Source organism: Phyllostomus discolor, chromosome X, assembly GCF_004126475.2.
Source record: "Phyllostomus discolor isolate MPI-MPIP mPhyDis1 chromosome X, mPhyDis1.pri.v3, whole genome shotgun sequence".
NCBI lineage: Eukaryota > Metazoa > Chordata > Mammalia > Chiroptera > Phyllostomidae > Phyllostomus > Phyllostomus discolor.
Window position 1 is genome coordinate 24,602,014 of NC_050198.1, and position 144,179 is coordinate 24,746,192.

General features: G+C 38.1%; 3 protein-coding genes across 5 annotated transcripts; 1 reads left to right on the forward strand and 2 right to left on the reverse strand.

The window, feature by feature from the left end:
* The first annotated feature begins 13,934 nt into the window (after window positions 1–13,934).
* On the forward strand, window positions 13,935–14,575 carry MPC1L (mitochondrial pyruvate carrier 1 like). Its single transcript, XM_028523452.2, has one exon. The coding sequence runs from the start codon at window positions 13,952–13,954 to the stop codon at window positions 14,381–14,383; it is 432 nt and encodes a 143-aa protein (XP_028379253.1). The 5' UTR covers window positions 13,935–13,951; the 3' UTR covers window positions 14,384–14,575.
* Window positions 14,576–17,212: 2,637 nt separating this feature from the next.
* Window positions 17,213–31,733, reverse strand: CXHXorf38 (chromosome X CXorf38 homolog). The gene is made up of 7 exons (XM_028523248.2): window positions 31,428–31,733; window positions 31,106–31,240; window positions 28,863–28,982; window positions 27,476–27,625; window positions 27,004–27,183; window positions 20,256–20,418; window positions 17,213–19,809 (listed from the first exon to the last, which is right to left on the reverse strand). Exons 1-6 carry the CDS (start codon window positions 31,641–31,643, stop codon window positions 20,257–20,259), a joined length of 963 nt encoding a protein of 320 aa, XP_028379049.1. The 5' UTR covers window positions 31,644–31,733; the 3' UTR covers window positions 17,213–19,809; window position 20,256.
* Window positions 31,734–35,313: 3,580 nt separating this feature from the next.
* On the reverse strand, window positions 35,314–107,959 carry MED14 (mediator complex subunit 14). 3 transcript variants are annotated; one of them, XM_028522167.2, is made up of 31 exons: window positions 107,461–107,959; window positions 100,835–100,861; window positions 98,112–98,217; window positions 91,052–91,225; window positions 90,289–90,418; window positions 89,198–89,326; window positions 88,789–88,896; window positions 88,176–88,308; window positions 87,275–87,425; window positions 86,677–86,788; window positions 79,491–79,616; window positions 77,580–77,658; window positions 71,806–71,965; window positions 67,842–68,036; window positions 67,324–67,458; window positions 64,704–64,780; window positions 57,446–57,606; window positions 57,212–57,358; window positions 56,449–56,540; window positions 55,376–55,528; window positions 54,868–55,137; window positions 50,802–50,942; window positions 49,221–49,332; window positions 46,393–46,524; window positions 44,340–44,522; window positions 43,208–43,443; window positions 41,092–41,271; window positions 40,891–40,998; window positions 39,176–39,301; window positions 38,624–38,816; window positions 35,314–36,130 (listed from the first exon to the last, which is right to left on the reverse strand). In XM_028522167.2, the coding sequence occupies exons 1-31, from the start codon at window positions 107,673–107,675 to the stop codon at window positions 36,057–36,059; spliced, it is 4,365 nt and encodes a 1,454-aa protein (XP_028377968.1). In that variant the 5' UTR covers window positions 107,676–107,959; the 3' UTR covers window positions 35,314–36,056. The 3 variants fall into 3 exon arrangements, with proteins under 3 accessions (XP_028377968.1, XP_035872305.1, XP_035872306.1); XM_036016412.1 differs by having other exon boundaries at window positions 87,266–87,425; XM_036016413.1 differs by lacking the exon at window positions 46,393–46,524 and having other exon boundaries at window positions 87,266–87,425.
* Window positions 107,960–144,179: the final 36,220 nt, after the last annotated feature.

The window sequence follows — 144,179 nt, forward strand, 5'->3', positions numbered from 1 at the left end:
TTCAGGGTACTCTTCATGTAGTTGGGCCTTCAGTCCTGGTCCTGGTTCCATCTCACCTGGGTTCCCTTCGTCCTCCAAGTGAAGCCGGTATTCTTCCTCCCTCGGGGGGACTACAGCCAGGATGCTTGGGGCTTGTACCTGCAGGTGGGCTTCCCCAGAAGGCTGGAAGATGACCTGCACTCCAAGCTTTGTGAGTAGATCACGTCCCAGTAATGGAACGGGGCACTCGGGTAGATAGAGGAACTCATGCCTGATGGTACATCCCCCTAGTTCCACAGTGTGGGCTTGACAAAATCTTTTAGGGCTACTGGGGCATCCAGCGGCCCCTATTATGGTGATCTCTAGCCCCAGTGGGGGGCCACTGGAGTTGTTACAGCTGAGTGTTCCACACCGGTGTCTACCATGAACGGCAGGCTGTGGCCCCCTACTTTCATTCGGACCATGGGCTCGCGGGGGCCTAGATTCAGAGGGGCCGGTCCTTCTCAGACAGGTTGAGGATAGAGGGAGCTGCTCCCTCAACGTCCTGCTTGGGGGGGGGCCTTTTCTTCCAGTTCAGGCACTCCTTTTTCCAGTGTCCTCTTTCCTTACAGTAAGCACACTGGTCCTGCTCTACACTCCAGTGCCCTCCTGCTCCCTCCCTTCTTCTACCACCTTTCTTGTTCGGTGGTGGACGCCCGAGGGCCGTAGCCAGAAGGGCTGCTTTCTCTTCCATCCTCTTCGATGCCTCCCTCTCAGTTGTTGTAGACCTTGTTAGCAATCTCAACTAACTGACTTATGTTCATTCTGACAAAACCCTCAAGTTTCTGGAGTTTCTTTCAGATGTCTGAGGCTGACTGTGACACGTAGGCCGTGTTGACCATCCACTGGTTGTCGTGGCTCTCCAGGTCAAAAGGAGTGTAGATGTAGTAGGCTTCATACACCCGCTCAAGAAAATTGCCTGGACACTTGTCTGGCCTTTGAGTGACGTTAGCCACCTGGGACATGTTGGTGGGTCTCCGTGCCCTGGCACGGATTCCACGGAGTAACGCATCACGGTAACGGGCCAGGGCCACTCGTCCTTCCTCTGTGTTGTGGTCCCAGTTTGGCTGGGTCTCAGGGGCTGCCAGCCGGGCCCACTGGATAGGGTCTAGGGTCCCCACAGGGGCAGTCGCCTCCAGGTGATGGTGTGCCTCTTGTATGACGCGTCGGCACTCCTCCGTGTTGAATAGAGTAAATAGGAGCTGCCGGCAATCATAGCAAGTTGGGCGGTGAGTCTGCATGATAGACTCCATAAGGTCAAACAGAGCCTGTGGTTTTTCGGAATAGGAGGGAGTATGATGTTTCCAATTAAGGAGGTCAGTCGTGGTAAATGGCTGATAATAAACCATGGTTCGACCAAGTTGCTCCATACCATCTGGGCCCATGTGTGATGGAGCCTGAGTCTCCCTGAGTGGTAGTTGCAGCCCCTAACAGCTGTGCAATCAAGTGGCGACCAGAGAGGCTGGGGGAACACCTGGTTCTGCCGGAGGCACTGAAGGAGGAGGGGTGTCTAAGGCTGGAGAGGATTCCTGTGCTCTGAGAGCATACAGGGGTGAAGAGCCACCGGGACCTCCTCCTCCAGGTCTCCCTTAGAAATAGGAGGTCAGCATGCCTGGGTTACGAGCACTCGGGCCTGGGGCATGCTTTGAGGGCCTTGGGTACAGCATGGCTGGCCTGTCTTTCATGGGCCTCCTGCATTGCCAGATGCCTTGACTGAATGCTTCATATAGCACTGCAGCTACCCTGACATGTCCTGCACTAACTTCTGCCAGCGGTCAATATAAACAAACTGGTCGGGGTGACCTGGCCTGCCTGTGACTATGAGATAGACCGCCTGTATAATGCCTAGATTCAGGGTGCCTTCAGGGGGCCAGCCTACCCCCAAAGTTGGCCATTCGGATGAACAAAAGGTCTCTAATTGACCCACATCCATGCTCGCGTCCTGGCCCCTGAACCGATTGAAATTCTGTAACATACAGTCCAGTACTGTGGAAGAACCCCTCCCCCCCACCGCCCCATGACGAATCCTCCTGATCAGCACTGACAGACAAGGAAAGGGATTCTTGGGTCGCCCGCCTGGACTCTCCTCTCGTGAGGGACTTAGGTCCGTCTTGGCTAAGGCTGCCGGGGTAGAATTTGGGTTAAACTCCCAGCCGTTATGCTGTATGATGGACCGAGGAACCGCAGGTTAGGGCTCACTCATGCTCCATAGGCTTCTGCCGGTGGAGCAACAGACACAATCATCCACACAAACACACAGAGATTATCACATTCCCACCTGCCCGAACAGTGGGAACCCTACCTGGGCCTTCCGGCCTGAGAGGTGATCAGTCCCTCCTTCCACCACAAGGGTGAGCCTGGTCTTGGGCACTGGTCCCTGGGGCACTTACCAGATAGGCATGCCTTCTCAGATTTCACCAGTTCGCACCCCACCAGCCCGGGTCAAGGAGCGGTCCAGGGGCCAAGCCCCAGGAGCCCAGGATGTTCAGGACCCAAAATCACCAGGGCGTGCACCTCCTTTTCACCGCTGAGCCCCACCAGCCGCCCCACGGCAGCCTTCACTGGAGGCAACAGCCTGCTCACGTGAGTCGCTTCCCAGTCAGGGAACCAAAATGTTACAGAAAAGCCACTCAGACAGCTTCGAGGTTTATAAAGTGGAGTTTTATTCACGCATGCAGATCCAGAAGAGGCAGTCTCCAAATTCTGGGACCCAAGCTCAGGCTGGGGCTTGCTTATATTCTTGCTACAAAGGCGGAAGCAGGAGAAGGGAAGAGCACAGTTGCTGGCACGAAGCCGTTTTACAGAAGCAGAATGCGGGGGTTAGCGTGCAGCCTTGAGATAACTGCTATCTGAGAATGGCTACTGCTCATTATGTCCTGTCACAAATCCACTGAGCCACACCAGCCAGGGCAGTTCATTCATTTTTATAGTTGAATAGTATTCCTTGTATTGATATACCTCTTTTTGTCTATCCATTCACAATGTGGAAGTATTGTCAGGAGTGATGCCAAAACCACCATAAAAATATCAAAAGACAAATGACAACTAGGAGAAAATATCTGCAACATGCATCATACATAAAATACTAATATCTCTAATATATAAAGAACTTTCAAAATTTGAAAGAAGTCCAAAATTCCCATTTAGAAATGAGCTGGTATGGTATAAACCAGCCCTGACTGGTATGGTTCAGTGGACTGAGTGCCGACCTGTGAACCAAGGGATCGCCAGTTCAATTCCCAGTCAGGGCACACGCCTGGGTTGCAGGTCAGATCCCCGGTTGGGAGCACGTGAGGGTCAACCACACATTGATGTTTCTGCCTTCCTCTCTCTCTAAAAATAAATAAATAAATAAAATCTTTAAAACAAAAGAAATGAGCCAAAGACATGAACAGGCAATTCCCCTAAAAGGATATTAAAATGGCTCTTAAACGTATGAAAAGATGTTCAAATTCATTTATAATAGGAATGCAAAAGAGGGAGGGGGTATAAAGGGACTAAATGGTAATGGAGAAAAATACAATACAGATATTTTTTAAAGAATGCAAAAGACCAAAGGAAGAAAAAAATTTAAAGAAAACAAAAATAAATTAAACAAAAACAAAACAAAACAAACAAAAAAAGAATGCAAATTAAAACCATGCTGTGAGCCCTGGCTGCTGTGGCTCAGTTGGTTAGGTATTATCCTGCAAACTCAAAGGTTGCCAGTTTGATTCCAGTCAGGGCACATGCCTGGGGTACAGGTTGGGTCCCTGGTCGGGACTCTTACAGAAGGCAACTGACTGATGTTTCGCTCTCACATCAATGTTTCTCTCCCCCACTTTCTCCCTCCCTTCCCCTCTCTCTCTAAAACAACAATGACAACAACAAACTATACTGAGAACACCAACTAGGATGGTTACAATAAAAAAGAAAGAAAATGCCCTGGCCAGGTAGCTCAGTTGGTTGAGTGTCATCCTGATACACCAAGGTTGTGGATTTGATCCTGATCAGGGCACATGCAAGAGTCCACCAATGAATGCATAAATAAGTAAAGCAACAAATCAATGTTTCTCTCTCTCTCTCAAACCAATACATTTTTTAAAAAGAAAAAATAACAAATATTAGTGAGGATGTACAAAAATTGGAAGCCTCATACTAAGTTGAGGGAATGTAAAATGTTGCAGCCATTTTGGAAGACAGTCTTGCAGTTCCTCAAATGATTAAACTTAGAGTTACATATGGCCCATCCATTCTGCTGCTAGGTATGTACCCAAGAGAAATGAAAACATACATCTACACAAGAACATGTTCATGGCAGCATTATTCACAACAGCCAAACATGGAAACAACCTAAATGTCTATCAGCTGATGAATGGATAAATAAAATGTGGGTTATCTACATAGTGGAATAGTATTCTACCATAAAAGGAAATACTACTACATGCTACGACATGAACGAACCTTGAAACATGCTAAGTGAAAGAAGGTGGACACAAAATGTCACATTGTATGATTTCATTTATATGAAATGTCCAGAAAAGGCAACTCCTTAGAGTCAGGAAGTAGTTTGGAGATTGCCAGGGGCTTTGGAGAGGGGAGAATGGGGAATGACTACTAATGGGTACAGGGTTTCTTTGAGGGGTGATAAAAAGTCCTAGAATTGATTGTAGTGATGGTTGCACAGCTCTGTGAAAATACTGAGAACCACTGAGTTGTACACTTGAAATGGGTCAGTTATATGGCATGTGAATTATACCTCGCTACAGCTGTTATTTAAAAAAAAAACTACAGTGAGATACCATTTTTTATCTATCAGATTAGCAAGCTACCTATAAAAAAAAGAGAATGTGGAAGATCTCTATGTGGTGAAATGGGGTGGTTTCCAGGATATACTGTAAAGTGAAAAAAGAGTATAAATAGCCTGTTCCCATTTGTGTAAGAAAGAGGAAATAAGTAAAAATGTATATATCTCCTTATTATTGCAAAAGGAAACACAGGAAGGATGACCTAGAAAACAACAAAGTTAATTGCCCATAAGGTGTGCATGTGTTAAGGGAGAAAAGTGGACAGCATGGAATAAATCGAGGAGGAACCAGCCCCTGCAGGGTATATCTTTTTGGGTAGTTTAATACTGAAAGGTCAGATGAAACAGCTTCAAGGGGCTCTTACTGTCCCAATACAGGCCAACTGGAGCATCAAAACTAAGAGGACAGTAAAGGATTATAACCCACTGAATATAATAGGAATCTATGAGACCACATTAATAATAAATAGGTAAGTATGTCAATAGGGGGACAAGGGAGTTTCTTCCTTAAAGCAATGCTGACTGACATATATATGGAAGGACTGTTAGAATTGGAAAATTGTCAGTTTGCATCCATCACAGTAAATATTGATGTGGACATGAATCATTAATGATGCTAAATCTACAGGAGAGTGTGATAAGGAGTAGGATATTTACATAGTCTTAAAGTATCTATCTACTAATCATTTGTTAGCTGCAATGGGCAGAGTTGTAACTCTCCATTAGAGACACTGGACAATGTCTCAACAAGGTGATCCAAACGTACATTACCTAAGAGGGACAGAGAGATGTGTGCCTCTGGGTGTTATCCTCAGAGAAGGATACCAATCACTTTGATAGTCTAATGGCTGAGAAAGTATAACCTGAATCTAATTGTGAGGAAACATCAGGCAAACTCCCATTGAGGAACACTATATAAAATAACTGGCCTGGACTCCTAAAAAATGTCAGTATTGTGAAAAACAAAGGAAAGCTGAGAAACTGTTCCAGATGAAAGGGGACTATGAAGTCATACTGGACTGGAACCTGTACTGAAGAAAAAAATGCTATAAAGGACATTATTGGGACAATGGGCAAAACTAAACTATGGACTATAATTACATAAACTATGATATATAATGTCATATCACTGATAACTGTACTGTGATAACATTACAGAATATCTTAGTTCTTAGGAAATACACACTGAAGTATTAAGTAAAGCAGAAGAATGTCTGTGACCTACTTTCAAATTTTTCAGATAAAATAAGTAGTAGCGTGTGTTTGTTTGGAAATATTGTGAGTTTGGTTCCAGACCACTGCAATAAAACAAGTATTGTAAAAGTGAGTCACGTGAATATTTTGGTTTCCCAGTACATAGTTTACACTACACTATATTAAGTGTGCAATGCCATTATGTCTAAACAAAAGTATGTACCTTAATTAAAAAATACTTTATTGTTAAAAAATGCTAACCATCACCTGAGCCTTCAGCGAGTTGGAATCTTTTTGCTGGAAGAGGATCTTACCTTTAACTTGTAAAAAATGCAATGTCTTGCCCTGACCGGTGTGGCTCAGTTGGTTGAGCATTGTCCTGCAAAGCGAAAGGTCGCTGGTTTGATTCCCAGTTAGGGCACATGCCTGAGTTGCAGGTTCCATTCCCAATTGGGGTGTGTGTGAGAGACAATTGATTGATGTTTTTCTCCCTCTTTTTCTCCCTCCTTTTCTCCCTCCATTCCCCTCTCTCCAAAAATAAATAAATAAAATCTTTTTAAAAATAAAAATATTTAAAAAGTTCAGTGTCTGTGAAGTACAATAAAGCCAAGCATCATAGACATATACATACATACATATATACTTACAAATTTATAAAGAGAATAAAACAAACAGCAAAGTTTAAAACGGGCTGCAGTGGTTCGTATTGTGTCAGCCTGGCTGAGCTGGAATCATGTTTCCCAGAGTCCCCTTCCCCTCATGGCTCCAGGTAAGAGCTGGCTCAGAGACTACTATAAGAGATTTTGCATGTGGAAATAAAACATGACTCTCAGGAGGCAGTTGGCAGGAAATGCAGTGGAAGACAAACAGGTGCAGAAGTGTTCTCAGATTCCAGCTCTTCCTGACTGACTGCTGGTCTAGTGCCCCCTCCCCTAGCCCATCATCACCAGACCCTTGGCTGAAGGCATCTCAAAAGCAACAGCCACCCCGCCCCACCTCCCTGCCATCCTCCCTTGGACCCCAAGCCCCACTCTGGAGGTTGAATGGGCCTGGCTCCTCAAACTGACGTGTTGGTGACCCTTCTCATCTTCCAGCTCCCCTTTCACATGTCACCACCTCCCCATCACCCTCCACAGCTCTGTTCCCTCTATTCCCTGTAACAAATTCTCACTCACAGCAGTCCTTCTTTCCTGACAAAGCACTGACATAGAGGAATCTGGATAAAGGGTATGTGAGAGTTGTCTGTATCTTGTAACATTTTTTTGCAAGTGTGAAATAGTTTTGAAATCAAGTTTTAAATATTTTTTATGATTTAAAATATTGAATGATCCTCCCACTAAAAGGTTTTAAAAAAAGGTTTTTGCTTCTGGTACAAAAATGAAGTATGTGGAGTAAGCACTAACCTATTTTCCATGACAGGACCCCCTCCAAATGAGGCCCTGGCAAGACAGCGGGTGGAGGAAGGCTTTGCAACCTTTTGCTTGTTTCACCATTGGCCTGTTCTGAGGACACTCAAATAGGCAGAGATAAACAAAAGACTGGGACGAAGCAGTGGGTTACTGGGGCTGGACCCAACTGATCCCTTCCTGCCACCTGATTGCACTAAGAGACCCAGACCAGATTACAACACAAGGGACATTTTGTTGCTAGAGAAAATGAGATAGAACACAAATTTCACTGCCATTCTGGTAGCTACTAAAAGATGCTGGATAACTACCCAGCCTTCCGCCATTGTATTCACGGGGGGACAAAACAGCATAAGAAGGCAGAAGATTAGAATCAGAGCCACAGATGGCTCTAAAATTACTTTCAGCAGTAACTGAAAATAGCAGAGCCAATATATCCACCTATTGTTTTATTCATCCAGCTTCTCTTGAGGCACTATGCTATTTATTCCCTTTGGTAGAATTTAAGAACAAATATTCCAAGGAAATCAGCATAGGATGTGGCAAAAAAAATTCATTAAATACCTAAATACTAAATCAGTTCAGTTTTCACAGCCATAATTCAGGAATAGTCTCATGCTTTGTAAAATGTTGGCCAGCATTCCTGAGCAATTTTGATGAAATACATTTCTGATTTTTAAACCACAAGACAGAAAATAATTTTAAAAATAAAATCTTGGCTAGGGAATATAGCCAATAGTATTGTAATAACTATGCATGGTACCAAGGAGGTTATGAAAATATCAGGGAAGAACACTTTGAAAAGTATATGATGTCTAACCACTATGCTGTATACCCAAAACTAACATGAAATAATATTAAATGTAAACTGTAATTGAAAAATTAAAAATTAAATTAAAAAACCCAAATAAATAAATAAATACATACATACATACATTGTTGCCATCATTAGAGGAAGACTTGATTCAGGCCAGAATTATCAATTGATGCTAAATCTAATTGGTTAAATGTTAGATAAGGAAGTGAATATTTATGCAGTCTCAAAGTATCTTCCCGCAAATTACTTATTAAATACAAAGGGGGAAATACTTACTGACTTTACAGTGGAGAAATCTGGTGAACACTATCTTAATATAGCTAGTAGGCAGACACACGGTATCCCTCCTAGTGTGATACAGTGTGGATAGAATACTACTTCCATGGGTTTCCTGCCCAAAATGAACATCTGAATGTAGTCACAAAGAAACATCAAATGAACCCAAATTGAGGGACATTCTATCAAAGAGCCGGCCTATACTCTTCTAAAATGTCAATGTCATAAATGCCAAAGAAAGGCAGAGGACTGTTGTAGGTTAAAAGAGACTAAAGAGACATCACAGTTAAATGCAATGTGCAATCCTGGTCTGGATCCTGGACTAGAAAAACAAGATTATTATACAAGACATTATTGGGGCAATTGGCAAAATCTGAATACAACTTGTAGATTATGGTATTACACCGATGTTAAGTGCCTTGATTTTGATGGGTGTGTTGTGGTAATGTAAAAGAAAGTCCATGAATGTCCATATGCTTAGGAAATACTGAAGTTCTTAAGAAACACCCTTAGGGTAGAGAAAACAATAAAGTATGGTAAAATGTTGATAAGTCTGGGTGAAGGATATATGGAAGTCATTTGACACTTCCTGTTTTGTTATTCTTGTTTTAAACTATTTTCACTTTTCTGTGAGTTTGAAATTATTTCAACATAAACAGTTGAAAAGAACAATTAAAATAAAAAGATGCACTCTCTATGGTCCATTGTGTTGAAACTCAATGAGAAGTCACGTAGGTTCAGCGTTGTTAATATCAAGCAAGATATCATAGGACCTGTGACTTAGAATCTTGGTTAGGAGAAAGTGTGTGTGGCACATTTTCAATAGACTGGGATCTGTCTTTGTATTTGCTTGTCTTCTCCCATCCTTTTCCTTTGAAAGATGATGGTGAACTTGTTGACCATGTTCATGGTAGTGTCTCTGGGTTGAGTCACACAGTTGGCCCTGACAGCCTTATGTTAAAGAGGCAGCACAGAGAGTAGAAATGCCACTTCCAATAATATTAAAAGAAATATTTGTTAAAGTATTGATAAACCTTTAGCTCTCATCTTTTAAAGATGTTTAGTCTCATCTTTTAAAACACAGTAAAATATATAGCAGTACTAATTTACCTGCAAAAGCCCTGGCTGGTATGGCTCACTCTATTGTGCACCAGCCTGTGAACCAAAGGGTTATCAGTTTGATTCCCAGTCAGAGCATATGCCTGGGGTGCAGGCCAAGTCCCCTGTGGGGGGCACATGAGAGGCAGCCACACATTGATGCTTCTTCTCCTCTTTCTCCCTCCCTTCCCCTCTCTCTAAAAATAAATAAATAAAATGTTTTAAAAACAAGACAAACCAACCCCCCCCAATTTACCTTCAATGAAGGGTAGTCACAGGTTAGCACTATTGATGTTCTCTAATCCTAAAACTGTTCTGTCACTCTTTGCTTCAGTCATTCAATTCTCTACAGCTCTGCTCATTTCTCCCCCTATATCTTTCTCAAGTCTCTCTTCAAGTGCTGGTTAAGTTCCATTACAATGTCTTACCCTCTGTTTGGGCCATTTATTGCTACTCTAACAACCAACGGATATCTACCAGGCACAAAACTTATAGAAAGCTATATTTAGCCGGCATCTACCAGTCTGGAATTTACCACGAAAGTCACTTATACATTGTCTATACCTCCATTTCTCTAGCTGTAAAATGCCCCTCTGAGAAGGCAGATCTTGTCTTGTTCAATTTGGGCCACGTCTAGTCAACATATCAAAAAAGCTTGTGGGGAGAAGGAATATTTCATTTGGTGCTACTTTCCCTGGCCTAAGGAAACTTACAACATAATCAGAAGGACAGAAACACATCAGACATTAAAGTGATCAGTGCATAGGACTTATGTGAGAGATAGGAAACCTTAATCCTGGTCTACCATGAATTCACTGCATAACCATGGCAAATAACATGGTCTCTTAAGGCTTCATGCCTTATTTGTAAAATGAGGTAGTTGGATTGGATGATAATAGCTGAAATTCACTCAGCATTTATATTAATAGGCCCAATGCTCAGCACTGATCAAAGATTAACATATTGAAACCTCACAATACTGCTGGGAGGTATGTATCACTATTATCCTCATTTGACAGATAGTCTATGAGATTCTTTCAACTCCAATGTTCTATAATTATGTGATTCAAGTTAAGTAATATGGTAAACTGTATTTTCCAAAAGTGGCCACAATATTTCCCACCCCACATGCACTTCTTAAAGTATGACTTTGACAATCCTGCCTTTGAGAGTGGGTCTATGTCCCCTCTCGCTGAATTTGGGTAGGCTTGTGGCTAGATAAAATGTGTGATGTTATATGACTTAAGGCTAGATCATAAAAGCCAATAGAGCTTATATTAATTTCCTATTGCTACACAGCAGATTACCATAAATTTAGTGGCTTCAAACAAAACCAATTTAATTAGCTCATAGTCTGTAGGTCAGAATTCTGGGTACAGCATGGCTGGGTCCTATGCTCGGGGTTTCATGAGATCAAAATGAAGGTGTTGGCTAAACTGAGTTCTCAGAGGGTGTTTGGGGACCATCTTAGAATTCTGTCCACATAGCTTCTGTTTGATTCTCTTGTCTTATTGTTCTTAGAGTTTAGCTACTACACTGTGAGGAAGCACAAGTAGCTTCTGGAGAGGAACTGAGACCTGCCCACCAATAGTCCCAGCTGAGCTCCCAGCCAACAACCAGTATCAACTTGCCAGCCATGTAGTGAGTCACTTTGAAAGTGAATCTTCCAGCCTCAAGCTGAGCTGCCCAGCTGGCAGTCTATGGAACAAATGAGTTGTCCTTATTGAGTCCAGCCCAAATTGCAAATTTGTGAGTAAAAGAAGGGATTATTGTTGTTCTAAGCCACTAAGATTTGGGATGACTTGTTATGCAGCAACAGATCATTGAAACCAAATAACAACCCAAGTGAGAGATGATCTACACAAGGGTGTCAAACTCATTTTCACCAGGGTCTGCATCAGTCTCACAGTTGCCTTCAAAGGGCTGAATGTAATTTTAGGGCTGCATAAATGTAACTACTCCTTAACAGTTAAGCGAGAGCTCGGCACTGCCACTGGGTAGAAACAAGATGCAGGCCAGATAAAACAAGGTGGAGGGCCGGATTAGGCCAGTGGGCCTTGTGTTTGCCACCTACGATCTACAAGTACTAAAACCTTCTGTGGACAAGGAGTGGCAATGTACATTTCTTTTAGGACATCTAAGCACCTGGCAGTGTAGGCCTACAATGTCATTCAATTCATGTTTACTGATTTATTAATTCAAACTTATACTGAACTAATTTATATCAGTATACTAGTCATCCATATTTGGAAGCTTAGCACTTTAGAAGGGTTATCTAAAAAGTATGCTGCTTACCTTTTGAGCAATATATATATATATATATTTTTTTTTTAAAGATTTTATTTATTTATTTTTAGAGAGGGAAGGGAGGGAGATAGAGAGAGAGAGAGAGAAACATCAATGTGCGGTTGCTGGGGGTTATGGCCTGCAACCCATGCATGTACCCTGGCTGGGAATCGAACCTGGGACACTTTGGTTCCCAGCCCGCGCTCAATCCACTGAGCTACACCAGCCAGGGCTATATATGTTTTATTTGTGAAATATTTGGGATATAAATGAATATAATGAATATATGGACTTTTTTGGTAACCCTCACTAGAGGATATGTTCTTTACAAAATTGATTTGAGAGAGAGAGGAAGGGAGAGAGAGAGAGAGACATCAATGTGAAAGAGAAACATCAATTTGTTGCCTCTCATACATGCCTGAACTGGGATTGAATCTGCAACCTATGTATGTGCCCTGACTGGGGATTGAACTTGCAACTTTTTGGTGTATGGACAACACTCCAACCAACTGAGCCACCTGACTAGGGCTGAATGTAATAACTTTATAGACTTGTTTATAAATCAGTACTTAAAATATTAATATTTCAATGTACACTTACTTTTCAACAACTATTATTTTTATTGGGAAAAGGTAGAGAACACTTGGAAAATAATAATCAGTTTGTTATTAAGAATTCTTTTTTAAAGGTTTTATTTATTTATTTTTAGAGAGAGAGGAAGGGAGGGAGAAATGGAGAGAAACATCAATGTGTGGTTGCCTCTCAAATGCCCCCCACTGGGGAACTGGCCTGCAACCCAGGCAAGTGCCCTGACTGGGAATCGAAACAGTGACTCTTTGGTTCGCAATCCAGTGCTCAATCCACTGAGCCATGCCTGCCAGGGCTGTCATTAAGAATTTCATCAATGGATATTAAGTGTTAGATGAAAGACTGTTGGAGAATAGAACATCCATACACTCTCAAAGAGGCTCCCCCTGGTTTATTTGTTGATTACAGAGAGGGAAAGCTGCCTTAGCAATGCAGGAACCTGGCAGACAACTCCTTAACCAAATGATCAAACTTAATATTACCAATGATGGAACAACTGACACAGTGCCTGCCACTGTGATGCATTAAGGACACAATCTCACCTGTGTAGTATTCGTGCCAAAAAATGTTTAACCTAAACCTAATTATGAGAAAACAGACAAGTCCAAATTAAGAATATACTGAACAACCACTGACTTGTACTCTTCAAAAACACCAAAGTCACTAAAGAAAAAGAACACTGCAAAACTATTCCAGATTAAGGGAGATTAACCTAAAAGAGATGATAAGTAAATATGAACCTTGATTGGATCCTGGATGTCTCCTACTCCAACAAGAAAGGAAAAAACCCCATAAAACTCTAAAACTTAAATATATACTGCATATTAGATATCAGTATTGTACTGTGTTAAGTATGTGACTGGATTATGGTATTGTGGTTAAGTTAGGAGAATGTCCTTGTTAGGAGCCAGATGCTGGAATATTTAGGGGTGAGCTGCCACTATGTCTGCAAATAACACTCTGGCAAATTGTGTAAGGCCTAAAATTCTTTACGTGGTTGAAGAATTTTGTATCAGCATCTAGTCAATAGTGTCCACAGACTGAACAGAGAGAACAATCAAAGTTCTCTATATAGCTGAGGAGAAGCAGGCAGCTAAACCCGCACCTTCTTTGGTGGTAGGCAGAGCCCTGAGAGCTTTATGGTGGCCGCAGCATGATCGATGCAAATGATGAAGCTGTGGTTCCACCTTTGCCAGAGGGGCACACACAGACATTCATGCATACTTGTGCATTCCACACATTGCAGGTACTCACCAGAATGAAGGTACAGACAACTGCAACTGGTGCTGTTGGACGCACTTTACGGCATTGCAGTGCATGCAAGATAGCGGCACATGAAGTCTGGTGCACTTTACAGCAGTCAAGCTAAGGCATGAGGCAGGCATTGACGTCACGTCCGGGTTGCTATGGCATCCCGTCTTCACGTTCCACATCATTGTGAGCTGTCTGTTCATCCTCTGGCAGTCCTGCAGCTCCGTGATCATGGCGGCGATAGCGGCACTGTGGCGGAAGGCAACGGACTATGTGAAGACCAAGGAGTTCCGGGATTATGTGACTAGTACACACTTTTGGGGTCCGGTGGCCAACTGGGGCCTACCAATAGCTGCCTTTCGGGATATGAAGGTGTCTCCAGACATCATCAGTGGCCGCATGACAACAGCGCTCATCCTCTACTCGATGGCTTTCATGCGCTTTGCTTACCGCGTAAAGCCTCGAAACTTGCTGCTGATGGCCTGCCATGGCACCAACGTGGTGGCGCAGAGCATGCAGGCGAGTCGCTACATGGTCTACCATTACGGCGGCGGCGCTGAGAAGACCACTGCTGTTGCCACCGTTGTGGCTTCCACCGCCACCACCACTCCAACCGCTACTGAAGACACCCCTTTCACCACCAACGACACAGCCTGTGACTAGGTGGCCACAAGCCCCAATCTGCAGTCCCCGAAATGAGATTAATGACTGAGATGACCCTATCGAACTTTTGCAGCTTGCAAGCACTGAACTGTTTTTCTTCCTAAAGAAAAGACCAATGAAAAGTTTCAATTAGACTCTAAAACAGTGCAAATCTCATTTAAACCTGCAGTTTGGTTAATAAAAAAAATGCAAAGTAGCATAGAACTGAAACTGAGTGCTGCCTCTTTCTTGACCTAGAAATAAATTTTGTAGAAGCTGAGGAAGGTAGATTGCTTGATTTTTCCTTCATGGTACCCACAAATTGAAGGTTTAGTTTATATAGGGAAGAAAGATTATTTGAATGAAAGATATTTCAAATTATCTAACTCACTGGGGTTTGTTTGTTTTTTTTTTTTTCAAATTTTCTTAAAGCTCTCTTGGGAACATGTTTTGTTGTTTTGTATATCCAGGCCAAATAAGGATGCTTAGCACACATGACTTTTAAACCTTGGAAGAGTCACAAATCTCCTTACACCAAAACCAAAGTCTGGGGGCTATTTCTATTGATGGAAATACTTGGAAGTGAGTTTAAATCAACTCTGTGAAATCCAGTTGAGACTTTTAAGGAGTACTTATTAAGAGAATCTAGAATCTCTTTGTGACTAAGCAATTATAGAACCTTCCATGGAAACAGAATAAATAACTGTGAGGTCAATTGCTCTGAATTCTAGGTAATTAAGAAATAAAAATGACAAAATCAGAATCCTTTCCTGTTTTCCTCATGCCTAAAAATGGGGAAATGGCAGTTTGTAAAATTGGTTGAACACTAGCTACAGTTGGGGATGAGGGTCTGTGGTCAACAGTATTAGCCCAGAGTATCCACCTTCCCCACCAGGAATCTCATGAATGCTAAGTTTTCTTAAACCAGGGAGGACAGAAAAGAGAAGGGTGGAGCTGTGGTTGTGAGGCCATTCTGCGGCAGAGGCTACCCTCTAGGATTTGATGCAAAATTTCCACCTAACTCTGGAGGATGCAGGGAGTTCCAGAGTGGTCTACTGGGGAATCTCAATAAATGTGTTTAAGACTGCTTTGTTAGATATTTCAAAAGCAAAGAAATTTAAAACAGCCATCTGAAAGGTTCTGAAATTATCAGGTTTGGGATAAGACAGGCACATTAGTGGAATTCTCAAAGATTCCCCTTTATTGTCTGTGGCATCTAAGCACAAGTTCTCTTTATGGACAGTTTCTGCACCACACATTTTACATACAGGGGAGAAGAAACAAACTGTGGAAAACAATAATGTATTAGTTATCTACTGCTGTGTAACAAATCACTCCCAAACTTAGCTTTAAACAAGATATTTAAAATTAACAACAACAACAAATATTATCTCACACAATTTCTGAGGGTCAGGGATGGGAATGGCTTAGCTCAGTGTTTGCTGCTGGCTCAGGGTCTCTTAGCTGTCCACTGTGGCTGCAGTCTCTGAAGGCTTGCCAGGGACTAGAGAATCAATCCCATTTCTAAACTGAGTTTGCAGGAGGCTTCAGTTCCTTGTCATGTGGGCTACAGGGGCTGTTTATAACACATGTCACTGACAGCAGGTGTTCCAAGAGAGAGAGAACCCAAGATGGAAGTTATCCTGGGAAGTGATATACCATCACTTCAGCTGTGTTCTACTGGTCACATGGACCAACCCTGTTACACTGTGGGAGGACAATACAAGGGTGGAAATACCAGGAGGCAGGCATCACTGGGGGCGATCTTCTAGACTGGCAACCACACACACAGTTCTAAAAATTCTCATGCAGTAGTAAAAAGCTGTTCTTAAAGTTCTCAACTGAATCATAACTTTTCATCTAGATTTTTATGAAAACTTTGAAGGATTTCCCCCTTCACTATTACATGAGTAGAAATTAATATATTTTTAGATTTGTCTTACAAAATGTATTTTATAATTTGAGTATGTTTCAGTAAAAAGCCACTGTCTATTGAACACATGTCAGAGCGGGTAGGTTTCTAATTAATCTGGGGGAAACAGGTACTCCTTGCTGATAATTTCCTATTATTCTACATTTATAATTTAGTGGGCAAAAAGGTTAGAGAAAACATTCAGAAGGTTATAACACCTCTACTCTCATGCAGTACTATGCTTAGAGGATCCAATTCATAGTATGCCCCACTCAATTAAGAGATCTAACCCTTTGTTGCCTAGGATATTCATGCTTAAAGCCATATGAGTGATTAATACTTTAATAAAAATGCAACTTTAAAATCATTAGAGTAACAATCATTTTATAATACCCCCAAACTCTCAAACATAAATAATCCTTTTTGGCCTTTGCAATTTAACTTTAAACTGTCTACAGATCTCTACCAGTATTTTATGAAGCCAATAACAGTTTCTCAATTGGCAGTTTTTTTCCCATAAGTTTTTGTTACTGACACACATTTGTAATTTCCCAAAATTTGTTTTCTATATTGAGTTTAATAAGTCATTACTTCCTCCTTAGGTGCTCTGAGCTTCCTGGCAAAGCACAGGCTAAAACCCAAAGAACTGCCTTATCTTGGCAACTATGATGCTAAAAGCCATTTTCTTCCTCTAAGTCTTTCAAAGCGTGAACCATATATTGTGTTTCAGGGAGAGGCTGAAAGCAAATCGTATTGCTGGATGAAAACAAGGCACTCCGAGGTGAAACAAAGCCTTGTGCAGAAAGGAAACCACTTCCTGGGGGCCTCTGACCTTGACAACTCACAAATCTCCCCAGAGGTGGAGCTGATATCCACAAAAATGGATGCTACAATGTACTACTGGAAATGTGACACATAACTCTTACAGTCTGAATTTATATTGTTCATATCCCTTTATTTTGAAATTTAAAATTTTCAGTAAAAATTTCAAAATACACAACTGCATGTTTGTTGTATAATTTTCACAAAATAGAAAAGCCAAATTCCTTCAAACCCCTCCACTCAACCCCAATTCCTTTTACAGATCAGCAAAAAATCTTGGGAAAAACACACGACTTTCCAGAAATGTTATCTTAAAATACAAATAGTTTTACAGCATGCTATGCATTGTTAAACATTTTGCTTTTCTATTTAATAGGTCTTAGAGATTATCCCATATTACTGCTTTGCAGCATTTCCTCATTCTTTTTACCAGTTGCTTAATATTCTATAGCATGGCTGTGCTGACTTATTCAACCAGTCTTCTCCTGATGGCTGGCTGCCAATTCTGCTGTGAATACTTGGGGCCCACATGTGTGGGTCTATAGAAGAAAGGCCCACTGGCTGATGTCCCTGTACACACCACATTTGCTTTTAAGCCCTCTCTGGGGAATGTCTTCCTTTCTCTATCTTAATTTCAATGTAATTAAACACTGCCAGTATAGTTTTCTGAACACTATCTTTAATTTTTCAAAGCAGACATTAAGCCCAATAAGATGAAAGCTCATAAACCACCATCCATACCTTTAAAATCCTCACATTTGCATTTACCTTAGTGCCTGGCACATGGTTGACACTTGATAAATGTTAGATAAATAAGGTAACCTAACTAGATACAAGAGGTATGAAAATCAGGAGTTCATAATCCCATTGGAAATGAGGTCTTAAATTGGTTAGTGAATCAAGATTTAATTTGATGCCAAGTTTTGACTCATATCTAGAAGATAGGAAATATTTCAAAGTTTCTTAGTTTAGAAGAGTTGCAAGCTGAATGAAAATTCTTACTTCGCTATTGAGGTCATCTGAAGGAACTCCATGTAACAAAGGGAGAAAGAACATGTAAGATTAAACACCACATAGTGCCCCAGCTGGTGTGGCTCAGTGGATTGAGCACTGGCCTGCCAACCAAAGAGTCGCTGGTTGGATTCCCAGTCAGGGCACAAGCCTGGGTTGCTGGCCAGGTCCCTAGTGTGGGGCATGCGGGAGGCAACTACACATTGATGTTTCTTTCCCTGTCTTCCTCCCTCCCTTCCCCTCTCTAAAAATAAATAAAATCTTAAAAAAAAAAGACCAAATAGAAACAGGAAAGATTAAAGCAGGAAGTTATAGGCACATCTGCATTCATCCAGGTTTTACAGAAGTACATTAAATGCCTTTTAATGTAAAAATACACTTCCACCCTCGGCCCATTCTCTACAGATCACATTCTTGATGGGCAGCTGAGGAAGCAAAAGAGCTCAGTTTCAGTGGGGCTATTCCTGCAGGTAGTGGGGAACGTGGCAGTTGGCAATTCTGTCCCTGAAGGTTCAGAGGCAACATGGCCCAGTTGAACACCATTGCATACAATGGGACAGAGGTTTCCCAGTTCCAGAAACAAACAGAACAAAGACAGAATTAGATAGCTTTTGGGGTAAAAGGAGTAAGGGAGTATGGATGAATTTGTGAATCTGTTAAAAAAAAAATGATGTCTTTGAATTCCCATAAGAATGGTGAAATTTCATTTTTTTTTTAATTTAATTCTTAAATCTTACAAGGAAAGGCCAGGCTTACATAACAGTACAACTAACGTTTACATCTATATACGAATACTCCTAAGCTATCAGCCAACAAATATGCTATTCAGTCAACAAATATTCATTGAGCATAGGAGGGCCAGTCCCTGTGCTCTGCACCTGGGATCCAGCTGGACAGAAAGAGCTGTGACTGCCAATGGGTTTACTTTTCCTAAGTGCCACATACAAGTCAGCAACTGCAGAGCATTCCCCAACATCCCTGTTTGTGATGCTGGCCTAGAGCCCCCTACCCCGCTATGGTTAGTCAAGTCACTGTGTTCTCCACTCCCCACTCCCTGACCAGCCTGGACCCACTTCCTTGTCCTACTGCCTCAGGCTACTAGAGCTGGTTGAAATAGCTCTGTAACTAATTGGAAATGGCTACAAAATGGCCTTTCAGGCAATTTTTTTTCTTACTTCTAAAAAGGAAGGATTTATATCTTGACTTTTACATCATAGCTCACCCCTTGGGCATCCTCATGAATGAAACTTTCAGGAAGGAGGGGGTGGGGTGGAGCAGGACTTATGTTTCAGGGAGCAGAGAACTCTGCATGACCATTCACACAGGCTGCCAAACACAGCCTTTACTGTGTTAAGCAGCTAGAGTTTAGTACCAGAAAAGAATCTCACCTTTTAAATAGTAACATAACAAAACAAAATGATACAAACAAAAAGAAAAAAACACCAAAAAACCAAGAATACTACGCTTGGCATAAGAGTATGTAATATTTTTTGGCCAGTATAAATCACACAACACTAAGCTTATGAATATTAAAAAAAAATCCCAAAGAATCAAAGGAAAATTCCAGGAAAAGACAACAAAAATGTCTTTTTGGTTGGGTAGAGGACTCTGGTAAGTTTTCCCTTTTGCACAGAAAAGGATGGCTGAGATGGAAGCCATGCTGACTTTCATAGGACACGTCTGATTTTTGTCAAAGGGTAACCTAAAATAAAAGAAAATATTAAATTTTATTTTGTGGGGGGGGGAGTAAAATACCAAAGACAGTTATTTATTTTAACAAGTTTTACTTAGGAAATTAACAAGTTGCTATCAATACCACAGCTAAGAGCTAGACATCATTGTTATCACTGTAGGGTTGACATGCTCCCTGATTATGTGATAAAGTTGAATCCCTTAAGACTAGACCAATGACTTCAGGTATATCTGACTACATGAAGTTGGCAGGGAGTTTTTGTTTAATTACTTCATATATGAAAACTATCAACTAGAATGAGCACAAAGCCCAGTGTCCTTTCTCTCAAACAATAAGGACATAGGGAAATTTCAGAGGAGACTATGTGTGTGTTCATTATGACCTTACACAAAAGAACCGACATCAAAGAGATGAGGCTATTGTATCCTTATTTAACATCAAATGCCTAAATTTACCTCAGGCCTCCCCTTCAGGTGCCTGTGCCCCAGGTTCCTTTGAATCCAGTTTCTGATGCTGCAGATAGAGGCTGTCTAGCTTCTGCATATCTTCTGTAAGACCATTTCTAAGATCTTCATTGTTTCTTAGAAATTCTTTTACCACCTCCAGCTGATTTAAGATCTGCAAAAGAAACCATACAGTTTACAGCTGAGATAATTTTATAGCAGGCTTGTAATTCAGATGAAAACTAACTGGCTCCTGCTCAAGTGTCCACCAAGAGACAGAAACCTTGGCTACAGGCAACTGTCCATAAACAGGTTAAGGTTTGAAAAACAAAACCAAACAAACCCTTTAAAACAAAGCATCCTCTACTCAACAAAATAAGACCCAGGCTAGCTGGTTCTGGGCCACACAAGGGGATGTTTGCAACACACTGATAATCCTCAAGTTATGATGGGGTCACATCCTGATAAGCCCATAATAAGTTGAAAATATAATTCAAAAATGCATTTAATACAACCTAACCTACCAAACACCACAGCTTAGCCTAGCCTACCTTAAATGTGCTCAGAACACCTACATTAGCCTACCATTGGGCAAAATTATCTCACTGCCACTGCCCAGCAAAAGATCAAAATGCAAAGTATAGTTTCTACTGAAATACGTTATCTGTGTTGCACCATAGTAAAGCCAAAAAACCGTAAGTAAAATCTTTGTAACATACACACATATATATGTATACACATATGTACATGTATATAAAATGAAGCTTTTTCATTTTGATTTTTCTACCTGTACATGCATTACTAGTAAATATATATCCATATATATCCATATAGATGTGTATGGTTATCCATATGCATGCATATGGGTGTATCTGTTTATTTAATAGTAATATACGTAACAGGTAAAAACTTCAAGATGAGCACAAGAGTGCAAGTTAAATAATCAGTCTTCTTCCAAACCCCTGTCCCCAGTTACTTAGCTCCTTCCCCCAAAGGTGATCACCATGAAATTTATGTTTCTTCTGGAGATATTCTATGCATTTCCATGTGAGCATGTATATACACTATATACACATTAAAAAAATATACAAATGCCAGGACACTAGACATTGTTCTTCAACTGATCTTTCCTATTTCCTATAACAGATTATAGAGTGGCCTTGTTATCTTTTTTAATGGCTGAATATTTCAGTTGTTGATATTTCATATTTTAACATTATTTCAAACCTTCTGTTAGGACCAATAATGCTGCATATGTATCATTTTGAATAAAAGACAAGTCCATTGGTAGCATGTTTTTAGAAGTGAAATGCAGTTTTAATTCTGATGGAGTTTTCTGTTTTATTAATAGATTTTGCCAAAGCTTTCATTTACTGAGGATGTACCAATTTAAACTCCCACCAGTAATGTACTACCTGATATTTAATAAAAGTACTCATAATAGTACCATGGAAATGTACCAAGGACTTATCCCAGGACATCCTTACTGGTCACTGTGCTTGTTACAAAGATGAGAGTTACTCATATTTTTGGGTGTGATAAGTTTTTTTAATGGGGGACTCTCAAGTTCAAGCTAGGTCAAGGTGATCAAAATCTAATGAAGAAAAGTGGTGGAGTACCCTACCCCTAGCAGAATGGTGGTTCTTAAACTTTAGAGTGTACATGATTGATTCTGATGCAGCAGGTCTAGGGTGGAAACTAAGCAAGCACTCAGGCGATTGTGATGTCAGCAAATGAAACAGCCAGAGATGCTGGACAATGACTGCTAGGGACCGAAGGGAGGAGAGGAAGACTGGCTGTGGCTTATTGCTTGGATGAATAGGGAGCAGGGAGGAGGTCTTCAGAAAAGTTAGTAAGTATGCAGCGATGTGCCCTTCAGCTGGAGTTGCTTGTTACACAGCTGGAAATAAGCCCACAACCCCCAAAAGTCACCTTGGCTTTAAAATCATAAATCTGGAAACCATAAACTTGTAAAATGAAGATCATACCAATAACATTATTCACAGCAAACACAGCACATGGTGGGCACTGCACCGTTAGCACTTATTGCTGGTGCCTGGTGCTCTAGAAGCATCCCCGGGGTCCTTCCCTCGGTACTTGTGACCGCACTGGCTGTGACTGTGTACCACACACACGCTACAAGATGGAGTAAGGTCCTTTCTCCCCATCTGGATGGACTTGGGAGCTGTGACCATGTCCTGTCAATTCCTGATCCTCTCTGCCCTTGAAATGTGCTTAAGGGGGGCAATTATTTTAGTTTGGTTAGGTGGGGAGGGGGAGGAAAAAGTCAAGTTTTTAAAAAATTATTAATTATATGTAAAGGGGAAGAGAAAGTATAGAAATGGAAAAGCTGAAGTACTAGAAGAAAATTATGAATACAGTCAGACGTACCCGGATATTGAAGCCCTACTTTGCCACTTAATCACTGTGTGACTTTAGGCAAGACACTTGATCTCTCTGAACTTATTTCCATGTATGCAAATAAAGGATGATGATACCGACCCCACAAGAAGTCTTGTGAGAATTAAAAAAGCCCACGAAAAACACTTAGCATTGTGCCTGGTACATTCCTTCCTTCCCACATTCATGTAACAAATGTTTAATGAGAGTCAGTCTACCATATGCCAGAGACTATAGGCAAAAGATGCTTAGTACCTCCTTCTACTCCCTTAAGCCCAAACCCTTGGACTTGTGTCTGACGCCTCTTTCTCCCTCATGCCACATCTGCCCACCTCACCATCTCTACACTTCCACCCTGGTCCGACCACCATCTCTCTTATATGGTATCTGCAGCAGTCGCTTAACGGGTCTCCCTGCTTTTATCTTTAACCACCCCCACCCCTCCCCAGTATCCTCAACATAGCAGCCAGTTGTGCTCCTTTTACAATTCTGCTACTGGGAATTCTGCCACAGTTCCCATCTCAGAAGAAAGAGCCTAGATCCTTCTCATTGGCTCTACAAGGCCCAAAGTGTCCTGCCTCCTCCATCTTCACTCTCTCACCTCCTCACCCACCACTATTCTCATCCTCACCCCACTCCAGCCACCCTGGCTCAGCTTTCTGCTGCTCCCTCTGCCTGAATACTCTTATTCCAAATACACACATGGCCAGTCCTCACCTCCTCCAAGGTGTTGCTAAGTCTCTTCTCAGTAAGGCCATCCTGACCACCCTAGTGTAACTCGATACGAGTTCCCACTCCGTTTCCTGATCCCCCATACTCTGCTCAACACAGTACTTCTTCGAAGGCACATAATTTATTCATTATGCTGTTTACTGTCTGTCTCCCCCTACAGGAAACTTCAGTTTGTTCACTGATGCACACACCAAGCCTCTAGGATTGTGCCTGCAACACAGTAGGTGCTTACTCAGTAAATTTCCTGGAATGTAACAAAGTGACATTTTGATCCTCTGTCTGACTGCCTTGAGTACACTGTCACTGCCCCTTCTCCCCAGGTCTCCCCATAGATCTCTGTGAAGGTGGTTCCCTCAGCAGAGTTTACAAAATCAGTGATGATTTTCAAGAATGTGCAAGCTCTTTAAGTGTTTTTTTTTTAGCCACTTACTGCAGTCAATGTGCTTTAGCTGAATTTTTTAAACTCCCAGATCTGAATTGAGCATGGAGGGCTGGCAGGGCTATGCGAAGAGCTCCTGGGTAGCAGCTAAATTCTGCTGCAGTGGGGCCCTTGCTGGACACGCTCCACACATGTCCCAAGGGACCTTCTGCTCCCATGTGGCTCTGAAGCGGAATACATTTTACAATCGCTTCCAAATGCATAGTGTATTTTCACAGGAGTCCCTTTTACAATGTTATTTATCATTAGGGCTCAACACCCGAGCAGAAAAGACCGGAGATGATGAGCTCTCTGTGCTATGTGCTCCTTGGCACTCACTCTCATGCTCCATGATGCATTTTTGGGAACTGTCACACTAAATTACCAGCATTAACCATTTTTTTTCAACGTGGCTTTCCAACCCTTCTCCTTTTGTTTTAAGGAACACCAGAAACAGATCTTGTTAAACATTTACAAAAAAATTCCTGTGGTCATAATAGAATGAATAGAATAGAAATAGTCACTGTTTTTCTTAATTCCTAGATGCACCTTTTTTTCATATTTCAACATCTTAAATGTGAATGCATCTTAGCACTGAAAGTGTCTTACAATAAACTGGCAGCATTTTTTTTCTGTCTTAGAAGTAAATGAATTAATGATGTGTCTTACAATTGATGTCATGTTAGAGTCACTGAAATTTGGTTTATCAAATCATCTGACTTTGGAGACTAATGCTAAAGAACATGGATGACCACATCTGGTATTGAACTTACAAATGAGGTCAAGTTCCACACATCATGGAAAGCCACCCTTCAACTTCTTAGAGATAACATGCCAATCAATCTGAATTTACATTTTGATCAATTGAAATATCAAGAGAAATGCCATGCTCTACTAAACAAAAGCATGCAAAATGAGAACTTATCAACTCTATCTAGAGATTTGGGAACCCAGAGAACAAGCCAATTAACTCCAATTTCCTCTCTGTAAAACAGATAATGAGGGTTTGAAATTTACAATTGCTAACTCTTCAGTGATACAAGGTGCAGTGAGGCATGTGGAAAGGCACAGGATCAGAGTGAGGAGACCCACAGTCAGCCCTCCGACCCAGCCGGTGGCCTTATGTCTGACAGCACCTGGTCCTTGATGTTGCTGCTTCATGTGTAAAGCAGGGGCTATGATGAGATGACTGCCAGGTCCCCTTCCAGCTCACATAGACTCCTGGCTTGTGTTGCTGCTGATGTGTTTTGTTCTTTGTTCCACAAACAGGAAAGAACTGTAGCTCCCTCAACAGAGAAGAGGAAACTATGAACGACTCAGGGGCCATGAGCCCAATCCTCTGGCTGCCTTCTCTTGTTCAACTCTGCTTCTGAAAGCAGTAGCAGAAAGAGAACTGGGGCTGGCTCTACTGGCATTTTATTTAAAAAAAAAAAGATTTTATTTATTTATTTTTAGAGAGAGTGGAAGGAAAAGAGAAAGAGAGGGAAAAAAACATCAATGTGTGGTCGCCCCCTATGGGGGGACCTGGCCTACAACCCAGGCATGTGCCCTGACTGGGAATTGAACCAGCAACCATTTGGTTCGCATGCCAGCCAGCACTCGATCCACTGAGCCACACCAGCCAGGCTATAATGGCACTTTAAAATAAAGCAAGATGAAACACATGGATTTAGAAAACAGAAGATTTAACAGCCTTATTCCTCATTTTAAATACCTATGGTGTGCCAGGAAGGGCACACCCCAAAACCAGCCATACACAGTCCCTGCACTAAAGGAGCTCACCAAGCTGAATAAAGCATCTGGGTCAAGGTCAAAACAGTTCACATACGCATGTGGACCAGTAAGGAGCATAACTTAATGAACACTTGGTGGTACATAAACATCTTTTCTGTGTTTAATGAGGTAACCAGCAAAACTACCTTCCTCGGACAAGGTGAAATGGAGGGATAAAATGATTTGTCTAAGATTTACCAATCTAGAATTCTAATCTAGCAAGTGCTGGAATATTTTGGAACTTTACTAGAATACAATTCTGGGTTTTTTTTTTTTAATTAATTTTATAGCTTACACGGAACAAATGGGATTCATTCTCCTGTACTCCCCATTAGGACTTAAATTCATCCTTACCTTGCAGTATCCTAAGCTAGAAACCTCACTGATCTTTTTCACTCCCTCCTTCCAGTCCCATGCCATGCTCCAAGTAATCTACTCAGCCACTATGAGCCATCAGTTCCGCCCAAGCAATGTCTCCCAAATCTGGCTCTTCCTCCACGTCTCTAGTTTCTGCCCTCTTTCTCTCACCATTCCAACACTGCAGGAGCCTACTAGCTAGTCTCCAACTCCAAATGTCACAAGAGTTAACTTTCTAAAAGCCCTATCTGCTCTATTTCATTTACTCTTTCTTGCTTAAAAAAACATCTGTTGGGCCCTGGCTGGTGTAGCTCAGTGGATTGAGCATGGGCCTGTGAACCAAAGGGTTGCCAGTTCAATTCCCAGTCAGGGCACATGCCTAGGTTGCAGGCCAGGTCCCCATAGGGGGCGCATGAGAGGCAACCACCCACTGATGTTTCTCTCTCTTTCTCCTTCCCTTCCCTTCCCTTTGAAAATAAATAAAACCTTAAAAACTAAACCATCTGTTGACTCCCTACCACTGTTTGGGAATAAGGTCCAACCTCCGTGGTGTAGCACAGAAAACCTTTCAAAATATGGCTTCAACCTACCTGACCACCTCACATCTGACCATGCCTCATGCCTCCTATGCTCACTGCCCAGGCCCAAGCTGCTCTTCCATGCCTTGGCTGGGGCTGTTCCTTCTGCCAAGAATGCCATTCTTCTCTTGCCAATTTGTCAAACTCCGATTTGATTCCGTTAGTCCCAGCTCAACAGACTTTCTCAGCAAAGCCCCCACTCTTTTTTTGCAACCCCTCTTTGACCTCCAGAGAATCTCTAGAATTTTTATTCAGAATTCTATGGTATCCCTTACTGTGTGGTACATATTAGGCACTCAAATGTTTGCTGATGAAGTGAAAATAATTATTTAAAGATAATGTTAATCTGTGCCAAAAGAATACTCATTTCTGGAAACAATTTGTCCTATAAGTCTGAAACATAACTGGCAATGTGACTCTTAAAATGAGCGACTCTTCTTCCCTCGCATCTTTTTTTGTTTTGTTTACTCACACAGAGGATATGATCGTTTTTTCCTTTTACCTCTTCTGGCAGCACCTCATGTTCTTTTGCTTGAAGATATATCTCTTGAAGTTTTTCCTTTAGAAATTCCACTTCTATTTCATTTACTTGGCTCTCACTCAGGTAAATGCCTGTTTCATATTCACCCCCATCTCGATGATCTTCCTCGGGGATGTGAACAGCCCAGTCGGATGTCAACAGCTGTTGGATTATTGAACAAATATATGAACTGATTGAATGGAAAAGATACTCTACTGTATTACTCAAAGAACTTATAATTAAATATCACTGACTGGATCCATTTTAAAAACATCCTGTGACCACAGAACAGCCTCTCAGACCAGCACAATTCTAGATATCAGAGTAACATGTATTTCCCTATTTATGTGCTAAAGTTTCAATTAAACCTAATAAACCTCAAATTCTAAATGCGTGGCTGTGGTTTCTTTTTCCCTTAGTTCTTTATGTCAGAACTGTTCAATCTAATGTTTACCTGTTCTATTGTGGAGTAGACCTCCACAATCTCTGGGATATTCTGGAATTCCTCCAGAAAATTTTGGATCTTCATCTGGAAATCTCGAAGCCATGCAGAAGATACCTTCATCTCTGAAGAGTGCATGATTTCATTACGACACTTAATTACCTAGAGAGAGACAAAGAAAGACAAAAGGATTCAAAGTCAAACAGTGGGGTAAACTAAGATTTTGTAGTTCCAAAGAAAAGTTGCAGAAAGGTTTTTTGTTAGTTACAAAAATGTTCAACCCCCTGCCACTTGAATAATAAACTTATCAGGGTAAGAAATAAAAGCAAACTTACAACTATCCTTAGCTCTTGAAATCTTGTGACTGGCTACATATCTCTTACAATGATCCATATCTCTTAACTGAAAACAACCTGCCAAGAGCAAGAGTATTGGCTACCAGCTCCACATAAACCCAAAGACTGAAGCAGACAATGCAAAAATTCTTTAACTATCGTTGGAGCCCCAGGAAGCTGGGCCAAGGGAGTTTCTTACCACAGAAACCATGATGCAGAGAAGACCAACTTTCGCCTGTATTTTGAGACAAACAGTGCTGTCTAATCATATATTAAATTCATGTAAAGTCTTCCACATCTTTGTTAAGAGATATTGTAGAGGTCACCTCTGTACTGTGGTAGTTTTGTCTCTGCAATATCACAGAGGATTCTTAGTCCTTTCAGCCACTGGCAACCTAACAAAATATACATGCGCTTTCTCTACATATTACACATAATCCATTCAAATACCTTCTCTTCAAAGACCCTCAGAGTAATAAATGTGCCAGAGCTGTTCTCTGGTGAAACAGAGAAGTCTAAATCTCCAGAGGAAATCTGCCATAGCAACCTATTCTGACCTCATTTATTCACTAGTTTTTCTCTTTTCTCCAGTTCTACATAACTTTTATGTTTGGGCTCAAATGCTGGCATACAATGAACAGAATGATGTATTGTTCTGTGTGTGTGTGTGTGTGTGTGTGTGTGTATTTAACACTGAAACTAACTGCTTCTGTTTATGGCAGAACAGAGAAGAGAAATTTGAGATTCATCTAGTTTGGCAGTGAAAGGTATTAATGACAGGTTGTCAGAAAGCGTTAATTAGGGAGAACTGAAGGGCTGACTATATTCGCACTGGGGTTCTTAGACATCACAGAAGGTACATGGGATGTGAGCCCCACTAGCCTGCTAAGCGATGCCAACTTTGAAGCAAAGTCTAAGTTTCTTTGCACATCACTGTTTTGGGGACAGACCGTGTGCTACATCTATATGTTGTTTTAGCATCACAAGGTGTGTTCCTTGGCTGGTCTTCACAGTACCTACAGGACAAACTCCCATTGTGCAGTTTGAGATCTGACAGCTCTTACCTCTGTGACTTTCTTTCGATCAACCACGAAGTGATCACAGGAGTTGATCAGACTTAAAAGAGCAGCTGCATCACATTCCTTGGGTCCTGTTTTGTCTGCCAGTCCTCGGGGCATGAAGGCCTGTAGGAGAGGGACAGAAGGAGTGGTGACACAGAGATGGAACTCAGAAGAGAAAGCAGAGCTAGGGGTACACATCTGGGAGCCATCGGCATAAAGGAAGTATTTAATATTTAACTCTATGGACCCGGGCAGTATCACCAGAGCAGAAGAGTGGGACAGAAGAGGCCTGAGAAAAGCCAACACTCAGAAAGAGGCCAAGGAGTAACCAGGAAAGTAGAAGGAAACCCAGAGGATAATGATGTCATACGGCCAGTAGTGATAAGAGACACTCTTCTTCCTTTGTAGCAGAAAGAAGATGGTGGACATGGAGGTAGGTTGGTGGGTCTTGTAAAAATGAAGAACCATGTATCTGGGGGTCTTCAACTCCAAGAAGGTTAGCAGCAAGGTTAGCAGCTGGGATTGAGGGTGGAGGAACACAAGTGGGAGCTTGGCAAGGGAAAGGCAGCAACAGTCATCTCCAGGAACAGAAGTCTATAGAGAGACATGGTTGGACGGCTTGGGCTCGTGAGCGAGAACTGAAAGTGACAAGATTTCATTTTTTTATTGTTGAATAATATTCCATTATGTCTATGTATACACATATACATATACACACATTCGTATATATTCTTTATCGATGCATCTATTTATGGATACCTGGGCTGCTTCTGTATCTTAGCTATTACTAGTAGTAATGCTAGAATGAGCATAGGAGGGCATGTATCTCTTTGAATTAGTGTTTCTGTTTTTTTCTTGTCATTTGTGACAACATGGATGGATATAGAGTATTGTGCTAAGTGAAATAAGTCAGATAGAGAGAGACAAATACCATACACTTTTATTTATATGTGGCATCTAGGAAAACGAATAAACAAAACAAAATAGAAACATCCTCACACAAATCGATAACAAGCTGATGGTTGCTAAAGGGGAGGAGGTGGGGGAATGGGCTAAAAAAAATAAATTGCTCATTAAAAGAAAAAAAAAGAAGAAAAACCAATAGTAAAACCAGCCAGCTCCCTTGTGAGCTTCTTCCCCTGAGTAGAAGCAGGTGATGATGTCATCAGGGCTGGAGCTGGTCCAGGCAAGTTCAGAGAAAGGAGAAAAAAGGAGAACAGGGACAGAAAAGAATATTCACACAAGGGTAGAGTAGAAGGTCTGTAGGTGACAGCAACAAAACTGATGGCCTGTGCTTCAAGAGGATTCTGAGAGTGAGAAAGCAGCAACAGAGACCAAACTGGTGAGAGACAATCACAGTAAAAGGTAGAGGTTTAAGTTTTATTGTTTTCTAGGTAAAAGAAGTTGGTAATTCTATAGCAGCTTTAAAAAATGGAGAAGAGAGTACAGGTGTGGTGGGTTTACTGGTCCACGAGCGCCAAGTCTAGGGCCCCCTGACACAGTCCCACTTCATTTTTGAGGTTAGGGAACACAGGCTGGCCCAATGTCACACCACAGCAGCTGGGCTGAGACTCTGACTTCTGCTTCCCAGGCACCAAGCCTGTGCCTGCTGCTAACTGGCATGAAGGCTGATTCCAAAAGCTATTTTATGTTAGGAGGCCACTTTGACTGCCCCTCCACACCCCCCAGCTGGTTTCTGACAAACATTAAAAAGACAAAAATATTTTTTCCCTCCAATTGGCCCAACTAGTCATGTTGTCAAAATCTAAAACCAGGCCTTATGGTATCCTTGTATCTCGCTACCTACCCCATCTCCGAAGTTTTATTCCTTACATGGGTACTTAAAGTCCTTAACAGTTTAGCCTTTTCTTTCCTAACCTCATTTTGCCATCCTCATCGTATCCTAGAACCAAACATAGCCACTAAGGGAGCTTATCCTCAAAAACGCATTTCATATTTCACCCTCTGTGCCTATGCTCATGATGCTCACTCTACATCTTGCCCTAGCATCTCTTGTTGATATCCTTCCTATAGCTTCGCAAGCAGGGGTAGCAAAACTCAAAATGCCTTCAGGAAGCAGACAGAAGCCAGCTTCTACTTCACTAAGGTGGGTTGGGTCCAATAGAATAGCCTAGACACCAGACCTTAAACACCCAATTTCTCTGAATCTGTTTATGAGGTCCCAGGCTCCAGATAACTCCTACCTGGTGTCACCGCCCTCCAACCCTACAGACTGAGGTGCTTACCTTGGCCACCTCCCAAGCGTCCACAGGCCAGCGGCCCGGCCGGCAGTTTCCCCAGTGGACGTCTCCATTTCTGTTGGTGTGATGTTTCAAAATCTCCCGTTTCCACTCTGCGCATACCTGACACTGAGGATGAAACTACAGAGGGCGGAGTTGAGGAGGGGCCAAGTAGTGAAGGGCATTTGGGCATCTGAGCCCCGCGCCTTACGGTCAGCCCCCCACCAGGGAGGGCACAGGACGTTGTGCTCAGGACCCGACCGGGACTGGGACTGGGACTGGGACGGGGTCAGGAGGTGGTGATCAAGGCTTTGGGCCAGGCGCTCACCTGGCGGGCGCGCGGGCTGCACCGAGAGCCGCTGTGGCAGGCGGCTCTGGGGCCCAGGCCAGGGGCGGAGGCAAGCAGACCGCGGTGAAAGGCTAGCATCTCCTGGCCGATGAAGCCCTGCAGGCAGCCACGCAGCAGCAGCAGGCACTGGCCCGCCTTTACCCAGTTCTTGTACTCCGCGCAGTTGAGGCGAGCTGCCAGCTCAGACAGGACCATGTTTCCGTTCTTGCCCTGGAGGCCCTGTGCGAGGGGCGGGACAGGCAGCAGTGCGCAGGCGCAGAATCCTGGACGTGCCAGATTCGGCGTGGCGCCGTGGGCGTGGCCCCATGTACCCCACCCCCAAATGCAGAACTTCCCCAAGCAGAACAGTTCTGGCTCTTGTGGCACGTCAGCTCCACCCTAACCTTACGTGCCCCAGACGTAAAACATACTTTGGTGCTTGCCCAGAAAGCCACTGCCTTAAACTCTTAATCCCTTTTCTGTTGTTCCAAAATGAGACCACCCCCGCCTCCAGGCGCAGAATATCCTCTTGCGTGAGGTCCACGGTCCTGTTTTCTGTAGGGATGTAAGTACTCAAAGCACACTTCCTGAATTACACGCTCCTTGCATTATTCGATTCTAGGAAGTTTATTGGTTCCTAAACCCACAGATTGGCTGCAGCGAATCAGGGCATTAATGATAAGTGACCATGGTATCCTGTTATGTGTTTGCAGTGTGCCAAGGTGACACAAAGCTCTAAAGCATCTGCCATTGGGCCACCTAGGAAAGGTAAAGTGGACATCACCTGGATTCTGGAAGGCAGCACTACCCAGAGCCAGATAAGGACTACTTTGGACTCCTGATTGTATGATAATTAGTGCTCCTCCCATAAGGGAGTGTTGAGTTAGGTTCCAAATACTTGTGCCATGAGGGTCAGAATGCAATAAATCAACTTCAAATAACAAGAGGTCACCTCAGTTTTAGTTACATTTAGTCATCTTATTGAGTTTTGAAAACATGTTAAAATTGTGTGTAGTCAAAAGGTCCTGAGGTTAAGAGTCTAAATGCTGAAGCCTGCCCCCGACTTCCTATTTCACATCAAAGTGTCAGTGTTCAGAACTAGATCTGGACTCAAAAGGCCTCTTCTTAGATGTTTGATCTTAAGCAGTCTTAAATTTGATCTCAGCAAGTTATTTCATTTTTCTGGGCCTCAGTTTACTCATCTGTAAAAGGAAGCTATTAATACCTACCATTTGGGTTGTTGTGAGGATTAAATATACACTGAAATACTTAGAACAGTGCCTGGCAACTGTAAATATTAGCTCTCAGTAAATATTAGCTGTTACTTTATATTGACCTAAATGTGCCCTTTCATCAATCAGATTTCTGGGCAAGGTATTTTAACAAGTCACAGCCACTTGGAAGCAGAGGCAATTTATAGAAAATTGTGAGATCATGGTCTACAGGAGTTGTGTAGTAAAATGCTGGTTGGCCTCTGCTAATTTTTTCTTAACAACCTCGGAACTAAATCTATACTAAATAAATTTTAAATCATTCCCTTAAGACACACTGTCCATTCCCATCAAACCAAATGAAACAAAATTCCACAAGAAACAATAAAATACACATTAACATTTGCCCTTTCTATCCCTTAAGTCCCCTAACTATAAGTTCTCTTAAAACTTTCAGAATATTGATTTTATATCAAGAACACTTGGGTAAAAAATAAATATTACAGCAAAATGCAGTAGGTATTTCTTTGGGGGGAGGGAGGAAATGATGAAACTTTTTATGTTGAAATTGGATCTGAATTTAGAGTAGTAAAATTGTGCTTCTTAAAGTTATCAAATCAACCAGTTCAAAGAATGACCAACAATTAGTATCCTGTGGCTGAGCAGGTTACTGCACTAATTTTTAATGGTATTCAAATTCAAAATCATAGCCCTGGCTGGTGTAGCTCAGTGGCTTGGGCGTGGGCTGCAAACCAAATGGTCGCCAATTCGATTCCCAGTCAGGGCACATGTCTGGGCACCCGATTCAGGCCGGGTCCCCAGTGGGGGCCATGTGAGAGGCAACCACACATTGATGTTTCTCTTCCTCTCTTTCTCATTCCCTTCCCCTCTCTCTAAAAATAAAATAAAATTAAAAAAAATAAAATATTTTAAAAATTTCAAAATCATGTATATTTTAGTTTATATCCGCACTTAGCACACCCAGAGTTAATTTTCAAATATAAGGTTCAGCCTATTATTAACTTGACATGTTTTGTTGAAGTTTTCATTTTTTCCCTAATTCTGAAAGTACATTTATACATTTATACATTCTGAAACAGCATTTCAACAGATAGAAAAAAGGTGGCAAATCAGGTCCAATTTCTTCTTTCAAGGTTAAATTAATACTAAACCATACTACTCAAACATCTTCATGAAAATTAACTAGAGAGTGGGTAGTTCTCTGAAACTTGTGTAAATTTTATTTATTACTAAAATCACATTGAAAACATCTTAAAGTTAAGACCCAAACCCCCTATAAGAAAAAATCTCTATGGGCATCCAGTCCCTTTGACTGAAATTGGGTAACAAAAGAGGCAAAAGACATGGTTTGTGATGAAGCCTAAAATTCGAATGCTAGAGTGTTTAAGCTTTAATAAAGTATATACCAATTCCAAGTACCAAGCATAATTATCAAAATTCAAAGTTGTACTCTTAAATAAGCATCAAAAGCAATTTTGTTCACTGAATCCTATCTTACTTTTGATTTGTACAATGCATTCAGAAATGAGTTACAATTAGGAAAAGTGTCCACTGAATGCATCATGCTTAAAAATGCAATTAACATTCCAAAACCAACCATACTTAAAAGGGAAAATACCTGAAAAGTTAACTGTTTTAATAAAATTATTTGAGGCAATATTATCCTGTGGATAAAAATACATTTGTTGTATTTTTACATGTAGATTTCTACATGAAAGACAGGATTCAGCTCTAAATAGAATAGGACTGACCCTTGATAAAGACATCTTAGACGGACAAACCGATGTGATTACCACTGTAAGGAGAACTAGAAACAGAAGGATAAAAGGTAAGTTAAAGGAAGGATAGATGTTTAGTCACTTGCTCCTGAATAGTGGCAGAGTTGGGCGAGAAGCAGGAAATGAAGGCAGAAATAAGACATAGAAGAAAGGCAAAGAAGACCTCAACTCTGACCAGAAATGAACAGAGGATCAAGCAAAGTTGAGAACAGATATGATATAGCTGCAGTGAGATGCTGGAAACTAGAATTTGAGTAGTTACAGAAGCTCAATTAAATCATCTAAAAGGGAATTAGACAAAACATCTGAAATTTAATGAAGAACTACTATTATATTGACCAGATAACTTGGCATGGTAGTTGTCATTTAAAAAACCTTCCCAAATAACATCAAGTCACCAGAAGACCTTTGCTTCCAGTCATATTCTTTCAAGCTTATCAAAGTCCCTGAATGATTGGGAGAGATAGCACAGTACTCCAAAAGGAAACTATGCTGAGATGTTTCGGTATCAGAAACTCCATTAGACTCTGGACCGACCTTGGATATTAGATTCTTCAAAGTGAGGGGACTGGACCAGGTTTCTTCCAACAAAAACATTTTATCGTTTTATTGATAATGAATTAAATTGGGATTGTTCAGACTAACCCCAACTTTGATGGGGAAGTTAAGCAAGATAAGGAAACATCACAGAAATTTCATGTAGGGACAGAGCACTCAAATCCATTTCCTAACTAATGCTGCATGCAGAAGTATCCTGTAAACTAAATTTGCCTAACAGAAAAGTTACCACATCCTCAACAGACCAGAATGTTGAAGTATTTGGGATCATTGACTAATAGGAAGTACTGTCTCTTTTCAAAGACTGGGTTCTTTCTCTTTTACCAAAATCCTAAACTGAAAGATAACCAAGGTGCTAAATGTTCACCACCAGTTGATTTACGAATGTTTGAAGAAAATAAACTTGAAACAAAGAAGCAGATATTTTTGGTCAAATTCCAGACATATGTTATTAGAAATTAATTACTGGCCCCACCAGGTTAAAGAAGAAGGGAGGCCCTGAGAATCTATAGAGCTGATATACACACAAGTGAGTGTCACTGTTTTTTTAAACCTAGTTTATTAAATATTGCTTCTTTGGGATGTTTTTATAACAACTCCCAGAACATTTTCATGTGAGGATTCAAAGCGGTCATAGTAAAATACAGCTTCAATATAAAGTTTATCACAGTTTTACAGTATTCAAAATGACAGACCTGCTTTAAAAAAACAAAACAGAAACCAAAAAGGACTATTACACCCAAAACATAAGAAAACAATTAAATAAACAAGTTTGGCATTTCCGTAACTTTATAGTATAAAACAGAATATTGACTCTATGATTGGCAAGCGGACACTGATGTAATAATTACCTAGTTTGAAATGTGTCCCATTTAAACACACTATACAAGTTCACTATACAAAAGACTGATGGTCTGTTTGATGAAAGAAATGCACCCTGAAAATTTTTGCGAATTTAGAATATTTAGCTCTTTAAGTCAAAAAGTTCTTTTCCTTTTTAAAACTGAAGGCTGAATTCAGACTTTCATTTGTCAGCCTTCCTGGTTTAAAAACAATAGTGTCTATGGACGCCCACCAGGGGGCAGTGTAAGATTAGCCATTAAATCACGAACAGCTGCAAATATTGTGCATTCACCTGCAACAGAGAAAAATGGTCATTAGCTATTCGCAATACAGGAAAGATGATGTCAACACACCGGTGGGGTAAGGGTAATTAAGTCTAAAATTAGCAAGAACTGTAAAGATCAAAATAAAAGAATTAAATTTTAACTGCACAGGTTATAGGGGATTAAGCTTTGGTGTTAAGTATCAGATGATTTGGTTTGGGTTTTGTTTTTTTCCTCATGAGGAAATTTGGGGCAAGCCTCAGTTAAATTTGAATTTAAGAAGATATGCCTAGAATTTCTCTATAGAAACAATGGATTAGGAGAACTGGATAAACCTTTCAGCTGGGCTTCAAGGGTACTTACTGACAACTGGCTTACAAATTTTGAATCTAATGAAAAGATCTACATAGTTTGTATTTATACATTAGGTACACCAATGGTGTCCTTCTAATGTTGCATTAAAGGTCAGATAAAATCTCCATGACAGCACTGTCCAACAGAACTTTCTGTTATGATGGAAATATTCTATATGTGCACGTGGCTACCAAGCACTTGTAATGTAGCTAGGGTGACTGAGGAACTGAATTTTTAAATTTTATTTAATTTTAATTAAATTTAAATAGTCACATGAGACCACTGGCAATTATATTGGACACCACAGTTCTATGACATCTATTGGAGGTTTCTCCCAAATTTGAAGGAAATGATCAGCTTCTGGAGTTCAACATTAAAAATCAATTAATACTTCTTAAAAGTGTATTTTTCTTAAAAGCACTTCAGGGGAGGAAGTGATGGTTTTGGGAGGAAGGGAGGAAGACTGAATTATGGTACAACAATCCCAAAACAAGATTTGTTTGGGGGAGTGAGGAAGTTAATGATTCATCCTCTCAATTTCCCCTTCGCTGAAAAAAAAAATACCCTGCCTCTTCCTTCCTATAAATATTAATATATTTTAATATAATAAACCAAAACCAGCTGTAAATATTATAAACCAAAAGCTGGGTCCCTTCCCTAGAGCACAGCCTAATACTACAGTGACTGAAAGTGAGAGAACTTAATTGAAAAGGGAAAATGTGCAGGGGCCCTGTATAAGTTACTGCACTCTTCTAGCACTGGAAAATTAAGGTAGAGAAAGAAAATGAAATCCAAAGGTTTAACCTGTCTAAGGTAGAAATATAACCAAACAACAACAACAACAACAACAAATTTCCAAGATATCCCAACAATTTCTTAAAAGAAGTTATATCTTTCTTTTTCCATTTGAAAAACACATTTTCATTATTGACAGGTAGAAAAAGGCTTGATTGCCATATAGGATCAAAACATTATTTCCTTTTAACTTTAAATTCCACAAGACATAATAATGATAATCATCTGTTTGTGAAAGAATAGTGTTTTATTAAAGTTCTACTAAACTACTATGTTGAAAATTCTGACAGCTTTAAACTTTCATTCTTAAGGACCTATTTTTAGCTGAAAGAAGAAATAAGTCAAAGGATGAAAGCAGAAAATTTTAAGACGTGGAAGTATTACAACAAAAGAACCATACCCTTCTCTACTGCCCAGTGCATTCCTTATAAACTATACTTGAGTGAGAACTTGCCTATGTATACAATATGGGGAAACAAACAGCTAAAAATACAATTTCTCCCATGATTCCTGTTTCTAGTAAAATTTTGACACTGGTACATAAAAATGTTTCAGAGAACAACTTTCCCTCATTTAAAACTATAACTCTGTTATACTATTCTAAACAGAAAGATAGCAGACTTCTGTAATATTAGAAATAAGGAAATTGGAAGAAAAGTTCTCTTTGCTGAGCTTTATGTTTTGTAATCAAGAATTTAGCACTGCCATGAGTTATGTGTTAAGCATAGGCTACGACAGTAGTGAACAGACCTTGTTTGTCTTGCCAGAAACATTCTGGTTCCCTTCAAATGCTCAGTTTGAGAGCTTCATTGTGCACTTGGTGAAAAGGTTCACTTGCACCCGCCTGAACTTATATAAGAAGCCCAAAAAGCAGTGATGCCATTTGTATCAGCTTTTATTCTTCACAAAACATTTTGAAGATACAGAACTTTTGAATGATATTGTTCTACTCATGATTGAACCATGAAATATGAGAAACCAACATGCATTTCAACTTGGTGATGTACAGAGAGGCAGGTATCAATGGTAGGGCAGGAATTCACAGCCATGGAAAATCCTATCATCCTAACCTAGGGCTTTGTGGCAATGTGTGCTATAAATACAAGCTTCTGACATTAGCATCTGGGTCAATCCCAATAGTAAGTCACTAACAAAAATAAAGTCCAGGCAGCAGAGACATGGACAAAAACAAAGAACCAGTGAGAAAGGAAGAAAGCGACAGGCAGACATTAAAAGGGCTATAGCAACCAGAACTCTATTACTAGGATTGGGGGTGAGGTGAGTAAAGAGAGAGCAGCGGGGAGGAAGGGGGAATCCCTCAAAAGAACTGTTATAACACACAGGCAATTAAATATCATCTACTGGTCATGTACCTTGTCGTGGTGGGTTCATCTCTGCAAACCTCTTCAGAATGTTGCTGACCATCATAGGAGCAGCAACAGAAGAGTTCTGCTGTCTGGGAATGTCTGCCTGCTGGGTTGTACCTGAAGCCATGTCATAAATGATTGGAACTATAATACTAACAGGTTCTTGGGGAGGGACCGATGTTTTCTGAGTTAGTTGAAGCTGTAGATACACAACACACACAAAGAGAATAAAAACAGTTAAAACACTTGAGCAAATTTATCAAAGGTACTATCATTTACTATCAGATTAAGATACATCAAGCAGAAGAAAACTAAATATGACAAGTGACACACAACTGAATATTATGATTAATATGCAACTGTCACAGATTATGTAGTTCAGCAACTTTCTACTAATACAAAAACTGGGATTACATGAAGTCTAAACTGACAAGGAATCTGGACTGGTATTTGGCAGCAACAGATAATTTCTGCAATTATCCAAGAGGTGCTGTATTATCCTCACACGGCTTTCTCTTCAGAAGCTCTGCACATACACACATGCTGGGTGGTACTTACAAAAAACAGTATTTTAGATTTCAGCACCACAGCAGGAGTCCCAGGAGGTGCGATTGGTGGTGCACTGGGAGGGATCGTCAGACAAAACTGAACATTCCATTTTAGCTGTGTTGCCTGGTCAGGAAACTTTTGAAAAAAAAATCAAGATAAAATGATATGAGCATTAGGAGTCTACAAAGTTAGACAGAATTTTATTTTATACCAAATTATCAACAAGCAACACAAAGTTGGTAACTGGCATATTTTCAAAGGAAATATATATGTAAAGTTAGTAATTGAAAAGTCAACTATGCATTTATGTGATGTTTCCGCTCCTCTCCTCTCACTTTTTTAATTCCTGTGAATTCCGAATCCTCAGTATCTCTGACATCTTTTTTATTTTCACTGATGCCATGGAGCTCAGGTTTTATTACTTCTCCCATGACCTCTTAATGGTCCCTTCCAGTGGCCGCCTCTCCCAGTCCACCCTCACACCACTGCTAATGTTCTAGACCTGGGGTACCCAATCCCCCGGCTGTGGACAGGTACAGGTCTGTGGCCTGTTAGGAACTGGGCTGCACAGCAGGAGGAGAGTAGCAGGCTAGTGAGTGAAGCTTTGCTTGAATTACCATCTGAGCTCAGCCTCCTGTATCCCCCTACTCCCCACTCACTCTGATCCGTGGAAAAACTGTCTTCCATGAAACCAGTCCCTGGTGCCAAAAAGGCTGGGGACTGCTGTTCTAGAGAATGGCTCTAATCTAGCTCACAGATGTTCAGTGACATGCAATGCTACATGTTGTCCCCCACCTCCTCCAAGGATCAACACCTGGCATTCAAGGCCCTTCGTAACTGGTGCCAATCTATACTCCCCAGTTTTGGTTCCAATTCCTTCCCTAAAACAAACTAGTCAGAGTGTTAATAATTTAAACTATATCCATTGATGCTTTTATAGCCACATAAATATTTACTCCTTTAAAAACCCGAATATCTTTTTGACATAAATAATTTCCTATGGCCTATCAGAGCAGAAGCCATACTGTCCCAATATTAAAACACCAACTGAAAAAAGAAGTGAGGTATTTGGAATCACCCAAAGCAATAGTAGAAACATTAAAATGAAAGGGCTACTGTAAGACTGGAAAAATATAACCAGTTATCACCTGGATTCCATCGATACAATTATATAATCTCATAGGAAAGAAGAGAAATTTAAAATCTCCTGGGGAAGATAGATTTTTTTTTTTATAAATGGCATTAAGACAGTTAGGGGCATCTGAAAAAGCTGGATCCATACCTCACACACATGACACCAAGACATATTTAAAATGGATTCAAAATTTAAATATGTAATTTAATTAAAAAATGAATCCATACAGTATTAGAAGAAACCCTAGGAGAGTTCTTTCATTATCTGGGAGTAGGAAGAGTGTATTAAATACATTTGTTTCTGTAAGAGGTAAGCCACTGGAACTCAGGTTGCTTGTGGAGAAGGAGACTAAATGGCTGGACAGGGATGAATGAGAAATTTCCCACTGTATCTTCTTATTCTAAAATCGAAAGATACAACAGGATTATGTTGTCTACCCGAAACATGATATTTAAGTGAGAAATCAAGAAGAATTTAAGAGAAAAATAAAAGTACCTAAACAGGTAAAAACCAGTGAACATTGTTCCCACCAACTCCAACATCCTCAAACATACCTGGCTATAAGAATTTGTGTTTCTCTGTAACTTACCAGCTCTAGTTTCATAATATGCACACAGTCCCTGAGGATGTGTGTAGGAGCTCCTAATAGTTTGGTGAAGGCTATTAATGTATTGGCTTTAAATGGTGGTCCAGCAACCTACAGGGACAAATAAAGCAGGTTATTCTTCATTCCACTTTGACTCTTCTGTTTCACTGATTACATTAACATCATACATTAATAAACACATACTCTTGTTTCAAAGAATTTCTCCAAAACTTGAAGTTCATCAGGTTTCCACTGTCCTGCATTCTCAGGTGTTACTTTTAGCTGAAGTGTCTGATTGGTTTTAGGACTAAGGGCGACTCTGCATTTCAGCGCATCTGTCTTAAACATGATCACCCCAGGTTCATTGGAATTTATCAGTTGCAGCTGCAAAACAAGGATGCATCAAATTAGCATGTAAAAGAATGTGTAAGACAAAGAAAAAAATGAAATGTTACCCAGAAAACTGTTTCAAAAGGAAAACAGTTGCTACCTGTTCTGAAACAAATATGTAGGCGCTGAGCAACAAAACTGCTAACACCACTGCAAAGAGAGGCAATCAGACATTACATGTCTTTTGATGGAGGAATGTGTAACACCACCTATGAAATATCCCTATAAAACAATAACCAACTTGAGCCTGAATTACAGTAGTTAGACCCAGAGGATTGATTCATATTATAGATCTAGAGGGGTCAAAAGAACATGTTAAATGATTCTAAAGGGATGCAATCAGCAAAATCCAGACTCTGACAAACTCTATAGGACAAATGATATTTCTTTAACAAATAAATGTAAGGAGGAATGGGGGAATCTATAGTTTGAAAGAGACTTAAAAACTTGCTTGGGTTCTGGCTCAAACTGTAAAAACGGTGATATATTGGGAAATCTGGACACCAACCATATTTGATAATAAATTGTATTTATGGATGAAATGATGCCTGGAATTTTGCTGTTAAACAATCTGGGAGGAACTACAAATGAAACAATACTGGTATGAGTTACTGTTGAAGGTAGGTGATGGGAACAGAGAAGTTCATTATCCAATTCTACTTGTGTATATACTAAAAATTTTCCACATTAACAAATTTTAGAAAACTAGCACACTAGGAAAAATTAAAAAAATATCTGGATTGGGACCTTCTTTCTGCTAGTCCAGGGGTTGGTAAGTATTTTAGACTAGATGGTCTGTGTCACAACCACTCAATGATGCCATTGTGGCTAGAAGCAGGCATAAATGACATGTATTGAGTGGGTCTAGCTGTGTTCCAATAAAACTTTATTTACAGAAACAGGTGGTGGGCAGGACTTGTCTCCAGGTCCATAGTTTACTGACCTCCACTCTAGCCTGTATGTTGATTATGCTGATGAGAAAAATGAGTTTTAACAAGCTGAATATGTATATATATGGTTTTTAAGCGGCAGAGGCGAGCCTAGATCAGATTACCATTTTAAATGCTAATTTATTTAACCTATGTTAAAACCTTTATTTTTTTCAAATCTGAATATAAAGGTTGCCACATAGCTTGGTGCCACCCACGGAGTGGGTATTTTCAATATTCATCATCCTGTCTACCACCTCATAAACAAATATATACTTCAACAATAATTATAAGTAACTAATATGTACTGAATACCAAGACATTATGCTACAAGCTTTATATGTAATATCTCAAATTTCCACAACTGTTATGAGCTAGGCAGATACTATTATCTACTATTATCAGAGATGTGGAAAAATGGCCAAGCTCATCCTAGCAGGTGGCATGGTCTGGTACAAATCCAGGCAGCTCGACTTTAGAATGGGTGCTCTCAACTCTGAACTATCTCCTAAGGGTATCACCACAGGATAGGTTAAAATTCCTTTTCTACCAGGGTTTTTAGTCAATTCAAACTGTTTGTGTATTTAAAAAGCAGCTTTCAGCCTTGTGATCTTCATAATTTTATTTCAATGGAGACAGATTTGAAGTCAGCCCGCCTGCAAAAGCATTCTAGAGGACAAGTAGCTACTCATATGTTATTCTCTACAAAGCCAGATGTCCTGGATACACGTGTCCTATGGTATTAAGTGGATCTATCTCCAGGTCCATGTTAGCCACAGCATGAAAAAATTATAAAATGAAGGAGTATGTTAATGTAAGAATGGAAAAGAAAATAGTGGAGTCCATTTGTAATAATAGGGCTGGGTGCAAAGTGTAATTCTAACAAGCTGGTTAAAGGAGATGAGGAAATATCACTTTAGTTCAGACCCTACTCTGATGGGCAACTTAGCATCTGCCTTTGACAATCACTACTTATCAGTTAGCTCACTAGGTACCCATACCGTTTCTTGTTGAATAATTCTTTGAAGATGTCTTCTCATGATGACCGATCCAAGGAATCTTTCAAGCGGAGAACAAAGGTAACTACCTGCCAGGCCAGGCACAAGGCCTGGCGTTGGAGAGGGCAGCAGTAAAATGTTCAAGGCACTGTGAGTGAGGATGGTGGGTATGGAGGCTGCCCAGGAACGCTGAGGTAGTTTACGAGGTGGGGGCATGTTTGTTGGCATCGTTTGGGAACCTTATGGGAAGGAAAACATGTCATTTCATTTATAAATACATATTATCTCATTGTTTCCTGGTTTGTTTTTAGTACAAATCTTTGACATTCTATAGTAATCTCTACTGTTTTAGTTGCTTCTTGTGGTGTAACAATCATATATTAGCTTCCTTTGCAGTGAGAGTTTGAAACAATGCCTTCAAGAAGGAATGCAGTCTATCTATTTCCCTACCTGGATTCTGAGTTGGCTTTCTGACTTGCCATGGCCGACAGAATGCAGTGGCAGTTGCAGGCCTAGGCTTTCACTTACACTCTTGGAGCTCCCTGTCCAGACACCAGGTGAACAAGCTCATGATCAACTAGGAGACTACATGGAACACAGAGAAGCCGTGTGGCTAGAGTCACCTTAGATCAGCCAGGCCCCAACCAACCCAGGAGCTGACCACAGATGCATGAGTAGGCCCATTAGAGCCTGGAAGAATCACCCAGCTGGCCTCAGCCCAACTGCCAACCTGCAGAATGGTGAGTGAACATACGACTGTTGCTGTTAAGTCACTACAAGTCACATAGCGAAAGCTAACTAACATAATTATATTATTCTTCTCTTTTGTGTTAATTTACGTAACACTGTCAGAAACTTTACGTATCTTTTCAGATCTAGTATTGCAGCTAAGGTAGTAGTCAGTCATAACACAGGTCTCAGAAAAGTTGTGGAAGAGACATTTCTCTTTCTTAAATTTTGCCTGACTTTGATAATTAACTCCTATTGTCACCGATTTGCTAAATGGTTAAAAGTTGAAATTATTAAGCATCCCCATTCAACAAGTAGATCATGATCTTCAAATGTGAGGATGGAATAAAATAGGTCATTTGTTGGTTATACTAAAAGCAAACATAAAAATGTTGATTACGCTCACTTGTTCCAGCTCGAGGGGAATGAGAAGCATCTGGAACTGGAGAATGTAGTGACGGGTTGGCTGGTGACATTCCAGGCAACCGTGTTGCCGGTGAGGGGCCAGACACTTGAGGAGACCCTGGCCAGTTCCCTGCTCGTCCACTTGGAGACACCATAGTGTATGGAGAACTGGGGTCCAGGGTTCCTATAAACAAGTAAATAACGGGTTTTCAAAAGCAGTATTTTAATCACGGAAAAGTATTTGACAGCATTTAAATGTTTATACCCTACAGGGTGATACATTTTTTTCTTTCAGTATGGTATTTCACTGAAGCATGATGCTTAACATGGCACATCTGAATATTCTGTGTAGTTTACGTACTTTCTAACATGATATAAAAATTACATAAAACAAGACTGAGAAAGGATAAAATTTACCTTCACACAAGCTTCAGGATGTGTAATAAGTACCAACTTACACCATATAATAAATCAATTATATGTTTGAAAATAGTAAGCAAAAAAAATCTCAAAGCTCCATTAAGGAAAGAAATCTTACATTTTAAAACCAACTCCGACAAATTATGTTTTCATTCTACTCAGAGGAGGCTGAGAAGAGAAATATTTTCCATTTTCTTTACTTACTGAAGGCTGCATTGAGTAAGAAATGAACCAAAGAATTGGGTTTTGAAAGGAGCAATTTTCTGAACAATTTGGTATTTAAATTTCACCCAGCAGATATTTTTACATTTACACCCTTTTGTAACTAAATGACAAACTGAAAAAAAAAAAACAAAAAACTTCTATCATATTATCAGAGGGTAAATGGTCCTTACTTAGAAATCTTACAAATTAATAAGAAAAAAACCACAAGAACACAGGAAGAGGATATAAACTGACACACATAAGAAATACCAGAGGCTAATGAACTTCACTAATAATCAAAGCAACATACATTAAACAGTAAGATACCATTTTTTTACCTATCAAAATGACCAAGATATTCAAAATAATCATAATACCCCACGTTGGCAATGATGCAGAAAAAGACCTTCTTCTATAATACTAGAGGAAATTGGGATAAGCTTTCAGGTGAGCCAACTGTAATATGTTTCAAGAGCTTTAGAATTGCTCAAACCTTTTGGGACAGCAATTCCACTTCTAGGAACTTACCTAAGGAAATAATCATGTGAGCAGAAATGACACCATTTTTAGTTCTGAAAAAATGGAAACATTCTACCATATCATAATAGGAGAGCAGTTAACTTATGGTATGCCTAGAAAACAGAATACTATGAAGCCATTTAGTATGATGATGTAGAGTTTTTACTGTCAGGTGTTTCCACAAATATTAACAGTAAAGAGTAAAATAATCACAGATACTACCCAGCTGTAAAATCTGAGGAAACTCATTATGTTCTGATTTGGCGTGGTATTCATGATATATTTAAGTGAAAAAAGTAAGGAACTAATCACCATGTGCAGTATGCTGTCTGCCATGTGTATGTAAAAGACAGGGGAAAGAACACTTACATGTACTTGCTTATTTATGCATAAAACATCTATGCAAGAGCAATAAAAAATTAATGACACTAACTAAATGTCTCTGGGAGGAAGAACTAGGTTGCTGGTGGAACAGAAAGGAAACACTTCACTGGCTACTTCTATTCTTTATCTATTTGAACCAACCTGAAATAAAATTTTTGAGTTAAAGAGTGGAAAAATTCAAGGCTCAAAATAACACATAGGATAGGGTCCCAATTTTTGTTGTTGTTGGGCGGGGGTGTTTGAGGCGGAAGACAAGAAGATGGGCAGAGAGCAAGTGAAAGCAAGAGATTTGAGCAGATCGGCAAGCAGGGGATGTGTGACAGGAAGAGTGAGGGAGAGAGGGAAAGGGAGAAAGTCCAAAGCATACAAAAGTGGTAGGTCTCTGCATGGTGTGATTAGGAAATAGTTTATTTTGCTATTTCCCCAATAAACAAGTGCTAAATTTGCAATAAGAAAATAATTTACTTAACAAAAACGACTTTCACGTCAAACTCTTATGCTACAGCAACTTCCATGTACGGACTCACCATGTGGACTAGCAAAACTGGCCCCTGGTCCTATTGAGAGTCCATGCGAGGATGGGGGAGGAGTTGGAACAAATGACGCTGGTGATGGGGCTCTCAAAGCCCCACTGGGGGAGCTTGCGGCATGCAGATTTCCTAATAAATGAAAATAATTATAGATGATCTTGCAGGACACATATCATGTCCTGTTCAAGGACCCCAAGTTAAGACCCTACAAACTAAAGAAACAAATAGTAAAGCTCCCATAAGCAGCACAAAAGAAAACTAGAATAATTTTATTATTGAAAAAGAGAGATTAATTCCACGGGGCCCAAATTCTAGGTCTTATATTGGCTAATTTTAAAAAATATTCACTGTACTTTTTATTCACTTGTTCAGTAACTAGGCATGAAAGTACACTTCATGCCAAGTATTGTGTGTGGTAGGCACTGGGAATGTAGCACATAACGAGACGAAAATTCCTGTCCTTGTGGAACTTATATTCTAGCAGAATGAGAAAGACTTACAAATATATGTCAGGTAATAATGAGTGCTATGGAGAAAAACAGGGCAAGGTAAGGGGGCAATATTGTGCAGTGGTTGAGGTGGGTGCTGTTCTCTATATAAGATAATCAGAGAAGATTTTGTGAGCTGAGAAATAAAGAAAGTGAAGGAAAAGGTATGAGGATATCCAGGGGATAAGATATTCCAGGCAAACAGAGGAGCTAGGGGAAAGGCCCCAAAGGTAGCAGCAGTTATAAATAACATGGAAGAGGCCAGTGCCGCTGGAACAGTGTGAGCAAGGGGGAACTGGGAAGATAGGAGGTCAAAGAGGCAGGGGGTGGTCTTATCACATAGGGACTTGTAGGCCACTCAAAGGACTTAGGGTTTACCCTGAATGAAATGGGAAGCCATGAAGAGTATGCAGCAGAGGAGTCATGAACAAATTTCTGTTCCAGAAGGATCACTCTAGCTGATGTGTGAAGAACAGACTATAGGGCAGGGACAGGGACAAGGAAACCAGTTAGAGGATAAGTACAATCATCCAAGTGAGAGATGGTTAGTGACTTGGGCAAGGGCACAGGCTGAGATGGTGAAAGTAGTTAGACTGTAGATAAATTCTAAAGGTAGAGGTGGCGGTATTTGGTAACTGACTGAAGGTGGGCATGAGAGAGAGTCCAACATGACTAACCGTTTTGGCTCAAGTAGCAGGAAGGAAGGGAATGCCATTTACTGAGATGGGGTGCTTGTGAGAGGAGCAATTTGGGGCGGGGAGGATACTGCTAGGTTGGTTAGGAATTTAGTTTCAGCCATGGTGAGTTTCAGATGTCAACTAGACAGCTAAATGGAAATGTTGAGTAGATAGCTGGAAAATACAGGACTTGAGTTCAGGGGAGAGGCCTAGATAGGAGATTTAAAAAAAACGAAACAAAACAACTGGGAGACATAAGCTTAAATATGAGAGTATTTTATGAGAGAGTATTTAGCCATAAGAGTAGTTTTAACTTAGAATTATCAGAGGAGAACTATGACTACCAAAACTATGAATAAATTCAACATTAAAATACTTGCTACATTATCATAACTATCCTCCATATCATCAAGTTTGAAATTATCTCTATGTAAAACAATTTCACATTTTCATGTTCTATAATATCTAATGCAATGCCTTACATTCAATATAATATGCTGATCGATTTGATTAACTTTTAAGTGTAATTTTGCTTATTTAGCTGTGTGACCTGGATAAGTAACAACTTCTCCAGACCTCAGTTTTCCTCTATAAAATAGGAATAACAGGTTTCCACCACAGGTTTGCTGTGGGAACTAAACGGCTAAAATACTTTAAGTAGTATATACCTATTACTATCATTATTTCAAAATAATTATTTTTCTTACCTTCTATGTAAAACCAATCTCAACTCTATCCTAGAAAACTTCTATCCTCCTTGCATTCTATGCCTCTGTGTCTCCTGTTTTTCTCCTTGCTCCCTGGCTGTTCCTTCTCAGGCTCCTACACTGTTGACTGCCAGTGCTCCTCAGGAACTGAGCTCACCCACCCACTTGGGCTTCAACGACCTTTGATGACATGAAAACAATTTCCAAGTTTTCATCTGTGGTCCAACCCATCTCTGACGAGCAGGTAGGAGATCTTCTACTCAAGAAACCTGACACTTGCCTTCCTTGCTAGATGATTAAGCTTAAGAGCAGGGCTGGTATCTGGCTCACAGATGAATCCTCAGCACCACACAGTATTTGGCACAGAGCAAGTGCTTAGGCAACACCAATGAATCATTCAGTTAAAAGTAAAATTTTGGCATCCTCAAGTAATTTTACAGTGCACTTCATGGGATTGTCAACAGAGTCATTTTGTTTGGACAAACAGGCTGTGCACTGCCCAATAAGGGGCAGGCACTGTTCACGTATAATGGGGCTTGGCGAACTTTCTGTAAGGGGTCGGTCATCATGGTGGGAAAGCAGCCATACACACTACAGAAATGGGTGTGGCGTACTCCAATAAAACTATTTACAAAACCAGGTGGTGGGCAGGACTAGTCCCACAGGCTCTTGCTGTTGACTTCTGACACAGATCATGTAATTAGCACCTCTTGGAGTTGGACCATGAGTCTAGCTCTGGGTGACAATGCCTCCATTTAATTTAAACCTTTTAAATTGCTCTGGAATCATGAACACAGATTCCATAATGCTGACATAATGAATGAATGGCAAATATCTAGCCACAGACTAGAAAGGGAGTTCTCTCTGAAGTCAAGGCTACATGTGCAGTACTTCTATGTGTGTATATTTTAGATTTAAAGGTGAACAGGACAAGAGAATAAGTAATATCTTACCTGGGGACTGTGTGTGCATCATAGATGGAGACTGACTAACTGTGCTATGATAGGATGTAGGAGGTGAAGTAAGAGGATAAGCGCCTGATGATCCTGGCTGCTTTGGAAATGGCTGAAAAGAAGAAATTTAAATGTAAAATGGTCAACTGCATATAGTATGAGTGTAATGGCTTTCCCCAATGGATACCTTCAGTGTTAACATTTACACATTTCATGGAAATGTGCAAAATCCACACTGATGGCACAGGTTTTTAAAAACTCCCTGATTTTCAAATGTTTTAACAATAGCAATATCCTCATTCCTGATCTTGCAATACCATTGCTTATATTTCTCAAGATGTTTCTTGCTCCTTTTATCTGTCCTAGTTTAACTGGCAGTGTTATTTCTGGCTGGGTATAAAAAATAGTGCATCTTTCACTCAGTGGAATTTTGGAGTCAATGAAATATGGTAGTTCAACCTGGCCTCTACTTATCTTTACCTTCATCTGTAGTAATGAAAACCCTAGGACAATGTAAGTAATCCTTTCTACACTTTTTTTTTAAAAATTGAGGTACAAATCACATATAGTGAAGTGTACAAATCTTAAATGTACAGTCAGATGAATTTTTACAAATGCAATTGCCACACAGATCAAGATATTGAAGAACATTACCAGAACCCCAGAGGTCACCCTTATACACCTTGCCTTTACCACCTCCCTAAAGGTAAGACTCCTCTGACTTCCATCACTCAGGTTTGGTTTCTGCCTGGTTTTGCACTTCATAAAAATACTGAAAGAACTCATTACATACATGGCATCTGACTTCTTTTGTTCAACTTTATGTCAGCAAAATTCATCATGCTGTTGCATGTAGTAATAGTTTGCCTTCTCATTTCTGTAAAGTATTCCATTGTGTAAACATACCACAATTTATTCACTCATTCTACTGTTGCTGGGTATTTGGGGTATTTACTACTATTTGAATATATACTGTTGCTATGAACGTTGTTGTGTTGATGCGTTTCTGTCACATGTACATGTAAGAGCAGAATCATTAAATCACAGGTATACATAACGTTCAGCTCTAGCCCTCTGGAATACTTCTAAACCTCACTGCAAGGTAGGTGTACCACTTCACAAACCCTTGAGCAATAAATGAGAGTTTCAGTTGCTACTAATGGCAAATGTTGGCAAGGATTATCAATTGTTTTCTTAAAGCCACATTTGTGGCTATGGGCGTTTATCTCATTGTGCTTTTAATTTGTATTTCTGTGATCCTGAATGATATTGAACACCTTTTCTGTGCTTATTAGTTATCTGTATATCCTCTTTTGTGATTACATTGGAGATTACCTGGCATCATTTTAAGCACATGAGTCTGAGGTTAATGATATTTCTGGTATGGTTAATACCATTTCTGGTACTATTTACTTCCCACCACTGGAAGCCTTGTCCTCATCACCCTCTATTACTATTTTTTCATGAGCATCTTGGGCCCACCAAGGACCTCTTTGCTTTTTAACAAAGAAGCCCAGACATCTGTAGAACCTGTTAAGTTAAACAAACATGACGCTGCTTGGAATTTCAGCCATATGTTACCTGTTGCTGGGGTGGTGGCTGGAGTTGTGAGATTAGAGAATCCATCATATCTCCTCCTATGGGAGAAGGGGGATTATCATCCTCATTTACAGACCTTCTTCGAGCATCCTGATTGCTGTCAACAAACATATTCAGGAATGTCTATGGATATAAACAGGCAAAATTTAGATTATTTTACCTAACTTTAAAGTGTTTTTTTAATTATTTGTAATATTTTAACAGAAATAAACATATGTCTATCTCTGAAATGTAAGTTTAAGACATGATCGCCATTACTAGGACAACCTAAAAGAAATACTGGTAATTTTGAAGGGGGGATACTGAGGAAAACTGTTACACATAAAAACAAAATCAACACATCTAGGTTTAAAAAACTGTATCAACTAAGAAGTACTGTGCAAGCAAAAAGTTGAATAAGGAATTACACCCTGGTACTTCTTAACAATAGGTCAAAACATTTTCTTATTAATTTCTGAACCAAAAATGGGGGGGATCAAAAGTTGTATCTTAGAAAATTTCCTTTTTAGTGAGAATTCTCACATTTTCAGCTAGAACTAAACCCTCTATCTATTCCCTTTTTTAATCTAATATGACTAAATATTGAACCATCAAGAATGGGGTAGTCTGTTTTAGAAGGTATGTCACCAAAAACTAAGCAAGGCTCCCAGAATTTCTGTCAAGTACAGATTTTCATTAAATTTTTTTTTCTTTAAAGATTTTATTTATTCACTTGCAGACAGGGAAAGGGAGGGAGAAAGAGGAGAGAAACATCAATGTGAGAGCGATATATCGGTATATTGATCAATTGCCTCTTGCATACCTCCAACTGGGGACCTGGCCTACAACCCAGGCATGTGCCCTAACTGAGAATCAAACTGCTGACCTTTCAGTTTGTAGGCTCACGCTCAATCCACTGAGCCACACCAGCCAGGGGCTGATTCTCTTTCTTTTAATACTGTGTATTTCCTTAGTCTTCACAAATATAGACCATAAGTTTATCAGAATCATGTGAAAGCTTTTAAAAGCACATGGTCTGATTTCTAATTAAATATGAATTCACAACACACATTTCATCTCCCAATACTCTACCTGAAGCACTTATAAAAACATTTTTAAAGCAACAAATGACAAAGATAAAAAAAGAATGGGAAAAGAAAAAAATAGCAATAAATTCTGGAGGCAGCAGAGCAGATGGTTGAGTAGTAAATGAACTACCCAATGTGAGGAAGTTGTATACTAAGCAAGCAGTGGGGAAAGCCAAAAAGCAAAGCTATTTCCATCTAGATCCCAAAAACGCTTAGGAACTGGTAGCACCAGATACCTCCGGAAATAGGGATGAAGATAAAACAAAAAACCAAAGGACTGGATGAAAGTCTCTTTAAGAGACACCAAAACCAAGAGATATACAAATGGCCAATAAGGCACATGAAAAGATAATCAACATCATCAATCATCAGGGAAATGCAAATCAAAACCACAATGAGACCTTACACCCATCAGAGTGGTTATTATAAAAAAGACAAGAAATAACAAGAGTTGGTGAGGATGTGGAGAAAAGGGAACCCGCATGCACTTTTTCTGGAAATGTAAACTGGTATAGCCACTTGGGAAAATAGTACAGATGTTCCTCAAAAAAATAAATAAATAAATAAAAAATACACTACCATATGACCCAGCAATTACCATTTCTGGGTATTTATACAATGAAAACAAAAATACTAATTTGAAAAGCTGTTTGTGCTCCTATGTTCACTCCTGCATTATTTACAACAGCCAAGTTAAGAAAACAACCTAAGTGTCCACTGATACATGATTGGATAAAGATGTATTGTACATAGCCCTGGCTGGTGTGGCTCAGTGGACTGAGTGCTGGCCTGCGAACCAAAGGGTTACCGGATCAATTCCCAGTCAGGGCACATGCCTGGGTTGCAAGCGAGGTCCCCAGTAGGGGGTGCAAGAGAGGCAACCACAAATTGATGTCTTCTCTCCATCTATTTCTCCCTCCTTTTCTCTCTCTCTAAAAATAAATAAATAAAAATCTTTAAAAAAAGAGACTGAAACCCTCCTGGAGCCCCTGTCACTTCCACTGAGTTAGGTTGACCTCTGTCACCCTGGCAGAGGGTCTCTGATTGGGGGACTCTAGAATAACTGAGAGAAGGGGTACCATATTAAAAAGGAAAATTAAAGTTTACATACTGACTGCTTAAACACTAGTTTCATTCTTTTATTTGACTTGCCAAAAATTGGATGCCAGATGCACACCATCTATGCAGACTTGGAAACTCTTCTCTTGGTACTCAAACCAGCCCAACCAAAAGATCTGACACTGGGAGTCACTCAGAGAAACGGCACAAGGAGAATACCCTGTAGTGAAGACCATGGTCAGCAAGTCTCACTTTAAATAAGAGCAGGGTTAAGAATCACTTAATATTTGAAGAAAGATGCTAATATGAAAGAGATCAAAACAAAAAAAGCAAGATGGATGAAATGGAGATTTTGTAGGAAGAAAAGAGGTTAAAGAAGGCAAGTTAACCATATGCAACAGGATGTCATGAAATGAATATTTAGAAACAAGAAAAAACTCTTGGAAATTTTTTAAAAGACAGCAAAAAAATATCTTGGCAGAAGTGAAAAACAGGATAGAAGGAAAAAGTATGGAAATTTCCCAGAAACAAAGAAATTAGAAAAAAAGAGAAAAGATAAGAAAATTAAAGGATGAGTTAAGGATGTCCAACACCAGAATAGTAGGGATACCAGACAGAGCTAACTGAGAGAACGAAGAAGAATAAAGAAACAATATAAGGAATTCCCCCAGAACAAAAGGTTGTAAATTTCCAGACTGTAAGAGCCCACTTAGTCACATAAAGTTCAAGAATCTGGACAGGATTAAACTTCTTATTGGTCATATGGAAGCTAAAAGACAATGGAACAATACCTTCAAAATGACTGCAATCTAGAATTGTGTATCTAGCCACTCTCTCAATTAGATAAGGGTAAACTAAAGACACTTTCACACAAAGTCTCAAATTAATCTCTCATGTACTTTCTCCCAGAAACTACTTGGAAGCATTTGACCAAAACAATGGAGTAAACTAAGGAAAAGACATGGGATCCAAGCTACAGGACACAGAACACAAGAGAGAAGTGAAGATACCTCTCCCTTTGTTATCCTTCTGTAGATTCCTAAGTCAAAATTTTGCAAAAGGTCTGGGGCACTACCATTCCAGTTTAGAGGTCAGAGGACCGTGGAAGACATTTTTTCAAGATGTAACTGGTAAGATATCTGACAGGGTGAAGTACAGAAGGAAGTTTGGAAGAATAGTGTTTACATATCCACAATAATGTGAACAATGAAAAATTACCCAACCAAAATTGCTATGTAACCATATTGTAAGGATAGGAGGAAAAGAAGGTATTTGTGTACTGGGATCAGCAACCCAGAACATGGAAGAGGCATATAAAAAAGCATTAATTTCTCATCTTTCATTGTAAGAACCAGATAATGCCTCAACAAATTGCTATGTAAGCATCTATTTAGAAATAAGATGTAAAGCCCAAGAGAATCCACTACATAAGAGTTGAAAACACGGCAGGAAAATGGGCAAGAGGAGGCTGCAGGGGACTAATTTTCAAAACAAGCCATCTGGAACTATTTTACTCCAGAATCTCCAGGGATTGGGGCCCAGGATCCCACATTTAAAAAAGCATCATAGTTCCACTGATGAATCAAGCCTACTTAATAATCAACAATAAAGACTACTTTTAAAGTTCTTCAGTGTTGCAAATAGTAAACAGGACTCTTCAGTGTCTTCTACCTTGCTTATCACAGAGAAAGGAAATAAAGGAAAAGACATTTTATCATAAACATAACATACATAAACATACCCACAACACTTTATTAGAACTTCTAGCACCTTCAGAACAAATTGGCAGAGATAATGTGTTAACATGGCTACTTACTAAATTGAAACACAAATTTGTTGCTTTTCCCCATTATCTCCCCTTCGCAGGAATTATTTGAGATCATATTTATGCTTATTCATGCTGTAACACTGAAGTCTGTTACCTTTAGTCCTGGTGCAGGATAAAATCCTTCAACTAACTTGCTATTATCAAAAAGACTATAGGCACCATCCCGTATTGCCACAACACCTCGACTCCGGCAGTATATATCAATGCAATACATGTTTCTGAACGCCAGTCTGATATGAGTGGACGACTGTGGCAAAATGGAGAAGCACTGGTAGGCAGTGTTGGTTCTCTGGGTCAAGCCCAACATTGGCACAGTGGGGAGTTTGTTGATGGCATTTAATGGAGCCTGAGTATCAAACAGTACCTACAGTAAAAAACAAACACAGTGAGAGCAGCTGGTTTCTGTACAATGCTAAAAGCTCAGAATTTTCGATGTGTAACTTTCACAAATGAGACAATGTCCTTCCAACACAAGATCACTGTATTCATTTTGAATAAAAATTCCCCAAGAAAAGTGGGAGACATAAAAATGACAAAGGCACCCACCCTCATCACTAACACTGACTTAATCTTATTTTTAAAGAGAAAATAAACTTAATTACCTGTAATAACTGAACCACATTTGGTGTTTTGTTGAACATTTCTTGAAGCTGATGGAGAATAGTATTGTGACAGTTACTGCAACCTGAGTTTGGACCAACAGTTCCCAAAGAAATGTGAAATTTCTGATGTATGGAATTCCATTGGATACTAATCTAAATCAAAGAGAATACATGTTTCAGAAACTGAGAAAGTAACAGATTCAAGTATCAGAATAAATCTAAATTAGATCTTTTATGAAAGCAATGCTTAAAGACTGGACACTTTAAATTCCAGATGTGCTGTTACTATAGACCAGCACCCTCACTGAGCATGTGAGTTAGATAGCCCTAAATAAAACAGATAGCTCTAAATAAAACAGAATGTCCTAAAGAAAATATTTTGACTAAACTTTATTTTAAAATTATCATTGGTGTTCCTAATTTTCACTTTTCTTTTGAACTGACAAAGAGTCACCCTTTAGGTGCACACTATCGTAAAAAGAAAAGAAGCCACACCCAACACAGATGTTTTCATTAACAGATTTTTAAACACTCAGGTAATTTCTGATATTACCTGATGTGGAGAGGCTAGAAAGAAGCCAGCTGGCTAAATTTTCATACTAAATTTCTAGGGCTTTACATATGAGGTAGAAAAAAGGAAAAGGGAAGCTATGGATTATGGGAAACCAAAAGTAAGACAGGTTCAAACAATGTTAATGATCACATGATCAAAGCACTGACATACCATATTGTTCAAAACCACTGAGGCATACACTTCATTATAGTGATCACATTGCTAAGCAGATTTGAAATTAGTTTAGAACAAAATACAAATACCAAAAGTACACTACCTTGTCTAAAACTCAAGATTATATAACTATCAAAGACACTATTAATTTTTGTTTTCAATTTTAAAGAGTAAAACATTATAGTATACTATGTTTATGCCAACAAAGTATTTAAAATTTACCATTTTATCTCTAATTTGCACTTGAGCCCTCAATTATCTCAAGGCAGTTTTTATAATTTTTGAATTCTTGATTTTTACAAGATGTATGAGAGGAACTTCAGTTTTAATAAATCCATATACTTACTGAGCTTCCCTTGGTAGTCCCGTAACACAAGATAAGTTTTCGGTAATTATAAACACGAACTTCTGAGAAAATATTTAGATGAGCAGGTATGTCTAAATAGAAAGGAAACAAAAGGTAAGAGTATACATGCAAAATTAAAGTCTATATTTTTGAAAAAGAGGGTATTTTGGCAATATATTCATAGATCAAAAGGTCTCCAAATATGTAATTTATTAACAACAAAAAAAGAAAGCAACAGCATAAACACACTGTAGGCTTCCATTTCCATTTCTATAAAGGGGTACTAGGCAAGGGTGGAGATACATTGAATCAATGTAGCATAGTGGTTAGAGGTTTCAATTCCAGCTCTGCCATTTACTAGCTTATTATGTGACCTTCAACAAGTTTCTTAACTCTCTCTGACTTGTTTTCTTCATTTTTAAAATGAAGAATAATTTACCCACCTTACAGGGTGATCATGAGGAGTAAATGAGTCAACACATGCAAGCTGTTTATTACATCGTATGGCACATAGTAATCTCTCTGTGAGGTACTACCTATTATATATATGATATGCCTGTGTGTAAAAATTTCTGGATGCATAAGAAACTTAACAGTAGTCATCTCTGAGGGAAGGAAACTGAAGGCTACGTTGAAAGGGAAACTTTTTTTTTCATTAGACATACTTCTGAAATTTTTTTTACAATGTGCATGTTTTACTTCTTCAGTTAAGAAAGGGGGGGGGACGCTTTCTTTCCCCCAAAAGGAAGATTATCTCATGTACCTGGTAGAGAACGTGCAAATTCCAACACACACTCATATAATCTTGCAATGCTATTCCAGTCATTAAGGAACATTTCAACCACTTTTCTACCACCAACAGGTTCAGACAACAGGTTTTCATATGTTAGATAAACATGCCGGGATGGTCCTACCGGATTAAAAAAAGAGATTAATTGCAATCAATATGAAAATAAATTCAGAAACATGCAAAGGCAAAGTGTGTGAAGCATATTACCTTGTTCCCTGGTAGAAGTGCCATTAAGTGGACAATTTGCAAACACTAGCTCTGCTACCCATGTGCGGTTATTTCTACCTTGTAATCGGAAAGTGCAATCGAGGAGAGACCGATCCAGAGCCTTCTGGGTTTCCTCATTTACACCCTTGCAGGGAGGAATTCTGGTGATAAATGAGAGCATATGAAGTGTACCTCACATCACAGAAAGACAAAAGCACAATCTCCACAATGACAGGAAGGTTATCTACATTAGAGCTCCAGTTCAAACACACATACCAGGCACGTTCTATAAAAGAAGGAAGCAATTTACAGCAATTCATGGCAATTAATAGTTGTTTAACCCGTTTCCATTCATTTCAACATAGGTGAGGACTCTTCACTTTTAACAAAGTGATGTTTGTTTTCATCCTTAATCTTGTTATTAGAAAAAGACTACAATTCTTCAGAATGACAATCAAGGATATTGGCTTTCTACAAAATCTATTTAGAAAAACTAAGGGGGACAAAATACTTGTAAAATCACTCTGTGAAGGCAGGATGATGATACAGTGGAAAGAACAAGAATGTTGGAGACAGGGACCTGCCTTTTTTCTTTTTAAGTTTTTAGTTATTTTTAGAGAGAGGGAAGAGAGAAAGAGGGAGAGAAACATCGATGTGTAAGAGAAACCTATCAGTTGCCTCTCACATGCCTCCAACCCAGGGACCTGGCCTGCAACCCAAGCATGTGCCCTGACCAGGAATCAAACCAAGAGTGACCTCTTGGTTTGCGGGATGGCATCCAACCATCTGAGCCACACCAGCAGGGCAGAGACCTGCATTTTATTTTGGACTCAGCCACATTTAAACCCTCTGAATTTCAGTTTCCCAACTACAAAATGGAGATAAAAATTATCTCATGGGTCAATGATTTGAAAATATAGCAAAAAATATATAAAGTGCTTATGGTGGCTGCAATAGCAGGTATCCATATATTTAATTCCCCCTTGCAGTAAACCAAGCCTTGATCACCCACTGCAAATGATAATTTCCAGGTTCATTATCCACCCCCCCCTTCTCCTCTTCTGCTGGAGAGGTAACACATTGTGATAAGCTTCACATGTATTAATTCATTTAACATACATATTATCACTTACATATATCATATGTATTAGTTTTGATGTCTTAAAACACCTACCTATCCATTTTCCTCTTGCAGATTTATGACTATCTTATTTGTCATAAAAGATTAAGAAGTAATACAGTTTAGCTGTTGTTTTTTTTTTCAGTAATGGAGGAAATAATGAGATAACATATTATTTAACTATACATTACCCTTTAACTCATAGGGAAGGTGGATTAATTCTCAGACTTGGTATGATTATCAATATCTAAGGCAAAAACAACTAATATAATTAGAAACATGGAATACTGATTCACACCTCTTATTCAGGATGTAACACCTAGAACAATTTTAACATTTTGGGGTCCATAACTCTGTTGTAAAGGGCTGTCCAGTGCAGCCCTGGTCTCTGCCTACTAGATGCCAGGAGCTCCTCCACCCGCTCTTCTCAGTTAATGATTACCAAAACCATCTCCAAACATTGCCAAATGTCCCCTAGAGGGCAAAACTACCCTGTGGATGAGAACCACTGACCTAGAATAAACAACTTTAGAGAGCAAACAAGAGACAGAGTTCACACATGGTAAAAGAAAAAAAAACTTGTTTGGGAGAAACAAATCTATACAGTTTGCATAAAAAGAGAATTAACATAGTACTGAAATTTTCTCAATTAAAAGTTCATTACAGCTCCTCTTAAATAAATGTACAGGTTTTAAGTTTTTCAAAAGTTAATCTTTAATACTACATACCTTTTATCACTACCAGAAAGATTTTATCAAATGTTTTATTTGGAGTATTACTATAGGAATCACATACATTGCATATATGCTTTTCAGTGCTGTGGATGTACTGAGGACTTGCCTGCCCTTACCCTTCAAAGCATAACCATAACCCATAAGAGTTACAAAGCAACCAATTCAGATAGATTTTTAAATCTTGATCTTGAAAATACGAATGTACTATATTATTCTCCTTTCACATAAAATAGGTGTTTCATGAAATCCAAGTGGTTAGAAAATGAACACACAGAAACCAAGACATGTTCGAGCAAGACTCCTTCCAATTTATGCTCTCGGGCACCACACTACCTTGAAAAAACATTCTATGTCACTTTCTTAATCTATGACACAAATATAATTGGCTCTACTTCAAGAAACTTGTAAAATATTTACTTGCTTTCATGGTTATAAATGTAACAGAGAAAATAAAAGTAAACTACAGTTTTTAATCTTCCACACATGATCACGTGAGGGAAAGAAAAAAATAGAACTGAACAGGTTCCCCAAAAGAAAACCAGACAACTGTTACAAACTCAAAATACTATTGGGTTGGTCCAAAAGTCCATTTAGTTTTTTCCATAAAATAAAAGACACGTATTTCATTTTCCCCAATAACTGTACTGATTTGGATATTTTGAGTACAAGGTCTAACTGGAAAACATCCAGCCACTGTTAATATAACGAGAACGGTTTGCACATCAATGTAATCTGGCAGCCAAGGAGAGTGGACTGGAATGTGCATGCATGAAGAACACTGACTTGTGTGAAGCTTGAACCATTCCTCTGAGGGAATTATTCAGATGATTCAGAAGGCCAGAGCTATGGGCAACTGGTGATTGGCAGCTTTATCACAACAATGTGCCCGCTGATGCATCACATCTAGTACAGAGGTTTTTGGTGAAACATCAAACCACCCAGGTGACTCAGCCTCCCTATGGCCCAGATTTGGCATCCTGCGACTTCTGGCTTTTCCCAAAAGTAAAATCGCCTTTGAAAGGGAAGAGATTTCAGACAGTTGATGAGATTCATGCTGGGACAGCTAATGGCAAATTAGAACTGTGTGAAGTCCAAAGGTGCCTACTCTGAAGGGGACCAAGGTGTCATTGGCCTATGTACAGTGTTTCTTGTACCTTGTGTCTTTCTTCAAGAAATGTCTTAATTTTTCATAATACACGGTCGGATACTTTCTGGACAGACCTTGTATGTTCGCTATTTCCCACTATTGCCTTCTAGTGGGTAGAGTCCAGGGGTGCTGCTAAACATCTTCCAATGCATAAGGACAGACCCACAGCAAAGAATTATTTGTCCAAGATGTCAATAGCACCAAAAAACTTCATAAACCACTTTAGACACATTTGATTAGTCACAGCACCTTCTCCATAAACTGCACAAATCTTTTTAAATTGCATTTTTACCTTTCTTAAAATAATAAAGCATAATATACCAAAAATGTTGCATGTTTTCTTTCATCTTCAGTATTATAATGGTTGTACAAAAATTCACCAATTCTGGTAAGTTTTCTAAAAAATGCACACTGATAGGACAGCTGTCACAATACAATCTAACAAAACTATTTCCAATTAAGTTAAAGACAACTACAGTAGAAATTAAATGAACTTTTGGCCAACCCAATACTGTATTGTCCAGGACAATGAATTAACCTTAACCAAAAATTTATACCAACTCAGAAAAGTTTTTTGATCTAAATGGCTACTCCTGACTGATTTTTCTCCTATAATTCTGAGTACTGAATAAATTTAAGAACTGGGTTTTGGTCTTCTAGGGCAGATATTATGTCAGTGCTGCTCCTTTTTGGCCCTTTTGTGCTGTGTGTCAGTTTCATTCCGAGGGGTTTTACAAACATCAGTAATGACATTATGACCCTGTGGTCCAAAAGTGGTGTGATCACAGAAAGTGTTAGTAAAAGAAGCACAATTATGCCAGTAAGGAAAGGGAAGAGGGTTTTATAAAGTTTGCACTTGCATGTGCAGAAGGACTGAGTCACACAACTGACATAAGCTGAGTCACATAACTTACAAAAAAGAGACGGGCTTATGTATTACTTGCATAAGTTATAAGAGGCAAGAAAACACAATGGAGGAAATGAAAAAACAAAACAAAACAAAACCCTCGTGGACGTGGCTAGAGGGCCAGCACCACTGTCCATTACTATAATGTTAGTTCTGGGGAAGGCAGGGGGTTTACTCAAGAGCTCAAAACTAGGCACCATAAGCATGCCATTCTTGAGACCTATGTCATCTTGTGCTGTAGGCTCAAGGCTTTTCTGAGTCTGTACAAGGCAATAGGTCCATGAACTATAGCAATCTAAGGTGTTTGCCATGATACTTTCAGAGGCACATCAAGGAGACCAATTCAATGGATTTTCAAGGAGAAAAGGTGAACAAAAACAGAACATACTTTTAGCCAAGAGGAGAGAAATGTGCTACTTTTAAAGCTTTGAAGTATCATCTTATACTCCCATTTAATATAAACATATCTAGGACTAAAAGTTTTGTAAAAGAAGAGTTTTTGAAGATTAAGTGCATTAGAGCAACTACTAATTATTAATAGATCTATGCAGGGTTATAATTTAGTAAATCATGTTTAGACATTTACTGTTTACTTTTCCTTTCTTCACTTCTATATCCTACACCCATAATGAACAGCATGTACTGGACAAGCAGGTACCTTTAATTAATTTATTTCTATATACTTTCCTTTTATGCTTTAAATATAGAAAACATTATCCAGGATGTAAAGACTTTCTAAAAAACTATTGTAAAATGAAGCTAAAAAATATTAAGTGCTTCCTCCTTAGGTCCTAGGAGTATTATGAGTTCTCCTGAGTTCAAGAAGAAAAGGGACTGAAGTGCCCTTCATAAAAAAAAGCTGAGCATAAGATACTATAAAACTCTTAAAAATATGAAAAACAAAAATCAAAACACATTCTTGGGCGAAGATTAAAAAAATATGAAAAATATAAGTAACTAATAGAACACAAATGTTAACATCATCTACTTATCTGCAGTTGCCAAGAAGAGTGGAAAAAAACCCCAAAACCCTGTATTTTAAGCAGAAGTAATTCAAAACCAAAAGCAATTAAGTTAAATGTGCTACATTTTCCTATTGATTTCCACTATAAGACTAGCTCTCCCACTCCTCAAAAGAATATTTCATAGAGATGGCATTAAGATAGCCAGGAAGGGAAGCTATTCCAGTTCTTCAAACCTTTATCTAGAGTGAGCACCATGACACATAGGTAGAGTGTATGCCATTTGCTAGTGCTTCCCATCTTCCACAGAAACAAACCGATTCCCAAGGAACAAAAATTAAAGCCCTGCTGGCTGAAACTGCAGAGCTGCCATGTCTTGGTTGACACAGAAATTCAATCAATAAAAACTGCTTATATGATTTATATTAAGCAACATCTAAGAAACAATACAAATGCAAAAAAAAAAAAGAGAGAGAAAAAAGAAAAGAAAAGGTTTTCTGCTCCAGAAAGGTTGAGCTCTTAAATGGCACACTACCTTTGCAAGTCCATCCTGGTCACATTATGAAGCACATACCCTCCATGAGCTTTCCTTCTAAGTATACTTTGGCCTCTTGTCCTATATGTTTAGAACCAAGCCCTCTGTCCATCTCCTTCTGTATGCTCTATCCGGGTGATCTAATTTACCATTCCAGCTCAATGATTATCACCTTGGTGATGACTCATCTACCTGTCCTGTCCAGACCTGTCACCTGAGTTTGAGATACTTCCCTACCTGCCCAAAGAGATGTCTAAGTACCTCAAACTTAGGAAAGCCCCTTCAAATGCACATCATCAGTGTCCCTAATCTCAGAAAACACAACAATCATCTATTATTTGGCCAAGATAAAGAGCCATCTTTGTCACCATCTCCTCTTTCTCACCTGCAGTATCAATCTAATCACCAACCAACCCTTGGATATTTCATCTCTTAAGTCCCTACAGAACCTTCCCTAACCGAAGCTATCAACAACTCTCATGTGAAGCATTTCAACAACTGGTTTCACACTTTTGAGTCTTGTTTCTCTGCAATTTATTCTCCACACTGCTATCCAGGTAAGCTTTCAAAAACACCTATATATGACATCAGTTTCTGTTTAAAAACATCCAATGGCTTCTTACTACCATTAGGATCAAGTCTAAATTCCTTAAGGACACTTACAAAGCCCTATAGGACCTGACCCCTTCCTGTTTACACGTCTAGATTCACCTCTTCCAACTCCTGCTGTACTGAGCTTCTTTCAGATCCAGGAGGCTGAGCTCTCTTGCCTCCAAACCTTCACAAAAGCCGTGATTCCTTCTGGTTAGGACCACTCATTCCCACCCTGGCTCCCTTTCCTCTAAGTCTCAACTCTCCTGCAGTCAGAGTACATACAATTGGCACTTCATCAGAGATACCTTTTCTGACTTCTAAACTAGCCCAGATCCCCCTGCTATGTGAGCCCAGAACATGCTGAAGGGCTCCATCAGTAATCAACCATGACACACAGTCACACTCAGGAAACATCTGTTGAATCAATGAAAGAAATGCAGAGGAAAGACAACCTAAAATACCAAGTGGTGCTGGATCACCACTCAGCAAGTGAAAGATAATCCTGCCCCTGCCCTAACCAGTGTGGCTCTGTTGGGTGTCATTCTGGAAAGCAAAAAGTCACCAGTTTGATCCCCAGTCAGGGCACATGCCTGAGTTGCAAGTTCGGTCCCAGGTCGGGGAGCATACAAAAGGTAACAGACCAATGCTTCTCTATCACATCAATGTTTTTCTCCTTCCCTTCCCCTCTCTCTAAATACTATGCAGCAGGAAGAAAAAGGAACTCCCACCTTTCGTGACAGTGTGGAGAGAACTGGAGAATATTACTCTAAGTGAAATAAGCCAGTGAGTGAAAGACAAATACCATATGATCTCACCTATAAGAGGAATCTAATGAACAAAATAAATGAGCAAAATAGAACCAGAGGCATAGAAACACAGAACAGACTGACAGTGGCCAGAGGGGCAGGGGGTGGGGGATATTAGTAGAAAGGAGGGGAAAGGACTAGTCAAGAACATGTATGAATGACCCATGGCCATGGATAATGGTGTGGGGATTGGCTGTGGGAGTGGGGGGTAGGCTGGGCAGGGGAGGGCAAAGGGGGAAAAATTGGGACAACTGTAATAGAATAACAGTAAAAAGAAATGAATCTAGTAAAGAGAGACACACACACATACAATCCTGTCCCAGACCTTAATAAATCTGTGCATAAATCTGTGACATCCACAGGTTCTGAACTCTGCTTTATGTTGTCTCACGAAAGGAGAGGAGCAGCTCTGGCACTATATGGCACTAAGTGACACACATTACAGGGACTTACTTCAATAAGCGAATTGCATGGCTGAAGCTATCACCTTCCATTTGCACTCCTTGATGTGGAATCTCCAGATTGGACAACTTGAAAGAGAAAAAGTTATATCATGTTACCAATTTTACAAAGGAAACTACCTTTTCTAAGTACTACTACTTATTCTTGTAGCATCTGTTCTAGGGCCACTGTTTTCCAAAATTATAATATACTAGGCATGAGTATTGTCCACATCATTTGATTTTCTGGGAACTATATTAAGTCCAGTGAAACTCCAAAATGACCCAGAGCTTCTATTAAAAAATACCTCCATAGGTGGCAAAACTTCAAAATTCAGGAGACTGATTTAATTTTGTAGCAAGTCAAAAGTAATCTATAATCAATTCCAGTGGTTCCAAAGGACGCAACCTTAAAATAATGGTTTTCTTGTGTACTTCAATTATGTTTGAAACACTGAACAATAGTCATATCTCACTTCTAATCACAAATAGTTTTTAGTTCAGAACTTTTCTGGAATACATTTTAACAAACTATTTCCTGTGTGAAACCCAAAAAGAAAATATTTCCAATTTATCCATTTACACAAATGAGGTACCTTTCCCCATTATAGGATTCAGAGAGTGAGTCAGAAAGATGAATGCAAAGATGAATTAAAAAGTGTGTTAAAAAGATGAATGCCTGAGACCATGTCAGTGGAATGGCAGGTTCTTTAGGTATGCCAGAAAGTTTATCTTATTTACCACAGAAATGCTTGCCTTTGGCAGTGTTTCCCAGGTCTTCTATGGCAGACTATTTATATCTACTTTGTTCCAGAAAGGATTTAAGCCAGCCCTAAGTATTTAACTGAACCCTGCTCTTTTGGCCTTGGAAGGGCAGAGGTTTAGAAAAAGAACTCCTAACCAAATAGATGGTAGGGGTTCAGATTCAAAAGGAAGCAAAGTGCAGGAGAGCTCAAAAATGTTGTCTCTATTCTATGGATCAGAGAAATAAACATCCCTGGTAAGACTAGATTTAGTTATTCACATCTCGGTATCACTTGCTTTAGGAAGATAATGTACTTGCTTTTGTCTTTAATGTGTCTTTTCCATTGAGAGAAGAAAAAGTAGGTAAGTTTTTAAGAGTCTGAGTTCAAAAGAGTATTATAGAATGTTCTCACATGTCTTATGTGTGCAACAGGTATAGGAGCACAAACAGAGAGGACGTATGTCTATAGGTATTAGTCTATGTGGCACTGCAGATACAAGTTTCTGCAATTTCTAGCCTGTGGGTAGGGGAAGAGAGACCATGCAGAAAGAGAAGAAATAATTGCATCATACTGTCCCTGGGTACCAGGTAGCCTCTTTGCTACTGCAAAGGTAGTACTGAATGACATTCATACAGTCATGGCCCTATGAAAAAGCCCAAGAACACAGTCAAGCTGATAGGAAACATGGGCACAGTCTGTACAGTTTAGGAGCCATGGCCAATACCCAGACAAGGACATTCATCAAGCTCATAGCTCTAGGAGCTGGAATACTGAGGACCGGAGTAGCTTTTTTAGGTTCCCATTTCTGGGCTTGGATTTCTCTGGGCTACTGATGCTCTTCACAATGACACACTTGATCCCACACCTTCAGATCCCAAAACCCTATAAAGCAAAGGTCAGCTCATGGCCAAATCCAGCCCACTGCTGTTTTTTTTTTTTTTTTTAAATAAAAGTGTTATTTGAACATAGCCACACTCATTGGTTTGAATATCAACTATGGCTGGTTCACACTACACAACAGATTTGAGTAGTTGTGGTATGAGATCATATGACCCACACGCATAAAATATTTATCTGGCCTTTTACATAAAAGGTTTGCCGATCCGTGCTCTAAAGCATGAAAGTGTTTTCTAAAAGTCTCCCCAAGACTATCATCATCAACTTAACCAAAATAATCCACTTCCATATTTTCGGATCTCTTCATTCACAGTAATTTGCAGAGGGAAGGAGCCCTACAATAAGTAAAATTTTAAACTAGAGCAAAATAATTAAGGTTTTATTATATCATTTCTAAGGACTGACAAATCCTATCTAAAGACCTTTTTGAAAAATACAGGTTCCATCTGTTACCTCCCCCTTTTCTTACAGGTTTGGAGATCATGCTGGATTATCACAACTATATACTATTGAAAAACACTAATTCTGCCTAAATCTATTGCTCCTTCCATGTGACAACAGTAAATTCAGTTTAATATTCTTTCTGACCTGCTTCTCAGAAAGGAGCCCAATTTTATTAGTGTGTAAGCAATATGTATGGCTTCACCAATTCAAAACTAAGCCACCCTTTATCAACTGATCATGTCTAGTAGTTAAATAATGCAGGATACTAATTTTCAAAAGTTGTCAGTTTTTAAATTTTAACTGGAAATAATTTACTTTCAATTTCCATAAACAGCAGAAGACCACAATTCTGAATCAGGGAGATGAAATAATTTAAGTCATTTTACCTGTACACCATGAGACACTATGATTTCAAGCCTACCCCTGCCAAAATGAACAAAATGACAATCATTCAGATTGTCCTAATGGAATCCATGTGGCTTTAGCAAAGCATTTAAAAAATTACCCTTTCATTTACAGAATACCCAAAATTGTTCTAAAAATTACCTCCACTCGAAGTCCTACAAATGGCATATTTGTATCACACACAGCAACAAAATGAGCTAGAATTTTATTGAAGGCACGTATTTCTCCTGTTCGTTTGGTTTTCTTAGGTTCTACTGGACACGAATCATCAGACGACTAGAATTTAAGTAAAGAACACAGTAAAAAAGTACATGTGATGCAATTAGTTAAGGCAATTACTATTATAACAAAGCTCAAGGTTAACCAAAAATTTTATTCATTTAATGAATATTTATGGAGCAAATATTGGCCTAAACAAGAGAAACTTAGTAGTAAATATTGTGCATTTAACAAGCTCTCTTGTGGGAAAGGGCATATAATTAATTATTAATTAAAAGAGAAGCATTTTCAAGAAAATGTACATAATTTTTACTTAAACATTATTGCTGCCCAGTATCTTAAAGACTGGATCTTATTTTGTTCCATATGAAAAACAATGTAAGAATACAACAAAAGTAATACATACAAATTCTTTGCTTATTTCCACATATGATCAATACCTTGCGCTTAGTACTGGCTCTAGGCTGTTTCCCGATTTTTGTACGTAAAATTAATTCCTGGATGTTGTCCTTGAACTGCTGCAGCACAAGGGCCATGACAGGGCTGTCTTCCCGTTCCGCAACACTCACAGACATGAAGTAGTACTTGTATGTCAGCTGTGTGGGTTTATTGGGAACCTCTAACATCTCTACAACCTAAAAAGACCCAAGTCAGAAAAGAGACTCAGAAATAATAGGTGTGGGATGTTTTCCTCCTTCTATCAACTAGGGGTCAAAATTATAAATCTAATATTGATGTCTTTTTTCTTCAAACAAGGACAAATTGATTGTGATGTCAAAAAAAGCATTCCTAGTAAACATACAATTTATTTCCTAAAAAATAAATCAGAGTAAAGGAGAACAATAATAGTAAAAGCAACCATAAAGTACAGCAAATGGGACATTGAGACTATTTGCATTAGGTGTTCTTAATATTCATACCTTAGCTTATAAACTGAAAAAAAAATTTTATGCTGTAGTGGGTCTGCTAGACTGTTCTAAAATGTTATCTATTTTAAATTGCCCTGCTGTCTCCCTTAACCATGAAATCATCCTAAGAATTCCACTATTATGGTAGAGAAAAATGACAACACTCTCTATTACTTGGAATTATATAAAAACAAACCCTAATTTTTCGACTGAAAAATGTAGTCACTGTGAGGATAAGAACAAAATCTAATACTGATAGAGTGGTTACTATGTACTGTCCTAACTACTTGACAGGTGTTAACATATTTAACCCTCCTAAATAACTCTGTGAAGTAGAATTATCTTAATTTTTCTGATGAGGAAACTGGGGCACAAAAAGTTAGGTGACTTGCCCAAGGTCTCAGAGCTAAGAAGTGATGGATTCACGCTTTGACCCCAGAAGTTGGGCTCTAGAGACCTTGCTCTCACCCACTATACCAGCTTACTATTTTCAAGGTCTACCTGAAATTTAAGAAAAGTCCCCTAAATACTTAGTAAGAGAAATAAAAGCCATTAGGCAAGACTCTTGACCAACACACTTTCCTGTCTCTCTTCCTACACCTCTCTTCTCCCTTCCCACCCTCCTTCCTACATACTCTCTTCAGAAAATGTTTGCCCAACACCTAAGCATCACAGTGATACACCTGAGGAAATGGAAGAATTAAAAGTAAAATGGACACTTCACCAAAGATATATGGATAGCAAATAAGCTCATGAAAAGATATTCAATATCATCTGTTACGAGGGCAACAGAAATTAAGACTACAATAAAACACCATTAAATACCAAAATGGCTAATTTACAAAAAATTATAATACCAAGTGCTAACAAGGGTGTGTTGCTGGCAGAAATGCATAATAGTCCTGCCACAGAAAAGTTTAGCATTTTCTTATAAAGCTAATCATGCACGTAACCAGATGACCTAACAATCCCAATTCTAGTTACTTATCCAAAAGAAATCAAAATTTAGCCCTGGCTGGTGTGGCTCAGTGGATCGAGCACTGACCTGCAAACCAAAGTACTGCCAGTTTGATTCCCAGTCTAGGGCACAGGCCTGGGTTACATGCCAGGTCCCCAGTAGGGGGTACACAAGAGGCAACCACATATTGATGTTTCTCTCGTTCTTTCTCCCTTCCCTTCTCTAAATATAAATAAAATCTTTTAAAAAAAGAAACAAAAATTTAAGTTCACAAAAAACCTATTAGGAAATACTTATAGCACTTTTACTGATAATTGCCCCAAACTGTAAACAACTCAGATGTCTTTCAACTGGAGACTGGTTAAACAAACTATGGCACATCTATACCATGGAATAAAAGGAGTGAACTATTATACATACAATAATATGGTCAAGGTCAAAGGCGTCATAGCGAGTGAAAGAAACTAAACTGAAAAACAAAACTAGAGAGACAGAAAATAGGTCAGTGGTCATTAATTGAGAGTGTGGGGATGGGGTTTGATTACAGAGGGGCAGCAGGAGGGAATTTTGGAAAAGGGGGATGATGGCTCTGTTCAGTGTCATGCTGAGACGGAGGTTACAAAACTATGCATTTATTAAAACTCAGGACACAAAAAAGTAAATTTTACTATATGTAAATTATATCTTAGTAAATCTGAGAAAAGTATGGCAGAAAGACATTTAAAGGCGGCAAAGCTTTCCTTAGTTCTTCTTAATGTATATGATAGTAGTTTTTCCACTTTTGTGAATTATGTCCTCTGTGAGAAATACAGAGGCTGAAGAGTAACATGTATTTAATTTTGGTCTAAACTATGTCATACAAACTATTGCTTTATAATAAAATCACTGGTCATTGAAACTAAAGCCTGGCTTTTTGTTGATACTGAATAAGGTCAGAAAATAATAAGTTACAACCATTTTATTTTGTATAAGGGAGGGTCCCCCCGCCAAAAGAAAAACCCCAGAATTTATTTATTTAAAAATTGTGTATTTTTTCTTACATGTTTAAACTCCAGTCACCTTCCATGTACTCTCCATTTGATGGAATACATCTATCCAGATGTTTTTCCACTGCTCAAAATAGTTTTTGAACTGTTTTGATGCCTTTTAGTGCTTCAGCCATTTTTTGTTTCATCTCTTCCACATCAACAAAACATCCGGGGAAAGAAAAAAGTCACTGGGGGTAGGGCATGGGGGGGGATCATGCTGCTTTTGGTCAAAAACTGCTGAACACTCAGAATGGTGTGGGCAGGTGCTCTCGTAAATCACTCATCATGAAATGGGCAAATGCACTAAAAGTATCTTCAAAAAAAAATTCACTGGAGCCAAACACAACCTCTCACAACAATTCCCACCGGTACACTGACACAGATGGGTTCCTAGAACACTCACTTAGTGAGGGAAGCCTATACTACAAGAGGCCTGCCCTCCAGAAGATAATTCTGATTTTTGTGGGTCCCCCCTTGTATATGGCTGAGTGTAAGAGGTAACATGTGTGTTCACAGGTTTGACTATTGTGTGTGTATTCCACGTATCATTTCAAATATCAACCAAGCAGATAGCCGAGAATTGAAATAATAATCCTTTGTCACTTGTCAAATCTAGTTCCACAGCTGGTGTTTTAAAATTCAGAAAACAGATGAAATTCACATCAATGAGATTTATCAGTTTACATTAATAACACTAACTAAAGATATGTCAGATTACACAGGGTACTTTTTAAAGATATCTTTTTAAAGCAGAGCTCAAAAGCTTTAAAATAAGTCATTCCCACTATCTTCAACCAACAATCCTGAATTATCTTTTTCAAACACCTTAGATTATTATCCACGAGTATCTACTTGGTGTACAGAGAAACTTCTATAAGCAGGGACATTTATTTAGGGTGAGTTCATTTTCAAGTTTTTGCAAATTTTAACCAATTCAAAGATCTCAAAGAAACTAACTGGAAAATACCTAGAAAGATTGAAAAAGCAGTAAGAAAGGATCTTGGTATGCACTAAAGGTACATGCAATCAATAAAGTGGATATATATGCCTTCAATCAATTAAGGATGAAAAAATAAAGTTCCTTCAGCGAGTCCATATTTTAAAGCCTGCATTATGCAAGTTAACATTTAATTAAAAACACCCAAATTTATCTGACATCAAAACATCTCCAAACCTCCACAGTAGTTATTTTCAAAAATTTTCTTCTTATACAAAGACAATGCCTCATCCCAAGCAGAAACGAGGTTTCACTATAGGAGAGATCTTAGGGTGAGGAACTGGAGGATATCTTATATTCCCCAAACCTGCCTGATCACTATGTAATTTCTTAGAGACATAATTTTCTTCCCTCTCCCACCTCTACCACCGTTCCCTTCTCTCCTGAGTCAAGAATCACTATACAAAAGTTAGCTATCCAATAAGATACATTTGCAAATTAAACAATAAATCATTTAAGATACTGACAGAATTACTGAACTTGATCACCCAAATCACACCTTGGCATACTTACAATATAGTATTGTGGAAGACGAGTAAGTTTAATGAACAGCTTATGCTTAGCAAGTTTTCCAATAGGATGAGTTGAGTAATTGGAGAGCTGCAATGTATCAGTGCTTATTGTAGGCAGATGTTTTATAGACTGTTTGCAACGCTGTTGTCCAAGCCAAAACCTTAATTTAAAAAAGACAGACCACATCATAAAATCATAGAATTTTCTGATTGATTGCATGCTACTGATTTATAAATAGATCATTGAAGACCACTAAAAAGATAATTAATTTGAAGTTTAATTGAACTAGTAAAAAGGACACATGACCATAATGGTGAATCATTTTTCCACTTTTGCACTGGTTTGTTAGTTCTAGTTTTAAGGAGTTAAACTGCAATGTGAATGATTTGGATTAGTTATAAGGTGGAATTAACTAGCATTAAGAAAGAGACACTATATTAGTTTATTATAGATGACAGATTTCCTATGGTTTATAAGACAGCGCAAACTAATCTCAACATCCTTTATAAAATGCCTGAAGTGTTTATAAAACAAATAGAACAATAAATAAGTATAAAAGTATCTCATTTTTTCTGGTATTATTGGAGATATATAGTCCCAGTTTTTGTATTGTGTATGTCATGGGTATACCTATCAGGTGCCAGTTAAGTATTAACTACCTTCTTTCCCTCTTCTCAGCTATGCCACCAGATTTCACTTTGATGTTTTTTATACTATTCCTTTTAGTGCTAGGATACCACGTAATATGTGAAAAAAGGAATATTTGTAAAATAGAGTTTATAAACTCTCACTCATCCACAATGATATAACTATAGAAAATAAGAATACTGAATTTAGAAACTTTTCATAGCTACATAATAATGCCACACATTCAAGCTCATATCAGTAGGCTTGTCTTGCTGAACAGGGTATAGTCCAATTCGGTTGCTGTTGCCTTTGTGTGGTGAGTTGCATGTGGCACAAACTGTACTAGTTGTGCAGTAAAACCATGTTACATTAAAGTATAAAATCCAGAAACCATTTATTTTCACGGAAAAACTTTAACTATAACTTCACAGGACCAATTGCTAGAACTGGCTACTAACAAAGGAATAAAGATAAATTTTGAAAATATACTGCCCCAGCTGGTGTGGCTCAGTGGACTGAGCACTGGCCTGGGAACCAAAAGGTCACCAGTTCAATTCCCAGTCAAGGCACATGTTTGGGTTGTAGGCCACATCCCCAATAGGGGGTGCATGAGCAATAGGGGGTACACGAGAGGCAACCACACACTGATGTTTTTCTCCCTCTCTTTCTCCCTCCTTTCCCCTCTAAAAATAAAATAAATACAAAATCTTTAAGAAAATATACCAATAATTGCTTCATTGCAGGTAAAAGTTGAATGTCCTGAACTTGCTAAAATTGCTTTCGAATCTCTACTTCCAGTCCCATCAACATACCTTTGTGGGACTGGTATCTGTACTATGTATGTTATTCAAAGAATAACAGAGAAGAATAACCTAGAAACAATTAAGATATGCATGATCTCCTATAATGAGCATTATCATCAACCCAACTTAGATTAGATAAATTAACAAACAAGAAATGGGCTTACTTGTCACAATAAAAATTCTAAATACAAGGTATCATAAATAGCCCTGGCCAGGTAGCTAACTTGGTTAGAGCATCGTCCTGATACATTAAGGTTGCAGGTCCGACCCCCCAGTCAGGGCACATACAAGAATCAACCAATGAATGCATAAGTAAGTGGAGCAACAAATGGATATTTCATTCTTGCTTTCTCTCCATCCCCTCTTCCTCTCTCTCAAATCAATAAATTTTAAAAACGTATCATAAATACAATGTAAATATAAATTATAAAGACAAGAATTCTTTTCAAAGTGTGTATGAAATTGCTATTTTAGTTTTTAATTTTTTGTTTTGTCATGACTCTTTGGAACAAAAAATTTGAGCATTAACAGTAAATTTCCTGGCTGTGGCATGGTGCATGCGAGGGGCCGCCACCCAGACCACCCAGCTGGCTGCAGGCAGGAGAATGATCAATTTCAGTTAGAAATTAGTGAAAATCTTCAGTTAGAAAATGGCTTGAGAGCCCATGGATGTCAGGGAGAGAATACCTCACTTTCACTCTATACAGATTAAGAGACTTCTGGCTAAGATGGAGGTATAGGTAAACACACTTTGCCTCCATGCAAAACTACTGCAAAAATTACAACAAAACTATAAAATGAACATGACCCAGATTTGTCAGAAAATCGAGCTGTATGGAAGTCCGACAACCAAGGATTTAAAGAAGCCACGTTCATCCAGACAGGTACCTTAGCTACAATAGGCCATGCTACTAAGACAGAAAGTCAAAGCAGCTCTACCTAATACACAGAAACAAACACCAGGAAGCTGCTGAATTGAGGAGACAAAGAAATATGGCCCAAATGAAAGAACAGAACAAAACTGTAGGAAAATAACTAAATGAAATGGAGATAAGCAATCTATCAGATGCAGAGTTCAAAACACTGGTTATCAGGATGCTCAAAGAACTCATTGGGTACTGCAACACCATAAAAAAGAGCCAGGCAGAAATGAAGGTTGCATTAAGCATAATAAAGAAAAATCCACAGGGAACTAACAGTGGGGGGGATGAAGCTGAGAGTCAAAAGAACAATTTGGAACATAAGGAAGAAAAAAAGCATTCAAGTCCAGGAAGCACAGAGAATCTTAAACAAGTTGAACCCCAAAAAACCACACCAAGACACATAATGAAAACGCCAAAGGTTAAAGATATGGACAGAATCTTAAAAGCAGCAAGAGAAAAGCAGAGTGTTACCTTCAAAGGAGTTTCCATAAGACTGTAAGCTGATTTCTCAAAAGATACTTTGCAGGGTAGAAGAGACTAGCAAGAAGTATTCAAAGTGATGGAAAGCAAGGACCTATACCCAAGAAGATTTTGCTGGATGATATACAGCAAAGCTACTATTTAGAATGGAAGGGTAGACAAGCTATCATTTAGAATGCAAAGTGCTCCCCAGACAAGGTAAAACTAAAGAAGTTTATCATCACCAAGCCATTATTATATGAAATGTCAAAGAGAACTATATAAGAAAAAGATCAAAACTATGAAAATTAAAATGGCAACAAATGCACAACTATCAATAACTGAATCTAAAAAATAAACTAAGCAAACAACCAGAACAGGAACAGAATCATAGATATAGAGATCATTTGGAGGGTTATAGCTGGGAGGGGGAGAATTGAGGAAACGGTGCAGGGATTAAGAAATACAAATTGGAGGTACAAAATAGGGGGATGTTAAAAATAGCTGGAAATGGAGTAGGCAAAGGACTTACATGCATGACCCATGGACATGAACTAAGGAAGGGAATTGCTGGAGGTAATGGGGGTACTGGGTGGAGGGAGGCAAAGGGGCAAAAATTGGAACCACTGTAACAGCAAAATCAGTAAAATATACTTAATAAAAGTCAATTTTCTATATTAATTGTCAATACATGTACTTTTAATGAAAAACATACATAGATTTCAAATTATCTTTTTTCTTGTAGTATCCATTATGATTATGTTTATTGAAATGTAATTTTGTCTGTTAACTCTAATAATAAAAAATTGGGGCTTATATTTTATACGTTTCTCCATTTGTTTTTTCTGAAGTTTGTCTTCATTGCATATTATTAAAAAAGTAATTACATGAACAGATGCTCAATATCATTAGCCATTAGGGAAATGTAAATTAAAACCACCCTCATCATACTCACTAGGATGGCCATAGACAAAGACAGTAACAAGTGTTAGCAAGAATGTAGAGAAATGAAAACCCTCAAACACTGCTGATGCAACTGCAAAGTGGCACAACTACTTGGGAAACTAGTTTGGCAGTTTCTTTAAAAAGTTAAACATAAATTTACTGTATGACCCAGTAATCCCATAGTAGAATGAAAATGTAAGTCCACACATAGATCTGTATGTGAATATTCACAGAAACATTATTTACAATAGCCAATAAGTGGAAACGAACCCAAATGTCCATCAATTGATAAATGGATAAACAAAATGTGGTCTACCTATACATTGAAGTATTATTCAGTCATACAAAGGAATGAAAATACTGCTTGGGCTGGCGAGGCTCAATAGATTGAATACAGGTCTGCGAACCAAAGGGTCACCAGTTCAATTCTCAATTCCCAGTAGGGGGCGCACAAGAGGCAACCACACATTGATGGTTCTCTCCCTCTCTCTTCCTCCCTCTCCCCTCTCTAAAAATAAATATATTTTTTAAATCTTAAAAAAAGGAATGAAGTACTGAGATATGTACATGCTCCAACATGAATTCTGAAACATTATGCTAAGTTAAAAAAGAAGCCAGTCACAAATGATCACATAATTTATGATTTCATTTATATGAAATGTCCAGAAAAGGTAAATCTATAGAAACAGAAAAGTAGATTCATGCCTGAAGCTGAGGCTGGGAATAGGGATTAACAGTAAATTAGTACCTATTTGAGGCGATGAAAATGTTCTAAAACTGGGTTGTGGTTATGTTGCAAAACTCAGTCACTTTACTACAAGTCATGGAATTATACACTTAAAACTGGTAAATTTTATGCTAGGTAAATAATACTTGAATAGTTATTTCAAAAAGTTAATATCCCATGATAAATTTGTGGTAAACTGGTTATTCATCAAAGATCATTTGAGAAGCACTAAAATAACTGACAACCATGGGACCTTTCTTATAAAAAAATTATGTGAGCTTAAGGTTTTTGGGGCTTAGCTTTCTGGTTTTAGGTTATATTTCTGCTAACTGAAAGTGCCAGATAAACAACCTCAAGGTATGCAAGATGTGAATTAATCATTTAAGTATTTAAACCTTGCTTGTTGAGCCAAAATGCACAACAAATGATGGCAATCCACAAAAATTTTAGGAATTGTTATCCAGAGTAATGACTATCATTTTTCAGATACAGATAAACTAAACAGCTGTTCAAAAGGCTCATGTAATATTATCTATCTATTGACATTTAAAATCATGTCCTGTTAATGAAAAAAATGACTTGATGATATCAAAATCTTCAAATATTTACAAAACTAAAACTTGCCAAAGGAGAAGGGGTAGGCTAAAAGATCACAAAATTAATAGATCCCACCCCTTCTCCATTTGCCAGATTTAATTTTAATCTCTAAAATTTATTTTTATCACTTGGAATTTTGTTCTGTTAATTTTAAAAGAGGGTTTGTTAAGAGTTGCTGTAAGGTACCTTTGTGCACTAGAGTGGTAATAAAACCAATCTCATAATTATCTCTAGCTCAATTTTCAATTTATTTAGTTTCACAATATGAAGCATTCAAAGGATTTTGAGACAAAATGAATGACACTATTAGAGAAGCAGAAATGATAATTTTCAAAGTGCCAGCTGGTAGATTCATACCTTGAAGATTGTCCTGAATAAGAACAAATAAGACACTATTGCAGAGAAGACTAGATACAATAAAATTCATTTTGTAGAGTACTTAGAGAGTACTTGTACAAGAGAAAATGTGGCAAGGAACGAAAGTTGAGTGTCATGCCCTTCATACCTGTATTTGCTCTAGAGGGGAATTTAATACGAAGCACTCCCATCCTGGACCTATTCCAAGAGAATTTAGATTTAAGTACCAAAAGGTGCTCAAGTTTCAAATCATAAACATTAAAAGTGATCAAGAGAAAATATATCTTGTCAAAATAAGTTTCCATTTTTAGTCTTGAGCTAAATAAATAAGCTTACTTAAGTTGTTGAATCCAGGGAATGATCCGTTTCATATCCTCATTCACAGACTTCTCCATGTCATCCAAAGTGGCCTGGTCTATAAAATAAAGTATTTCATTAATTAATTGCTGACACATGGCACAAAATACCTAGGTAGCCCAAAACTTAAATGAAATTATTGTTTTAGGCAAATAGTAGTGTTATTTTTGAATCAGAAAAAAACTAAACTGAATGTCTCATTAGGCATAAATTAACCTAATTTGTATTCCCTCTTTAACATTTAGGGAGAGTTATAGTTAAGACAAGTAATTAATGGCAAATGTACAACTGCAGGAAGAATAAGTAACAAATATATGAATTAATTCCTTGCCTATATTTTAATTCCCAGAACTTAGTCTACTCAAAATTTTTAACTTGTATGTATTTAAAACTCATAGTATTACTAGAATTAAAAACTTAAAAGTTATACAAACGATAAAACTCCATTATAATATTTATTTGTTTATTTAATACAGATGGCCTCTGGCATAAGCAAGTAGTATTGTCTGAAGATTAGCATGCTAAATGTCACTTAGAATTTTTAATGACACTAGAAAATGCTAATAAATGTTGAACAAAAAGCAAGGTATAAAATGATTTGAAATAAAGAAAAGATAGAAAAGGAGCACTGCTATGGATTAGACTGCATTATTCATATGTTGAAGCCCTAACTCCTAATGTGATGGTATTTAGAGGGGGGGCTTAGGGAGATGATTAGGTTTAGACAAGGCCACATAGTTAGGGGCTTCATGATGGGATTAGTGCCCTTATGAAAAAAGCCCAAGTTTGCTCACTCTCGAGTGCTCTCTCTCTTCCTGCCATGTGACCACACAGTGAGAAGGCTGACATCTACAAGCCAAGAAGAGGGCCCTGACCGTAAGGGGACCATGCTGGCAATCTGCTTTCAAACTTCCAACCTCTAGAACTGAAAGAGTAAATTTCTGTTGTTTAAGCCACCCATTCTGGTTCTTTGTTATAAAAGTCTGAGATGAAAATAACAATGATGGCTGAGTAACTATTTTTTGCTTCTTGTCTAATTTTTACATGCCTAGGTTTTTCACTTGAGTATGTACTGTGTTAATAATCAAGAAAACAGTTAAAGTTTTAAGGAACAAACAACAATGGCCGGTTGGTATGAACCATAGTTAAAAGGCAGTTGATAAATTTATCAGTTATTATTTAGCCATCATAAATGCGATATGATTCAAAGTAATGTGGCCAGTTTTCCATGAGAAATTCACGGAACAGTATTTCTAGCCATGTAACTAGAAAACCTTTTATTTTCATCAATCTATCTAGCTTAATATAAATTTCAAATGGCAAATGTGCTATTACAGTCACATGGCAAATGTGCTATTAGCAATATGAAACCACTAAGTTCCTACTATTTCATCATTTCAGAACAACTCACTAATAGAACATGTAAGAAATCAAACTTTAATTTCTATTGTATTTAATCCAGAAAAAAAGTCTTTTCCTCCAGGATTCTGTACCCCAAGTTATTGTAGACATTTACACGGTCATTAAATATGTTCTTCAGCCATGAATGACATGAGAATTCCTTTTCACCATCTCCATGTCATCCAATTATTAGTAGTAAAACAGTTCATCTAAAAAACACCAGCCATCAAAACTATTAGTTTTACATGAGAGAAAGAACGTGAATGTACTTCGTATTGGGAAGTTTACCTTCTGGTACAAAAAAAATGCAAACTAGAGTTAAAATGGGCCCCAAGGAACAGAAGATATCAGTGAGTTATTCCTTCTGTATCTACTCTCTATACTTGCTTATGCCACTCTTCTCAATATCTAATGGCAGAAAATTCTAATTTTGCTTCTGTTAAAAATATTTTTCCTTACACTGAATGACTGTATCATTTAGTAACATACCAAGTCCATAAAGCATCAATTGGAACATTCCAGAATGCAAATCTACATAAATGTGTAGACACTCCGAATTATCGCAGGGCTCCAAGATGGGAACAACAAGAGCTGGAAGCGCAGTCTCTATGGAAGCTGAACAGTTAAAAATTAAAAATTATATTTATGAGTAGTTCTAAAAAAAAGTATTTCTCAATGAGTAGAAACAAACCAACATTCAACAATCCTGACAGAAGAAAAACATGATTTTTGCAAAACTGAAATAGTACTATTAAGTCAATTAGTAACTCAAAACAGTGTAATCTTCAAGGTAACTTGAAACAAACGTGCCTGTCTCAAATGCTATAGCAAAGAAATTTTAAGATGCCTTAAAAAAGGTTAATACAGCTCGTGAAATTTTAGCTTCATTAGTGAGCCAGGTTCTAGTTTTACTTTCACTCAGTAATTACCAGTAAGTTAATTTTTAAGGATTTTCTTTCTAATATAGTGGGAAGAAAATCACTTGTTTGGTAAATCCAATAAGTTTCATCTATGGCCTAAATATTCTCAATGCCATTCTTCATAAAGAAAGGTTTTGTAGAAATTAAGACCCATGTGTTAAAAAAAAACAAATGCTTGAGAACTATTAAACATTAATGATTATATAGGAAAATTTTTTCCATTATTTATATAACTCATTTTCAAGTTACAGAAAAATAAGACATAGGCAACTATTATGCACAAATTCCCAAAGCTGCCAATATTCTTATTCTAGAATTTCACAGTACTTTTACCAGGCCCAATTAACTTTTCCCTTAATCCCATAGGTAGGCATAACAAAGTAAGTAAAGGAGCAGAGCAATGAAAGTACACCAGGTGCTCATCAGGTTGAAGTGTTATAAAAGGAATATGCTCTTTTGGTTACCACATTTCTCTAAAGCTACAGCACAGAAGAAAGGCAGGCAGTGAGAAGAGTGATAATGGAGTCCCCGCCTTTCACCAGATGTGACTTCTCTGTGCTACTTGATTAAACAAGGACAGTAATATCTTGCTGTCCATGCCATGGATCCTTAGGAGGAAGAAATAACAAGTTTGTAAGGGTGATTTAAAAAGTAAAGTGCTTAACAATATACATTATCTAGACTCCTTTATGACTCAAAGACATACCAAAACCTCTTATTATGATTTTGCAATAATTAAAATATGTGAGGATACCACTGGCACCATCTATACAAATTATCAAATTTATAAAGCAAAAAAAGAAAATTGAAGGAGACATAGTTAGTCAGATGAAAACAAACTGCTTGAAAGTATATCTGATATATATTTGTATACAAATGTTTAACGTGCAGATCCAGCAGAGCTGTCACCTAAAAAGAAACAAAATAGAACAAAAAACAGAAAAAGGCACAAACAGGAATTGCTTTTACAGTATTTTACAATTCAGAGCAGTATGACAAATTAGTTCATGTTTCGCTGATTGACTATGTTAGTATAATAAAAAGTACTTACAGATTTGAAGCACTGTTCCTGATTTTTAAAACTGATCTGTACTGTTATAATTCCTAACAGGATAGAAATGTATTCCTTAAAGCAAAACACTTTTAAAGTGTAGCAATGAAGTAAAACTAGTTCTGACAATTAGGATAACAATTATAATTTCAATCTAATTATAAAAATTGAGCATTCTTGAAAAGGTAGGGCATCAAAGTAGAACATACAACACAGTCCAAAAGATAGAAAATACTTTGATGTATATATCTGAACATATTTTATCACCACCAATGTCCATAAAATAAAATATATAAGGCCCTAAGCATTTAAAAGCAACCGGTGTTATGGTATCCAAAAATGGAGAAACTTGTGAATAAAGTATAGAAGGGAGAATTAAAAGCTATGCAAGATGACAGGACTGTACACTACTTTTTCCTGCAGCAGGAATATATATACATATCTCCTCTTTTATTTCTCCCTATTTATTGAGGACAACATGAGGAATGCACCAATAGACAGTAATATAAAGTTTGAAGACTGAAGACAAGCCATTAGGCACAATTAGGAATGGTTATGTGTAGTTCAGTTTCTGAACTGACTTCGATACCCCAATTTCAGTGCTGACAGAGCACAACCCAAGGAGAGCACCCCAGCTTTCAAGAGTCAGGCAATGTTGCAAATGGGGCCACATGACAAGTCACCTTTAGTGCCTTTCACTGCCTTTCTCCAGAGCCTTTTTTCCACCCTTAAGAAACCACATTCCCTGGCTGGCGTGGCTCAGCAGATTCAGCACCAGGACTGCAAAGCGGGGGGTCGCAGGTTCGATTCGCAAGCGGGGCATGTGCCTGGGTTGTGGGCTGGGTCCCCGGTGGGGGCTGTGTGACAGGCAACCACACACTGATATTTCTTTCTGTCTATTTCTCCCTCCCTTCCCCTCTCTCTAAAAATAAATAAATAAAATCTTAAAAAAAAAAGCAACCACATACTGCCATCTAGGCTATACAAAATCCGCTGTCTGTGCATTCACCTAGCCATCCCTTGAAATGTTCCATTTGGAGCATTCCAGTGAGGACCTGGAAGAAAAGCCAGGGGACAAAGGGTAACTGTATTAAGGGATTACAAGAACAGCCCCCACTGGTCCCAGTATAGGATCTGATTAAAGCATGCTTTCCCAAAACTTCCAGCCAAGATGGAGGCATATGTGGATGCACTGTACCTCCACACACAACCAAGATTGGAACAACAACAATTTAGAGGCAGAATAACACCCAGAACTGACAGAAAATTTATCTGAATGGAAGTCAGACAGCCAAGAAGTTGAAATAGACCCGTTCATCCAGACCGGTAGGAGGGGCAGAAAGGAGCAGCCGGGCGCGGGGCGTGGAGAACAGGGATAATTGGGTGCATAAGGCAACCGAGAGCAAGTAAGGCATCTGGGGCACGCAAGATCGCAGTGGATGGACCCTGAATACGCAAGCGGCACCTGGACCCAGTGAGGCAGCGATGTGGAACAGGGCAGAGCGCCCAACCCAGGATCCCAGGGAAGGGACTGAGGTCCCACGGAGAATGGAGCTACCGCCATTGTTCCCTCTCAGCCTGCCCCGACATGCAAAGTCACAATCTAGCGACTGGGGTGCCCAGCCCTGGTGAATATCTAAGGCTCCGCCCCTCACCGTAACGAGAGCAACCAGACCAAAAAAAAAAAAAAGAGAGAGAGAGAGAGAGAGAGAGAGAGAGAGATGGCTCAAATAGAAGAACAAATCAGTGCCCCAGAACTCATCCTTTTGAGCAACCAAGAAATAGCTAACCTATCAGAAGCACAGTTCAAAACACTAGTGATCAGGAAGCTCAGAATTGGTTGATTTTGGGTGCAAATTAGATGAACAAATGCAGGTTACCATAAAAGAAATGAAGGAAAACACACAGGGAAACAATAGTGATGGGAAGGAAACTAGGACTCAAAATAATAAAGGGGACCAGAAGGAAGAAAGAAACAACCAAACAGGAAAGAATGGAGAAATAAGAATTCAAAAAAACAAAAAGCTTAGGAACCTCCAGCACATCTTTAAACGTTCCAACATCCAAATTACAGGGGTACCAGAAGGAGAAGAGGAAGAGCAACAGATTGAAAACGTATTTAAACAAATACTAAAGGAGAACTTCCCCATTCTGGCAAAGGAAATAGACTTCAAAGAAATCCAGGAAGCACAGAGAGCCCCAAAGAAGTTGGACCCAAGAAGAAACACACCAAGGCACAACATAATTACGTTAGCCAAGGTAAAAATGAAGGAGAGAATCCTAGAAGCAGCAAGAGATAAGGGGACAGTAACCTACAAAGGAGTTCCCATCAGACTGTCAGCTGATTTCTCAAAAGAGACCTTACAGGTGATGGGGCTGGAAAGAAGTATTCCAAGTCATGAAAGGCAAGGACCTATATCACAGATTGCTCTATCCAGCAAAGCTTTCATTTAGAATGGAAGGGCAGATAAAGTGCTTCTCAGATAAGGTCAAGTTGAAGGAGTTCATCATCATCAAGCCCTTATTTTATGAAATGTTAAAGGGACTTATCTAAGAAAAGAAGATTAAAAAAACATGTATAGTAAAAGGACAGCAAACTCACAATTATGAACAACCACACCTAAAGCAAAACCAAAAGAAACTAAGCAAACAACTAGAACAGGAACAGAACCACAGAAATGGAGATCACATGGAGGGTTAGCAACAGGGGAGTGGGAGGAGGAGAGAGGGGGAAAAGGTACAGAAAATAAGTAGCATAGATGGTAGGTAGAAAATAGACAGCGGGAGGGTAAGAATAGTATGAGAAATGTAGAAGCTAAAGAACTTATGACACATGGACATGAACTAAAGGGTGGGAAGTGGGTGGGAGAGGGTATACAGGGTGGAGGGGAGTGAAGGGGGAAATGGGACAACTGTAATAGCATAATCAATAAAATATATTTAAAAAACAAACAAACAAATAAATAAATAAATAAAGCGGTAAATAAAACATGAGTGCTGGATTTGGGGGGGGGGGGCATGTTTTCCCATCACAAAAGGGATCAATTAAGACTACATGAAGAGTCTAAATGTATACACATGAACTTTAAAAACAAGTTAAAGCTTATGCCCTATAATGGTGGGTCAGATGACCCTTTCCTACAGCTGTCCTCATTTTGAGAACTGAGAGGCCCAATCCTACATGCCAGCACTTCCCCCCCACTCCAAAACATAGCTTCCAGAGCACCTTTCCCTAACACTGAGGCCTCTACAGACACCTAGGGCTGGCAAACCACTACAGTAGCACACTTCCACTAGTTAGAGTTCTAGGAAAAACCTGGACATCCTCTAATTACAGATGAGGAAACTGGGGTCCAAAGAGTGTGATTTATTCACTTGGGCACACAGTTGAACTCAGATCTTTTGGCTACTCAAGTAGTGACATCTCTACAAAATGCTGCTAAAGAAAAATCTTCACAACTTATGAACAACACACAAAACTTCCTATGTAAACATATGCTTCAAGTCTGTTTTTCAAAGTAATTTAAATATCCTCAGGGCAATTATACTGAGTATTTTTAATCAAGCCTTGATTACAGATGATAAGTAAACCAGAGTCTATCACAAGATCACAAAACACTCTTTTCTGCAATCCCAATAAATGAAATTTTAGTATTTCTGTATTTTGAAAAATTAGAAATTATAAAAATTAAGATTGCAAAAATAATTTACAAGTTTTTGTAAAGAACAAAAAAGGGGCATTTCAACAAGGGTGCCCAGACAATTAAATAGGGGAAAATTTGTCTTTTTAATCAAAGTTACCGGAACACTGCATATCCTTATACAAAAGAATGTGGTTGGATCCTTATCTCACACCAAACATAAACATTAACTAAAGGGAATGTGAACGTAAGAACTAAAACTATAAAGCTCTTAGAAGAAAACACAGGCATACATCTTCATGACCTTTGGTTAAGTAATGGATTCTTTAGATATGACACTAAAAGTACAAGCAACAAAAAGAAAAAAAGACAATTTAATTTGACATTGTCAAAATTAAAAACTTGTGTTACAAACGGATACCATAAAGTAAAAAAACTCACAGAATGAAAGAATTCTTACAAATCATGATATATGAAAAGGTATTTACATAAAGAACTGTTATAATTCAATAACAAAAAGACAACTAATCTAGCCCTAACCAGTGGGGCTCACTTGGTTGGGCACTGTCCTGCAAAGCAAAACGTTACCAGTTCCAGGCTGCGGGCCTGGTCCTCAGTAGGGGGCGCATGAGAGGCAACCACACATTAATGTTTCCCTGTTTTTCTCACTCCCCTTCCCCTATGTCTAAAAATAAATAAAATCAAATAAAATCTTTAAGAAAAACCCAACACCTAAGAAATCTAATGTTAAACCTTGATGAAGCTACTGGACACGTACCCTCAAATTGCCCTGGCTGGTGTGGCACAGTGGATTGGGCACCAGCCTGCAAACCAAAAGGTCACTGGTTCGACTCCCAGTCAGGGTGCATGCCTGTGTTGCAGGCCAGGACCCTGGTTGCCTCTCAGCCGAGTGCTATTTCTCTCTCACAGTTTCCCTCCCTCTTCTCCCTCTCTCTACAATAAATAAAATATTTTTAAATAAATAAATAAATTCTTTTAAAAAAACCCAATACCTAAGAAATCTAATGTTAAACCTTGATGAAGCTACTAGACATGTGCCCTCAAAATAGATTTAGCCACTACATTCACCAGATGTCTGACATACCCTGTATTTCTTTAAGGCCCACATTTGCATTTTTAAGTTAAGCTGCCCTTCCTCTTAGTCTTTAGCCTTTTCACATATATTCTTTCACCAGCTTGGAAATCTTGTATTCTAAATATAAATTTATTTTCCTGACTTTGTCTTTTCTTTAGGCAATGTTTTTATCTACTTCATCAAAGGAATTTTAATCCACTGTGACTAGTCCACACCTAAGAAGCTGCTTTTTAAGTATAATGGATTGAGGTGGGCTGTGATAATGAAAGGCAGTGTCTTTGCTACTAGCACTAGTAAGACTTCGTGTTTATATGGCACTTCACTTACATCATCTCACTTAAATGGCATTCACTATGGGAACGAGGTAATCAAGGCCAAGAACAACTGGGGTAGGGATATTAGTAAATACGTGCATTATAATACTGTGAAACTATATTCCTAAAATGGAAGTGCTTACTTTCTAAGTGACTGTCCCCCAAACTCTGAATCTACTAGGTAAATAGAAGATTTTTCACTATATGTGTACATCTGTATTTATTTTGAACCCTGTTAATGTATTAACAATTCAAAATAATGTTTTAAAAGACAAAGCATATATTCTGCTTCAAAAAGGCACATTTTATAATTATATCATAAAAATCTGCAAGGCTGCCTTAACCATAGAAGAAAAACCAGAAGTAGTAAGATTCATATTAAAATGTTTAAACAGCTTCCATTTCAATAGGAAAAAAAAGAGTTTTAAGGAGGGTCAGTATGCAGACATTTCAAAATAAGGCCACGTTAAATAAAAAGAAAATAAGGGAAAGTTAGGATAAGCTTGGTGGATCATAAGTTAAAATGCAAAAATGCCCCGTCTCCATAACAAAACCAGTATATCAGGAAAGAAGTCATTCAGACAGACCCTTCGGAAAATAAGAGCGAATACATGTTCAAACAAAAGAAAGAAATGCCTATTTAAAGAACCTACAGTTTTCATTGGCATTGAAGCCTCTAAGAATGGCCTTCAGCTCCTGGAGCTTCTGATGAGCTCGGGCACGGACGCTATCAATCAGGAGTTTCTCTATTGATAAGTGATCAATCTGCATAGACAAGAATAACAGAATTGTATGTGTAATTTAAACATTTTTACTTTAAAAGCCTCAGTAGATTATTGTGCTTCAAGATATTTCCTTTTAGAATCACACTGATTAAGTGCAAACTTAAACTTAAAAAAATAAACATGGTATTGGGTGACTTAAAGACTCGAGATAACATTTTAGTAAGTACAGATCAAGATACAGTATGTATCAGTTATTATAAAGATTAAATGACAAAACTTAAAAATAAAACAATGATCTAATTTAAATTTTAAAATATGGAAGAGTATTTTTAAAACTGTTAGAATATTAGATTTTTAACAAATAACCAGTGCAGAAGCATAACAATCATTTAAAACAAGTTTCGCAAAGGATTCTAGGAACAATTAGGTATTTTAAAGAATATGTACTAAAAGTTTAACTATAAATGACAAGTTATATTATATTCATTTCATTAAATCAATATTAAAATATACTGACATCATCTACCTTCATGGCTCTTTCTACTAATTTGGAATCAGAAACTGGCAGAGGAGGATCATGAAAAATCTGCAAAGGTTTAGAGACATCATTCTCATCGATTTTAATTGTAACTTTGTGAACAGATGCCATCCCTGTTTTTCTCCCAAGGACCTGTTGACTAAAGAGAAAAAAAGAAATATACAATCTTTTTCAACACAGACTGTTAACTTTTGGGTTGAAATAGAGGCAATCTATTGTGTGCCTTAGCCAGAATCTAGAACATGACAGACCCTCACTGTTTGTGGAGGGAATACATTAATATTAGGAAGAGGGCTAGTCTGTAATCAAACAATATTTGATTTACTGCATTAAAAAAACCCCACAGAATTTAAAATTAAAACATGCACACAAACAAAAATCCAAAACAAAACAACCTATATTCTAAATGGTATCTATTCATCTCTGATTGCTCTATAGAAAATGGGACTCAAGCAAAGTTTAAACAGGGAATTAAGCCCTATGAACAGCCTGATAACTAATTTTTCCCAAAACCCTCCTCCCAAAAGATATTAAAAAGGTGCAATTCAAAATGTAAAACTGTGATAAGCAAGCATGTTTTAAAAAAATGATATCTAACAACGTAAGTTTTTTAGCAATCTGGTATTAGCCCAGAGTAATCTTAACTTTTTTAGACTAAGTCTTAAAACAAGCAGATAGAGTCTACATATTTAAAATGCCACATTCTAAGAAAGGTGTCAATTTTGGATGTCTTGTGAAGTTTGTATGCTACCACAGGACCTTGCTATACAAAATCATGTTGTTAGAGGCACACAGCTATCAGCATATAGTAAATCAGATATATAAGAGAAAAAGAGAAACAGAGTATTTACAGTCATAGCATGAATCTACCAGAATCAACTTTACTTACTTCCAAACTGAGAGGGAGAGGCACTTTCCAGGATGATACCTTTCTACCTGCACAAGGTCTCCCCACCGCTCTCGGATTAACATTAGAGTTTGGGAATGTAGCACTTCTAACTGAAGTGATAAGCAGAAAGAATCTGATGGATCTTGTTAAGCAAATATAATATACATTACTACAACAGCCAATTAAGTATAAGCAAACTTCATTTAATAAAAGCTTTATTCCCAAAAGCTGGTTATGAAAGACATTTCTGGAATTATATTTCTTAAGTGACTCATCCTAAAAAGTGATATAATTTGTGGCATAATCTTAGAAAAAGGTATATTTAATTTTGATCTAATTATAAACAAACCACAAGGTCCAAGTTGCCCCTTAATTCATCATTAGTTTATAGAGTATATGGGTAGACCAAATAGTACTACTTTTTTCTCCAAATAGTACTATTTCTAATTCATCATTTTTTTTTACCCACAAAGTCAACAGTAAAATTTAAAACTTGGTTTATTATAGATCACTATTCTTCCCATTGACTAGTCCCCCAGCCCCATTTCTACCAAAAGAAGGGGAAGGGGAGAGTTTAAGCTACAACAGTTCAAGACTAGAGGCAGAAGGATACGTAGGCAATTGTACATGTCCTGAAGAGGTTTCTCATCAGCAAATAGCCTTGACTGCACCAGCTGATGGATAAAGTCGATTTGCATGCTATGAACCAAGGCTCGCCCATCTTCCATTAGCAGAAGACAAGACAGTGGTTAATCAGAAAAGCATACAGATCATGTCACAGTACCAACTAACAATGAATTTTTTAAAAAGAATTGAAACTATCTAGGAAAACTAAAGAATATTATATTTAAACACTAAAATCTCTAAGGTCAGTCGGTAGTTATGATTATCATAAAATCTACTTCAAATTACATGATAAATTGCTAAACACATTTATTAGTCTGTAAAAAATGTTTCAATGATATAAAAACACCAAACATTTAAATCAATACTTAGGATTTAAATCCATATTTGTGATTTACCTCCTGTTTCCTTATCCTCTACTAGAATTTCTAGCTTGAGAAGACGCCATGGAACATCAGGATCATCTCCCATTACAGTCAAGGTGGCTTCAAATTCTCCTTCAACTCGAAACTTCACCCGACCATTTGCTTTTAGAAAAAGAAAAGAAATCTACTTTATTTAAAAAAATAAATAAATAAGCAGCTTTTCACCCTGACTGCTGTGGCTCAGTTGGTTGGAGCACTGGTCCCTAGACCAAAAGGTCAGAAGTTTGATTCCTGGTCAGGGAATAAGCCTAGGTTGTAGGTTCCATCCTCTGTCAGGATGCATGAGAGAGGAAACTGAATGATGTTTCTCTTTCAAATCAGTGTTTCTCTCCCTCTCTCTTTTTCCCTTCCCCTGTCTAAGATCAATAAGCATGTCCTTGGGTGAGGGGTTTTTTTTAAGATTTTGCTAACCCAGAACTGTCAGTCTTGCTTATAAGAAATTTTAAGTAGGTTGAATGTTTTTTCATTAAGTGTTCAAATAGTTCAGTGGTTTCTGCATAAGCAGTAGCCAGGTTCCAGGTCATTGCGAAACCAGAGGCAGCCCCCAGATGTTATGGCTCAGTTGGTTGGGTGTTACCCCACAAAACAAAGGCCACCAGTTCAATTCCCAGTCAGGGCACATGCCTGGGTTGCAGGTTCGGTCCCAGGTCAGGGCACATATGGGAGGCAACCAATGGATGTTTCTCACATCAATGTTTCTCTCCCTCTGTTTCCCCCTCCCTTCCCCTCTCTCTACAATAAAAAGAAAAAGGAAAAAAAAGAAAGAAACCAAAGGCAACTCTTCTAACTTCAATGAATAATATTTTCTTGAGGCTCAACCCTGAGACTTAGCTTTCCTGCAGCCCAGGTGATCTCAATCACTCACACCCACTCGCCAGCTTCAAATACCAGCACTGTATTTCCAGGTAATAAAGAGAAATAATAGGGCTGACAAGTGACAGATTCAAACACAACTAGAATTATAGGTCAAAACTTCATAATGATATTTCTTTGAATAAAACCCCAAAGCTTTTAAAATATTCTAACAAATCAACTGTTAAAAAAAATAACCTTCAAGTACATACCAACTGTAAGATTTGCTAACTGAGGAGGAAGGTCTGTGGTTACAAGACGATGTCTAAGAATCTGGTTCAACTGGTGAAGTGTGGCTTGTTTCTCAATTTTGGTAATTGGGTCTGGAGGAATAATTTTATCCTTCAAAAGAATTTAAGTGCTTTTAAAATAACATACAAAGAGGCATAATTTTTAGCTGCACCTGTCTTAACACAGTATTTTCTTACTTTACCCAGGAGACTATCAACACTCATTCCTGTAGTCTACATCAATAATAGTGACCTTTACTATCATGCATTAGAGTGCCAAATGATTCCAACAGTCACACAACATGATCTTCATGCTCTATTTATGAAACCAACTTAATGTCACTAGATGACTTCCACCACTTCTTAAAAGTATAAAATACAATAGTACCAAGGCAGTAAAACTACCACACAATAAATCTTTAAAAACACTTTCCAAAAGCAACTAAGATGCAGTACTTTCATATTTGAAATAGATCTAAGTTACATCTACACATCTGTTTATCCTCACCAAAAAAAAAAACAAAAAACAAAAACCCACACATTTTGATACCTACTCACATTCTGACCCCAACTGATTTAAAAAAAAACACACACACACAATTTTAGTTAGAGGAAAAAACAAACTACACAAAATATTTGTTTTAAAAATATAAAAGTTTTTGCTGGTCTACTTACTAATATAGTAGATCCAGTGCCAAAGCCTTCAACTTTTAAGATGAGGGTAGGTGGGGGAGAATGTACTTACCCTAATGCAGGTTGGCAGCCGTGGGTAAGACCCAGTAGTCAGTACATCAATGGCATATGGGATGGCAAAACTAGGCAGGCGTGCATGAACCAGAGCATCTCTAGCTAACGAAGCAAGGCGATCAGCAGTGTCCACAAACAAGATGGCTTGTTGATCTAAAAAGCTCGAGATCATCTTTAAAGCAAAGGGTAAATGTGTTAAATAAGTTTCCTTGAAAACTAGCTACTTTTCACTTCAAATATCACTGATTCATTTCAAAGTAAATTTCAAGGGGAATTGATACAGGGGTTCCATATTGCAAAATAATTCTTCAAAAAATTTCCCAGTTATTTGAAGAAATATTTTTTAAAACAATAATTTTCTATCAATTTCAGTAAAAGATTTTCTAATTTGTTTCTTCATTCTTAACATTACAGATACACAATATCATGAGTTGGAAAAAATAAATGGGGGGGTAGACAGGGCAGGGGAGAGTAATGGGAGAAAAACAGAGACAACTGTAATTGAACAACAATAAAAAAATATAACTTAAAAAAGAAAAAATAAATAAAATAAAATGCTTTTAACTACTCTTATGGACTCCTAGAATTGGTTGGTGACAAGGAATAAATTCTGAGAAGTCCTAAATCAAATTACAGCAGGCCAGAGGGTGGAAGGAAGAGACAAAAATGGGTCAATCCATTAAGTGCAGTGCAAAATCAACAAAAGACTGCTCACACTCCTTAGTGTAGGTTGGAATTATTAACTCCCAGGTGGCTATTTCTGAGATGATCTAAAGAGAGAAGAGCCAGGTACAATTGAACCCCAGGAGCCTCCGCTTCTTGTTTATGCATGAGCTTTCTACCTATCCCAGAACTAGCCCCTGCTTTCCTTCTCCCACCCCTTTTGTCTAGAGCTAATGTAAATCCCTTCAGCAGGGCTTACACTGACCCTCACAACACACACACTTGATGTATGAAAATGCTTGCAAAATGCTAGGAGGATAGACATACCTATCTTTTCTACCTTGCCATGGTGGTTTAGACTCCATGCCCCAAGACCAGTCACCATCTTTTTTTTTCTGCTAGCAATGGCCTAATAAATAAGCCCTTTCTTTTAAAAAGACTTTCAATGAAAATTTTTATTTAATAGTTGGTAATGAAGTGTGGATTCCTGAACCCAGACTGCCTTGGTCTCACTTTTAGCTCTGCAATTTACTAACCCTATAACTTTGGGTAAATTACTTAATCCCTCTGTGCCTCAGTTTTTTCAACTGTAAAATAGAGATGATTTCCAACCTTATAGGTTGTTCTGAGAACTGGAACAGTGCCTAGAACATGGAAACATTCAATGAACATTGCCTGTTATGAAATCTAGGTCAACTTCATGCTGAAAGTGGAGATCCTTCCCATCAATTTCCTGACTTACTGCATTTCATAAGGGCACGTGAACGAATAGAGCTCTTCACAGAGCTGAAATCTGTAAGGTCTGTCCAGAAAAAGTCCAGCCATTGTTAATATAATGAGAACAGTTTGTGCAACATCGATGTAACCTGGCAGCCAAAGAGAGCAAACTAAAATGCACGTGTGTGAACAATGACAACTTCACTGTACTAGTCAGTGGGAACATTAGATGCCACTGAGTAAGTACGTGTAGTGTGTGGTCACTGCATTCAAAATGACTGAGCAAGTAGAGAAACGAATCTGCATCAAATTTTGCAAATTTGAACATTCTTCCACGGAAACTATTAGGATGGTTCAGAAGGCTGCAGCTATGGGCAACTGGTGATGGGCAGCTTCGGCATGACAATGTGCCTGCTCATGCATTATATCTCATGCAGAGTTTTTTGGCAAATCATCAAACCACCCAGGAGACTCAGCCTCCCTACAGCCCAAATTTGGTACCCTGCGACTTCTGGTTTTTCCCAAAAGTAAAATCACTTTTGAAAGGAAAGAGATCACAGATAGTTGATATGATTCAGGAAAAAATGACAGGGCAGCTGATGGCAAATGGGAGAACTGTGTGAGATCCCAAGGTGCCTACTTTGAAGGGGACTGAGGTATCATTGCCCTATGTACAATATTTCTTGTGTCTTGTATCTTCTTCAATAAATGTCTCTATTTTTCATATTACATGGCTGGATACCTTCTAGACAGGCCTTGTACTTCCTTGAAACTTCTATCTTCTATTTCTATTCTAGAGTAATACTTAGTCTCTTATGCCCTTCAAAAAGGGGATGCCTAACCTATCTGCAAGCTAAACATTCCACATCACTTTAATTAGTCTTCACATCTCCAAATTCCTGACTTGCCATCCTTGTCCCACTGCCTAGAAATGCTCCTGTACCAGTGGCCAACTTAAAATACGGTATCCAGAATTAATACCACATCATGCACACAAAATGCCCTACATTTTCTCACATTTCAATACTCATTTTATTATCTGATTTTCACAAGTCCAGGAAATAGACAAAGCCAGATAATTACCATCACCATAGAGGTAAGAAAATTGAGGCTTAGTTTAAGACACTTGCCCAAAGAAAATTAATTATCAGAGAAGCTGGAACCAAAAAATGTTTCTTCTAACTCTTCGTTAGGCCAGTAAAGCCCAGAACGAGTGTTACCTTCCATGACTAGTAAAAGGGACCAAAGTTTTGCCACTCCAAACTATACTTTCTGGGATATTTTAAGCTGGTTATGTTTAAGAAACAAGAGACTCAAAAAGAATCTTTGCTCCTTCTCCTTCCCTGACTAAACTAATTCAGACAGAAAAACCGGTTTAAAGGAAGGGAACATCACATTAGCATAATAACATAAACTAAATGTGGCAGACAGGGAAAAATTAGGTAGAGGCCATTAGCTGGACTCCCCCCTGTGTCTCATTGTTTCTGGATGGTGCGGCAAGAATTTGTTTACCATGCTTGCTCTTTCTCTGCTACCTGTGAATTGCCTGCTTTCACGTTGAAATACCACACCCCTGCCTCCCTCTCCTAAGTCGAAAATGGCATATAAGGTATACCCTCAAGTCTCATTTTCTTATGAAACTTCCACATGTACATATGTAATAAATTTGGATATTTTCACCTATTAATCTCTTGTTATTCTGATTATTTTAGCTTAATCAGAAGAACTCAGAAATCTGGGAGGAGCATTTTTTGCACCCCCACACCAGTAAAATGGATTTTTATCACTGCCACCAGCACTAACTTCTTATTAGAAGCCACAGCTAACACATAGCAAGCTTGGACACAACTAAAAGGCCTTGATCTCTTGTTCATGATTCTCTAACAGGCAAGATCCATTTTCCCATCCTAACTTAAAGCAGGACTGGAGTCTGATTTTAACATATTTTATATAACCATCTTGAATCCTGCTTCTCTCAACTTCTGAACTGGTTTTTACTCAGATTTAGGTCATCCCAAACCTCCCTTCACTCAGGACACTGTAAAAATGCTTAACAGATTAAAGCCAAGGCCAAAGAATAGCAAAGACCTCCCTCAAGGAAAACATTCATCATCCCTAGCAGGGTGCAACAGTTTATGCAGCCCAAGTCCCTCCACCTTAAACACTGGTAATCAATGAAACACTCTAAACCACCTTGCTCGACTCAAAATATACTAGCTTCAGCTATATTCCTTTGACTTAGAAATCAAATAAATAAAGATTAAAACTTTAGCTTTGAGTAACTTATTAGTGAATCCATATAGGTCCCTAATGATCAGCATGTTCTTTGTTTTCTTTTAAGTACTCACATGCCAGCAGTTAATAGACTAGTAATCTTCTACATTTTTTAATTTAAATTTTATTTCTCAATTACAATTTACATCCAGTACTATTTTGTATTAGTTTCAGTTGTACTTGACAATCATATACTTTACAAAGTGTTCACCAGATTCCTGTAAAATCTAACTGAGCACCAAACAGACATTTCTCTAAGAAATAATTACAAATGACCAAAAGCACATGAAAAGATGTTCAACATCACTGGTCATGAGAGAAATGCAAAAAACCACACTGAGATGCCCATCACACCTGGTAGAACAGCTGGAATCAAAATGTCAGACAAATACCAACAGAGAGAAATTGGAACCTTCACACATTGCTGGTGGGAATATAAAATGGGACAGCCATTTTGGAAAACAGTTTGGCAGTTCCTCAAATGATTAAACATAGTTACTATATGACTCAGCAATTCCCTGTTAGGTATCTACCCAAGAGAAATAGAAACATATGTCCACACAGAAATATGTATAAGAATGTTTATAGCAACACTATTCATAAGAGCCAAAAACTGGAAATAACCTAAATAGCCATTGACTGATGGATAAACAAAATCCATACAATTCAGGTACAAAAACAAATGAAGTACTACTACATGTTGCAATGTAAATGAGCCTTGAAAACATGCTAAGTAAAAGAAGCTAGTTACAAAGACCACATGATTCCATTTATATGAAATGTTCAGAATAGACAAATCTACACACAGAGTAGATTACTGCTTGCTTAGGGCTAGGAGCAGGTACTTGGGGGTGATAAAAAGGTGAAGGTTTAATTTTTGAGGTGATGAAAATGTTTTAGAATTGACTGTGGTGATGGTTGTACATATCTGTGAATATACTAAACACCATTGAATTGTGTACTTTAAATAGGTGGATGGTATGGTATGTAAACTACATCTCAATAAAGCTGTTTTTTAAACGTTCTATGAGAATGTGAGAGACATTTTCTTTTCCTTAAATAAAACATTATCCAGACAAAAAAGTCATTAGTCAGAGTTCTATAAACTGTGTATTTATACACTCAGCTAAACACGTACTATGTCTGGCATGGCTAAAGAGCATTATCTATTAACCACCTCCAAAGATATCAGTTAAATCAAGGGTGTCAAACTCATTTTCACTGGGGGGGGGGGGGGGGGAGCACATCAGCCTCATGGTTGCCTTCAAAGGGCCGAATGTAATTTTAGGACTGTATAAATGTAACTGCTCTTTAACAGTTAAGTGAGAGCTCAGCACTGCCACAGGATAGAAACAAGGTGCTGGGCCAGATAAAACAAGGTGGAGGGCTGGATTGGCTACAGGCCTGTGTCTGCCACCTGTTGAGTTAAATAATCATTAGGTTGAGAACAGAAGTGTCAAAACATGAATAATCCTCTAATTCTCCATCTGATGAACTTTATCTTTGACATAAACACATCTGTATCTGCATTCACAAAACATAAACACTAAAACCTTATATAAATGTAATGAGACTTCATCAGAATATGACTTATTTGAATAGCCAATTTAAAAAACTTAACACCGTACTATGAATTAATAAGAGATGAATGCAATATGGCCCAATATCAAAACCAAGAGTTCTGGTTTTTGTTTGATTTAATGTTACTGAAGCACAACTCAGTAGTATCAAACAGGTAACTTAAGTACCCATGGTATAATTTGGGATTTAACACCAGATTTGAAAAATTGTACACTTGGATTTGATATACTTCAGTAATACCTAATTTTTCACTGAAAGTTTGAACATCTTTAAGAAAAGATTACCCCATCCCTGTCCTGGTAGCTCAGTTGGTTAGAGCATCATCCTGATAAACCAAGGTTGTGGGTTCGATCCCTGGTCAAGGCACATACAAGATTCAACCAATGAATGCATAAATAAGTAAAACAACAAATCAATGTTTCTCCCTCTCTCTAAAATACATTTTTAAATAAACAAACAAAAAAAAGAAACATAACTGTGCTGTAGATTTTTCTGAAGTACAATTTTATGGAATATGCAAACTCCAATAGATCTGCAAATATAAAATTCTATAAAAGTATTTCTAACTTAGTTCCCCAGTGTGCGAAAAATAAATTTATTATGGTATCTTAATAATGGGCAGCTTCTAATTTTAATTATCCAGGAAGCCTGATAAACTTAAAAGAATTTTTAAATGACTTGAATATAATTTAACCAAAATAAAGCTTTTCTGATTTCACATATAAAAATTAAAATTTTTTAATGTCATTACATAACTGAATGAAAAAATAAATAATTTATAGCATCAATGTCAAACTTACTTAGAGATTCTACCCCATCCCCCACTTTCCAAATATAAGAATCAGTGACTAGGATAGGAGGCTACTTGCCCACTGAAACATGGGCCTGGAGAGCTGACCTCAATTACAGTGGGTAAATGCTCTCATTGGTTTAGGATTTTATTTTTTATGACAATTACTCTACCCTTTCCAGTATGAACTCCCATTTCTCTCACTAGAAGTGACTGAAGCAAAATAGGAAGGAATAATTGTGCATCTTATGTGTTAACACCCCACCACCCTCCCCCAAGTTATGAGCTCAATAGGCTAACACAAGGTCCCTACTGATGTTTTTCCTCTGAACACTTCTTGAAAACAGCTTAAAACATTTTTTGGAGGGAGGGGGACAGGTTTTAGCATCTTTGCTAAAGCATCTTTGGTATGCTTCACTATATGCCACTCCTTTGAATTCTAAAGAGTGATTCAACAGTCAAAAAACTATGAGTTTCTTAACAGCAGGAGCTGTGACTTATTCAAATCTCAACCTACCATATCCCATAACCTGTGCTCAATAAATGTTTGTAGAATGAGATGAACAAACAAACAAAAAATAGATAAATTTTGTTATCTGCTCTGTGACCCTGAAGAACCCATTTAATCTCTAGGAATCTTACTGTTTCCTCATTTGTAAAACAACAAAATACTGACTTTGTCATACTCACAGGGTTGTCAAGAATCAGTAGGCAAAATTTAAGGTAGTACTTTGTAAACTCTAAGGAATGATACAAATGTAAATTAACTGCTTCCCCCTTAGTTCAAGGCTCCTAATTAATGCCTTCTAGTGTAAAGATGTCTTCAGATATTGCCTACTCTTTTTTCTGTCCATAGCAAATACTAAGCTTCTAAAGAAATATATATTATCACAATATGATTACTCACATAAATAATGTCTCCCAAAACAAATCACCAGATATAAGTTAAAGCTAGAATTAAAAACTGTGTCTATTGCAAGTTAACATTCCACAAAGTTATTTTATATAAAATAAAATCAAAAGTTCAACTCACCGCACATTTTTCCACTTTGCCAGCATTATTAGCCCATTTTACTAAAGCCAGTAATCGAACAAAGAGTTGACGTGTCCGGCTAGCAAACTGCACTATTTCTATTTTCCTATAAAATAAAACAACTGTTAATGAACCAACAGATTTAAAAGAGCATTTCACAATATTTCGTCTGAGCTAAAGTATGACACAATCTCTGTTTAAAAGCATTACAACAAAATGAACCGCCTACAATATTTATCTAACTACTTATATAGTCAAACTTTGTATACCATTTGCATATGCTGTTTTTCACCTTACAGTAATAAATCCAAAAGAATGTTTTAGCAATAAATCACATATTAAAAATTAATTTTATATTATAATAAAAGTTGCTCACTAAAATATACTAAATCCAGATATAAAGTTACTATACAGAAGTTAACAGGTTCACATAGGAGACCAAATAAGGAGGTATAAATTTCATAATTGAAATTATGAGTTATGAATCAGTAACCTTTTTGGTAAAAGGAATTAAAATAGAGCTTAAAATTGTATTATTTCTACAAAAGAGCACAATTCACATCTTGCAAGGGCATGATTTTAAAATTAGGGAATAAAAGAACTTAACTACGTAACTCTTTATCAAACTAATTTAAATGATAAACTTAGATATTAAATTAGCCAAGCAAAGAAGGTAAGTTGACTACTAAGAGTAAAAACTAGAAGGTCTGTCCATATTTATTTTTATTCTATACTCGCAATGCTTTTTCTCCCAATACTTATTCATCACTATTTTTATCATCTCCTTATAAAGTCTTTATCTTATCAAACAATGTGTTAGCTAGACCTCTCAACTTCCTGTCATCTAAAAAACTAATAGTCGTATCTTTCATGGCTCACCTTAAGACACTGAAAAAAACATTCAACAGGCCATAACAATGGCAGGGACTGAACAGGACATCAACCTCCCTCCAAGTGGCTTTTGACCTATTGATCTTAGTACCGCTGTTCAATGATCTACAGATCCAGTCCACATCTCTGCATCTCAACAACACCAATATCATGATACCAAAATAAAACTTTTGCTGAAATATAATTCTGACTGAAGACTACAGAATCTAGCTCCTATTGAGAACATGCATAGCCCACAAACAACCTGACAGTCTTCCTTCAGGATCAGCCAGTAATAATATCAAGAAGACAGACAGTTATGACTCTCTTCTAGTGTCTGTGAAGGATCCTAAGAGATAAAATAAGTAGAACCTCAAGGCAAGAGGGGGACACAACAGAAATGTTAAATGTGAATTACGATCTGGCAGCCACCTCAGTGCTAGGAGCCTCAGTACTGTTACTCTAACTCAGGGATGGCTTACAGAGGACGAGAGGTCTCTGCTTCTCTTCCAAAAGAACTATACTTGTATGTTATTAATTTGGTTTCCCAAATGAGTTCCTCTACTGGAAAGAAGACACCCCGTGTCGCAAACTATTATAGGATATTTGTTGGTTTATTGACACCATGCTATCTCAAGTAATAGATTTTCCAGAGCCCAGTTTCCCTTCTTACCCAAGAGTCGATAGCACAAACCCTGACTTTCTCATTTTCTTCCTTTAAAATTGACCAACCAAACCATAACAAAGGCATGCTTCAATTGTCTCTTCCACCTCCACTCTTTTGATCGATGTCTAATTCTATCAGAAAGGTCAGTTGGGGGTAGGGGTGGAGTGTTGTCATTAATAAATGCTAAAATCCTCCCTAGTGACTTAGTATTTAAAAAAATCAGCCCTGGCAGGTGAGCCTCACTTGGCTGGAGCATCATCCTGTGAAGCAGAAGGTCACAGGTCCGATTCCCAGTTAGGCTCAATCCCTAGTCAGGATACATGCCTAGGTTGTGGTTCAATCCCTGGTGGGACACGTACAAGAGGCAGCCAATCGATGTTTCTCTCTCACATGGATGTTTCCCCCCTTCTCTCCCTCCTTTCCCTCTCTCTAAAATCAATAAACATGTACTTGGGTGAGAATTTTTTAAAAAGTAGTAATTTCACTGGATATAGAGTTCTAGATTAGCAGCTTTCAAGAAAAAGAAAAAAGTCAACCAAGGAGCATAAGTAGTGCCAAAGATACAGTTAAGTAGCCTATGCTGTAGCCATAATTTAAATCTTAATTATACAATTTCTTTGAAACCTTAATTTGTCTTGCTCATCTGGCCTATGGAAACATAATAGTGTTTAGTTGTATTTTAAGCTCCAAACTCCAACTGAATCAAAACTCTCTCAATTATAAAACAGTAATTGCACTAGGCAAGCATTAATTCTCTAAAGAAATCTAATACATCATTGTAGCAAATGATAAATTAGTAGCCAACTTTCCACAGTCAGTCTACTCCTCAGCTTCTTCCATTAAGTTCTGTATCTTCTACTTGCACATCTTCCTATGCCCCTCAAGGACTTAACTAAGTCAATGACTCAATAAAGGTTTCTAGAACCTAAGGTCCAGAGCTGGTTACACACCAAGAATTGTCAAGGATGAGGAAATTACAAACAAATAATATGGAAAAAAATCACCCTAGGCGTTCTGGACCTAGGTTTCTGACCTACAGCCCACCACCCATGCTCACACCCACACTCACTCTCACACACACACACACACTCTCTCTCTCTCTCTCTCTCTCTCTCACACACACACACACACACACTCTTATAGATATATCAACAGAGACACAGATTTAAGGATTTTTCATACTCACCTTTCCACATCAGATTTCCTTGGCAGTCTAAAAAGAAATAAAACAAAAGAAATGGACTAAATATATGTATACCTTCATCAAAATATAAGTCTTTACTTGGACTCTCTTGACTTTGACTTCGGTGTTTAAGAAAAATTAGATAAATAGCCACTACAAGCTTGTGTGGCTACTAACTCTTTTTTACTTTTATGAGTTTCCAGCAATATGGATATAAGGGAAAAACCAACAAAGGAACATTTATCTCCATTTGAAATGCTTCAAAAGGTACTGCATGAACCTCAGGCATTTAAAATGCCTGAGTCTTACATCAGCACACTATAGCAGAGAGTCAGAGAAAATATTCTTTTAAGACCAAAATGGTCACGGATGCAGAGTACTACTTAGTTGCCAGTCTCCCCATATCCAGTAGAACCTTGCTTTCAAGCTGTAACCCTTCCCTGTTTTGTTATGGTGGGCAAAAGTAGAAGCTGAGCACAGAAAAGGGCCAGTGTCAGCAAAGGTTGTACAGTATTTATGATGTTGCATGTGGTTAGGTATAAATGATTTATACTACCTTTAAATTGCTCTAGTTGAGTCTTTCTTTCTTTCTTTCTTTCTTTCTTTCTCTCTCCCTCTCTCTCTCGTTCTTTCTCTTTCTTTTTGCTAGTTCTTCAGAACTGATAGCTAGCAACCAACGTCACCATTTTCCCTGACAAATAATGCCATATGACACTCTCACATCTACTGTGCTTTTACAAAGGTCCTGATCTACCTCCTGAATTGTCCTATTCTGTAAACCTCTATCCCATGGTTGAAGACTCAACTCAAAAGCTTCCCCTAGCATTTAACTGTTCTCGAAGAATACATACCAAGACTTTTAGATCCTCTTCTCTTACCCACATGCCACAGGTGCAGAAAAACTAAGACCAACTCCAAAGATTCAAAGTACAAGGAGGGAAAACTATTAAAATGAGTTCTGGCTTATAGTTACCTACACTTCTCATGGTAGACAGTGGGATGGATGCTAAAGATATCATCCAAATAATAAAGGGAATTAGGTAGGAGCTGGAAGGACCAGCAAGACCAGAGGATGAAGCAGAAATAAAGGCTTTACTGTGAGACTGGAAGTTAAAAGCAGCTGTCAAGTTCCTCTACCTGGGAAAGTTCCTGAGATCACTCCTTGAGAAGCCACAATCCTCATCCTCAAGGGACAGAGAGAGTAAGAACCATGGGTGTAAGAGAGAAACAGAGTAGAACCTTTGAGGATAGAAAAAACAGGAAATATTGTTCCAGCTCTTCCTACCAGCCCCAGGGGCCCAGAAAGGATCACCTCATGTCAGAGGTTGTACCATTTCAGGGACAAAAACAGGCTTTGCAGTCTGTATCCCTTTTCCCAAAATTCTTCCTAATCTATTTAAAATTCCTTTATTGAAAACAAATCCACCATTTGGGACAAAAGCCTTAAAATGCTAATTTTTGGAAATGTCACAGAAACTTATTTATATGTAAGGTGATTAGGTTTACATGACTGAGACTCCAGCATTTTCTGATTTTAATTTAAAGAGGTTTTATTTTTTTATTTTTTTTAAAGATTGTATTTATTTATTTATTTATTTATTTTTAAAGATTTTATTTATTTATTTTTAGAGAGGGAAGGAAGGGAGGGAGAGAGAGAATGAGAGAGAATGAGAGAGAGAGAGAGAGAGAGAGAGAGAGAGAGAGAAACATCAATGTGGGGTTGCTGGGGGTTATGGCCTGCAACCCAGGAATGTACCCTGGCTGGGAATCGAACCTGGGACACTTTGGTTCCCAGCCCGCGCTCAATCCACTGAGCTACGCCAGCCAGGGTAAAGAGGTTTTAAAAAGAACAGATGCTAAGTCCCTAAGAAGTCAAGGTAGCCCTGGCTGGTTTGGCTCAGTGGATTGAGCACCAGCCAGCGAACCAGAAGGTCACCAGTTTGATTACCGGTTGGGGCACATGCCTTGGGTTGCCAGCTGGTCCCCTGATGGCGGAGTGTGAGAGGCAACAGATCAATGCTGCTCTCCCTCATTCTCCCTCCCTTCCCCCCTCTTTAAAAATGAATGAATACAATCTTTTTTAAAAAAAAGTAAACGCAGAGTGTAAATTCTAAGGTGAGAGCATGTATATGGGGGGAGGGAGTGTGGCAAAATCAGGCAGTGTATAAGCAAAGAAAAAAATCTGGGGCCAAAAACCAAGCACCTAAAATGCCAAGGCTGTCCTTTTTTTCTTTTGATAGGTCACAGACAAGCATCAAATGTGGCAGAAATAAGACTCTTATAAAGTGTCTTATTAAGAATAAGAATACTGATTTTACATTATTAATACATTTATCCTGACAGTTTATACCTGGAACAAGGAAAAACACATAATTTAGGAACTTCCAAGGTAGGTCCCTAAACTAATTTTGGTTACCACAAATCAAAAAAGAAAAAAGTTATTTTGCATATACCTATCAAGAGCAACAGTGAATTTTCCCATAAAATTTTCTATGGTCTACCATGACAATTCTAAAAATTAATTCATTGATGTAGTAAATCAATAAATAATTAGTTAAGCCCTGACTACGTGCCAGGCACTGTTCTAGGCCCTGTTTAAAGTAGCAAACAAATCAAAATCCCTGTCCTCACTGAGCTTTCGGTGGGGAGGAGACAGGCAATAATGTCTGGTGGTAGTAAGTGCTTACAGAAAAACAAAGCAATGAGTAAAGGATAGAATGAAGAGGCAGAGGTTTTTTCGTGGATAGTCAGTGAAAGTCTTTCTGGTAAGTTATATCTGAACAAAGACCTAAAGGAAATAAGAAAGCAAACCATACAGAGTTCTACAAGAGCAAACTGCTCTAAGGGAGGGGCGTGCCTGACACTATCCAAAAACATCAAGAGGGAGGAGAGTATTAGGAAATGAAAAAGAGGTAAGGGAGAGAGGACACAGATCATGCAAGGCCTTAAAGCTAAGGTGACCACACGTCCTGGTTTGCCCAAGATAGTTTCAGTTTGTAACTGTTGTTTTGATATTATTACTGACACCACCCATCTTTCATGCTCAAAAGTGTCCTGATGTCCAAGTAGAAATAAAAGGCATCCAAATTGGAAAGGAGAAAGTAAAACTGTCATTATTCGCAGATGACATGATATTGTACATAGGAAACCCTAAAGACCCCCCCCCCACACACACACACTACTAGATCTAATAAATGAATTTGGCAAAGTGGCAGAATATTTGGAAATCAGTGGCATGTTTATATACCAATAATGAGCTATTAGAAAGAGAAATTAAGAAAACAATTCCATTTACTATTGCAACAACAACAAAAAATAATAAGATACCTAGCAATAAATTTAACCAAGAAAGTAAAAGACCTGTACTTGGAAAGTTACAGGACATTGAAGAAAGAACTGAGGAAGATACAAAAAAAGTGGAAGCATATACCTTGTTCATGGACTGGAAGAATTAACATCATTAAAATGTCCATACTACCCAAAGCAACCTATAGATTCAAAGCAATTCCTATTAAAACACCAATGATGTATCTTGCAGATCTAAAACAAATATTCCAAAAATTTATATACCTCCTCAGGCAAGGAAAACAAAGGAAAAAATAAACAAATGGGACTACATCAAACTAAAAAGCTTTTTTTGGTGTGCAGCAAAACAACCATCAACAAAACAAAAAGGGAATCCACTGAATGGGAGAACATTATTTGCCAATGATACATCTGATAAGGGGTTAATTTCCAAAATATATAAAGAACTTATACAATTCAACACCAAGACAAATAACACAATTACAAAATGGGCAAAGGACCTGAACAGATAGATACATCTCCAAAGAGGACACAGAGATGGCCAACAGATATGAAAAAATGTTCAACACTAATCACCAGAGAGATGCAAATTAAAACCACAATGAGATGCCACCTCATACCTGTCATATGGCTATCATCAATGAATCAACAAACAGGTATTGGCCAGGATGTGAAGAAAAGGGAACCCTTTTGCACTGTTGGAGGGGATGCAGATTGGTGCAGCCACTATGGAAAGCAGTATAGAGTTACCTCAAAAAATTAAAACTAAAACTACCTTTTGACCCAGCAGTCCTGCTTCTGGGAATATATCCTAAGAAATCCATAAACTAATTCAAAAGAATATATGCACTCCCATGTTCATTGCAGCATTATTTACAATAGCCAAGATTTGGAATCAGCCCCAGTGTCCATCAGAAGATGAGTGGATAAAAAAGCTGTGGTACATTTGCACAACAGAAAACTACGCAGCATAAAAAAGAAGGAAATCTTACCTTTTGTGACAGCATGGATGGACCTGGAGATTATTATGCTAAGTGAAATAAGTCAGACAGAGAAAGACAAATACCACATGATTTCACTTATATGTGGAATCTTATGAACAAAATAAAGTAATAGACAAAAACAGAAACAGGCAGGGACACATGGAACAGATTGACGGCTGTCAGTGGGGAGGAGGATGGGGGACTGAATGAAAGAAGGTGAAAGGGATTAACCAAAAACCATACATACATAACACATAGACACAATGTGGTGATAGCCAAAGGGAAAAGGGGGTGGGGGACTAGGTGGAGGTGGGCAAAGTGAGGGAAAATGGGGGACAAAAAGAGGCTTTGCTTGGGGAGGTGGGCACATGATGCAGTGTGCAGATGTTTTATTGAGATGTACATTTGCAACCTGTATGGTTTTGCGAACCAATGTCGCCCCAAAAATGCAATTAAAAAAAAAAAAAAGAGTCCTGATTTCAACCACAAATTTTATGGTCACCCAACAAATAGGTGACTATAAAAATTCTTACTCTAAGTGAGATGGAGAACCACTGGAGGGTTCTGAGTAGGTTTAAAAGACCACCCTGGCTATTTTTTTTTTTTTTTTTTTAGGAAAAACTGTAGCAGGAAAGGGAAGCAGTACAGATACCAGTTAGCAGACTACTGCAGTAACACTGGCAAAGGAATAACACATGATGGAAATGTTGAAAAGTGGTCAGATTCTGAAGTCAGAGATGACTTGCTTTTATAATGGGTGTGGGGCTAGAAAAAAGAGGAGCCAGGAATTATTCCAATAGTTTTGACCTAAGTAACCACAGAATGGAGATACTATTTAGTGAGACAGGAAAGGTTGGGGGGGATTGAGTGGAAGCAGGAATTTGCTTCTGGACTTGGTACACCTCAATGCCTATTAGGGATTTAAATGTAGGCATCTGGTTATAGAGTTTGGGGTTCTGTGGAGAGGTCTATATTGGAGACATACGAGTGTGGGAGTCATCATCATATAAAGGCTGGGGACTAAAATTATATACTTATTCTACAGTGATAAAATAAGTGTTTCTCTTTTCATAACTAAGCCCTAAAATAGTAAGACCACCACAATGTGTTCAATGAATTTCTACAAATCCCTATGGAAAAAGTTATACAAATTACACCATCACTGACAACAGCAGTTTTTAACACACTTACATAGTTAAACATTGGAAATGTGACATTCACATACATGGAATTTTCTCATGGACACTTGGATCTTTATGAAACCCAATGATAAATGATGCAGAGAAGTATATTACTACAATAATCCCTAATCATGACAGCTACTTAAGTTTCTCATCAGACAAGGGTCTTTTTTTGTCCCATTCAATAAAGTACAGCATATTAAAATTGAGTGAGAATAATGTTTTAAAGGAATAAGAGGAATCTTTTCAAATTCTTTTAGTCATCTGCAAATAAATATTTTAAGTCTCTAGTAACAAATTATTCTGACACTTTACAGCCTAATATCTATATACTATTATTTCGATTGAAAACACTTATCTGGAGTCTAGCAACACAAAAAACATAAAAAGTAATAATTCTTACTTTTTCTGAACCTGGAGTAAAACACATAAAACAGTAACTAAAGTATATATACCCCAAATTTTACGGTGCCTCTTCTTCACACACTAAAAATCATTAGTGTATTCTGATCCTATTCTGAAAGGATTACACTCTAAATCATGTCCCATGGCATTTCATGGGTAACTTGGTGATTTATAAACTCCCCTCATACCCCTAGAAACAGTAACAGCAGTTACAAAAAATCTTTTACTTACACTAAATGCGTTAAGATTTCAAATGTTCCAGAAAAAAACCCCTGAAATCCAAACTTCTGGATTATTGTATATACATCTCCCGATTTCAAACTTAAAAGCAATTACAACCCACATTCAAACGTACCATCAAGTTGCTGTAAAACAGATTTCCCATCTTTGGGATTTTTTAAAAAGCTCGAGTATTATGTATTCCTAAACCCTAATCTTGAGCTTTCAACTAAAAAGCTTCCAGCCAAGAAATCAATCGAGTTCTGTTGGCAACTTGAGCAAAAATCCCAAAGATAAGATTTTCAAGGCAAGTCTAACAACATGTATAATTAACTAGTCTAGGTTGCTTCTCCAGAAAGACTACAAATGCAAAGCTTCTCCACCTCCGCTAAACCCCAGCTCAGATATAGAGTAAGCAGCCCCGCAGAGAGGCGAAAACAGCAGCCTCTAGGGGAAAGGAAGGAGTAAACCTCTCTCAGCAGCTTGGGCGGGAAGGGGGAAGCTGGGGAGCAGGCATGGGTTTCGCGGCACTTACAGATCCGTCAACACCATAAGCTCCGAGTAGGCCCGGTGCAGCAGAAATTCGATGAGGGTGCTCAGCCGGTAGCCAGGGCTAGCCGCAGCGGCAGCAGCCGCCGCCACGGCGGCTCCAGGAGGAGGAGGCGCCGGGGCTGACGCGGGGCCGGCGCTGCCTCCGCCACCGCCTCCGGGCGGGACCAGCTGGTGGTTCTCCAGCTGTACTGGGGCCATGGCGGCTCACGGTCGGGCTTGGCGCAGCGGCCCTAGAGCCTACGGAGCGCTCGCTCACCGCGCCGAAGTGGGCACCAGCCGAGTCCGCCGCCTACCGCCTGACCGCCTCTGAACAGGAAGCCCTTCGCAGAACGCGGAGGCCCGCCCCCATGTAGTGAGGAGCCCGCCAGCCCCAGGGACTGGAGCGAAAGGCGGGGGGGGGGGGGCGGGGGAGCGGGACGGCTGCCGCAGAGAAGGTTCGCCTCGCCTCGGATCAGAGTCCGTTTCGCCAAGCAGCCGCAGCATCCATATTGACGGCCCAAAGCGGAAGTCGATAGGCAGAACGGAAGGGGAACCTGCAGGGGGACTTCCGACAACAACCTAACCGTTTCAACCGACGTTGGGGACGCCCGAACGTTCAAGGGTGCTTTGAGTGGGGCGGGGCCAGAGCGCGGGCCAGAATAACGGAAGCGGGGCTGCGCGCCACCGGAAGCGGTTGTGTGGGGGGAGCCGGCTTCGTCACCGCAGACGTCAGTAGTTACCCCGCCCTTGCCCTCCCGGCCCTCAGGGTTTAAAAGGCTCCAATTTCCCTTAAGGTAATTATCCGCGTTCCCCAGTGAGTTGTAATGCGGCAGGGGAGCTAGTCTCTTGGACGTTCGTGAGTTGTGGTTCTGGAATCGCGAAAGAATTGTAACGGCTGAGTACTTGTGACTTCTCAGGTCTTTCCACCTCCCACAGTCTGCTCATGCGCCTTCCGTGGGATAGAAAACGTTTCCGTCATTTTTTTTTTTTATATTGTGGGAAAAGATGCGAGAAAATACGATTGGAGGTAGAAGTAGGGCCACTGGCAGAATAACTTCACTTTAATGGATGCATACTGATCTTATTACCGACCCCCAAATCCCCGCAGATCTACCACAGAAAACAGCCTTTAAATCCTCTTCTGCTGACTCTCACTCAGTTCTTTTCCCTGCTGTTTGCGGTAGCTGCCCTGCCCTACACGGGCTTTCAGTTCATCTTGTATGCCCCACCGCCACTTTTTCCCTCTCAAAATCCACGTTTCATATTTTGCTTTCTGCTTTAAAACGGTAATCTCAACCTCACCGGCACGTTGGACTGGGGGGAGGGTGCTTTAAAAAAATACTATGCCAGCTCCACAGATTCGACTTTAATTGGTTTGATTTGAGAGGTCTAGCAGGTGGGATATTTTCCAAGCTTCCTAGGTCATTGTAATGTGCAGCTTAATGTCCACTGTTAAAAAATCTTCATTGCTGCGACCCCTTTCAAACAGCTTTTTGCAGATTCCTATCTAACTCTCAGGTGTCAGAGACGCTGTTGGTGTCACTAAAGTTAAAATACTCTCATTGGTTTCTACCTGTGTAGTCATTCTTGAAGGTCATTCCCTGGTTTTTTAAACGTGTGACCTTCGGAGTGAAATTGCTTACTTCCTCCTGTTTGGGGTCCTAAGCACATTTACACAGAGTGTCACCGTGGTACTGGTCAAAAGCCATTAGGATTACATATAACACCAACAGGTGCAGTTGTTGCAGAGCAGAGACTCATTCGTCCTATACAGGCTACCTCAGGGAACAAACACATTTTTTTTTACAAGTTAACTGGAATTACCATTTCTTGTACGGTTGTTTTGATTTGTTTTATTGAAGGTTTTTGCCCTCTTTTGAAAAAAAAAAAAAACAAACCTGGTGGTCACATACACACAGAAGATGGTGGTTGTACAACATGGTCCTTACGGTTTGCTCTAACACTCAGATTCTGATTCTGTGTGATATTGATTGGATTTTAATTCTGCCTTATTGCATATGTTAAAAACGTACACCATCCCTTTTGGTGTTCATTCTGTTTGGCAGTAAGATTCTACTTAACGGGGAGTACAACCACCTTGCAAACAAAAGAAAAAAAATGGGTGGGTGGGTTGTTTTAGGAAAGAGAAAGTCACTCACTCCCATCAGATTAGATGTCATTGAAATTTCTGAACTTGAATGGATATATTTAAAATTGAAAACTAGTTATTTAAAAGGATGTTCTAAAAGAAAATAAGGTGAAAATATGGGAATAGGACTGTGAGATTTGATATGCTTGAATTGGAGATCAGGCAGCTAACGTAAGTGAAATGGCATGTAAGACTATAGCCACCAGGAAAGTATAGTAAGTGCTAGTAGAAGAAATGAGTGGAGGTGCCCTGGCTGGTGTGGCTCAGTGGATTGAGTGCTGGCCTGCGAACCAAAGGGCTGCCGATTTGTTTCCCAGTCAGGACACGTGCTGAATTTCAGGCCAGATCCCTGGTGGGGGGCGCGTGAGAGGCAGCCACACATCGATGTTTCCCTCTCTGTCTCTCTCCCTTCCCCTCTCTCTAAAAATGAATAAATAAAATCTTTTTTTAAGAAATGAGTGGAGGAAAGAAAATGCTAGGGTGTTTGGCTGAGTTACTAAAGAATGACTCACACCCAAAACACTTTTGAAATTAATGTAATTTATAATTTTAAAGCCTACAGTACAACATTTGGTACTGTAGTATATGTACATAATTCTTGCCCTCACACTTTTCAATTGTTCTCTATTTGGTCATCACTAGACACTATCACTATAGCATGATATTTCCTCAGCTATTTAAAAAAAGTTTTCAATTATAGTTTACATTGAATATTATTTTGTTCTCAGCTCTTAAATTGACCTAAACACTTTAGACCTTTGATGCAGTCAGTCTGATTTCAATTAAAGGAACTAATTTAATTAATTAATTTTAACCAGGTTTACTAGGCTTTTGTTATATGTAATCTTTATGTTTCAGAGACAAGTTTCAACCTCCCTTGTCATACAGTATAAAGATTTTTGGAACCCTGGCTGGTGTGGCTCAGTGAATTGAGCTCTGGCCTGCAAACCAAAGGGTTGCTGGTTCTAGTAACAGTCAGGGCATGTGCCTGGGCTACAGGCCAGGTCTCCAGCAGAGGGCATGTGAGAGGCAAGCACACATTGATGTTTCTCTCCCTCTTTCTTCCTCCCTTCTCCTCTGTCTAAAAATAAATAAATAAATAAATAACCTTTAAATTTTGTTTTAAACCTTTAAAAATTTTTTTAAAGATTTTTGGAGTGGGGAAATAAAGGAACAAATTGACTGCAAAATATGGAACAAAAAACATTTAAGCCCTTTTGATGGAAAAATGAAATTATGATACATGTAATTTATTTTGGAACATACAGCTACCCCTCAGACACAAAGAGCAGGAGAGGAATTGAAATGTAGTTTCTCCTTAGAAAATTAAAATCAGTTCCTTTAAAATGGAAAGCAAATGCAAAAGCTGCATTCATTCTACAGATGCTCCTTTAATGAAGTTGAGGGAAAACACTCATAATATTGTAAGTATGGTTTGACCAACCTAGAAAAAATGAGAACACTTTAATGGCTTTGCATATTTACATGTGAAATGAAGTGACTAGGACTTCTTTAAAAATACTTCAGAAAAATAGTTGGGTGATGTAGATGAAGTAAGTTTGGCAGAATGTTGATAATTGTTAAACCTGATGATGGACACATAGGAGTACATTATACTCTGTTCTTTCTCTTCTTTTTTTTTTAAATTTTATTTTAATCATTGTTCAAGTACAGTTTTCTCCCTTTTACTCCCAATCCAGCCCACCCTTCCAACCCTCCCCACTTCCCTCCCATTACCACCCTCCTGAAAGTTTTTGTCCATGTGTCCTTTAAATTTGTTCCCGTGAACCCTTCCCATTGTCCCCTGAAATTCCCTCTTCTCTCCCCTGTGGTCACTGCCAGCCTGTCCTCTATTTCATTATCTTTGGTTATCTTTTGCTTGTTTCTTTGTTTTGTTGTTTAGGTTCCTGTTAAAGATGAGATCATATGGTATTTGTCTTTCACTGCCTGGCTTGTTTCGCTTAGCATAATGTTTTCCAGCTCCATCCACGCTGTTGCAAAGGGTAGGAGCTCCTTCTTTCTTTCTGCTGCATAGAATTCCATTGCGTAAATGTACCATAGTTTTTTGATCCATTCATTTACTGATGGGCATCTTGGTTGCTTCCAGCATCTAGCTATTGTAAACTGTGCTGCTATGAACATTGGGATGCATAGGTTCTTTTGAATTGGTGTTTTAGTATTCTTAGGATAGAGTCCCAGCAGTGGAATCGCAGGGTCAAAAGGCAGGTCCATTTTCAGTTTTCTGAGGAAGTTCCATACTGCTTTCCAAAGTGGTTGTACCAGTCTGCAGTCCCACCAGCAGTGCACTAGGGATCCCTTTTCTCCACAACCTCTCCAACACTTGTTGTTTGTTGCTTTGTTTATGATGGCCATTCTCTCTGGTGTGAAGTGGTATCTCATTGTGGTTTTAATTTGCAACTCTCTGATAACTAGCGATATTGAACAGATATTGAACATCCTTTCATGTGTCTTTGGATTTTCTGTATGTCCTCCTTGGGGAAGTGTCTGTTCAAGTCCTTTGCCCATTTTTTAATTGGATTCCTTGTCTTCTTAGAGTGCAGTCATGTGAGTTCTTTATATATTTTGGAGATTAAACCCTTGTCTGAGGTGTCATTGGCAAATATGTTTTCCCATACAGTTGGTTCTCTTTTAATTTTGATACTGTTTTCTTTAGCTGTGCAGAAGCTTTTTATTTTGATGAGGTCCCATTTGTTTATTCTTTCCTTTATGCCCCTTGGTCTAGGGGACACGTCAGTAAAAAAGTTTCTGCGTGAAATATCTGAGATTTTCCTACCTACGTTCTCCTCTAGGACTTTAATGGTGTCACGTTTTATATTTAAATCTTCTATCCACCTTGAATTTATTTTTGTATATGGTGTAAGTTGGTGCTCGAGTTTCATTTTTTTGCACATGGCTGTCCAGTTCTCCCAGCACCATTTGTTGAAGAGGCTATTTTTACTCCATTTTATGTTGCTGCCTCCTTTCCTTCTCTTCATTTCTGTGTGAGAATATACATAAAACAAAGTTTTAAAATTGAGTTTGGGTAATCAACTAAAGGGCCAGATCTTTTTTTTTTCTTTCCTAATGAACAGCCTTTAAGATATACCTACTCAATCCTTCATATTTTAAAAACATTTTTTGTAATTTACAGAGTGTTTAAAACCAACATTAAGAAAAAAAAAAAGGAAAACTGCCCTGACTGGTGTGGCTCAGTGGATTGAGTGCCAGCCTGCAAACTAAAGGGTCAGTGGTTTGATTCCCAGTCAGGGCACATGCCTGGATTGTGGGCCAGGTCCCTGATTGGGGGCATGTGAGAGGCAACCAGTCAATGTATCTCACACATAGGTGTTTCTCTCCCTCTCATTCACCCTCCTTTCCCATCTCTCTAAAAATAAATAAATAAAATCTTTTAAAAGTATGAAATTTTGAAAAGAAAACCACAGCCCTAGCTGGTGTGGCTCAGTTGATTGGAGCATCATCTCACAAACCAAAACGTAGGTTTGGTTCCCTATCAGGGCACATGCCTAGGTTGTGGGTTTGTTCCCAGTTCCAGTCCAGGCAAGAGGCAACCAATTGATGTTTTTCTGTCACATAGATGTTTTTCTCCCTCTTTCCCTCCCTTCCCCTCTCTCTAGAATCAATGAGCATGTCCTCAGGTGGGGGGGCAGGCAGTGTGCACACACAAGGAAAACTCAATTATAACTGCTTATAAAAGAGATAGAAGAATCAAATATTTTAACAATTTTGCTTTCAGGCTTTGAAATAAGAATGTCTCAAAAAACTTACATAAATTTATAATCTAAACAATTTCTAACTATGCTAAAATTCAGTATCTTTTTGTTCACTTTAAAATTTTTGTGGTGAGGACATTTAAGATCTACTGTCTTAGCAACTTTCAAGTATACATTTTAGTTATAGTTATTATTAGATCCCTAAAGCTTACTAATTTTATAACAGGAAGTTTGTATCATTTGGCCAACATCTCTCCATTTCCCCCACCCCCAGTCCCTGGCAACTACCAAGCTACTCTTTGTTTCAATGAGTTTAGCTTTTTTAGATTCCACTTATGAGATCATACAGTATTTGCCTTTCTATATATGACTTATTTTATTTAGCATATTGTCCTCAAGCTTTTGTTCATGTTGTCACAAGTGTCAGGGTTTCTTTCTAGGAGAGGGTGCTACAATGGCCCTTAAAGGTGTGGCCACAATCTCCTCAGGTAAAGGAAGACACATCTGTGGAACTAGGACACACCTGTGTGATTGTGCTAAATGACACTGAATTTTACAGTTTAAAATCGTTAATTTTATGTTATATGAATTTTATCTTGTTATGAAAGTATATTAAGTTTAATTTTAAAGGGCATATGAATGGTAAAAATTATTAAGGGTATAGTAAATGTTCATAAATTTATTTATTTGAAAAGGTATATAAATACCTGCTGTAAATTATTACATAGATGATATACAAAAAAAAGTAAAATTAGATTTTAGTTTTCTCTTTTGTAAAACAACCAAGTAATTCTCTACCTAGATAACAGAGGTTTCTGATATGACCTATTTAAAAGTCATAAGACTTATTTTGTTAAGACCAAAAATATTCTTTTTACTCTTTGTACTTCTAAGAAACTCTTGAATAATTTTGACAAAAATTTCTCATTTTTTAAAAGTTCCTAACAATCACTTTTAATCATTACTGTGGTTTTAAAATATATATAACTAGGTTTGGGGTTTAAAAATTGTGACCACACAGTTAACAGGAAACAATATTTCTTCCAAGGACATTTTGCAGATGTAAAATGTCATAATAACCACCTTCTTTGGGTGACTTCTGCTGTGATACTCACTGAGAAATTTATTCTCTAAAAGCATGGACTATAAGAAATTTTGCTATCTAAAAATATATCTTTTATAATATATCTTTTGTAATATATGTAAAAATGCATCCCTCTCTTACCTGAAGAACGTAAGTTACTCTGACTTACAGAAGCAGCTGCAATTTTCCCCTGGGAACAGAGCTTCAGGTAGGGATTCTGGATTCAATATTCTACATACACTCTAACTCTAGATTCTGAGGAATCCAAAAGTTTACATTGCCACTTAGAGCTGATGTTGATCCCTTTACACACAATCTTGCTTTGGGCCATGAAAACATGGCTTCGTTTAAATTTCATGTAAACTCTACTCTTCCCCCAAATTCTCTATCTTTTCTTTCATTTGATGAAATGCCCCATGGTGCCTCTGGTGTGATCTTCCAAATTGCAGTGGGTCAATGAACCTGATTTTGTTGCACTACAGATTTATCCTTGTAGTGTGATTGGGTTAACACAGTGTAAAATTCATGTTTCCACAGATGCTATAGAAGTAGACAATGAGATTCAATAAATCAGAATTAACATTTTATTATAGCGTACAGACTAGTAGGAGCATCAGAATGGTGGTGCCAGTTTCTATGCCCCCAAGTCTCATGAGACTGTGATAAGCTACACACATAGTAGATTGTGTTACAGCTGAGGACCCCAGGGCAAAGGGCTCAGCATGTTTTGTAGCAAGCATCAAATAAGCCAGTCCCCTTTTTGTGGGGAGCAAACACTTGCATCACAGTCATCTTTTGGTCACCTTGACCAACTTAATTATATATGTGACTCTATTAAAAACTACTTAGTATCAGGGGGTGGTTAGGTCCTAGAGTGGCCAATGCCATACAAGGATGCTTGAGACTATGGTGGACCACTTCTCCCATAAACCAATGTAAAGATTTGTACAAAATTAATCTTACTTTAAAAGATTTAGCCCATTATTTCTAGAGATTTTTGAATGAGATACAATGAGCCAAAAAGGAAGGAAACTCCCAATTCTAAGCTAAGAGCAAAGTTTAGAAAGAAAACAATGCTTCTCAAGGAAATGTGAATTATAACTTTGGTTTTTATTTTATATTTGCCAAAATTCTTTCCTGTGAATGTTATCAAAAGATTGTTCAGTTAGGTACCGTTAAGGGATAAGTAATGGTTTGCAGCATTTTCACTAAATCATGGTCTGAAATAAGATTGCCAAAAATTAGAAGGTTGTTAATTCCTCAGTACTTTCATTTATATATGCTTTCTCAATTTTTCAGAGTTAAATCTTTTTGCCAAACCAAAGAACCAGAAATACAGTTGTTGTATTGGAACCTAGACTATATTGAATCCAAACTTTTTGACTTTTAGGGCCACCAAGATATAAAAATACATGTGGATGAATCTATATCTTGAAATCTGGCGTTAGGTTAAGCTTTTATCATTTCCTGGAATCACTGTATAACCATTTTTTTTTCACAGTAGAAAATTTAGACTACATTGCCTTTTATTTGGCAGCAAAGTAACAGTTATGTCATGTTGAATTTCAATATCAGTCAGTTATTTCCTTCTTATGGATGTTGCGTTCAATTATTCCGATATTATAGGTTATTATTTATGTCAAAGCCTTTTCTCTTTGACAACAGAAAACTTTTCCAGATAGAACAAATAATAAGTAGATTTAAGAAACCATGCAGAAACCTGTATTGATGAATAGTGACACTGAATACTAAATTCATCTGTCTCTGGTATGTAATCGTCACAGCCCATTTATAGTTCTAGACTGACCTCAGCCAAATACTAGATTAGGTTTCAAATTCACTGAAACTGGGCACTGATATGAAAAAGATAAAAATAAATGAAACTCTTCCTGAGTAAAAGCTAGTTGTTGTTTTTTTAAATGTATTGACTTTAGAGAGAGAGAAAGGAAGGGAGAGACATTGATTTGTTGTTCCACTTATTTATGCATTCATTGATTCTTGCATGTATACTGACCAGGGATAGAACCTGCAACTGTGGCATATCAGGATGATGCTCTAACCAACTGAGATACCAGCCAGGGTGTTCTATTTTATTTTTAAAAACTCAAAGCTAGAATAAGAGGTCTGTCCAGAAAAATTCCAGCCATTGTTAATATAATGAGAATGGTTTGTGCAACATCAGTATAACCTGACAGCCAAGGAGAGTGGACTGGAATGCACATACATGAACAATGACAACTTCACTGTATTAGTCAGTGGGGTGGTAGACGCTGTTGAATGAGCATGTGTACTATGTGGCCACTGTTGAATAAGCATGTATACTGTGTGGCCGTCACATTCAAGATGACTGAGTAAGTAGAGCAGTGAATCTGCATCAGATTTTGCATTAAGCCTGATCATTCCTCTGTGGAGACAATTTGGATGATTCAGAAGGCCACAGCTATGGGCAACCGGTGATTGGCAGCTTCATCACAACAACATGCCCACTCATGCATCACATCTTGTGCAGAGTTTTTTGGCAAAACATCAAATCACCCAGTTGACTCAGCCACCCTACAGCACATATTTGGCACCCTGTGACTTCTGCATTTTCCCAAAACTAAAATCACCTTTGAAAGAGGAGAGATTTCAGACCATCAATGAGATTCAGGAAAATACGACAGGGTAGTTGATGGTGACTGGGAGAACTGTGTGAGGTCCCAAGGTACCTACTTTGAAGGGGACTGAGATGTCATTGTCCTATGTACAGTGTCTCTTCTATCTTGTGTCATCTTCAATAAATTTCTCTATTTTTCATATTACATGGCTGGATACCTTCTGGATAGACCTCCTATCTCCCATTGTATGAGCTAGGAATGATTTTGGCTGCAAGAACAGATAAGGTATCTGGAGATTAAGATCCTCTGCTTCATAACTTCATGGTCACAAGATGGTTGCTGCAATTCCAGACATGGCATGAAGTAGAGAAAAAGAAATGCTACCAGGATCTTTGTCCTTTTTATTATAAAACAAAACTCAGAAGTCCTTCAACAAATTTCCTCTTAGGATTCATTCATTAGTCAGACTGTGAAGCATGGCTGCTATTGGCTGTGAGGGAGACTGGGAAACCAAGGCTTTTTGTAGCCTCTAGAATGCAGACAAGGCAAGTACAAAGCAAATGGGGTGCAAACGTTGGGTTAGCCTACCAACACATATGAAATACATGTAACTTCTGTTCTATTCAGTGAGACATAGGGTAGCAAAATTAAGGAGGTAGTGAAAAAAATTCTGTCTGCCAGGATTCATTTTTTTTTCATTTATTTTGTCAAAATACAAATCAAAGCCACGTTCAATCTTTGTTTGCTAATATTTCTTTTAGTGTACTGTATGATCTGACTCAATTTAATTTCCTGCCTCCATGCATTTGCTCACGCTGTTAGCTCAGCCTGAATTTCCCATTTCTACATATTAAACATTTTATTTGCTCTTCACAACCTAGTTCAAATATAATCTCTCCCATGAACACCCTAATCTCCCCAACTGAAAATTATCTGTGAACTCCCAAGACACATTACCATATTTTGCCATGTATAATGCACACTTTTTTGCCCACATTTTTGAGGAATAAAAGGATGCTCATTATACATGGGTAGTACCTGAAATACCTTGTATCTGTTCTTGTGTTTTGTAATTAATTGTTACATAAAATTTCTTGTACCAGAATATGTTCAAAAATAAATGCTAAAATTTCTTTATAATATTAAAAAAGCAAGTATCTAAAAATACATAGATAATTGAATTAAAAACTGAAACAAGATTTTTTTTCCTGAAAGTTTGGGCCAAAAATGCGGATGCACATTATACGTGGCAAAATACAGTATTGTTGTCTTAAATAGCAATAACTTGAATACTTTAACATAGAATATCTCAAACTTCACGACCACCTGATGAGGTAGGTACTATTGTTATTCTCATTCTATGGTTGTTGAAACGGCAGCTTAGGAAAATTAAGTAACTAATCAAGAGCACATAGCTTGTACGTGCTATAGTGAAAAATCAATCTCAGCTCTGTCTGATGCCAAAATCCATTCTCTTAACACTGTATCATATTGCTTTCTCTATATACCCACTAACTGCAAGAGGGCAGTGTCTTACTTACCTCTACTAGCCTCCCCTCCTTTACTCACCCACTGCCTTGGAAATCAGAGGTGCTCAAAAAGTTATTAAATAAATTAGTAAAACTGAAGACTTTGTCAAGATAGCAGGAAAATAGTACATAAGAAGATTAGAAGTCAGGCTGGCTGGGTTCAAATACTGACTGACTTAATGGAGCAAGTTATATACCTAACCTATCCCACAATTTTCTTACCAGTGAAATAGGAATAAGAACCCTTTCTCTCTCTGTAATGTTATTAGGTTTAAATGAAATACATATAAAATATGGATGGTCCCCAACTTACGATGGTTTGATTACAATTTTTCAACTTGATGATGGTGGGAAGTGATATGTATTCAGTAGAAACTATACTTTGATTTTTGAATTTTGTTCTTTTCCTGGGTTAGTGATATGTCAGACACATGATCAAGAGAGTAAACAACCGATACTCTACAGTAGTGATTTTCAACCTTTTTCATCTCATGGCACACATAAACTAATTACTAAATGTATGTAGCACATCAAAAAGTATTTTTTTTGCTGATCTGACAAAAAATAGGTATAATTTTGATTCATTCACACAGGATGGCTGTTGCAGTAACTATTGTCATTTTTTAAATTTGAAAATCTAAGGGAAAAGAGGTCAGTAGCCCTGACAAAATGGTCAGGTATTGCATGTTTTAAAAATTCTTGTAGCACACCAGTTGAAAATTGCTGCTCTGCAGTGTACTGTGTTGCCAGCATTTTTTGTATATTGTATTTTGTGTTTTCACATCCCATTATGTCTATGAAATGCCCATCTGTGTCTCCTGTTTCTGGTGAGATAAAGAAGAAGAAGGCAATTATACTTAAAACAGAGTTTGGCACAAAAATAACTGTTTAATAAACGTTAGCTATTATTTACTTTTCCAATAGCCCTTTTTCAAATTGAGATTAAAGATCCTAAAAAAAGAAGGACCATTTTCTGATGGGTCTACCTAACTGGCCATAATGTGAATATAGTGCTACAAATCTGAATAATTCTGTGTGTTTCACACATTGTTCTTGTTACTTTATTTAAATGTATATTTCAAAAGCATGTAACCTTAATAAATACCTGCATCTTTTTCTCTAACTCCACACCCTATTCCACAAAAATAAGAACCTTAACATGCATTTAGTTTTCTACCTGTGTCCCTCACATGTTGAGATCACCTGGGTATTCAGTGGGACTGTTGTTTTTTCCAGCAATGTTTACTTAGATTTGTTTTCTTTTTTCTTCCTTCTTGACTAATTTTTCTTTTGCCATAGTACATCTTCAAATAATTCTTTAAAAATAGTTTACATATCTAGACACTGAGAAATTTTGCAGTTGTCGGGGTCTGGGAAAAACAATTTAGAGGTACTAAGCAAAAGTGTTTCATTTAGCCCTCAAGGTTGAGTGCTAGTGAGGCTTGGTATAAAATTATAGTATCAAAACAGTTTTTCCTCACTTGCCCTGGTGGGTTGGTTAGAGCTTTGTCCTGATATGCCAAGGTTGTAGTTTTGATCTGCAGGCAGGGCACATACAAGAAGCAATCAATGAATGCATGACTAAGTGGAACAACAAATCGATGTTTCTCCCTCTCTCTCAAATCTATAAATTAAAAAAAAAAAATTCCCTCAGAACTTTCAAGATACTGTCTTGCAGTGTCCATTGTTGCAAATTTAATCTCATTTCTTTGTGGGTACCCAGTTTGTTTTTTCTCTGAGTGCTTTTAGGATTTTCTCTAAATGATAAGATCAAATTTTCACCTTAACGTATGTAAGTAAAGGATTTTGTAGAAATAAATCCATCTGTGTACTTGGTGATACCTAGTGGCCTGAAGACTGGTGTCTCTTTTGGGGTCTTATAACATTTATTCTGTGTTCCTTCCCTTCTACTATCTTGTTTTACTCACAAAGAATCACTATCCTGTGGATATTTATTTTTCTGGATCTATATTCCATGTCTTTTGGTGTGCTCTTATACTTTTCATTTCTTTGTTCCTATGTACTATATTCTGGAAAAATCTCCTGGCTTGGTTTTCATCTGTATTTAAGGCTGAAGTTAAGTCAGCATACAGTGTTAGGGCATATTGTTCCAAGTCTTACTGCGTATATTCTGATTGTTTGATAGTTGTGCCATAGTAGTCAGTAAATATTTTTAATATCATTAGGGTGTGTTTGTTATTATTTTAGCATATCTCTTTGAGTTTTTAAAATTTCAATAGTCATACATTTTATTTCTAAAAGATCTAGTTATATCTTTTCCCTCATGCACTTTCCTGTAGAATGTCTCTGGGAATATTATACCTAATTTTAAAGTCTTCTTTGGCTTGCTATGTTAACTGTTTCCTTCATGTGGGGAATGTGCTAACTTTCTTTTATGATTGTTCTTGGTTTTGTGCTTATATTTCTTTGAGGTACTTTATTATTCTCTCTATGGGTTTTTGCTCCTATAATGAATTTGGCATCGTGAGCAATGAGAAGTTTTAGACAGATTTCAGTTATCTGAATTAATCTGTAATGTAATTCTTTCAGTACTAAAACACATAAGTACTTTTGCGTGAACATAGTGATGACTATATAATTATTATGTGCCACATAGGAGTGAGGCCACCTTTACAAGCAGACAATGCTATATGGGAGGTTTTGAGGGGAGAGAATCTCCCTCAAAAATCAAAATTGAAGGGATATGCCTCTTCTGCATTTGAAGTCCAAATTTATACTACCCACATGTTCAGTAATCCAACATTATAAAAGTAATATAAATATGGGTCCTGATCCCATGATACCTCCTCAAGAACCTGATGTACCAGTTATCAGTTTGTTGCCTCTCAGCTCTAAATCCACCTTTCTTTGCCCTGCTTTGTGATACTGCCCCTTCTAAACATTTCTCCTTTGCCAGATGGTGTAATGTCAGGCTTTGTCAAGTGAGGGTGCTGGAGGAACAGTGTCAAGCATAGCAGAGGCAGGAGCTCCTCTTTCTGGTCTGGTGATTTTGTATTTTTTCCCTGAATCTATGATGCAACAGTCACTGGTGTGCAGGAGACACACTATAGTAGTGTCTACCATTCAGCAGGTTTCACCAGATTCCTAGCAGGCAGCATCTTTGCCAGTAGTGTACAAGAGACTCAGTGTCACCCCCCCACCCCACCCCACCCCCACACACAAACACACACACATAATGAGCTTCCCCTACTCTCCAGCCCTAGCTCACTAGCCTCAACTCATGAGCACCCTGGTGAGCAGCTCCCTGATCACCAGGCTTGGACAGCCAGTGTGGACCAGCTCTGACATGTTATACCTTAGACTTTTCCACAATCCAATGGGCTTCAACCCTCTCTGATGAGGCCTAAGTCTCAACCTTGCAGGGAGGGCACTGAGGAACAGTGCTTTTTTCAAGTGTTTTTACATCTGGATCCTCTCCCTCAACTTAGAGGTGGTAGCTGCTCCCTCTAATGCTATTTCTGTGTTCTTCAGAGTTTTCTTTTATCCTTTTAGTAATTGCCTTTAACTCCTTAATAATTCTTTTATTAATTATGTTCAAATTACTGGTATGGTTTCTGACTGCTGACTGGACACTAATTGATACACCTGGGAAAAGTGCAAAGAATCAGATACACATAGAAAAGTAAAATGCTCACCATTGTTGAACTTACAATAAAAAAATTGTAAGACCTTACAAGGAAACAACTTACCACAAACAGAAATCAGCAGACATATTAAGTGGAAAGATTAGAGCTCCTCAAACAACAGATAATACAATAACATTTGAAAGAGAATATAAAATCAATATATTTTAGATAGTTAGAAACCTAAAATAAGGTTCAAGACACAATGAAAAAGAACAGATAGATTAGGAAAAATTACCATAGAAACATAAAGATTAAAAAAATACAGGTACTGGAAAGCAATTCAATAGATAAGTTAAAAAAGCAAATTAGACACAAATTAAAAGAGTAAATGAACTATAGACAGATTTAAGGAAATGTTTCGGAATTCTGTGACACAGATTGAAAATATTTAAAGAAGTTTAAGAGATCTGAAAGATAAAATATATAAGACTCAGAGCAGTGTTTATAGTATGCTACCTTTTATGTAAGGAAAAGGAAAATAAGATTGTATTCATCTTTTATAATATTTTCATTAAAAAGTCAAACAATATATGATACATGAAAATTTGATAAAAATGTAATACATCTGTGTGAATGTGGTTGTGGTGCAAAAAAAAACAGTAGATGTGGGCAAAGGTGGGACTTATACTTTTGTTGCTGTATCATTTTATATTGTTTTGATTTATAAGCCATGTATGTTCGTGCAGGTCCTCTGAGAAGTAGAAGTCAAGATGGGACTAGACATACAAGAGACTGATTGAGGAAATGCCTGGGAGTGTAAAAAGGGAGGAAACCCCAGGAGGTGGGAACAGTCTTCAGACCACAGTGCAGATGTGACACGTAGCAATGAGGAAAGGTCACATAGGCAGTTTTAAAGATTGCAGTGCAGTTTTAAGAAAGATTCAGCCAGGCTGATGAGGAGTCGGTCCTCCAGCCAAAGCAGCCATTCAGAGGTATCACGTGTCTTGCAGGAATGGGTCTGTCTTAATATCCTTGCCATACTTAATCACTGACTGAGAGCAGCCTGTGTGCAGTGTGGCCTTGGTGGCCTCCATGCTAATGTGGTGGTAGATTCAGAGTGCAGCAGCTGAGGCCAACTGTCAATTACACTCCCATAACAAGAGATCTGAACAGCGTGTTTTCATGGCTGCCACACCATGTGATTAAATTTTGTATTCAAAGAAAGATAAAGACATTTTCTAGACAAAGAAGTAGCTTACCACCACAAACTGCCACCCTAAGAATCTCTGAAGGTTTCACTTTGGAAAGAAATATTTTTAGTTGTAAAGGACAGTGTAGGATGCAGGAAGTGATTGTAAACAAATAAATTTGTAAATATGTGGGAAAGAAATGGGTAAATGTGCAGATAAATATGAATAGGCATTGACTACTAAAAAAGCAGAGATGCAATAATGATTAATTTGTGTTAAAAACAAGATGGAATATTGGCAATGACATATAAAATTGGAAGGGGAAATTAGAGGTAGAGTATTTTAAGGTTCATTCATTAATCAGGATGTAATCAAGTTGAAATGAAGTCATACTGGATTAGAGTGGGTCCTAAATCCAATGACTAGATTTGATGAATAAAAGGAGGAGGAGATTTAGTTAGAGAGATACACAGAGGGAAGAAGGCCACATGATGACTGAGGCAGAGACTGGAATGATGCAGATATAAGCCAAGGAACATTAAGAATTGCCAGGAGCCTCCAAAAGCTTGGAAGAGGCAAGGAAAGATTCTTCTCTACAGTCTTCAGAGAGAGCACAGCCCTGCTAACACCTTGATTTTGGAGTTGTAGCCTTCAAAACTGTGACAGAATAAATTTCTGCTGTTTAAGTTAACAAGTGTATCGTACTTTGCAATGGCAGCACTAGGAAACTAATATACTGCCAAACTGTTTTCCGGAGAGGCTGTATCAGTTTGCATTCTACCACAAGTGTATGAGCGATCCAGTTTCTCTGCATCCTCACCAGCATTTGGCATTATTGTTATATTTTGTTTAGCTGTTCTAATAAGTTTATTTTTTCTTAAAACTCTTTAATTTTTAAGTATATTTTATTGATTATGCTATTACAGTTGTCCCAATTTTTTTCTCCCCTTTATTCCCCCTCTACCCTGTACCACCCCACTCTCCAGCACTCCTCCAACATTTAGTTCATGTCCATGGGTTGTGCATATAAGTTCTTTGGCTTCTCTATTTCCTATACTATTCTTAACCTCCTCCTATTTTGTACCTACCAATTATGCTTCTTATTCCCTGTACATTTTCCCCCTCATTCTCCCTCTCCCCATCAATAACCGTTAATGTGATTTCCATTTCTGTAATTCTGTTCCTGTTCTAGTTGTTTGCTTAGTTTTGTTTGTTTGTTTTTTAGGTTCAGTTGTTGATAGTTTTGAGTTTGTTGTCATTCTATTGTTCATAGTTTTTTATCTTCTTCTGTTTCTTAGATAAGTTCCTATAACATTTTCATGTAATGAGGGCTTGGTGATGATGAACTCCTTTAACTTGACCTTATCTGGGAAGCACTTCAACTGTCCTTCCATTCTAAATGATAGCTTTGCTTTATAGAGTAATCTTGGATGTAGGTCCTTGCCTTTCATGACTTCAAATACTTTTTTCCAGCCCCTTCTTGCCTGTAAGGTTTCTTTTGGGAAATCAGCTGCTACTCTTATGAGAACTCCTTTGTAGGTAACTCTCTCCTTTCCTCAGGCTGCTTTTAAGATTCTCTCTTTATCTTTAATTTTGGGTAACTTAATTATATGTGCTTTGGTGTGTTCCATCATGGGTCCAATTTCTTTGGGAATCTCTGGGCTTCCGGGACTTCCTGGAAGTCTATTTCTTTCGTCAAGTTGGGAAATTTTCCTTCATTATTTGTTCAAATACATTTTCAATTTGTTGCTTTTCCTCTTCTCTTCCTGGCAGTCCTATAATTCAGATGTTGAAGCACTTAAAGAAAGTTGTCTCAGAAATTCCTAAGCCTCTCCTCATTTTTTTGAATTCTTATTTCTTCATTCTGTTCCAGTTGAATGTTTATTTCTTCCTTTTGTTCCAAATCATTTATTTGAGTCCTGGTTTCCTTCCCTTTACTGTTGGTTCCCTGTGTATTTTGCTTTATTTCATTTTGTGTAGCCTTCATTTCTTCCTTCATTTTGTGACCAAGCTCAGTCAATTCTGTAAGCATCCTGATTACCAGTGTTTTGAACTCTGCATCAGGCAGATTGTCTGTCTCCTCATCACTTAGCTTTTTCTGGAGTTTGGATCTGTTGTTTTATTTGGGCCATTTATTTGTCTTGGCTCACCCATTATGTTTTAAGGCACAGAGCCTTAGGTATTTGCCAGGGCAGGACAACCCTCTTTGCTGCATTGTGGTGCTGTCTGTAGGGGAGGGGTCAGAGATAGAACAATGCCGCTCCCTCTCTCCACTCTAACCCCACTTTCCAGTGAACTCTCCTGTGAGACTGGGTGTTTCTCCTGCCTTCAAAACCCCCGCAGTATTTTACAGCTAAACGTTTTCAGTCTTTAGTTTCTCAATCCACCAGCCCCTCCTCACCCACCTTGCCGCAGGTCCTCTCCACCTGCCCGGCTGCCTGTGTCCACACTTCTACCAGTCTGGATAAATGTTTCTTTAACTCTTTGGTTGTCCGAGTTCCATGCAGTTTGCTTTTCTAGCAGTCCTGGTGGTTTACTTTGTTTTTAAATTCGTTGTTATCCTTCTTTTGGAGGCAAAGCATTTCTACTTATACTTCCATCTTAACCAGTACTCCTCTTGTTCTAATAAGTTTATAGTAATAGCTCATTGTGGTTTAAATTGTATTTCCCTAATGACTAATGATGTTGACCATCTTCTCATGTACTTATTTGTCATCCATACCTCTTCCTTAGTGAAATGTCTGTTCATATATTTTGCCCATTTTATAATTGGATTTTTTATAAGTTACTTATTCCACAAAGAAAACTCTTTAACAGATATGTGGTTTGCAAATATTTTGTAAATATTTTCAACTATACTGTAGCTTGCCGTTTTGTCCTTTTAATAGTGTATTTCACAGCACAAAAGTTTAAAATTCTGAAGTCCAATTTACTATTTTTCTTTTATGAACATGATTTTAGTGTCATTTCTAAGAACTCTTCATTTAGTCATGGGTCCTGAATGTTCTTCTATGTCTTCTTTTAAAAGTTTCATAGTTTTACATTTTACATTTAAATCCATGATCCATTTTGAATAATTTTTGTACATGGTGTGATGTTTAGGTTAAGGCTCACTTTTTTCTTTTCTTTCTTTATGATATCCAGTTGTTCCAGGACAATTTGTTGAAAAGATTATCATTCATTGAATTGCTTTTACACCTCTGTCAAAAAATTAATTGGCCATTTCAACAATTGATGCTGGGAAAGCTACATATCTACATGTAGAAGAATGAATTTGGACTGATTTCACACCACATACAAAAATTAATCCCAGTGTATCAAAGACCTAAATGTAAGAGCTCTCTGTTGTTCAGATTATGGAAATTCTATTGATTTGTCCTTTTTAAAAAAAATTTGGATTATTGTTGTTCAGTTACAGTTGTCCCACCTTTTTCCCTGTTTATTTGTCTTTGACTTCACTGATTATGTCCTCCATCCTCTCCAATCTACTATTGAACCCATCCAGTGAGGTTTTTTTATTTCAGTAATTGTATTTTCTAGTTCTACAATTTCTTTGGTTCTTTTAAGTATCTTAAGTATCTTCTGGGTTTTTTTTTTTCTGAGAATTTCTCATTTTTTTCATTTGTTTCAGGAGTGTTCATGATTGCTCATTAGAGTATTTTTATGATTGATGTTTTAATAGTCTTGTCAGATTATTCCAACATCTGAATCATCTTAATGTTGGCATCTGTTGCAGTTGACCTGGGTTTTGGTATGATGAATCATCTTCATTTGTATCCTGGATATTTTGGGAATTATGTTGTGAGGCTCTGGTTTCTACTTAATCATTCTTAACAGACAATCCTGTTTAGGTGTAGGGAGGAAGTCCAGCTTTTTTCCATTTATAAAATTGGCTTGGTTGTTTTCTTATTGAGTTATAAACGTTCTTTGTATATTTTGAATACACAAGTTCTTTATCTGTATATGTGATTTACAAGTAGTTTCTCCCAGTCTATGGCTTTTCATTTTCTTAGTGGTGTTTTTTAAAATTCAAAAGTTTTTAAAATATTTTGTTTATTCATTTTTAGAGAGAGAGAGGAAGGGAGGGAGAAATAGAGGGACAGAAACATCAATGTGTGGTTGCCGCCCATGTATCCACGACTGGGGACCTGGCCTACAACCCAGGCATGTGCCCTGACTGGAAATCGAACCAGTGACTCTTTGGTTCGCAGGTTGTTGCTCAATCCACTGAGCCACACCTGCCAGGGTAAAAGTTTTGAATTTTGACATTTGATTTATTAATTTATTATTTTATGAATCATGCTTTTGGGGTCAAATCTAATAAATCTTCCTAATCAAGCTCCTTAAGATTTTCTCCTTTTCTAAAAAATTTAATCTTTATTATATTTTTTTCCATTAGCCTTTAGTCCCCTTATACCCCCTTGTCCCCGGCAATTACCACAGTGTTTTTTTTATTACAGTTTTTATAATGTTAGCTTTTACATTTAGGTCTCTGATTCATTTTGAGTTACTTTTTGATAATAGTGTACATGTGGATATCCAATTTTCCCAGCACCATTTGTTGAAAAAACTATCCTTCTCCCCACTGAAATGCCTTAGAACCTTTGCCAAAAATCAGTTAACCATAAATATAAAATTCACTTCTAGATTCTCAATTCTATGTCTATGTCTGTTTTTATGCCAACACCACACTGATTGATAGCTATAGTTTATAAAAAGTTTTGAAATAGAAGTCCTTCAATTTTGGTTTTCATTTTCAAAATTATTTTGTGTATTCTAGGTCTGTTCCATTTAATATAAGATCAATATTAAGTCAGCAACTGTGAGTGTCTGGTATTTTACCCTACTTTCAAACTAAGTTTGTCAGTTTCACATGTATGTACTAACAAAATATTAGGGACACAGGTGGTTTGTTATTCATGGTAAAAGCAACATCCAGAGTAGCATCTTTCATCAGTTTCCTATGCGGCTATTCTCCACAGTGCAACACACGTGAGGGTCAGGTGTTTACCTGAATATGCAGTGGGTTTCACTGCAGGAAAGGTTGCCCCCAAATTATGAGACTCAAAGCTTTTATAAGGTTTTCTAGCACATCTGCCAATTCTCCCCTTTAGGGAAAGAGATCATGACTTCATCTTTAGAATATAAACAGATCTTCTTGGGAAAGGTCTGTAGATTTATCACCTTGGAATTTAAACAAATATCTCTAAGGGAGACATATCTTTAAATCTCTAGCTTCCGTGGCCTTTTTTTGTTCAAACATGTTCTTTGCTCAGAAGACCTAGGTTGTACAGAATTGTGAAATATTCATGGAGAATTGTCTACCAACTATAAGCTTGTCAGGTTTTGCAAACAAAAATCTGTTGGAATTTTGGTTGTGTTAACCTATCAGTCAATTTGGGAAGAATTTCCATATTAATAATATTGACTCTTATAATACACAGATGTAAGATATCTTTCCATTTATTTAGAACTTCTTTAATTTCCCCCATCAGTGTTTTAAAATTTTCAGCGTACTTGTCTGGTACTTATTTTGTTAAATTTATTCTGAAGTATTTTTATTCTTTTTAATGCTTTTTTGAATGGAATTACTTTCTTAAGTTTTAGATGGTTCATTGCTTATAAATAGTAATACAATTGGTTTTTGTATACTGATTTTGTATCCTGTTATTTTGCTGAATATATTTATTAGTTAATAGTTTTTTGTGCATGATTCCTATATGGAATTTCTCCATATAGGATCATGTCACCTGCAAATAAAAATAGTTTTACTTCTTTTACAATTCGGATGCCTTTCATTTTTCTTGCCTGATTGCACTGGCCAGATTCTCCCATACAATGTTGAAGTGGCAACAGTGAAGTGCTAAGAATGGGTGTCCCTGTTTTGTTTCCAATCATCCAGTCTTTTATCACTAAGTATGATGTTAACTGCAGGGCTTTTGTACATGTCTTTATCAGGTTGAGAAATTTCCCTTCTGGGTTTGTTGAGAGTTCTTATTATGAATGCCAAAGGTTCTTTTTTTTCTGTGTTTATCAAGATGATCAGGTGGCTTCTTTATATTATGTTGTTCATTTTCAACTGAATTTAATTTTCCTGAGCTTTTAGAAGGGAGATATGGACTTTATAACCTTATGACTAGAGCTCTCACCTGTTGTTTTTTTGAAGTGTCCAAAGCTATGGTGGCTTTATTTCTGAGATCTCCAGCCTTTGTTCCCCTCCCCTACTTTTTCTGGACCTGTCTTTCCTTTGTCTCAATTGTTACTATCCTGTTCAATTTATATCAACAGTAGATTTCCTCAGTGTGGATCTTTATCCTCAAATGATGCTTTAGCTGGCTAATTCGAAGAGCTCATATGTTTTAGCCTTCTTAGACCTTACTGCAGACCCATGTTACTCACTTGCCTCTGGAATGTTAAACCCCTTACAGTTTTAGCTCTTGTCTTCACATTGATTCTATGAGCTTTCAATGAGTATCTGTTGTTTGTTTTCTTGTTCTCAGGTCTGTGAGAGGCCCTATTATCTCCTATGTTCCTTCTGCTCAAAAGCTGATACTGTAGGTAGTGTAGCTGTCACTAGTCAAGTCCCTACTTACTCATATTTTGTGGAGTTCTTCTGTGGGGCAATAATTTATCATCTAGTTTTATTGCACAAATTACTCCTAGTGAAAAAGAAAGCTAACAGCTGAATAACCTGAACATGATAATGGGAAACCAAATAACAAAAGTGAAGTATGTCAACTCCTGGGACCAGGACTGTGATAGATGTGTATGTATGTGTGTGTGATAATCCCTTTGGTTAGACCACATCTTCTATGCACGAGGTGGCAAACATTATTGGAATGGACAGTGAGTAAACAACAAAACAAGCAACACTCTTCACTCTACTATTTTAACTTGCTAATTTTTAAAAATAATTTTACTGAAAAATTAAATTACATTATAGATCCTAAAATTATATTTTATGCATGTAGTTATGAGTGGAGAAGAAAGGCGATTAATGAGCTGGTGGTTTGGTGTTGCAAAAGGTATAATTTGAATCCTTCAAAAAAGATGTTTAAGATTTTTATCAGTATGATAATGAGATCTGTTATTAAAGTATATACTCTGCAAGGAGGGAGACCTTGAGAATGGATTTTACCCCCAACTGCCATTAGTAGACAAGTAAAACAAGCAGGATTTAAGTACAAATGATTACTCAATGAAGTTAAAGTAAAAAAAATTTGAAATCAATAAAAGTAATCTGGAGGTTCTGGGTGGATACTTTTAAACCAAACAACTTTTTTGTTTGTTTGTTTTGTTTTGTTTTGTTTAAAGATTTTATTTATTTTTAGAGAGGGGAAAGAAAGAGAGAGAGGAAGAGAAATATGAACATGTGGTTGCCTCTTTTCACCTTTTACTGGGGACCTGGCCCGCAATCTAGGCATGTGCCTTGACTGGGAGTCAAACCGGTGTCCCTCTTGTTCACAGGCCAGCACTCAATCCATTGAGCCATGCCAGCCAGGGCTAAACCAAACAACTTTGATTGTACCCTAAAATGATTTATCAGAAGGTAAGCATACAGATTCAATTTTTAAAATAAATATTAAAAAACCTGACATGCTATGTGATTACAGTTCTCAGTTACTAAAATAGGAAATTACCATTTTTAAAAAGTAAAATGTTGGTCTTTTGGATATTTTAATTCCACCTCCACATACACTATTCTCATCCTAATAATTTTATTTCAGCCATCATGTAACATTTTCAATTTTTCCACAAATAACTTTTTTATTTTTGTCTTAAATTCCCCAAATGCTTAAAGTCATACATTTTAAACCTTTAAAAAAAGTCCCTACTACACTTAGTAATTTAACAGTGCCCAAGTGAGGAAGTATAACTCCATTCATTAGTTGAAAGTAACTTTTTAAAAATTACAAATAATCAAAAAAGTAAAGACTAACAAAAAGCATTTGTCTTGAATATTGAGCCTTCATAATAAAAAGTAGGGGACATACTTCTCTAGTTAATACACTTTCTGTGGGAGCCATAGAAGGCCAATTCACAGACTTGCAAAATATTTTTAATAAACATACACTTGAAAGTAAATCTTAATTTTATCTTATTTATTATTAAACTATAGTTGACATACAATATTACATTAGTTTCAGGTGTACAACATAGTGATTCTACATTTGTATACCTTATGAAGTGATCACCACAATAAGTTTAGTAATCATCTGTCACTGTACAAAGTTATTAAAATATTGACTATTTTCCCTGTGCTATACAGCATATTTTAATTTTTAAATCAGTCTACTTTCAAGTATTTTTCTGACTGCCTAGTATATTCCAATTAAACATCATAATAACTGGCTATACTTTGAAATTATAGGAAGAGCCCTGACTGGTGTGGCTCAGTGGATTGAGTGCCAGCCTGCAAACCAAAAAGTCACCAGTTCGATTCGAGGTCAGGGCACATGTCAGGGCTGCAGACCAGGTCCCCCAGCTGGGGGCATTGGAGAGGCAGCCCATTCATGTTTCTCTCCCTCTCTTTCTCCCTCCCCCCTCCTCTCTAAAAATAAATAAATAAAGTATGTTAAAAAATAGAAGTGTAGGAAGAATAATTAAAGATTTTACTCAGGAAAATAAAAAGACATTACAGAGTGATGGTAATAATTTGAAATATAATAATTTTCAAATAGTTTGAAAATCTAACTTAAAATTGATGTGCAAGTGCCTCATTAAACTCCATCAAGTGATTCTGATATTTGAAGAACACAGATGCTATTTCCAGAAGACATCCCTGCTTCCGTCTTCATTTTAATGATGCAATTTATATGTGTTGTCAATGGAGTCACATTTACAGTAAGCAGAGCTTGATGAATAAAAACTATATATCTAATATCTGTATCTAAGAAATACTTAATTTATCTTGTTTAAACCTGTTCAAAGTTGAGATAATATGAAAAAGATTAAGGTAAAAGGTGAAAGATTTTCCTGAATATAAACCCATCTCCCAAATACTTCTAGAGCAGGGAGGTGATGGAAGAAGATGAATCATACACGGAAGGAAAGAGATCTCAAAGAAATTGCTAAGAGAAGAAAGAATACATTCCTAAGAGCAAAACAAAACCCTGGCTTATTAAGATCTATCAATTCTGAAGAAGGAGGAGCCCACATTCACAGCTCATAAATACATTCAATGGGGACTTCATGGACCCCATTCTCTTTTATTATTATATTTTATTATCTTAGTATTATCTTTTATTATTTAAAATTATAACTATTGATACAGTCTAAATGTTATGATTGAAGATGTGGAAGAAATAGCTATAGAAAATATCTGTCCAGTGACCAGCATTATAGTTTGTAAAGCATAATACTCAGCCAACAATTCCCTGTTTAAATGCACTTAATTGGAATAGGCAACATGATTCATTTAAAATACATATAGAGCACCTACTACATTGCCAGGATGGTTCTAACCACTGAGACTAAAGAAAAAATGAAACATAAAAATTCATACCTTCATAAGATTGTATTCTGGTTGGGAAAACAAGTTGGATGAATAAGTAAAGTTATAGATATAGATATAAAAGGAACATATTTTAATCACCATGATGCCCTAGACACATTGTTTGCAATACCAGAAAACCGAAAATGTCCAAGAAAAAAATTATCGGAATAAATTAAATCCAATAAATATAAATGACAGTTATAAAAATAATTTTATGGAATATGAAATTATATAAAAATGTAGAATGCATATTAGTAAAAGCAAGTTAAAAAACAGTGTATACTATAATATTGTTTAAAAAATCTGTAGATACCTTAATAATAACAGTTACTGCATTTGATTAACAATAATTTATTTACTTATCTGTGCCTATAACATTTTTATTTGTTTTTATTTTTTAATATATTTTGTTGATTATGCTATTAATGTTCTCTCATTTTTTATCCCCTTTATTCCCCCTACCCTGCACCACCCCTCCCACCAGCAATCCTCCCCCTTAGTTCATGTCCATGGGTCATACATACAAGTTCTTTGGCTTCTCCATTTCCTATACTATTCTTAGCCTCCCCCTGTCTATTTTGTACCTACCATATATGCTTCTTATTTCCTGTACCTTTTCCCCCATTCTAACCCCTGCCCCTCCCCACTGATAACCCACCACGTGATCTCTATTTCTGTGATTGTGTTCCTGTTCTAGTTGTTTACTTAGTTTGATTTCATTTTTGTTTTTAGGTTCAGTTGTTGATAGTTGTGAGTTTGTTGTCATTTTACTATTCATAGTTTTGATCATCTTCTTATTCTTAGAGAAGCCCCTTTAACATTTCATATAATAAGAGCTTAGTGATGATGAACTCCTTTAACTTGACCTTACCTGGGAAGCACTTTATCTGCCTTTCCATTCTGAACAAAAACTTTTGCTGGATAGAGTAGTCTTGGATGTGGGTTTTTGACTTTCATGACTTGGAATACTTCTTTCCAGCCCCTTCTTGCCTGCAAGATTTCTTTTGAGAAATCAGCCGATAGTCTTATGGGAACTCCTTTGCAGGTTAACTTTCTCCTTTTCTCTTGCTACTTTTAAGATTCTCTCCTTATCTTTAATCTTGGGTAACTTAATTATGATGTACCTTGGTGTTTGCTTCCTTGGGTCCAACTTCTTTGAGACTGTCTGAGCTTCCCTATTTCCTTAATCAGATTGGGGAAGTTCTTCATTATTTTTTCAAATAAATTTTCAATTTCTTCCTCTTCTCCTTCTGGCACCCTATGATTTGGATGTTAAAGCACTTAATGTTGTCCCAGAGGTTCCTAAACCTCTCCTCCTCATTTTTCTTAATTCTTGTTTCTTCATTCCATTCCAGTTGAATGTTTATTTTTTCCTTCTGGTCCAAATTATTGATTCGGGTCCCAGTTTCCTTCTCTTTACTGTTTGTTCTTGTATATTTTTCTTTATTTCACTTTTCATAGCCTTCACTTTTTCCTCTATTTTGCAATCATACTCAGTCATTTCTGTGAGCATCCTGATTAGCAGTGTTTTGAACTCTGCATCTGATAGGTTGGTTATCTCTTCATAGCTTAGTTTTATTTTTGGAGCTTTGATCTGTTCTTTCATTTGGGCTGTATTTCTTTGCCTCAGCTCACCCATTATGTTTTATGGGATGATGGAGCCTTAGGTATTTGCCAGGGCAAGACAACCCACTTTGCTGCATTGTGGCATTGTCTGTGGGGGAGGGGTCAGAAAGGGAACAATGCTGCTTACTCAGCTCTTTGCTGGCTTTCCGTCATTTCCCCCACTACACACAAGCAAACTGGGCCCTTCTGGTGCTAATTTCTGGGTGGGTGGTTTTGTGTATGTTCTTGGACCCTGTGAATCTCTCCAGTGAACTTGCCTGTGAGGCTGGAAGTTTCTCCTGCCACTGTAAACCACCAGGTTTTTACAGCCAGAGGTTTTGAGACTTTCTTTTTCCATGCTGGAACCCTGGGTTGCATGGTCTGTCTTGCTCCCCAGTTATTCCTCCTTGTTTATCCACTTGCAAATGTGGGACTTCCAGCCACCACCTTTCTGTGTGTCCTCTCAGCCCCTGCTGCCTGTCTCCACCCCTCCTACCAGTCTGGATGAATGTTTCTTCTTTAACTCCTTGGCTGTTGGACTTCCATACAGTTTGATTTTCCGGCAGTTCTGGTTGGTCTTTATTTTTAAATTTGTTGTTGTCCTTCTTTTGGTTGTGTGAAGAGCAAGGTGTATCTACACATGCCTCCATTGTGGCTGGAAATGTGTACAACATTTTTATAATATCATAATAAAAAAAATATGTAAACCTTTAGAAAGGGGGAGAGAGCTGTACCAATACCGCTAGATGCAAAAGAGAAAAAATAAAGCCAGGAAGGGGGATAAGACATCTTGGGCAGAGGTTATGATGGTAGTGTGGAGATGAATAAGAAGGTGAAATTAAATAATATCCAAAGGATGTCAGGTATCTGGGGAAAGAGCACTCCAGACAAAGGGAAAAGCAAATGCCAAGATGCTGAGACAGGAGGTTATCTGATATTAGATGAATTACAAGGCCAGTGTGGCTGGATCAGAGTTAGTGAATGGAAGAGAAATGAGAGATGAGGTCACCTCATAGTTACATTTTTTCCTCTTGTGATGAGAACTTTTAAGATCTCTTATAGCAACTTTCAAATATACAGTACAGTATTAGAAACTGTAGTCATCATGTTGTACATTACATCCCCAGAATTTATCTTATAACTGGCAGTTTGTACCTTTTCACCACTTTCGCTGAATTCTTCTACGCTCCATCCCCTGCCTCTGGCAATCACAAATATGATCTCTGTTTATATTCATTTGGTATTTTAGATGCCACATATAAGTGAGATAATACAGTATATAGTATACAGTATACACAGAACTGACTTCTGTAGTCTGACCAATGGATAAATGATGAATGTTAACTTATTGTGGTTATCATTTTGCAATATATACATATACCAAATCATTATGTTATACACCTTAAGCATATACAGTGTTATATGTCAGTTGTAACTCAATAAAACTGGAAAAAAATAATGACAACACCAAGTGTAGACAAAGATGTGGAGAAACTGGATCTCTCATACATTGCTGGTGGAATCTAAAATGGTACAGCTACTCTGGAAAACAGTTTTGCAGTTTCTTTAAAAACTAAACATACACCTACCATATGGCCCAGCAATTGCACTCCTGGGCATTTATCCCGGAGAAATAAATACTTATGCCCACACCAAAACCTGTACATGATTGTTCATAGCAGTTTTATTTGTAATAACCTAAAATTAGAAACAGCTCAGATGTCTTTCACAGGTGAATGGTTAAACAAGTGTGGTACATCTGTGCCATGGAATACTACTCAGCAATAAAATGAAGTGACAATTGATATATGCAACTACTTGCATGAATTCTAAAGGCATTACACTGAGTAAACACGAGCCAATTTCAAGAGCTCAACATACTGCATGATTCTACTGATACAACATTCTCTAGTGACAAAATTATAAATATGGAAAACAAATTAGTGGTTGCCAAGGATTAGAGTTGGTGGAGGGTAGGGTAGAGAGGAGAGGTGGGTGTATCTATAAAGGGGTAGTAAAAGGGAATTCTTTATGGTGATAAATGTGTTCTGTATCTTGATTATAGTGGTAGTTACAATAATCTACACATTTGATAAACTGACAGAACTATACACACATTGTACCAATGTCAGTTTACTGGTTTTGATACTGTTCTACAATTAGGCAGGATATAACTATTGGGGGGAAATGAGTGAAGAGTATCTGCAGCTTCCTGTGAATCTGTATATAACCATTTCAAAATAAAAAGTTAAAAAAAGTAATTTGGATGTTGATGCTGATACTGCGCCATCAGCGACCACGAAATTCTCTTTCCCTGGCAGCCTCATCAAACAATCACAAAAAAGAGTAGGGGGAAGCTGTGAACACCAGGATACATGAAGGAGATTGCACCACTGAATCTCACAAATATTCTACCACAGAAGTTCACACCATAATTACAGGGAATCAGAACAGATCAAATTAACAAACAAGAAGAAAAAAGAAGACACCCACGAACAATGAGAAAACAAAGAAACAACCCCCAATTGAAGGGAAACGAGGAATCCTCAAGAAAAATGCTAAATGAAATAGAGGCAACTCAACTATCAGATAGTGAGTTCAAAACAATGATTGCCAGGAAGTTCAATGAACTCACATTGAGCTTTCAGAAAATAGAGGGAAACTACATCAATCTCACTGCAAACTATATAAACATGAAAAAAGAAATAGAAACTCTCAACAAAGGTCAAGAGGAAATGAAGAATACAATTTCTGAACTGAAGAACACAGTAGAAGGAATGAAAAGCAGGTTTGATGAAGCAGAAGATTGGATTAGCAAGCTAGAGGACAAAGTAGAAAACAGCACCCAGAAAGAGCAAGAAAAGGAAAAGAGGCTCAGAAAGAATGAAGAGGGATTAAGAGAAATGCAAGACAATATGAAACGTAATAATATCCGTATAATAGGGATACCAGAAGGAGAAGAAGAAGAGCAAGGGATCAAAAACCTAGTTGAACAAGTAATGAAGGAGAACTTCCCTAATTTGATGAGAGAAAAAGTCACACAAATCCAGGAAACACAGAGAGTCCCAATCAAGAGGAACCCAAAGAGACCCACCCCAAGGCACATCATAATTAAAATGACAAAATTTCAAGACAAAGAGAGAATCCTAAAGGCAGCAAGGGAGAAAAAGGAAGTAACATACAAGGGAGCCCCAATAAGGCTAACAGCTGACTTCTCAATGAAAACACTTCAAGCCAGAAGAGAATCGCAAGAAATACTCCAGGTAATGAGAACCAGAGGTCTGCAACCAAGGCTACTATATCCAGCAAGGCTCTCAATCAAGATAGAAGGCCAAATAAGAAGCTTCCCAGACAAAAGAAGTCTAAAAGAATACACCTTGACCAAACCAGCTCTGCAAGAGATCCTAAAGGGACTGCTTTAAGGAAGGGAAGGAATAGAGAGAGAGAGAGAGAGAGAGGAACACACGTACATCAACGAAAATGAATAAGTACCTATCAATAATAACCTTAAACGTAAATGGATTAAATGCTCCAAACGACATAGAAATAGAATAGCTGAATGGATAAGAAAAAATGATCCACATATCTGCTGTCTACAAGAGACCCACCTCAGGATAAAAGACCTATACAGGCTGAAAGTGAAGGGCTGGAAACAAATCTTCCAAGCAAATGGACAGGAAAAAAAAGCTGGGGTAGCAATACTCATATCAGACAAAATAGACTTCCAAAAAAGGTCCATAAAGAGAGACCCAGGAGGTCACTTCATAATACTCAAGGGAAGAATCCATCAAGAAGACATAAATATTGTAAATATATATGCACCCAACATAGGAGCACCCAAATACATAAAGAAAATCTTAGAGGACTTCAAGAAAGATATGGACAGCAACACAATTATAGTGGGAGATTTTAACACACCACTATCAAAAATGGACAGATCTTCTAAACAAAATATCAACAAAGATATTGTGGCATTGAACAATACCCTTGAGGAAATGGACTTTACTGATATATACAGAGCCCTCCATCCAAAAGAAGCTAAATATACATTCTTTTCAAATGTACACAGAACATTCTCAAAGATAGACCACATGATAGGACACAAAACAAGCCTCAACAATTTCACGAAAATTGAAATCATACCAAGCATTTTCTCAGACCACAAGGGACTGAAGCTAGAAACCAACCCCAAGGGAAAAAACCAAAAACACTCAAAATCATGGAGATTAAATAGCATGCTATTAAACAAGGAATGGGTCAAGAATGATATTAGGGAAGAAATCAAAAGGTTTCTGGAAACAAATGAAAAGGAACTCACAACAACCCAAAACTTATGGGACACAGCCAAGGCAGTCCTGAGAGGGAAGTTCATAGCGATACAGGCCCACCTAAAAAGGTTAGAAACATTCCAAACAAACAACCTAACCCTACGTCTACAAGAACTCGAGGAACAACAACAAAGACAGTGCAGAGCAAGCAGAAGGAAGGAAATAACCAAGATCAGAGCAGAATTAAATGACATAGAGACTAAAAGCACAATTCTAAGGATCAATGAATCCAAGAGCTGGTTCTTTGAAAAGATAAACAAAATCAACAAGCCTTTAAGCAGACTCATCAAGAAAAAAAGAAGACCCAAATAAACACAATCAGAAATGAAAGAGGAGAGATTACAACAGATACCACAGAAATACAAAGGATTGTAAGGAATTACTACAAAGAACTGTATGCCAAGAAATTTGAAAACCTAGGTGAAATGGACAACTTTCTAGAAAAATATAATCTTCCAAAATGCAATGAAAAAGAAGCAGAAAGCCTGAACAGACCAATAACAACAAAAGAAATTGAAGCAGTGATCAAAAAACTTCCAACACACAAAAGCCCTGGACCAGATGGTTTCACAGGAGAATTCTACAAAGCATTTAAGGAAGAGCTAACCCCTATCCTTCACAGACTATTCCAAAAACTCCAAAAAGATGGGAGTCTCCCAAACTCTTTTTATGAGGCCAACATCATCCTAATTCCAAAACCAGATAAAGACACAATAAAGAAAGAAAAATTCAGGCCAATATCAGTGATGAACATTGATGCTAAAATCCTCAACAAAATACTGGCAAACTGCATCCAACAATACATTAAAAAGAGCATACACCATGACCAAGTGGGATTCATTCCAGGGATGCAAGGATAGCTCAATATTCACAAGTCAGTAAATGTAATACATCACATAAACAAAAGCAAAGACAAAAACCACATGATCATATCAATTGATGCAGAAAAAGCATTTGACAAGATACAGCACCCATTCATGATCAAAACACTCGGCAAAGTGGGAATAGAGGGAGCATTCCTCAACATAATAAAGGCCATATATGAGAGACCTTCAGCCAACATCATACTCAATGGGCAAAAATTAAAATTTTTTCCACTAAGATCAGGAACAAGACAAGGCTGTCCACTTTCACCACTTATATTCAATATAGTACTGGAAGTTTTAGTCACAGCAATCAGACAAGAAAAAGAAATAAAAGGCATTCAAATCGGAAAGGAGGAAACAAAGCTGTCACTGTTTGCAGATGACATGATAGTATACATAGAAAATCCTATGGACTCTACCAAAAAACTGCTTGACCTAATAAATGAATTTGGCAAAACAGCGAGATACAAAGTCAATATCCAGAAATCAAAGGCATTTCTGTATACCAACAATGAAATAGCAGAAGCAGAGATCAAGGAAAAAATTGCATTTGAAATAGCAAAAACAAAAATAAAATATCTAGGAATAAACCTAACCAAAGAGGTAAAAGACCTGTATTCAGAAAACTATATAACACTCAAGAAAGAAATCAAGGAAGACACAAACAAATGGAAACATATACCGTGTTCATGGATTGGAAAAATTAATATCATCAAAATGTCCATACTACCCAAAGCAATTTACACATTCAGTGCAATTCCTATTAAAGTACCAATGGCATATTTCACAGACATAGAACAAACACTTCAAAAATTTATATGGAATTATAAACGACACGGAATAGCTGCTGCAATTTTGAGAAAGAAGAGTAAAGTAGGAGGGATCACAAGACACGACACTAAACTATACTACAAGTCCACTGTAATTAAAACAGCCTGGTACTGGCACAAAAATAGGCACATAGACCAACGGAACAGAACAGAGAGCCCAGAGATAAGCCCATGTCTCTATGGTCAATTAATATTTGACAAAGGAAGCAGCAACATAAAATGGAGTAAAAATAGCCTCTTCAACAAATGGTGTTGGAAGAACTGGACAGCCACGTGCAAAAAAATGAAACTTGAGCACCAACTTACACCATATACAAAAATAAATTCAAGGTGGATAAAAGACTTAAATATAAAATGTGACACCATTAAAGTAGTATAGGAGAACGTAGGCACGAAAATCTCAGATATTTCACGCAGAAACTGTTTTATTGACTTGTCCCCTAGAGCAAGGGACATAAAGGAAAGAATAAACAAATGGGACCTCATCAAAATTAAAAGCTTCTGCACAGCTAAAGAAAACAGTATCAAAATTAAAAGAGAACCAACTGTATGGGAAAACATATTTGCCAATGACACCTCAGACAAGGGTTTAATCTCCAAAATATATAAAGAACTCACACGACTGCACTCTAAGAAGACAAGGAATCCAATTAAAAAATGGGCAAAGGACTTGAACAGACACTTCTCCAAGGAGGACATACAGAAAATCCAAAGACACATGAAACGATGTTCAATATTGCTAGCTATCAGAGAGATGCAAATTAAAACCACAATGAGATACCACTTCACACCAGAGAGAATGGCCATCATAAACAAAGCAACAAACAACAAGTGTTGGAGAGGTTGTGGAGAAAAGGGATCCCTAGTGCACTGCTGGTGGGACTGCAGACTGGTACAACCACTTTGGAAAGCAGTATGGAACTTCCTCAGAAAACTGAAAATGGACCTGCCTTTTGACCCTGCGATTCCACTGCTGGGACTCTATCCTAAGAATACTAAAACACTAATTCAAAAGAACCTATGCATCCCAATGTTCATAGCAGCACAGTTTACAATAGCTAGATGCTGGAAGCAACCAAGATGCCCATCAGTAAATGAATGGATCAAAAAACTATGGTACATTTACACAATGGAATTCTATGCAGCAGAAAGAAAGAAGGAGCTCCTACCCTTTGCAACAGCGTGGATGGAGCTGGAAAACATTATGCTAAGCGAAACAAGCCAGGCAGTGAAAGACAAATACCATATGATTTCACCCTTAACAGGAACCTAAATAACAAAACAAAGACACAAGCAAAATATAACCAAAGACACTGAAATAGAGGCCAGGCTGACAGTGCCCACAGAAGAGAGTAGAGGGAATTTAAGGGGACAGTGGGAAGGGTTCACAGGAACAAACTTACAGGACACATGGTCATAAACTAAGGGGAGGGTGGTAATGGGAGGGAAGTGGGGAGGGGTGGGAGGGGGGACTGGATTGGGAGTAAAAAGGAGAAAACTGTATTTGAACAATGATTAAAATAAAATAAAATAAAGAAGTAGAAAAAAAGTTATTTAAAAAATAGCCATGGTTGGTGTGGCTCAGTGGGTTGAGCACTGGCTTGTTAACTGAAAGGTCACTGGTTCGATCTCCAGCCAGGGCACTTGCCTGGGTTGCAGGCCAGGTCTCCTGTAGGGGGCATGCAGGAGGCAACCAGTCAATGTTTCCCTCCCTGTCTTTCTTTCTCCCTTCCCCTCTCTCTAGAAATTAAATTTAAAAACTTAAAAAATAAAGAACAACAAAAATAGAACCTTATAAGAAGGCATTGAAGAAGAGAGAGGAGGCCACAGAGGTATACTTGAGGGCAGTGCATGTCAATCCCACTAAGGTCTTACAACTTGACTCTGAGTGAGCTGCAGAGGTACTGGAGGTTTGGAGGAGTGGTATCATCTGACTTTTGTTTTACTAGGATCACTCTGACTGCTATAGTGACAACAGAATGAATCAAGAGAGGTCTTCCTTTTAAGATTAGAGAAATAATGATTTCTTTACAAGCATACTGATGAAATAGTCTATAAAGAGGGGGAAAATGATTATGCAAAAGGGAGTGGAGAATTATAACTTACCAGCAACTTAGTAAAGATACCTAGCTAACCAGTCTTCTTAAGAAATCCAAATGTATCTAACATACTAAATAATTTACTTATTTACTTTATTTATTGCATATGTTCTACCTCCTACCACTAAAATGCAAGCTCTATGAGGGCAGAGACTTTTGTTTGCTTAAGTATGTGAAGCACAGACTATTACCTGGAACATAGCAGGTGCTCAAAAAATTCTTACTGCATAAACAGTTTTATGGACATAAAGGAGTAAAAGGTCCGTCACATAAGCATAAGCACTTGGAATGTGGGGCAGCACTTGGGGATGATTGGAAGAGATGGTGCCAAATGAAATGCAGAGAGAAATGCCAATTCAGCCATTAGTTATTATACTATCCTATGGGGGCACAGAAATCCATTGTCCTTCTTTGCTTCAGGTTTTAGGGTTAGTTTTGACTTTTTTTTGCATCCAGAGTAAAATGCAGGGAAAGCTTTCCATCCTCTATCATGGTTACTTAAAATACATACTTGAAAAATATAGTTTGAAGGACTACCTAGATGAAAGGTTCTGCCTTTCATCTAGGTAGAACCTTTCATCTAGGGCCTACCAGGCCATTGATTCTGGTATTAGACCATATAATTTCCTAAAGCATCCCCAACCCTGAGGTACCCACACCTACCATGTGAGGATCACTACTAAAGATTAAATATTTTTATTTTCTTAAAGACCATTTTTAAGGAAGCATTTAAAATTCATTCATTTGGCCAGCCACAGAAGTCAGTTCTCTCAGTTTTTAAATACTGTATGCTGAGTATTCTCTTTGACAGTAACCAAGGCCTGGGGAAAAGTGCTACTGCTGCGGGACAGTGAGCCTCTTGTCCAGAGCATTTAAGTAAATGCGAGGTTCTCTTTTCTAGTTTGGAAACTTAAGAAAGACCATGTTCTCTATAACACAAATGATAATTTCTGACACAAGAGCACCTTATTCTAAAACAATTCAGCTTAAATTGCTGTTTAAACACTGAAACCCATACTACTTTGGACTTAAATATTCATTGCTCTGCTAATAAACTGGACATTATTGTAATTGATAAATAAATACATTAATCTCTCTGTAACAGAGAATAACACGTGCTTTTCCTGTCCTCAAAGAAATAGTTGTCATCATCATAACTGAATTCATTGAATTCATTATGTCACACAAGGGTGCCATTTTCACTGAGGGAATTACTACAGTAAATAATTTGTAAGTAGAATACATAGAAGCCATATCTTTTTAAAAAATTTCCTGATCTCTGTATGTTAGGGAAAAGTCAATCCTTGATCTCTCTTGTGACAGAGGTGAACTGGTCTGATAAGTAACTGGTTTTTCTTAATTAATCTACAGTATTATTGACATTTTGTATGCATGCACTTCTGTGAGTTCTAACACAACTATAGATTTGTGTAACCACCACCACAGTTAGGATACAGAACAATGATACCACATACCCCACCCCAGACTCCCTTGTGCTATCTCCATGGGTCAGCAAACTACACCCAAGACAAAACTGGCCCATGGCCTATTTTTTTAGGGCCGAGAAACTAAAAATGAATTTTAAATATTTAAAGTGTTGGGAAAAGAACAAAAGCAACAAACAAAAATAAA

What these genes read in the sequence shown, in the direction of transcription:
- MED14 (XM_036016412.1), bottom strand. Translation starts at nt 107,675, where the DNA reads ATGGCCCCAGTACAGCTGGAGAACCACCAGCTGGTCCCGCCCGGAGGC. An exon ending in CTTATGGTGTTGACGGATCT is followed by an intron (nt 100,862 to 107,460) that starts GTAAGTGCCGCG and finishes ATTTCTTTTTAG; the next exon opens with ACTGCCAAGGAAATCTGATG. An exon ending in ATATTATGAAACTAGAGCTG is followed by an intron (nt 39,302 to 40,890) that starts GTAAGTTACAGA and finishes TTTTTTCAAAAG; the next exon opens with TTTCCTGACCAGGCAACACA.
- CXHXorf38 (XM_028523248.2), bottom strand. Translation starts at nt 31,643, where the DNA reads ATGGTCCTGTCTGAGCTGGCAGCTCGCCTCAACTGCGCGGAGTACAAG. An exon ending in ATCGAAAGAAAGTCACAGAG is followed by an intron (nt 27,626 to 28,862) that starts GTAAGAGCTGTC and finishes GTCTCTCTCTAG; the next exon opens with GTAATTAAGTGTCGTAATGA. An exon ending in ATGAGGTGCTGCCAGAAGAG is followed by an intron (nt 20,419 to 27,003) that starts GTAAAAGGAAAA and finishes TTTCTTTTGCAG; the next exon opens with ATCTTAAATCAGCTGGAGGT.
- MPC1L (XM_028523452.2), top strand. Translation starts at nt 13,952, where the DNA reads ATGGCGGCGATAGCGGCACTGTGGCGGAAGGCAACGGACTATGTGAAG.